This window comes from Muntiacus reevesi, chromosome 7 (assembly GCF_963930625.1).
Source record: "Muntiacus reevesi chromosome 7, mMunRee1.1, whole genome shotgun sequence".
Classification (NCBI taxonomy): Eukaryota; Metazoa; Chordata; class Mammalia; order Artiodactyla; family Cervidae; genus Muntiacus; species Muntiacus reevesi.
The window spans coordinates 15,656,613-15,800,791 of NC_089255.1; the positions used below are offsets into that span (position 1 = coordinate 15,656,613).

The window sequence follows — 144,179 nt, forward strand, 5'->3', positions numbered from 1 at the left end:
AGCTTCCAGTTAATCTGTAGATATCTGTTGACATGGAGACTGAGAGCTTGTCCTCTACTTGGCTTCCAGACCCTTACTGGTTTTTTGGCTGAAGTGAGCCTCTTGATTTTCATTTTCTTCCAACTATTCCCTATTCTTCCATAAACCCAAGCTATGCATGCTTCAGTGATTATGTTTTTACTTTATGGATAAGGTACAGCATAGGGTGGATTTTTGAGACTTTTGCAGAAGAGGATGGAAAATCCAGGCAGTTTGGACCAGCTATCATCACAGTGCAATGTAAGATGTGAGCTGACATGCTGGTGGCAAAGGTGACCGGTGATCTCTCCACCTCATCTGTCTGCATCTGAGTTCTCAGAAGGCTCATTGCTGCTGCTACAGGAGTACATCTCTTGACCCCATAAAGTGGGGTGACCACTGCTTTGTTGCATCACAGGGTCACTGTGAAGTTCAGATCAAATGACCACATGCTTGTGGAGGCTTTTGCTAACTGTAAAGTTTTATACTGGGGCTATGCTTCAATCAGGTGGGCATCTGGTTCTTGGTGAGTCACCCCTCTCCTTGATGGGGACATCCCTCTCCAAGACTCAGGGCCTTACTTTCTCATTGTTCTCTCTTCCTGCTCCTCTGCTCACTTAGATCAAACCAGGCTGGGCTTTCCTCACTTGCTTCTGAATCCCTTTCGGACCCATCTTTCTTATCCTTGTCCCCTTGCTTTCAAATTCTTAACTGACATTTTCATTTTTCTACAGGAACCAGAGTCTTTCCAGCATTCCCATCTTACTTTATCAGTGCCCTGTGCCTGCTGGTAAGTGTTATTTGGCAGTCTTGGCTCATGGACCACTGCCTGAGCATGCAGCTGTCTGATGAGCTCCTAGCCATTGGGGGGAGGGAGTCTGTTCCTATCTTCCTTTATTACACATGTACAAGCCTCCTGTCTCCTGGAGCATCCTGTCACATTGCTTGTCTCAAGCCAAGATTTCATCTTTCAACAGAACCTCATTCAGTTTGTTTCCTTACTGACATCATGTCATTCCACGAGGATGATCTGGTCTCTTGGTGGCCCTTTCAGTCTCTCCAGCTGGTTGGATCTAACCCAGACTTCTGAGAAATTAAACCTGGGTTAGAACCAAGAGCTAACAGATGGGGTGCTGTGAGTAGGCCTTGTGCCCGGGACACCTGATACAGTCCCGGCAGGCCCCACAGGAGGCTCTGCTCCCCACCAGTCACCCTCAGAAGCCCCGTGCAGAAGGTTGGAGGGCAAGCACCACCAGAGTCCAGGCAAGGGGACCACCTGACCCAGGTTGCTTGGGGCTGGGGGTTTTGCAGGGCACAAAACGTTCAGCGCTAAACTGAGAAAGTCCTGGGCTCCTCATAGCCGGGACAGTTCAGCCTCAAGAGGCCAAAAGGGGGTCCTTTCACTTCTGTTAAATTAAAAAGATACAGGACATGAGAGCTGCGAATTAAGTTTTATTTGGGGCAAAATGACGACTGTACCCCGAGAGACAGTGTTTCAGACAGATCTGAGAAGCTGCTCCAAGGAGGTGAGGGAAGGAGTCAGGATATAAAGGAGTTTTGCAACAAAGGGCAGGTAGTCAGAACATCAAATGATTACTGTTAATTAAAGAAAACTAGATACCCCAAGGTAAGGAATTTAGCACTTTTCCAATGTGTGGGAAGATGCAAGAGTCTGGGCTCACTGAAACTGTTCCTTTGACTTCTCAACTATCTGGGGCCAGTATCCCGTGTTTTCACATCCTGATTTTTCTCAGGGCTCACCAGCTCATGATGGAGGACTGGAATCACCAATGACTATAACATTCTTGTTTACTGATATGCAGGAAATATTTCACTTCTCACTTCTTATTTAGCTTCAAGACCCCTTCATTGATTTTGCTCAATCGATGAGGATGTAAGCCGTGGTTGTGCCTGAGCCTGAAAGCTCTGTCCCAGTCCAGATGAATGGTGATAAAAGGCAGGTCCAGGCAAGCCCATGTTGGCCCTCAGCAGCCTGCTTGATGATGTGGAGAAGTGAGGTTCTGTTTTAGTTAAGGTGGCAAGCCTCCATCAAGACAAGAGAAACCCCAGGAAATAATGATGCAGATCATTATCAGGTAAGTTTGCTGTTGACCGACAATGCCCATGTGTGGGGTCCTGCAGAATGTACAAATCAGACATTTTCTTCAGGCAAATACAGTGGGGGAAGGATTTAAAAATGTGTTCTTGACAATATAATTCAACTACTTCCAGGGCTACCTGCTCACCCACCACCTCTCAACACACACATGCATATGCACACACACATGGATATGCACACACACATGCCCAGCTTCTCTTCCCCTCTTACACATCCTGGCAGGTCCTTTGACTCTTGCTGCTTCTGTATCTAGACCATGGCCCCTGCTGTGTTTCCAGATCCACAAAGAGAGCTGAGACTTAGGCGATGACTTTCAGTGCTAACAGCCTTCTGGCCTCATGGATGTCCTCATGTTGCCCTTTGGTGACTGAGGGATTGCTGCCTCTCTTCTCCTGCCCTAATCATTCCAGGGTCAGGTACGGACAGCTCAGGATAGCCCCTGTGCCCCAGAACCTGCTAGAATTATTTTAAAAACCAGTCCTGCCTTATCCATCTCTCCCATGGAAGCTGCAATAAAGACTCTCACCCAGTTTCCTCTACTCTCTCTGCCTTCTGCTGGGCCCTGGTATTTCCCCGTGTAGACCTGTAAGGTGTGGCATGCCTCCTGTTTCTAAGGATCTGTGAGTATAGCACACTTCTTCCCTTATGAAAGTTGTTCCTGTTTCTGCATGTCTTACCCTACCTGCAAAAACAACAGCTACTTTTGTTACAATCAGGCACACATCCAAACACTCACTGTGCATGGACCATCTTATTAAACCTCAGCGCAGTCTGTGTCTGTGTGTGCATTAGTCGCTCAGACGTGTCTGACTCTTTGCGACCCCATGGACTGGGTTCCTCTGTCCATGGCATTCTCCAGGCAGTGAGGTGGGTTTTATTATATTTTGCAGATGAGGAAATGGAGGCCTGAGTACATACAATGAAAATAACAGAGCCAGGATTAAGAAATTAGGCATGCTAATCTGAAAGGCTGTACTCCCAACTTCCCCTCTGATCTGCCTCAATCATTATTGAGCAGTTGTCTTAATATTACATTAGCAGGCAGGGGCAGGGTAGTCTGTTGTCCCCAGAAGCTCCCATGTGAGAGCAGAGGTCAGTTGGGAGAACCGAGCTGTGTATCTGGTTCTGGTCCTAAGTGACCCCTCTTGAGAGCTTTAAAGGGCCCATAGAGGAGCTGGGCACCAGGTGGGAGGCAACCTTCTGGAGCATCCTCTCTTGATGGAGTTGAAGGGCCCTAGGGCCCCCGCCTAGAGCTCTTATCCACTGATCTGTTTACAATCACCATCTACCCCCACCATCTGTCAATCAAAGAGGTTTTAGGTTAGGGGCAACAGATACCAGCTCTGGGTAACTTAAGTAACACTGATCAGAAGACTATTGGTACATTAACAGAATTGATAGAGAAGTTATAAAACTGATGTAAGAATCATCACACACCAAAAGGAAACTGGTGACTCAGTTCAGTTCAGTTCAGTTGCTCAGTCGTGTCCGACTCTTTGCGACCCCATGAATCACAGCATGCCAGGCCTCCCTGTCCATCACCAACTCCTGGAATTTACTCAAACTCATGTCCATCGAGTCATTGATGCCATCCAGCCATCTCATCCTCTGTCATCCCCTTCTCCTCCTGCCCCCAATCCCTCCAGCTTCAGCATCAGTCCTTTCAATGAACACCCAAGACTGATCTTTAGAACGGACTGGTTGGATCTCCTTGCAGTCCAAGGGACTCTCAAGAGTCTTCTCCAACAGCACAGTTCAAAAGCATCCGTTTTTTGGTGCTCAGCTTTCTTCACCGTCCAACTCTCACATCCATACATGACCACTGGAAAAACCATAGACTTGACTAGATGGACCTTTGTTGGCAAAGTAATGTCTCTGCTTTTTAATATGCTATCTAGGCTGGTCATAACTTTCCTTCCAAGGAGTAAGTGTCTTCTAATTTTATGGCTGCAATCACCATCTGCAGTGATTTTGGAGCCCAAAAAAATAAAGTCTGACACTGTTTCCACTGTTTCCCCATCTATTTTCCATGAAGCGATGGGGCCAGATGCCATGATCTTAGTTTTCTGAATGTTGAGCTTTAAGTCAACTTTTTCACTCTTCTCTTTCACTTTCATCAAGAGGCTTTTTAGTTCCTCTTCACTTTCTGCCATAAGGGTGGTGTCATCTGCATATCTGAGGTTATTGATATTTCTCCTGGCAATCTTGATTCCAGCTTGTGCTTCATCCAGCCCAGCTTTTCTCCTGACATACTCTGCATATAAGTTAAATAAGCAGGGTGACAATATACAGCCTTGACGGACTCCTTTTCCTATTTGGAACCAGTCTGTTGTCCCATGTCCAGTTCTAACTGTTGCTTCCTGACCTACATACAGATTTCTCAAGAGGCAGGTCAGGTGATCTGTTATTCCCATCTCTTTCAGAATTTTCCACAGTTTGTTGTGATCCACACAGTCAAAGGCTTTGGCATAGTCAATAAAGCAGAAATAGATATTTTTTCTGGAACTCTCTAGCTTTTTTGATGATTCAGTAGATGTTGGCAATTTGATCTCTGGTTCCTCTGCCTTTTCTAAAACCAGCTTGAATATCTGGAAGTTCACGGTTCACGTATTGCTGAAGTCTGGCTTGAAGAATTTTGAGCATTATTTTACTAGTGTGTGAGATGAGTGCAATTGTGCAGTAGTTTGAGCATTCTTTGGCATTGCCTTTCTTTGTGATTGAAATGAAAACTGACCTTTTCCAGTCCTGTGGCCACTGCTTTTTCCAAATTTGCTGGCATATTGACTGCAGCACTTTCACAGCATCATCTTTCAGGATTTGAAATATCTCAACTGGAATTCCATCACCTCCACTAGCTTTGTTCGTAGTGATGCTTTCTAAGGCCCACTTGACTTCACATTCTAGGATGTCTGGCTCTAGGTGAGTGATCACACCATCGTGATTATCTGGGTCGTGAAGATGTTTTTCGTACAGTTCTTCTGTGTATTCTTTCCACCTCTTCTTAATATCTTCTGCTTCTGTTTGGTCCATACCATTTCTGTCCTTTATTGAACCATCTTTGCATGAAATGTTCTCTTGGTATCTCTAATTTTCTTGAAGAGATCTCTAGTCTTTCCCATTCTGTTGTTTTCCTCTATTTCTTTGAATTGATCACTGACAAAGGCTTTCTTATCTCTCCTTGGTATTCTTTGGAACTCTGCATTCAAATGGAAATATCTTTCCTTTTCTCCTTTGCTTTTCATTTCTCCTCACAGCTATTTGTAAGGCTTCCTCAGACAACCATTTTGCCTTTTTGCATTTCTTTTTCATGGGGATGGTCTCGATCCCTGTCTCATGTACAGTGTCACGAACCTCTGTCCATAGTTCATCAGGACTCTGTCTATCAGATCTAGTCCCTTAAATCTATTTCTCACTTCCACTGTATAGTCATAAGGGATTTGATTTAGGTCATAGCTGAATAGTCTAGTGGTTTTTCCTACTTTCTTCAATTTAAGTCTGAATTTGGCAATAAGGAGCTCATGATCTGAGCCACAGTCAGCTCCTGGTCTTGTTTTTGCTGACTCTATAGAGCTTCTCCATCTTTGACTGCAAAGAATATAATCAATCTCATTTTGGTGTTGGCCATCTGGTGATGTCCATGTGTTCTCTTGTGTTGTTGGAAGAGGTGTTTGCTATGACCAGTGCATTCTCTTGGCAAAACTCTGTTAGCCTTTGCCCTGCTTCATTCTGTACTCCAAGGCCAAATTTGCCTGTTACTCCAGGTGTTTCTTGACTTCCTACTTTTGCATTCCAGTCCCCTATAATGAAAAGGACATCTTTTTTGGGTGTTAGTTCTAAAAGGTCTTGTAGGTCTTCATAGAACTGTTCAACTTCAGCTTCTTCAGCATTACTGGTTGGGGCATAGGCTTGGATTACCATGATATTGTTTGATTACCATGATATGGTTTGTCTTGGAAACAGGAGGCTTCACGGGCGCAGGAGGGCCAAAAGGAGCTACTCCATGTTCAAGGTCAGGAGGGGCAGTCATGAGGAGATACCCCTCATCCAAGGTAAGAAGCAGCAGCTGTGCTTTGCTGGAGCAGCCATGAAGAGATACACCACGTCCAAGGTAAGAGAAACCCAAGTAAGATGGTACGTGTTGCGAGAGGGCATCAGAGGGCAGACACACCAAAACCATAATCACAGAAAACTAGCCAATCTGATCACAGGACCACAGCCTTGTCTAACTCAGTGAAACTAAGCCATGCCGTGTGGGGCCACCCAAGATGGTCAGGTCATGGTGGAGAGATCTGACAGAATCTGGTCCACTGGAGAAGGGAATGGCAAACCACTTCAGCATTCTTGCCTTGAGAATCCCATGAACAGTATGAAAACGCAAAAAGATAAGCTACTGAAAGAGGAACTCCCCTGGTCAGTAGGTGCCCAATATGCTACTGGAGATCAGTCGAGAAATAACTCCAGAAAGAATGAAGGGATGGAGCCAAAGCAAAAACAATACCCAGTTGTGGATGGGACTGGTGATAGAAGCAAGGTTCGATGCTGTAAAGAACTGGTGGCTAGAAAACAGCAAATCACTTTCAGGAACAGTGTGATCAGGATGCCACCCGGGACCCGTGTCCCTGCACACTGACTGTGACTACTCCCACATTGCTGTGTCTTCCTGACACTGATTTAAGATTAAAACAGTGGACACTTTGAGGGGTGATGGATATGTTCACTGTCTTCACTGTAGTGACAGTTTCATGGACCTATATATAAGTCAAAACATATCAAATTGCACATTTGAAATATTTGTAGTTTATTGTATGTACTCTTGCCTTAATAGCACTTTTTAAATCATGGAGTCTGAAGACAGCCCTGGTGCCTAGGGCTGGGGCGTGGCAGGGAGGGAAAGGGAAGATAAAATGGAGAATGGGGGGCAGAAGTCGACAGGCCAGCTTCCTGAAGAGAGGCAAACTGTGGTTCCTCTTCCTAGGTTTTCTAGAGGGTCCCAGATCTCTTACTGGGTCATAGTTTGTCAATAGCAAGTTAAATTTGTAGTTGATGTCAGCTTTGATAGAATAACTACTACTACTTCTTTCTTAGGTTTTGCTTTCAGCTTCTCTAATCATCTTTTCCTCACCAAACTTCACCCTGGGAGGGACAGCCTCCCTTCCTTTAGGAGCAGCACTGAGACAAGTCTCAATGGCTAGAACTGTTGAGGGATGGCATTGCTCAGATGGGTTGTCCTAAAGCAGATAGTGAGGCATGAATTTGTATTAAGCTCCCAGGGGACACAGGTAAGGGGATAGGGAAGCAGGACAAAGCTTGGGGACCCTTAGACAAAGGCCTATGAGGGCAGCTTCTGCCAATCCCACAGGGTAGCCTGGAGTGTGAAGAACACTTCAGACATCCTAGGCTGGGCTGGGCTCTCATGCTGCTGCCCACCACCCACTGGGAGATGAGGAGGAGGACACCTGCTTCCAGGAATGCCCTGAATTCTTCACTGTAGCATTGGGCCACTCCAGCAGCCGACAGCAGTTTCCCCCAGGAGAGGTGAGGGTCTACCGTGGGAGGTGGGCAGGGGCCCGGGAATGATGCAAGGTGGTCAGAGCGCAGCCCCAACACTGTCCACGACATGCCAGTGTCTCCTTTAAATCCCAGCAAGTCCAGCTCGGTTGATAGAGGTGATGGAAAGGCAACCTCACGTGGAGGAAGGTGAGCCTGAGAGCCCAGAGGCCCTAGACTTAACTATCACACAGTTCTTCCATTTGGCTGTGTCTGCAGCCTGTAGAGCGCAGCAGGCTGAGCCACACGTCTGACACATTCTCCCCTGCTCACGTCAGAAGCATTCAGGAGCGTCACTTCAGAAGGTGCTACACCTTCTGTCTTAGTCACTGTGTGTTCTGCTGGGGATGCAGGGGTCTCTGCCCAAGGGGGCTGTGGGGCGAGAGGGAGGGCAGGGGGCTGTGGGAGTCAGTGCTTAGAAAGGCTCTGTTGACTGATTCCATACATGCCGCCTGCACAGAACAGGACGTGGGGACTGGGAGTGTGAAGGTCACTTAGTTCAGGGCCTCACACTACAGACAGGGAGACTGAGGCCCAGAGAGGAGAGCCTGTCCGCGCCTTCAGTGCCTCTCTGTGCCAGGGCTTGCACCAGAACCTGGGAATAGAATGCCAGGACGTCGCAGACCCCGACCTTCTAGCTTCTCACCTTGAAATAATGATAGATTCAGGGGAGGTTGTAAATATGGTACAGAAAGGCCCCACTGCCCTTCGCACGGCCTTCCCCCGTGGCAGTATCTGCCATAAAACCAGAGGGTAACAGTAAATCCAGGGAGCTGACATAGGCACAGCCACATGATGTTCACATGCCCATGCTCATCTGTGTGTGTTCATGGTGTGTGTGTCGGGCTGTGTGTGTGTTTGTGTGTGCGTGTAGTTCTGTGTGTCACACGTGTAGATTTGTGCCCATCATGACAATCATGATATGGAGCTTTTGTGTCACTGCAAAGGAGCTCGCTCTGAGTCCCCTTATAGTTGTCCCTACCCACCCCCCCACATTCCTGGGCCACTGCTAAACCACTTTCCATCTCAGCCCTTGCGGTTGTGGGCTCACTTCTTAGGAGGGATAGAGATGCAGACACAAATCTTGGTAACACATGGAATATTAAATACCTACGTAAGTATAGGAATGAAGTTGTACCATGACACTCAGCTGCAAGTAATGTCACACTCCTGATGGTGTCTAAGTCAGGTTGAATCCATTGAAAGGGGACCAGAAATTTCAGTCATTAAAAAGAACAAGTGGCACTGAGTGAGCTGACGTAGAACAATCTTCAAAGCAGACAACAGAAGGCAAAGTGCAGAACCGTAAATTCTGGCGTACAGGTGTGTGTGTGGGGGGGGGCAGCTGTGTAATCAGATGTCATGTGTATACCACCACCACCACTCATAGCGTTACCTGTGGAAATGGGAGGGATGTTCCTCTCTTTGCCTGTTCTCTTGTGCTTTTGCAGTTTTCACCACAGGCATGGCTTGCTTTTATTAAAAAGAAATGGAATTATTTTGGACCCTCCTTAAGTAGGAGTGTATCCTGTATAGTCATATCCTTCATATCCTTATACAGTCATATTCTTGCTTTTTCCTCTCCCTTGGGTTTACAAAAGGCCCTCTAGGGACTTAGCATTCTTAAAAGGGGGTTTTGCAGCCTCCAGTTGCCATGGTAGCTGTTGCTCCTGGTGACAACAAGATGCAGGCCTGGCCCTCCCGACCCTGTGTGCAGGGAGCTGGGAATCCCCACCCGGGGATGATAGCACCCCCACATCACCCTGGGTCCCAGATGTTTAAAAGATGTCTCTATCAATGCTAGTGTGGGAATGAGTCAACTGTGTTATTTCAGGAAGACATTGTGTTCAGTGATCTGTGCTGTGTGGTGTACTCTTTCTAACGACAAATGCTCTTCACCTAAAAACACATTTACCTCTGTCTTAGAGCACCAGACCCATTCTCCTCCCCTCCAGGGTAATCTGGTTTAACTGCCTCCAGTTAAACATAAGAGTCCTGTTTAGAGGTTGTAGAGGGGCAGCCCATTCTCACACCAGGGTTCCCTCCCAGCGCACTCAACTTCCTCTCAGACCCAGAAACAGGAAGAATTGTTTATTGCTTCTTAAGGGACTGGAGAATGCTTACTGACATAGGAAGAAAACTGAGTTAACTTCCAGTGGGTGGGACGCATATCAAGATAGTTATTGTTCTTTCCCGATAAGTCAAGAAGAGTAATATATGATGTAAATTAATTTGTTAATAAATTATTGTGGTATATTAAATTCCCATGAAATTCTTCTCCTTCAATAACAGAAAGGTCTCACTTTTCACAGGTGATACTGTTAGTGGTGTGTGTTTGTGTATGTACACATGACATCTGGTTACAGAGCTAGCTCACACACACACACACACACACACACACACACACACACACACACACACACACCAGAATGTACCATTCAACATTGTGTGTTGACAGAACAAAAGTAAAGTTCAGTGAGAACTGGAGGAGAGAACTGAAAGGTCACGCTGACTGCAGGCGGGAAAGCGCCAGCCGGAAAACGCTGACGGAGAAGCCACCGCCGGAAAGTCCCGGATAAGACATCTACCAATCAACAGCCCGTTGCCAGGCAGAATGATGAACGCAAAGGCGCCAAGACTCCGGCCAATCAAAAACTGACACGAGGCCGAAAAGTCCAATCAGCACCCTAGAGCCCAATTCTAACCATATATGGAAAGGTCCTGCCACTTCCGCATCCGCCAGGGTATATAAGTGTCGTCCCCCTTCCCGCAAGTTGCAGACTCTCGCTTTCCCCCCTGCTTTCTCCTGGGGGCTTCTGCCTGGGAGCGATTGCCCAATAAAGCCTCTTAACACTCCGGCGCTCTCTTCATCTTGCCGCGGCGTTCTTACAAGAACTAAGTAAGCTCTTCTCTTGGGGAGGAGCGGGCTGAGGAGGGGAACGTTTGTGGTGGCCCTTGAGCTGGTGTAGCGGTTCACCAGGTGGAGATATAAGGAGGAGAGCTAGCACATCTTTGGTGCTAAAACCAGGGTCCTGAGTCTGTCCAGAGATTTTCCGAACTATGTCATGCTGCCATAGCCCTGAGCCCTCTTCATCTCAAGGATCACAGGTGTAGGTTCAGGTGAACACAAAATCTGGAAAGAGGCAATGCCTTCTTGTCAACTGACCAGGATATGTTCAGCCCAGGTGGAGCCTGCGCTATGCCCGATGTGCACTGAATTGCCAGAGACTCCACTGCTTCTCTAGCGGAACCAGTGTCCTGGGGACAGGCTGGGGCTGCCGCCCTAAAGTAAGGCCTTGTCATTCGTGCTGTGACTTCTGTGGGTGCAAACTAGATAGGGTTAAAACAAGGACAGGGAGGGAAGAAAAGAAAGGCAAGGCAAGGTGGAGAAAGCAAGGAAGGCCAGGCAAGTCTACTCTGCGGAAGGTCTCAAGCCACGATTCACAGTGGGAACCAGAGACAGACATCCTTCAAGGCGTGGTGTTTGAGGCCCACATTTCCTCCATCTGGGACTCCCAGAGTCTAATGGTTCTTGGCACCTCTCAAAAACAAAAGGCGAAGATAATATTTTAATTTCCTGCAAAAGTTTGAGCTATAAATACTGACCTTGTTCCAAGAACCAATTCTTAGGGAAAGGAATAAGACATAAATTTACTGAGTTTCTGGATCAGCCTAGATTCTTTTCGCACTTAGGTCACATGTGCCCCACCCTGCCTCCTTCCTCCCTGTGTCTGACATACAGAGCCCAGCCTCAGGCTTTATAATCACCCCCTTGGTGTGGAGCCTGGCGGGAAGGGTCTGTGTTAGGGGGCTAGGGCTCTAGTTCCATCTCTACCAACTCCTGAGTGACCGTCAGGAAGCCACATCCACTCCAACGACTCTGTTTCCCCGTCTAAAAAAGAAAGGTTGGTACTTCCTTGGTGGTCTAGTGGTTGAGAATGTGCCTTGCAATGCAGGGCACATGGGTTTGATCCCTGGTCAGGGAACTAAGATCCCACATGTCATGGAGCAATTAGGTCCACGTGCCACAACTAGAGAGTCTTGCACCACAACAAAGACCCTGTGTGGTGCAACTAAGACCTGATGCAGCCAGATAAAGAAATGAATAATTTTTTTAAAAAAGAAAGAAAAGGTTGCATTAGATCTTTCATAGAAAAAAATCTGCATACACAGTTTTAGGGAGGTGAGTCGGCTAAAATTTTACACAAGTAAAAATTAATTTTAAGTGTTTGGAAGTCATGGAACAAGTCATCTTCAAGGCTACATGCTGTGTTGTGTTTAGTCACTCAGTCATGTCCGACTCTTTGCAACTCCATGACTGTAGCCTGCCAGGCTCCTCTGTCCATGGGGATTCTCTGGGTAAGAATGCTGGAGTGGGTTGTCATGCCCTCCTCCAGGGGATCTTCCCAACCAGACCAGGGATCAAACCCTAGTCTCCCTCATTGCAGGTGGATTCTTTACCATCTGAGTCACCAGGGAAGGCCAAGAAGACTGGAGCGGGTATCCCTTCAGTTCTCCAGGGGAAGTTCTCCAGGGGGAACTTCTCGATCCAGAAATCGAACTGGGGTCTCCTGCATTGCCAGATTCTTTACCAGCTGAGCTACCAGGGAAACCTCTTCAAGGCTATATCCAGATCTAACTTCTGTAAGTCTCTAGACTTCTCCACACTCAAAAGTGGAAGCAGAGTAGGGAGGAGGGAGGTGGCTTGTCTTCTACAGCTGGGTCCCCACAGCAACTCTCCCACCATTGCCCTCTTTTATAAAAGGAGAGTGTCTCACACATGTCTTCTGTCTCTTGGGCTGGAATGGTGGTGGTAGCAGCAGCTGGCCCGCGTTGCATGTGTTTCTGATCGCTGGAGCAGTGACGGCATCTCCTGTGCTTAGGGTGTAGAAAGGGGTGGGAAGAGAGTGGGGTAGCTGAGGACAAGAGGTTCTTGCCCCGTCTCTAGGTCTTTCCCCACCCTCTCTGAAGAACAGCCCCCTCCAGAAAGGAGAGGGAAGGGAGTCAGGAGCATGTATCCAGTGGGACCCGCTGGAGTGTGTACTTGCAGGGTCTCAGTGGAGCCACGTAACCTCACGGGAGTAAGTCTGGTGTTACTGAGTCCAAGCTCGCCCTGCTTACTGCACAACAGGCCAATCAACAGAGAGATGAGTTGTTGGGGCAAAGAATAGCAATTTTATTCAGAAGGACAGCAGACAAGAAGATGGTGGACTAGTGTCACAAAGAACCATCTTGCCCAGGTTTGGATGCTAGTTTGTTTGTTTGTTTTTTCTTAAATAGAACAAAGAGGGGGAGGTAAGGAGGTAAAGTAAAAAGAAGGTGATAAATAGTTGTATATATTTCCTGGTTCTGGCCAGACTCCAGAGGGAATGTGTTATTTCTTCTTGCCTGCAGCCATTCACAGGTGGGTCTGTTCAGGGGGTTTCCTGTGAGCTAAACAAAGGTATTTTAGCTTAACACTCAGGCGTTCCTTGGCAGTGTTCCTTGTTGTTTAGTGGCTAAGTCATATCTGACTCTGACCCCATGGACTCTAGCCTGCCAAGATCCTCTGTCCATGGGATTTCCCCGGCAGGAATATTGGAGTGGGTAGCCATTTCCTTCTCCAATGGGATCTTCTTGATTCAGGGATTGAACCCATGTCTCCTGCATTAGCAGGTGGATTTTTTTTTTTTTTTTTAACCACTGAGCTGCCAGGGAAGCCCACAGGGTTCCTAGAGATGGGCGGTTATGTATACTTCAAACTACAGGCAAAATCCCTTTAGTAGCAAAAGCAATACAACACAAAGGTTAAAGTGAAACAGTATGGAGTCAGATTTGTCCCTATTTCATGAGCAGTCCCTTTCTACAGGTAAGAAAAGTGAGGAACAGGGAAAAGAAGCGTGTTGGCTTCAGGCGTCAAGTGGTGAACCCAAAGTACCCATTCTGAGGGTGGTTGGATGAGCAGGAGCATCAGGATCATGACCCCTGGAGGAGGCAGTTGGGGTCACATGCTCTCAACGATTCCTGCTTCAGAAAGACTAGCCGGGATACTTTTTCTGGGATTTGGGAAACAAAGGAGGTGGTTGGGAATAATGAAAACAGCCTTCTGAATGAGTGAAAATGAACTGAGTGTGTGTTCCGGGACAGGTGCTTCCTCATATGGTGTTTCATTTAGTCCTCCACCATGTGCTCTGGTGGGTAGGGCATACACACCTCCACCCACCCTACACGGAACTCAGAGAGGGTCTGAGGGCTTCCAGGGAGGGCAGGACTCCAGTCAAGCCCAGGCCCTCTCATTCACAGGGCTCGCGCCTTTCAGGGGGCCCACTGGTCACACCTGCCAAACAGCTGATCGTTCTGTGTGATTTCCTGGAGTACAGTCAGCCCCCTCTCCCATCCCATGCCCAGCGCTGGGTATGGAGGAGACACTCAGAATCAGAGCACAAGTGTTTTCCAGCCTATTTAAATGTAATGGAAGCCACTGTTGTGAATTGGCCTCCCCACACTTCTTTCCACCTGCCAGAGTGTGCCAGAGTGACTTCTGACAGCTAAGTGGGAAAATGAATCTTTTCCTTTAGCAGAAGTTATACCTCAGGGGGTCCTAGGAAAAGAGCACTGTGCTGGGAGTCCTGCACTGGATCAGCCACAAGCCCGCCGGGTGCCTCAGTTTCCCCATCTGGGCCATGAGGGTGCCTTTGGTGTGCCTAAAGTCCTCTTCAGGACCCACGAACTCTGACTCTCTTGTGGTTGGAGCTTCCAGTCTCTCCCAGAAGGAACTCCCTTCTAGGCTTGTCTAGGCCTGAGAGGCACCCCTGCTCAGGCCCCGTCTCTGCGGCCCTTCCTGCTTTTCTACTTAAAAATAGTTTTCACTAGGCTTTGACCAGATGAAAGAGATATACACAGCTGGAACTTGCTAGCCAGAGACCGTCACTATTAACTCCTGCCTGCTGGTTACAGATGAATTATAGCAGGTCCCATGGGGAATCATAGCAGGGACATAAAGAATAAATGGGCTTCCCTGGTAGCTCAGATGGTAAAGAATCTACCTGCAATGCAGGAGGCTTGGGTTCAAACTGTGTGTTGGGAAGATTCCCTGGAGTAGAAAATGGCAACCCATTCCAGTATTCTTGCCTGGAGAATTCCATGGACAGACCACAGGGTCACAAAGAGTTGGACACAACTGAGTGACTAACACTATCACTATCAAAGAATAAATAAGGAATATGAGTTCTGTGAGGGCAGCAATCATGGATCATCTATTTATCACTAGGATGGCATAGAATATTTCTTAAAGGAAAAACTTGAGTGAAATAGTGAATGAGTGGAGGTGATTTCTACCTAGAGCTGATAGGCATGTTGGGGAGAGAAGAGATATATACATGAAAAGTTAAATAATGACCTAAGGACCAAATCCTTCCCCCCCTCCCCACCATACAAAGCAATGGTATGAGATGTTGCAAGACAGCATGTGTTCAGCCAAATCTGTGGACAGGAACACAGTGTAATTAACTCTGGGTTGGGGACAGCAGGAAGAGCCTCCAGAAGAAGGTGGACTTTGGGCTGGATCTTGAGGGATGAGCCCACTTTGAGGGGTGTGGTGCCTCCAGAGGCTTGCCCAGAAGACCAGGCTGTTCCTGCAAAGGTTCTGTGTTGAAAATGAGCAAAACATGTTCAAGTTTTCCAACAGAGGCTGTGTCTCTGCTTCGAGACATGGGATACTGGGCAGGACTGATGGAACTCAGAGTATTCTGTTCCAGACTCTGCCCCTTAGTTGGTCTGTCTGATAGATGGAGCTCAGAATATCTGCCCCACTGGGATCTTGGGATTTCCTGGGATGTATTTGCACAAGCATTTTGCTCCGGGAAATGTCTCATAAATACCCACTGTAACCCCAAGGGGGAACCTGTAACTCGAGGCAGGCACAGTATTGGCTATCCCCACATTTTCCTCAAGCTGAGGGCAGCTACTCAAGGTCCCAAATGCTGACCAAGTCGCTAACCAACTCGTGGAGCCCCAAGGTTGTATACGAGAGGAGGAAAATAGGTCCCAGCCTTCCAGAGCTTAAAGAGGAGATAGAAAAGCTGGTGAAAACTTAATGTCCTCTGAGATCTTGTTTATCAGTTTAAAAGGATGATAAAACTTGCTGGAATGATGTTAGGTCAACCTAACTGCCCTGTTTTCTATGAGGTCATTTCAACCCCAGAGGGGTGAGACTACGGTGGGGTGATAGGCCATATTCAATCTCATGAAAGAGACCTAGTGACGTCAGCAGGAAGACAGAGCCTCTGCTTACTTTTCTTGGCCCCAGGACCAGCACCTTGTGAGCCTCTCTCCCAAACACAAAGTGCACAGTGCGGATGAAGTAAAGTGTCAGTCGCTCAGTCATGTCCAACTCTTTGCGACTCCATGGACCATGGCCTGCCAGGCTCCTCTGTCCATGGGATTCTCCAGGCAAGAATACTAGAGTGTGTTGCCATTTCCTCCTCCAGGGGATCTTCCTGACCCAAGAATTGAACCTGGGTCTCCTGCATTACCGGTGGATTTTTTACCATCTGAGTTACCGGGGAAGCCCAATGTGGTTGAGGCCAATTTTAATGGCTTTAAACGTGTATATCCCTGTGACTGCTCTTAACAGTTTGTCTCAAGGCAGGATGAACAGGAGAAAATCTCCACTGAGCAGATGAGGGACTGGATCTGGGACAGGGGAAGTGACTTTCCTAGGCCAGAAAGTGAGTTAAGCTGGCCAAGGAAGCCCCTTCTCCTGATTAATGCCTGGAGCTGGTTAGGTTCCTGCTGGCCCTGGTTAGAACCGGGTTGGGCGTTGGGAATGGTTGACTGAAGTCGGGGGATTTCTCTGTGGGATGCTGATGTGGCTAGCCCACTAAGCTGCTTGCTTGCTCAGTCGTGTCCAAATCTTTCCGACCCCATTGACTGTAGCCTGCCAGGTTCCTCTGTCCATGGGATTCTCCAGGCAAGAGTACTGGAGTTGGTAGCCATTCCCTGCTCCAGGTGATCTTCCTGACCCAGAGATTGACCCCAAGTCTCCTGCATTGCAGGCAGATTCTTCACTGCTTGAGCCATTGGGGAAGCTCAGGCTACCAAGTCATTCACTAAATATGAACTGAGTGACTGTTACAGTCCAGGCACTGCTCCAGTGTTGAGATTCATTCAAGAATGAAACAGACACAAGTCTGTACCCTCATGGAGCTTACATTCTAGTGTGGGGGAGGCAGACGAGAAACAATAAGAAAACACATCATATAGCACACTGGAAGATGATACATCTCATGGAAAGAAGAGGGTAGATCAAGGTAATGGGAACTAGTAGTTTGGAGTGGGTGAGATGCAATTTTAAGACAGGATGCTCAGGGTAGACTTCATTAAGAAGATGTGAAATGAGCAAAGGCTTGAAGGAGGTGAGTGAGTTAGCCAGGTAGATCTCTGGAAGAAGAACGTTCTGGGCAGAGGGAATGGTCAGTGCAATGGCCCTGGGGCAGAAGTGTGCCTGTTCAAGAGATATTGAGGAAGCCAGTATGGCTGGAGCTGAGTGAGCAAGGGGAGTGCCTGAAATGAGGGCACATGGGTCATGGGGTCATGTCATGGTGGGGGTTATGAAGGGCTTTGTGGTTATTCTAAGTGGGATAAGAGCAGGGGAGTACTCATCTACCTTGCATTTGAACAGGATCCCCAGGGCAGCCAAATAGAGAACAGACTCTAAGGCAATGATGGTGGAACAGAGGGTGAGTTAGGAGGCTGGCAGCATGGTCCAGGTGAGCAGTAATGGTGTCTCTGGCTAGGCTGGGACCTATGGAGGGGCAGTGAGATTCTGTATCTATTTCTAATGTAGAAGTATAAGCTGCAAGATTGGCTTGTGGGTTAGATGTCAGACATGTAGGAAAGAAAGGAATAGATGAGTACTCCATAGTACTGAGGTGAATGGGGAAGGGGTCATTTACTGAGATGGGAATACCAGCTGGCTCAGAGTTAGGAATACTGTGAAACCAGTTTTGCATGTGTTAAGTTTTAGATGCAGATTGACATCCAAGTGGAGATAGTAATTGGCAGTTGGAATTACTGAACCACAGTTCAGGGCCAAGGTTGGGGATGGAGACATGCACTTGTAGATGAGCTAGTTAACTTAACAAGGAAGTTATTTGTTTAGATAGAAAAGATAGGCTAAACCCAACTTACAAAGGCCACCTAAAAGAATGAATCTAGGGACTTCCCTCGTGGTCCAGTGGTTAAGACTCCATATTGCCAGTGCAGGGGGCCTGGGTTTGATCCTTAGTCAGGGAACTAGATCCCACATGCTGCAACTAAAGATCTCACAAGCCACAACTAAGACAAAGCAGAGCCAAATAAATATATTTTTTAAAAAAGAGCAGGATATATCAATAAGTTAGGATACTGAAAAGGAGACAGTGAGTTAGAAACCAGAAGAGGGTGGGATTCAGGAAGTCAAGAGAGGACAGAGGTTCAAGAAAGGAAATCACCTTCATCAAATGCTGCTGTGACCCCTGGGCTTGGAGGGATAGAAGTCTGATTGGTATGGGTTCCAAAAAAAGGAGGGGGGATGAGACTGAGTATAAGCAACTCTTTCAAGAAGCTTTGCTATTAAGGAGAAACTGGGCACTAGCTGGAGAAAGAACGATCCAGCCGAGAAGAGGAAAATGCTGCAGAAACACAGGGTCACCATCCTTGAATGGGCAAGGGGATGCAGGCTCCAGGGCACAGGTGGCCTCAGGAGGAGCACAGGCAGGTGACCTGTCGCCTTCCCCATGGCTTGTCAGCATGTCAGCTGCTTCTCCTGACTCATTCAGGTGGAGGAAGGTGGCCGTAGTAGTGTTCCCACTCTACAGCAAGCAGAGAAATTCCAGGCGCTACAAACTCAGAACTTAACAGCAGCCCCAAGAATTAAATCATCTATTACAGGGCTGGAGTGAAGACATCATGCCTTTGACAAAAAATGTAGAAGAAAAATGCTTTCTGGCAAAAAGCAACCGGTTGGGAGCATGTTGTGTAATGAAGCGCTGTGTCCCCTCTACAGGAAAATATGTCCTACTTTACTCAGGAAAATGAGGGAAAGAAGTTTTCATATTTTTCCTTCCATGATGGTGTTTCACTTTGTTACTAATCAGACTAAGGCAAATAAAAATTGAAAGCAGTATTTTTTTTTTTTGCCAAATGGACAAATATTTTAAAGAATAATTCTTAGTATTCAAAAGTGTTTGGTAAAATAGGCATTTTCTTCAAACATGGGCGGGAGTGAAAAAATGATTTAAGATCTTTGAGAAGCAATTTGGCTATCGGCTGTAACCAAAAGACTTAGAAAGTTTCATATTTCAGTAATTCCTCTTTTGGGCATCCAATCTAGAGAAATGATTGGAAATATGGACAAAGATTTAATAACAAGATTTCTCACAAATTTGTTTATAGTAACGAAATAAATATAAAAAGTTAACTGTCCAAACACAGAAAACTAGTTTACAGCATTTTGACATGATCATATTTAATAGTATGGACAAATGTAAGTGAAAAGAAGTTACAAAATTATTCCAAGTGAATTATTCAATACTATCTTAGGAATTATACATCTACTCTTCAATTATGTGTAGACTAAAAATTATCTTATTTATTGAATTATTAAAATTTTTAGTAACAATATTCTTCTCCATATTTCTAGTTGTGTTTTCTTCATACCAACTGAGCTGGTTTAATTTCTGCCCATTTTTATTAAAGTTCTTATTCTTTTTTTAAATGGATGTTTTTCTTTCCTTTCTTTGAGGATTCTAAATATGCTTAACATCTATTATTTTCACTTCTTATAGAATGAAATCCCCCTATTGTTGGTTTGATTGGCTGTCTTTTTAGTATAGTGCTCTGCCAAAAGACTTTTGGTTTTAGGGTCAAAGGATTTATCAGCAAAACACCACTCTACACTTAAGTAATCAAGAAATAAGTATTTATTATACTGATAGCCAGACATCCTGGAATGTAAAGTCAAGTGGGCCTTAAGAAGCATCACTACAAACAAAGCTAGTGAAGGTGATGGAATTCCAGTTGAGCTGTTTCAAATCCTAAAAGATGATTCTGTGAAAGTGTTGCACTTAATATGCCAGCAAATTTGTGTAATAAATTTTGTGTAATAAAGCATAAAAGGAGATAGAGAAAGCTTCTTACATAGGCATCAGGAGGGGGCAGAAAGAGTACCCCCTTGCTAGTGTTAGCAATGGAGTTATATACTCTCTAATTAGTTATTAGGGTGAATCAAAATAATGTCTGGGGGTTGTAAAGACCTCACTAGACCTACTCTCATAATTCACATTTTAAAACAATAAGATTAGCCAGAAGGTTTTTTTTTCCAGAGACTGTCCTCAAGCAGGATATATTATCGTTATATAATCCTAAGGAATGTAGAGGGGAAAAAAAAGTTTGTCCTTTCTTCCTCCTTGAGAATTCCAGACCCCTCTCTCGTTGGGGACCCCTAGACTTCTTATCAACCTGCCTAGGAATTGACTCTCTCACTACTAACCAAATAAGTGAGCATCCCATGACCAGAGATGGGTAAAGCAGGACCAGTGACCACCAATGTTGTTGAGGAAGGGTGGATGAACTAAAACAATCAGTTGATTCCTACACTGTTGGTTGAAATGTAAATCAGTACAGCCACTATGGAGAACAGTATGGAGGTTACATTAAAATATATATATATATATATGTGTGTGTGTGTGTGTGTGTGTGTGTGTGTGTGTGTATACACACATACATAAATAGAGATACTGTAAAATCCAGCAATCCCACTCCTGGGCATATATTCCAAAAAGATGAAAAGTCTAATTTGAAAAGATACATGCACCCAGGATTCAGGCTCATAGCAGCACTATTTATAATAGTCAGGACATGGAAACAACCCAAATTCCTATCAACAGATTTGGTTTCAGAAGATGTGAACTATTACATCATGGAATATTACTCGGTAGTTTAAAAAAATGAAATATTGACACTTGCAGCAATATGGATGGACCCTCAGAATATCATACTAAGTGAAGTAAGTCAGATAAAGACAAATATTTTATCACTAATATGTTGAATCTCAAAAATAGTACAAATGAATCTACATACAACACAGATTTGGGATTAATAGATACAAACTAGTATACATAACATAGATAAGGAACAAAGATTTACTACATAGGACAGGGAACTATATTCAATATCTTGTAATAACCTATAATAGAAAACACTGAAAAATATATAGAGAGATAGATAGATAACTGAATCACTTTATTTCCTTGGTTTACAGTATTGTAAAAGTAGGAAGTAAAAAAATACCTGGAGTAACAGGCAAGTTTGGCCTTGGAGTACAAAATGAAGCAGGACAAAGGTTAATAGAGTTTTGCCAAGAGAACCAACTGGTCATTGCAAACACCCTCTTCCAACAACACAAGAGATCACTCTATACAGTGGACATCACCAGATGGTCAATACTGAAATCAGATTGATTATATTCTTTGTAGCTGAAGATGAAGAAGCTCTATACAGTCAGCAAAAACAAGACCGGGAGCTGACTGTGGCTCACCTCAACTCCCCATTGCAAAATTCAGACTTAAATTGAAGAGCTTAGGGAAAATCACTAGGCCATTCAGGTATGACCTAAATCAAATCCCTTATGATTATACAGTGGAAGTGACAAATAGATTCAAGGGATTAGATCTGATAGAGAGCCTGAAGAACTATGAATGGAGGTTTATAACATTGTACAGGAGGCAGTGATCAAAACCATCCCCAAGAAAAAGAAATGCAAAAAGGCAAAATGGTTGTTTTACAAATAGCTGAGGAAAGAAGAGAAGCGAAAGGCAAAGGAGAAAAAGAATGATATGCCCATCTGAATGCAGAGTTCCAGAGACTAGCAAGGAGAGATAAGAAAGCCTTTTTAAGTAAATAATGCAAAGAAATGGAGGAAAACAATAGAATGGGAAAGACTAGAGATCTCTTCAAGAAATTTAGAGATAAAAAGGGAACATTTCATGCAAAGATGGGCACAATAAAGGACAGAAACTGAATGGATCTAATAGAAGCAGAAGATATTAAGAAAAGGTGGCAAGAATACACAGAACTATACAAAGAAGATCTTAATGACCTGAATAACAATGGTGTGATCACTCACCTAGAGCCAGACATCCTGGAATGTGAAGTCAAGTGGGATTTAGGAAGCATCACTATGAACAAAGCTAGTGGAGGTGATGGAATTCCAGCTGAGCTATTTCAAGTCCTAAAAGTTGATGCTGCTAAAGTGCTGCACTCAATATGCCAGAAAATTTGGAAAACTCTGCAGTGGCTACAGGACTGGAAAAGGTCAGTTTTCATTCCAGTCCCAAAGAAGAGCAATGCCAAAGAATGTTCAAGCTACTGCACAATTGTACTCATTTCACATGATGGCAAAGTAATGCTCAAAAATCCTTCAAGCCTTAAATCCAGGCTTCAACAGTATGTGAACCAAGAACTTGCAGATGTCCAAGCTGGACTTAGAAAAGGCAGAGGAACCAGAGATAAAATTGTCAACATCCATTGCATCATAGAAAAAGCTAGAGAATTCCAGAAAAACATCAACTTCTGCTTTATTGACTACGCTGAAGCCTTTGAATTTGTAGATTACAACAAACTGTGGAAAATTCTTAAAGAGATGGGAATACCAAACCATCTTACCTGCCTCCTGCGAAACCTGTATGCAAGTCAAGAAGCAACAGTTAGAACTGGACATGGAACAACGGACTGGTTCCAAATTGGAAAGGGAGTACATCAAGGCTGTATATTGTCACCCTGCTTATTTAACCTATATGCAGAATACATGATGTGAAATGCACTGGGCTGGATGAAGCACAAGCTAGAATCAAGATTGCCAAGAGAAATATCAATAACCTCAGATATGCAGATGATATTCTACCCTTATGGCAGAAAGTGAAGAGCTTCTTGATGAAAGTGAAAGAGGAGAGTGAAAAAGTTGGCTTAAAACTCAACATTCAAAAAATGAAGATCATGGCATCCAGTCCCATCACTTCATGGCAAATAGATGGGGAAACAATGGAAACAGTGACAGACTTTAAGGGCTCCAAAATTACTGCAGATGGTGACTGCAGTCTTGAAATCAAAAGATTCTTGAACCTTGGAAGAAAAGGAATGACAAACCTAGACAGTATATTAGAAAGCAGAGACATTATTTTGCCAACAAAATAATATAACAAAAGGTCTATATAGTCTATATAGTCAAACCTATGGTTTTTCCAGTAGTCATATATGTGTGTGAGAGTTGGGCCATAAAGAAGGCTGAGCACTGAAGAATTGATGCTTTTGAACTGTGGTGTTGGAGAAGACTCTTCCGAGTCCCTTGGACTGCAAGGAGATCCAACTAGTCCATCCTAAAGGAGATCAGTCCTGAATATTCATTGGAAGGACTGATTGTGAAGCTGAAGCTCCAGTACTTAGGCCACCTGATGTGAAGAGCTAACTCATTGGAAAAGACCCTGATGCTGGGAAAGATTGAAGGCAGGAGAAGGGGATGACAGAAACAAGATGGTTGGATGGCATCATCGACTCAATGGACATGAGTCTGAGCAAACTCTGGGAGATCGTGAGGGACAGGGAAGCCTGGTGTGCAGCAGGCCACAGGGTCACAACTGAGCAACTGAATAATAAAAAAGCTCAAATATTTCAGTAAAAATTACTTTTTTAAATCGAGTGAACTCTATGACCCTGAAGTCTCTCCAGTCCTGAGTTTAAGAAAAGCAAATCAAATCTAATAAACTAAAACCAAATCAAACACTAAACTCCTGGATTGTTGTCATCACATCATAAAACCTGGACAGTTCCCCCTGAAGGAAAAACAGATGCTCTTTATACTTTCTGATACTCTGTCTTAAACCATTTGGACCCAATACATTTGATCTCTTGCCACAATGGAAGGCAAGCACTTGCCAAGGTCATCAAATAAGTTCCACAGAACTCATCTTCCCTTGGGACTTAGTCAAATGAGAACAGCTGAGCCTGTGAGCAGAGGAGCATGAGAGTCACAGCAGAGGGATTTGAGGGAACATTTCAGGTTCAGGGGCTACCATGACTGTCACTCAAGGAGCCCTTTAAATGTCCCACCAGGGGCCAAACAATTGGAGAAACTTCTTTAAAACAAAGCAATAAATATTTCCCTCATTTTGGAAATGAACCAGGAACATCTAAAACAACCAATAGGAAGTCCTAATGCGCAACAGAGTCTAGGAGTATCAGTCTGAGTTGACATCTTACCAGACAGGAGAAAAAGTGAAAAGCACTTGGAATTTTCATTGCAGGGTGGCTTTATCTAAATGACTGCACAATTTCTTTTTGTGTTTTAACAAACAGAGCTTGCAGATCACCAATTTCCCCCAGACCCTTGGACAGAAACCCTTACAGATGACTGTTCCAGCTTATTTTTACACAGGACATTGGGTCCGAGTTGCACTCCCCACATGGTTAAATGCAATCTCCAGATTGAATTCTTGCTGAGCTGCCTGGACATGTTACTTCACTTCTCTGAGCTTCACTTTCCACATCTGCAGAGTGTGGTGCTAACACCCCCAAGCAGGGTGGGTTACATATTCAGTCAGGCACCTTGTGTGAAGTCCTCAGCATTTTTGTTGGTAACTGATAGGACTGTGGGCCATGAAGTCTCATGGGGCACTTTTTTTCATGGTGCATTTCTAGACCTGCCCAGTCTCCTTGAGGGAGGGAAAGTGGAAGGTACTTGACTAGATGGAACATAGCCAACATCCTTCCTAGGAAAAGGCTTGCCCCACTCTGCACCAGGCCTCCTTCTTAAAATTTCTCTGTAACAAGCTGGCTACCAGCCAGCACATGGCTCAGTGAGCAGCTGTGGGTGTGAGCAGCATTTTAGGAAAGGCAGGAAGAGTAGCTGGGGAGAGATAAACTGTGGGCTTCTGGACGCAGGCTGCTGTACGGACAGCAGCCTTTCCGGGACCTGTGGTCTAAAAGCGAAGAAGATGAGTGCGCCGGGAGACACAGCCTGGACAGACTCTGAAGGCTTCAGAGGGTGAGTGGCTCATTTGTCTCACTTTCCATGCCAGGGATAAGGGAAAGGCAGGAGTGCTCATTCTTTTGGGGGTCCACAAAGGGTAGACTACCTGTGGCAGAAGGAAGGAGACCCGAGCACGCTCTTGTCTGGTTACGAGCAAGCTATACAATCTTGAGCAAGTCATCTGCCCTCTCTGGGCCTGTTTTCTAATCTATAAAATAAGGAACTGGCCAAGTCTAATAACCAGACTAATAACCATACCTAACATTTGTGCAGTGTTTACGAGTTTCACTTTTGAAATAGAATCTGATTGGGTCCCCGTGGCAACCCTTGGTTGAAGGATTGACTGTCACTTTTACAGATGAAGAGGGCTTCCCAGGTGGCACTAGTGATAAAAAAAAAAAAACTCACCTGCCAAATGCAGAAGACGTAAAAGACATAGGTTCGATTCCAGGAATCGAAGATCCCCTGGAGAAAGAAATGGCAACCCACTCCAGTATTCTTGCCATGAACAGAGGAGCCTGGCAGGCTACAATCCATGGGTTTGCCAAGAACACAACTGAAGCGACTTAGCACACACGAACACACAGATGAGGAAACTATCACACACTGGGGCCAGTGGACCTAAGAACCTGGTCTTCTGGGGACAGTCTGGCCTCTCGTCAACACCAGGTTCCCCTGGAGCTCTGAAACCTGCAGATTCCCAGCTTCTTGTTGAGGACTACCTCCTTTTCCCTACCCTCCCTCACTCTTTACTTCCCACCAGTTGTCTCTTCTCCAGCCTCTTCGCAGAGTTTCCTCTCTCATCCTGTAGGCCAGGCACAATATTTCCGAGACGAGGGAGGTTAACATTTGATACCCTGCCCCCGTGCTCCCTGGGTTAGCACTTGTGTGCAGCCTGTTTCCTAGAACTCGATCTGCTTTGTGGAATGTCTTCCTGTGGGGTCCCGAGAAAAGTAGTAGGTGAGGCTGTTTAACCTTCAGGGCCGTGCTTCTCCAGGCGTGAGCCTGGACCGTGTTGTGTGGGTCACAGACATTCAGGGTTCTGCCTACATATGCAGATTCCTGGGCCCTGCCCCGAGTTTGGTGGGTCAGAAGGGGCATTTCACCATCTTCCCCTGTTTCTGACAAGCACTTACCAGGGCCTGGGAACCATGCTCTTAGGAGACTGCCCTGCTGGGCTGCAGAGGGCTGTTGATAGACTTCTGAGAAGTGAACCACACTTATATTACTAAAATAAGTCCTTCCTGATGATGATGATAATTGATTTTTACTTTCTGGCCATGCCATGTGGCATGTGAGATCTTAGGTCCTCGATCAGGGATCGAACTCTCATCCCCTGTAGTGGAAGCTTGGAGTCTTAACCACTGGATCGCCAGAGAAGCCCTGATTTTTTAAGTAAACTTTAGGATTTAACTAGGTTATATTTTAGAGTTTTGCATCTCTGTAAGTGAAACTTGTCTAGAATTTTCTCTTTTCGCATGCTGTCTTCAGTGGGCTTGGGTAATGATAGCTTTGTAAAATAAACTAGGGATCTTATGGTCATTTTCTGCAATCTGAGATGGTTTGACATTGGACTTATTTTCTGAAGATTAGAGAAAGTTCAACTGTGAAAACAAGTTGGGCCTGACATTATTTTAAATGTTGACATTTAGCCCCCTTACTATTTAAATGATTATTGGTCTGTTCAGATTGTTACTTCTTGAAATTAATTCATTTCTCTATGTTCACCAATCACTTGCACACAATACTCATATTTCTGTAGCCATTTTCTGGATTCTGTTGCCTTTCTCAATATTAATATTTTATTTTTTCACTTTCTCTAATCACGCTTTTTTACTTAGTATTTTCATAGGACCGGCTTGTTTTTTTCACTATGAGCATGCACGCTTAGTCACTCAGTCATGTCCGACTGTGACTACACGGACTATAGCCCTCCAGGCTCCTCTGCTCATGGGATTCTCCAGGCAAGAATACTGGAGTGGGTAGCCGTTCCCTTCTTTAGGGGATCTTGCTAACTCAGGGATCAAACCTGGTTCACCTGCATTGCAGGTGGATTCTTTACCATCTGAGCCACCAGGGAAGCCCTTTTTTCACTATCCTGAGGCATAATTGATGTACAATTATTAATAAAAATGAACAATTTGATGAGTATTGACATATGCATGCATCTGTAAAACCATTGCTATAACCAAAATCAGTTTACCATTTTGACCTTTTTTTTTCCAGTTTTCTAGTTTCTTAATTTCAGATTTTATACTTGATTCTATCCTTCTATTCATGTATGTGTGTGTTTCATTCTTTTTCTAGTTTCTTAAGTGAAAGCCCATTTATTTCATTTTTCAGAAGGTTATACTCCATTATAGTTATAAAATATTAGCTACATTCCCTGTGTTGTACAATATATCCTTGTAGCTTATTTTATACATAGTAGTTGTACCTCTTAACCCCTTATCTCTATCTTTCCTCTCCACCTGTCCTCTCCCTACGAGTAAACACTAGTTTGTTCTCTATATCTGTGGATCTGTTTCTTTTCCATTATGTTAACAGTATGTTTTAGTTTTTACATTCCACGTATAAGTGATATCATAAAATATTTGTCTTTCTCTGACTCTTTTCACTTTAACTCATTATTTTTAATCTTATTTATATATACAATAAATTCTCATTTTTTGTGGTAGCTGTATTCTGTAAAGTCACCACAAACCCTGAATGAGGAAATTCTGCACCTTTATTCCTGGGAAAAATAAATACAGGATTTGGTTCCTACCAGCTGATGGGCACACAGTTTTCGTATAATGATCAAAACATGATTTTGTTTTATGTGTTTCTGTTTAAAGACTCCTTGAAAAGCAGAAATTGTTGATTCATTAACATAGACCTGATGGTCAACAGCACTAGAACTCATGTCTGAACAAAGCTTATCTAACAATGTAATTTCTGCATAAGGCAGATCACAGACTTTTGTGCTTAGGAGCACTAGACAGTGTTTTGTATTTCCTAGGGGCCATTTTAAAGAGCAAAATCACCAGTGAAGAGTGCAAAAATGTCAAACACACAACACCGAATAGATTGTGGGAAAGGCATTTGTTTATAGTCCGAGAGCTGAGACAAGTAGGCAGATTGTCGCTTGTGTTGACCTCAACAGGAAACACGCACATCAAGTGACTCACATGCATTCCCACTTTACCCATGTCCACAGTGATCTCAGAAAGGCTGCAAGTATAAGGGGGTTACAAAAAGCCTACTTTTAGCGAGTAGGCTTATTTCCATATATGGAATCTGCAGATAACGAGGATTGACTGTAGCTAAATTATTTAGTTATATTAAACTCATGGGATATAGACAAAAGCCATTCTCACGAAGGAAATTTAGAGAATAAGATGACATAAATTCTCACTCATTGACTCATCATTGACTCAAGTTTGGATTGCTGGGTTCTGATGCCACACAAAGTGTTAATCTCTGTTCTCATCACAGTTTAGCTAGCCCATCTGTGAGGGTTTAAGATGGCTGATGCCCTTGTGACATTGCTGATACATCCTGGACCTGGAAAGTCAAGCCTTCAGTCTCAGCCCTTGCATGGCTTATACTTGAAATGTTCAGGCAGAGGGTGGAGGTTCTTGGGTGTGATGGGAAAAGCAGTGGCCTTGGAGTTGACCTGCTGAATAAATTCTGCTAAATAACTGAAGTGCTCTGAGCCTGTTTCCTCCCTGTAAAATGTCTTAGGGAGGAAGGGAGCTCAGAGTGGTCGAGTACTTTACATTTGGTAACAAGGACCAAAGCAAAGAGTGAGTGGGAAGGATTCGGAGCACAGTAAAGAGCTGGATAAATGTGAGGTGGGATGTCGCTGTCACCATGTTAATAACACCCATGGAGTGAGCCATTCTCGGAACTTAAGCCCATCGTCTGAGGTCCAGTTCATTGGGGCCCTGTCATCCCAGAACCTAAAGAGACTTAAAGCCTGGGTCAGTCAATGCCCTAGATGGAAGGAAGAGACTTAAAGACAAGAAGAAGCAGCTGTGGGGAAGCACTGCTCCCACACTGAAGTTAGTTCAACCACTTGGGAAGCCTGAGACCCCAGCTGGAGGAAGACAGAGGTCCTGGGGCCACTGTGAGGCCTCCTGAGCCCTTGGACACCCCAAACCCACCCACCTGTCTCTTTTGTCTCCCAGCACCATGACTTCCGAGGAAGACGCCAAGTGGCTTCAGTGGGTGACGCACCAGTTTAAGACCATTGCGGGAAAAGATGGGGAGATTAACCTGCAAGACTTCAAAAAAGCCCTGCAGGTGAAAGAGGCAAGTGTCTGCTCCAGAAGTGGGGACCCTGTGCTTATATTTTGTAGAGGAGGAGCAATCTGGTTTCCAGGACACAGTACCTCACAAGGAGGGAAAAGTCTCTGCTACTGGGGCCCTTCCATCCATGGTGGTAGCCATGGCCTCCTGGGATCTTTCAAACAACACATGAAGTTGGAAATCAGTAGCTTGTCAAATCTTAAGAAATATTATTGACCTTACATTTACTGCCAGCCTCATGGGCAGAGGTGATGCCAAGACTTAAGTTCCTGCCAAAAAACCAAATTTTTCCATGGTTTGTACCCATTAAAGGCCTGTTTGCACTGCCACTCCATCCCCAGTCCTCTGTCTCGGTGTCATAGGTCCTCTGCCTATCCCCATAACAGTCTGCGTGCCTGACAAAAAGTGGAGACATTAGCAGAGAGGAGGGTGGGGTGAGCCTGCAAATGCCAACCTCTCCGCAGTTGTCCTCTGGGATGGCCTCTCGTGGTGGCCTGTATCCTTGATGGGAGTGAGACAAGGAGCATTTGAATGCCCCTGTTTGGATGGGAGGGCCCCTCACTTGCTGGTACCAGGGGCACTGCTTTGAACTCTAAACATTGTCTCCTTTCATAGTCAATATGGGGAAGGGTAAAAAGGCCTTCTGCCTAATTGGGGCTATAAGATATCTTAAGATGAAGGCCATTCGGGATGGTAGAGTAATATTAGGAGAGTGATAAAGGCATTACTAAAGGGACCCAGGTGAAAAAGAGTAAGGCCAAAGCAGGGCTGACTGCCCACAGTGGACCTCGTACTCGTGAACCCATGCTTGTGAACTTAGATCAGACACTAAAGCCCTCAGGCTCCTCACCCTGCCTCAAGGAGTAGATCTCGGCCTGGCATGTCTGTGACACTGACCCAGCCTGTCTTCTTAATTTCTGTGTTTCCAGTGCCTAACACAAGACCTGCCTGGCAAGCAGGGGCTTGTGCAGATATGATTCTTGAATGAATGAATGGTTGAATGATGAATGGAGTGAGTGCACCAGCACCTGAGAACAAGTGCTGTTAAGAACAACTCTACATTAGGAGCACTTAATTGTAGGCTATAGGCAGCCCAAACAACAAGGCAAAGACACAGGTATTCAAGTGGCACCTTCTTTATAAATCCTTCCTGGCTTCACTGTCCCTCGAGGTCACCCGAAGGGGAAAAAGACAGGACCTGGGAGGAGCCTGCAGGGGGACACTCAATCTAACCTTTGTCCCAAGTTGAGTAAGGGGCCACCAGAGGTCTGGACTGCAAGGCTGATGAGAGTGGTGGGTTATGGAGACAGAGAGCCTTTGGAAATTACCAGGCCTGAGAGCCAGAAGGGAGCCCAGGACCCAGACACAAGCCTATCCTCGCTAGAGGGATCTGAACAGTTCTCCTACCAGAGCCCAGAGATGTTCTCAGCTGACAGGATGGGCCATGGACACTGTCCCCTGGTGTGGCTTCATTGGGCAGATCACAGGCTGTTTTCAGTCACTTGAGTCCTCCCTGAATCCCACCACCCCATGGCACATGCACACACACACACACACACAGAGACACACACACACACACACAGAGACACACACACACACACACACACACACAGACACACACACAGAGTGAATGAATTCAAAGCCCAGGCTCCATGGCCACATTTGTACCCATCTCCTGTCCTCCTCTGGCCACAGTCTTTCTTTGCTGAGAGATTCTTTGTCCTGTTTGACTCGGATGGAAGTGGCACCATCACACTTCAGGAGCTGCAGGAGGCACTGACCCTGCTCATCCACGGCAGCCCCATGGACAAACTCAAATTCCTCTTCCAGGTGTATGACGTCGACGGTAAGCATCCTTGGTGGGATGGGAGGAGGACTCTGAGGGAGGGACAAAGGGAACGGGCCGTCTCAGTGACTGCCCAGCACTGGGCTAATGTCTCCAGCTGCTGTTGTGCTCCTGGGCACGGCCCTCTAGCCTATGGGGTTTCTCTAGCTCCTGTGTGATTTTGGCTATGAAAAAGGGCCTGTTATCACTTTGGAAGGACTTTGGAAGTCCAAATCAAGGAATTATTTCTTTTAAAAGAGACTTACACACATCCATAGCCTTTTTGGATCAGATAGGGAAGGCTTCAACCCATCCTGTGCAATAGTTGGTCTTGAGGTTGGGGGGCTCCCTCTTTCCAGGTTTTAAGAACCTGGTCCTTGGATTTATTTGTGAAGGAACTGCTCCTTCCTTTGCATTTTTAGTGGGAGTTTGCAGTGCCTTTGGGGCATAATCATAGATCACCTTCTGAATGTGTCCAAGGTTAATAATATATCTCAGGGCCTGGTTCACACCCTCATCCCTTAGAATTCGTCAGTAGTAAGAAAAGGCCTCCACAGGTCATTTCAAATGGGCTTCATCACAGATTATTGCCGGGGCTACATGGACCCTGAGCAGTGCGGTAGGAAACAAGTGGTCCAGGGTTCACGAGTTTCTTGGCAGGGCTTTACTAAGGTTTGCTTTAAGGTATGGTTCATGATGGCTCTTGCCTTCATGGCTCTTGCCTTAGGCTCTTGCCTAAGCTGAAGGACAGGAGGTGTGACTGGAGAGTGGTATGTTAGACTCTGCATCGTACTTTGATTACAGTCTTTGACTTTGGCACAAGTATTGATCACAGTACCAATAAGACTTCCATTTATATGTAGCTACTTTCTTCCAAATACTATGTTGTTGTTGTTGTTCAGTCACCCAGTCATGTCTGACTCTTTGTGACCCCATGAACTGCAACATGCCAGGCCTCCCTGTCCCTCACCATCTCCTGAAGTTTGCCTAAGTTCATGTCCATCACATTGGTGATACCGTCCAGCCATCTTGTGCTCTGACCCCCTCTTCTCCTTCTGCCCTCAATCTTTCCCAGCATCAGGGACTTTTCCAATGAGTCAGCTGTTCGCATCAGATGACCAAAATACCGGAGCTTCAGTTTCAGCATCAGTCCTTTCTGCTTTATGATTATCTATTATCCTTGAACCAATACTGAAAGGGAGGAATAATTAGCCCCATTTTAGAGATAAGCAAAGTCACAAGACTCTAAAGGATTTATAGCCCACCATCACACAGTAAGGGGCAGAAGCATATTGCTACCTCGTGTGTCTATATCCAAACCAAGTCAAGAAATTTCTAATCAAGTGTCCTACTACTTATGAAGAATGAAAATACATACAGAAAAAAAAAAAAAAAAAGCCTCGGATCCCATCTCACTTGATACAGTTGTTTCTCCAGTTAGTTCCAGGATCCCTGTGGATACCCAAACCCATGGACGCTCAAGTCCTTTATATAAAATGTAGACATACAATCAACCCTTGATACCTGTGGGTTCATCCATCCACAGATTCAACCAACTGTGATCGAATTTGTAGATGAGGAACCCCTCTGTACTGAGGGTCAACTGTAGTTTTGGCTTCCTTTTCACATCACTCTTAGCCACTCATGTTCTCATAAGGTCACAACCCTGGACTTGAGGGACCAGCTGTGGCCTCTCAGGACAACATGGATGGATGAGCAGCGTCTGCTACAATTTGGGGAACAAAGAGAAACCTCTTCACTACCACCTCATATACAATTTGCCTCTGAATAACTGGGGCTCTGGGCACATAGCTCCTTAGAGATTAAGTAAGCAAGTGTATCTTCTGGGCAGATGGTCTTGGAAGTTGAGTGGTACTTAGAGAGGAGGCTGCAGATTCTAGAGGAAGGCATGCACTGAGGCCAAAGATTCTCCATGCTTGGGAAGGTGTTTGCCTCTGTTGAGCCCCGCAGTAGGGAGCCATGGAAGGTTTGTGAGCTGGAGGTGCCATATGTCCTTTGATTGCCTAGTCTTTACTCCTAAAGACATCAGGTTGGCAGAAACCTGAACAAACAGGAAGTTAACCCCACGATGCAATGGTTGTGCAAGGCAGGGGGAGTTTGCAAGTACAGAGTGAGGTGGGAGGGAGGTGGGAGCAGGTCCCCACTAGGCTTCATCTTCGCCTGAAACAGGCAGCGGTTCCATCGACCCTGACGAGCTGCGCACCGTGCTGCAGTCGTGCCTGCACGAGAGCGCCATCTCGCTGCCCCAGGAGAAGCTGGACCAGCTGGCGCTGGCGCTCTTCGAGTCGGCCGACAAGGACTGCAGCGGCACCATCACCTTCGAAGAGCTCCGAGACGAGCTGCAGCGCTTCCCCGAGGTCATGGAGAACCTGACCATCAGGTACCGCCCTGGCTGGTGCAGTGACACAGCCTGTGCTGGGATTAGAGTCCAGGTGCGAAGTGTGGCCTGAGCACCAGCAGGATCCCTCGGCCTGGCCCTGCCACCCCGGTCGGCCCCCCCAGCCCAGCCCCTTGAGTTCCCTCCCTGGCCCAGCTTAGCTCCTCTGCCCACTTTCTCTTGGGGCCAAATGTCTGTCCTGCCCTCTGCAGGGCAGCTGTTGTCATGCGTGCATTTTCTACAGGGTTCCTTAAGAATCAACTCAATGTTAAGCACCAGCTATGTGCTGGGCATTTTTACAAGTATATCATTGCATAACATGGAAAAGGAAATTGAAGTTACACAAAGAGTGAAGTAACAAAAAGACATTAAAACTATTTCACCTGAAGTAACATGCCTAGGTGCACACAAATACTTAGCAAAGACATTTATTTATTCAACTTGTTCGAGCAGCTACTCTGTACCAAGCCTTGTTCTCAATAATGGCAGAGCTCTGCTGGGGTTGCATTCCAGGCTGAGACACAGGTAATTTATACCAATAAACAAATACATAAACTAGACAAGTACAAATTTGATAGGCGCTGTGGAGAAAACAATATAAAAAGGGTGTAACAACAGACCTGTTTGTCTGACTCCAAGTTCTGAATAGTGCCACTTTTGTACTTCATTCTTTTTGTGTATTAACTTCAAAAATTTCTCAGATTCTTCCATCTGTTATGATTGTCTCCCCACTCAAGGTAAAAAAAACAAAACAAAAGTCATGGGTATGGTATCAGACAGACAGGAGATTGATCCCAGTTCTACCTAGCTGTGTGACTGTAAGCAAGTCACTTGACCTCCCTTTCCTGATGTAAAAGGAAGCCGGCCTGTTTGCCCCACAGCTCCCAAGAGTTAGGCTGCAGAGGGAGTGCGTCTCCAGGCTCCCACCCCGGTGGTCCCTGCCGCACCTCGCCCCTCTGAGTGGAGTCCTCTCTTACAGTGCTGCTCGCTGGCTAACGCCCCCAGCTCCCCAGCGACACCAGCGCCGACCTCGCCCGCTGACCTCTGCCTACTGGCACAACCACCGCAGCCACGCGCTCTGCCTGGCCGTCTTCGTGGGCCTCCACGTGCTGCTGTTTGCCCTGGCAGCTAGTGCCTACCGGGCCTTCGGAGCCAGCGTCATGGTGGCCAAGGGCTGCGGCCAGTGCCTCAACTTTGACTGCAGCTTCATCGCGGTAGGGCTCTGTGGGCCCAGCGCAGGGAAGCGGGGGGACTGATGTAGGCTCCTCTTAGACTAAATGACCCATGCATGGACACCTGCATTGGCAGCGCATGATGGCACCTTAGAAATCCACTGGGCCGACACTCAGTGATGGGACTAAGGCTCAGAGAGGGGCAGTGAGTTGTCTGTCGTCACACAGCAGGTAAATAATACAGCTCGCATTTTTGTGTGCTTGCTATGTACCAGTCACAGTGCTAACCACTTTCCATAGGGTTATTGACCCTCACAATTACCCTATGGTGGACCCAGACGAGGTTGGGCTAGCTCCTGTGAGGGCTCCAGCCAGAAAGAGAATACTTCAAGAGGGCTTGAATGCCAGAAGGTGATCCTCTGGACCAGAGCCTGAGGTCTCCAAGTGTATTTGATAACACACTTCTACAACTGGAATGAAATAAAACACAACAAAATAAACAAAAAACAAAAAACCCCTCCCAATTACCCAATATATGCTCACCTACTTATATGCATGCCCTGTTATTGTTAGCCAATAGGTTTAGGCACAACATAACTATAAGCCAAGATTCATCTTTAATGATCAGAGATGTACATCTCTAGTTCAAATACTGCTTTTGACACTATCAGTTTCTTACTAGAGTGGGTTTTATTTTTAACCTCATAACTGGCCTCAAAGAATTCACACTAGGAGTGGGAGACACATGACTCATTTTCGTGGTCACTTGCTCTTGCCTTATTAACACTATTTTCAATCTGCATTTTCTCTGTAGGGAATCTTTTTAAGCTACATGTTCTTTCTGAGGGGTAGTTAAGCTTACTTAAGTTAAAAGCAGTTAATGCAATCCACAAATTCACACAATAGGACAGGCATAAATTAAAGCAAATGAGTAAGGGAGAGGGCCCTCGCCATAAGCCCCTTAAAAAAGTGCCGTCTCCCCTCAGGACATCTCAAGAACTACGTGGGACATGGTGCCTGTCTGACCTATGACTAAATGAGGGCTCAATGTCTACACAGAGCCTAAATATTAGTAAAAGCTTATGTGCTTCCCACGTGTTGAGATAAAAGGAATACAAACATTCTGTAAGATTTTCTCTTCCCTGCCCAGTTCTGGAGGTCCTACTTTGGGACCCCAGCTATGGATCTAGGCAGCAATGGAATACTTGAGGGCAGGGGAGGTGGTGATGTCCCCTAGCGCCGCCCATCCTTCAGCCCCGCCCACCACAACCCTGCCCATCCTCCAGCCCCGCCCATCCTCCAGCCCCACCCACCACGCCCCGCCCACACAGCCCCGCCCATTGGTAAGCACAGCCATCTCAGGGGGAGGCAGGGAGACACCTGCTGCGAAGGGGCGGCCAGGTTAGAGAGCGAGCCAGATGGGCTCTCTACCGCTTTGCTTGGCCAGGTGCTGATGCTCAGGCGCTGCCTCACGTGGCTGCGGGCCACGTGGCTGGCTCAGGTCCTGCCGCTGGACCACAACATCCAGTTCCACCAGCTTATGGGCTACGTGGTGGTCGGGCTCTCCCTCGTGCACACCGTGGCGCATGTGGTGAACTTCGGTGAGTAGCCTGGGGCGGGGGTGGGATGGGGATCTGGGCTTTCCGCAAACCACTAATTTATCCCACTCCTGTGTCCCGGTGGGCGGAGAAGGGTGTCCTGGATAAGCTGGATGGGGAGAAGTGGGAACCCCAACAGGAAGGCGCAGTGGGCCGATCTTGTCTTGTGCTCGTCTCCAGCGCTCCAGGCTCAGTCTGAGGCCAGCCCCTTCCAGTTTTGGGAACTCCTGCTCACGACGAGACCTGGCATCGGCTGGGTTCACGGCTTGGCTTCCCCAACCGGCGTGGCTCTGCTCCTGCTGCTGCTCCTCATGTTCGCCTGCTCCAGCTCCTGTGTCCGCAGGAGAGGCCACTTTGAGGTGCCCCAGCCTTTCCCCTTTGCCTGGCCTATCTTGGGCTTCCACCTTCATTTCTTCCTTTTTTTAAAAAAATTAATTTTTATTGGAGTATCAGTTCAGTCGCTCAGTCGTGTCCGACTGTGACCCCATGAATCGCAGCACGCCAGGCCTCCCTGTCCATCACCAACTCCCGGAGTTTACTCAGACTCATGTCCATCGAGTCAGTGATGCCATCCAGCCATCTCATCCTCTGTCGTCCCCTTCTCCTCCTGCCCCCAATCCCTACCAGCATCAGGGTCTTTTCCAATGAGTCAACTCTTCACATGAGGTGGCCAAAGTACTGGGGTTTCAGCTTCAGCATCAGTCCTTCCAATGAACACCCAGGACTGATCTCCTTTAGGATGGACTGGTTGGATCCCTTGCAGTCCAAGGGACTCTCAAGAGTCTTCTCCAACACCACAGTTCAAAAGCATCAATTTTTTGGCGCTCCACTTTCTTCACAGTCCAACTCTCACATCCATACATGACCACTGGAAAAACCATAGACTTGACTAGATGGACCTTTGTTGGCAAAGTAATGTCTCTGCTTTTTAATATGCTATCTAGGTTGGTCATAGCTTTCCTTCCAAGGAGTAAGTGTCTTTTAATTTTATGGCTGCAATCACCATCTGCAGTGATTTTGGAGCCCAAAAAAATAAAGTCTGACACTGTTTCCACTGTTTCCCCATCTATTTTCCATGAAGCGATGGGGCCAGATGCCATGATCTTAGTTTTCTGAATGTTGAGCTTTAAGTCAACTTTTTCACTCTCCTCTTTCACTTTCATCAAGAGGCTTTTTAGTTCCTCTTCACTTTCTGCCATAAGGGTGGTGTCATCTGCATATCTGAGGTTATTGATATTTCTCCTGGCAATCTTGATTCCAGCTTGTGCTTCATCCAGCCCAGCTTTTCTCCTGACATACTCTGCATATAAGTTAAATAAGCAGGGTGACAATATACAGCCGTGACGGACTCCTTTTCCTATTTGGAACCAGTCTGTTGTTCCATGTCCAGTTCTAACTGTTGCTTCCTGACCTGCATACAGGTTTCTCAAGAGGCAGGTCAGGTGATCTGTTATTCCCATCTCTTTCAGAATTTTCCACAGCTTATTGTGATCCACACAGTCAAAGGCTTTGGTGTAGTCAATAAAGCAGAAATAGATGTTTTTCTGGAACTCTTGCTTTTTCGATGATCCAGCGGATATTGGCAATTTGATCTCTGGTTCCTCTGCCTTTTCTAAAACCAGCTTGAACTTCTGGAAGTTCTCAGTTCATGTATTGCCGAAGCCTGGTTTGAAGAATTTTGAGCATTACTTTACTAGCGTGTGAGATGAGTGCAATTGTGTGGTAGTTTGAGCATTCTTTGGCATTGCCTTTCTTAGAGATTGGAATGAAAACTGACCTTTTCCAGTCCTGTGGCCACTGCTGAGTTTTCCAAATTTGCATGCAGTTTTCCAAATTATTGGAATAATAAGTTTTCCAAATTATTGGAGTATAGTTCGTTTCTATTGTTCAGCAAAGTGCGTCACCCACCTTCATTTCATGCTGTGCCCCCTCCAGCTTACTCCAGAGCCCAGGAAGTTCCAGGTGGTTTGCATACTATGGACATGTGACTTGGGTTCTGCCACTGAACTGTGATTTGTGTCTGGCGAGTGAAAATGTTCTGCTCTAAAAGATTCTACCTTTTTTGCTAGCTTATCCTCTTGCTCTAATTGGATTAAACTAGGCTCAAGATGGCACAAAGAGGGCAAGAAACAAGCTCTTGAGAGTTCTAATCCCCACCCCACTCTTTATTGGTCATTCCACTGCTGTCACTTATAAAGCAGAGCTGTGATTCTCTACCTTTGGAGTTATTTTAGAAATTAAATGAGATAATACAGGTGAAGTCAATAACTATACACACCTAGCACGTGGGCACTCTACAAGTGTTAGGTCTAGCTTTGCTTCCCTCTCTCTAGTCTCCTGGAGATATAAAAGGTCCCGGAGGATCTAGTTTGGAGATTGTGTCCCCTGGACTGATCTGGTCGTAGCAGAAACAGACATATATGTATATACAGTCACCTACTCTGAGCCAACAATGACCCTTTGAGGTCATGATCAGCATCCTCACTTGACCCATGAGGAATCTGACTCATAGAAGTAACTTATCAGATGGAGGCCCCAGAGCTAGTAGCCGAGCAGGTGTTAAAACTCGGGGCTTTGCTCTTTCTTCTCTACTGCTAGAACATCATTGCTCTCTTTCCTTCCTTCCCCCCGAGAAAGGGTCAGTGGGTCGGGACACTGGTGCTGATGAGCCCATCAGAGGGGGCAGTCCACCCGGCCCAGAACACGCCCAGGCAGATGTTCCAGGTGTTGGTCACTGGTGCCAAGAATCTTCACTTACAGACTCTCTGAGCCAAGCCCTCAGAACAAAGAGGCAACAGAGCTTCCCATCCCCAATCTCTACCCAAGCCTGTTCCCAGGAGAGGGTGTGTATGGCCAAAGCTCTGGGCATAGTCCTGGCTTTGAGGATGACCGTGAACCTTGGCTCTGTCCCACCCCTGTGCCTTGACATTTTACTCCCCCATCTCCCACAGGTGTTCTACTGGACCCATCTGTCCTACCTCCCCATGTGGCTCCTGCTCATCCTGCATGGGCCCAACTTCTGGAAGTGGCTGCTGGTCCCTGGCACGTTGTTCTTCCTGGAGAAAACCATCAGCCTGGCAGCGTCCCGCATGGCGGCCCTGAACATCGTGGAAGTCAATCTCCTCCCTTCCAAGGTACAAAGGGGGCCCGAGGAGCCAAGAGGTGTCCCAGGTGGTGGGGTGCAGCACCTGGGTACTCTGTTAGACCTCCACCCCCAGGAAATAGGGAGCACGATGGAGGAGACAAGCCAGTGCAAGACTTGGTCCAGCCCTGCCAGAGTGACGCTTCTGGAAGGGGAATGGTGGGTAGGCAGGGTGCTACTAAAGGCCAGGTGTGCATAGAACACCTTCAGTAAGTATGTATTACATGTCTGCAAGGTGGCAGGCCCTGCGCTTGGTGACAGAGATGCAGAGAAAGTGGAGGCACTCTTCTACTCTCCATAGACACACAGGATAATTGGAGAGTTAGCCCTTTCATCAGTGCAGGGCTGTGTTGGAAAGAGAAGAAGAATCTCAGGAGGCATTAAACTCTTTGTTTTTGAGAGATCAGAGAAGCTTCAGAATGAGAGGGGAGCTGCCTTATCAGGGTTTTGAGAGATGAATAGAATTTTGTCGGATAGACAAGACAAGGAAGGGTATTGCTGGGAGAAGGAACAGCGTGGGCAAAGGCAGAGAGTAGTGAAAAGGCATACTGTACTGAAGGGACTACAAGTAATTTGGAGCCAAGGTGCCAGGGAGAAGCTGGAGGCATGGTCAGAGCCTAATGGTGAGTGGCCTCACTCTGCAGACCACGGGAACACCTGAGCAGGGTGGGGAAAGGATGGTGGTATTGAGCTGGTCTATACTCCAGCTGGATTTCTTTAGTTGCTCCGTGGAAGACGGCTTAGAGAGGACCACTGGGGAGGCTGTTGCACATATGCAGAGGAGAGCTCATGAGAGCCTTGACCCTGACCAGGGTGGGGAGGGGGCGTATCATAGAAACACTCGAGAGGCAGCTGGCTGCATTTGGGGTTGGGGTGGGGGTATGAGGGGAGGAGTCTAGGCTGTCTTGCAGGTGTCTGAGTAATTGGTGCCATTTTTGGAGAAAGGGCAGGCAGTTTTGGGGGGCTTGACTCTGGACAACTTGAAAGTGAGGACACGGAAGCTGGATGAGAGACTGAGGTTTGTGTCTAGGCCCTGGCATCAGACAGAGTGATTAGATTCAGATCCCATGGTTTCTTAGCTGGTGCTCTTAGGCAAGTCATTTAACCTCTCTAACTCAGCCTCTCCTCCGTAGAGGGGAGAAAGATTGACATTCGTCTCAGGGAGTTGTTGTAAGGACTAGAGGTAGCACTTAAAGAGTTCCACACAGCTCTGGCACCTGTAAGTGCTCAATAAACCAAAGTTACTCTCCAGGAGGCTGTTGTATCCTGGGAGAAATGCCTGTTCCTGGTTGGAATGCCAGCCAAATGCCACAGCAGTTCCAGAAAAGGGGCTGGAGCAGTCAGGGGGCTTCACAGAGGAGGAGGACCACTAGGAAGCAGTATTTACACCAGAGGAAGTGGGATCACACCACGAGCCCCGCTTCAGACACAGCCTGCCTCCCCTTCTCCGATTGCCGCCTACCACCCATTGGCAGATGTGCTGTAGGGTAAGCCCCCACTCAGAGACACAAAAGGTCTCATGTCAGGCTGGCCTGGGTGATGGTGGAAGAAGATGACCCAGCCTGTGGTCCTGGGGCCCCTGGCAGCTCTGGGTCTGCACAGAAGACCCCGGTCTCTTTCTCTCCCCAGGTCACTCATCTCCTCATCAAGAGGCCCCCTCTTTTCCACTACAGACCTGGTGACTATTTGTATCTGAACATCCCCAGCATCGCACGCTACGAGTGGCACCCCTTCACCATCAGCAGTGCTCCTGAGCAGAAAGGTAGGCCTGCTCCAACTCCACCAGTCCCTCAGGGGGTGTTACTGAGTCCTTGCCACATGCCACGCAAGGCTGTGAACCAGGAACACAGAGGCAAACAAGATCCGAGACACAAACCCGGCCTCCCGGACCTCCCTCTGGAACATGGGGGCAGATGTGCAGATGCTGGGGGACAGATGTGCAAATAAGACCCGGGACACAAACCCGGCCTCCCGGGTCTCCCTTTGGAACACGGGGGCAGATGGGCAGATGCTGACTAAACGGGGTGATCGGGGCCCTACTGGTTTCTGTGAGGGTCACCGGGGAGGGCCTGACCTGGTGGGGGAAGTGGGCAGGGTGGCCTTTCAGTTGAACCTTGAAGGGTTCATAGGAGTTTACTAGGTAGGAGAAGGGCATGGGGGTGGAGGCAGAAAGGGAAGCATGAAACCTGCAAACGTAGAAGGGTCTGATGTAGTTTGGGTTGAGGGTCAGGTGGAGTAGGGAGGAAGGAAGCAGAGGTGAGCGGAAGGAAGAGAAGGTCAGAGAAAGGACCGAAGTGGCTGGCAAAATTGGTAAGAGCTAGTGTGGGGTCAGGAAGGTCTTCAAATGCAGGGTGAAAAGTGGAATGGCGCAGGCAGTTGGGAGCCTGCAAGGGTCTTAAACAAAGGAGTAGTGGCTCAGATGAAGGGGCACCGGGGCATTTCCAGAGGGCTGTGACAGGAAGCCAGGCTTCCCTACTCCATGTGGGCATGAGACCTGGGGAGCCCCAAGGCAACAGAATCCCTTCCCATCCTTCTCCCCCATCCCTGACCACTTCCATCCTCTGGGTGCCCAGCACCCACAGAATTACTCAGCCAACCCTCTCTTCGCCCAGCTGTCCTCAGACCCCCACCCATGCCTGTGCCTGCCCTCTGGTCCTGGGCTGTTGGTGGGGCCACAACCTGGACCTCTGACCTCTAGGCCAGGCCAGAGATTAGCCTTCCCATCTCAAGTGCTGCTTTTTTTTTTTAATATTTATTTTTATTTATCTGTCTGGTTGTACTGGAGCATAGTTGTGGGATGGGAACTCTTAGTTGTGGCACATGGGGTCTAGCTCCCTGACCTGGGACTGAACTCAGGCCCCTGCACTGGGAGCACGGAGTGCACTGGACCACCAGGGGAGTCCCTCAAGAAGTGCTTCTGACGGAGGAGGCCTTGTATGGCCTATTGCAGCGAGGCCCTTGCTTGGCTTCATGAGAAGTAAAGGTTTCTGGTTGCCGGGGTTCTCTGACCCTCCTCCATGGAAAGCTGAAACTCCACTCACGATGCCTCCCACCCCAGGCCAGGCCCCACCCCGGGCCCAGCTCCCACAGCTCAGGGCATAGACCCAAGACCAGGGTTCCCCACGAGAAGCTGTACAACACTGCCCTGGAATCACATGAGTGGAGACCTGGATGTACAATGGGGTGGGGGTGAGGGTTAGAGAGGGTGGATTATTTTCTTCCTATTTTTATTTCCCTTTTTCTTTTTTTTAATGTTTTATAAGGAACAGATATGCTCCTGGAAAATTTGGACAGTATAGAAATATATGCCAAAGAAAATTAAAATCCTTCAAATAATTCTACCCAAGGAAAACTATTGTCAATCATTTGGTGAATAGCTTTCCAGATCTTGATGTATCTCCATGAATAATCAGATATAGAGATAATTCTGCATATAAGGGATTATGGTGTTGCATATAAGGGATTATACTGTTTTGCCATCCACTTTTTCTCCATGAATAATATGTCATGAAGATCTTTGCATGTCAGTTCTTTTAAAAGAAGAACTTTTCCTTTTCATGGCTGCATGCTAGTCCAGTGTATTAACAGTAATGGAATTATAATATAGATGTGTAATTTATTTGACTAGTTTTTTAAAGTGTTTTTTTATTTATTTGGTTGCACTGGGTTTTAGCTGTGGCATGTGGGATCTAGGTCTCTGACCAGGGGTCAAATCTGGGGCCCCTGCATTGGGAGTCTTAGCCACTGGACCACTGGCGAAGTCCCTATTTGACCAATTCTTGAAGGGTTTCTTCAGGGTCTCTGCTTGGACTCTCTTAGTCCTGAGCCCCCTGCAGTAAGTGAGTCCACGTGGGGGCTGGTAAATCCTCTGGTTTTGTAGAGCTGGTTTCCAGAACCAGGAGTGGAACTTAGGCTGGCAACTCTGGCTGACTGAATTCGACTGGCATTTAAGAGGCTGCTCCATCTGAGCCACTGTGGGAGGCAGTTCAGGGTGCGTCTGTGCAGACAGGGCATAGCGCAGCCCTCCTGCTGCTTTGCACCCTGAGGGCGAGGGAGCGCCAGGGAGGCTCCTGGGAGCAGGGGCCCCAGGACCTGACTTTTTCAGTCTCCTCCGCACAAAGCTGTGAGAGCGTGCAAGTGAAAGTCGCTCAGTCACGTCTGACTCTCTGAGACCCCATGGACTATATGGACCATATGGTTGTTGTCCATGCTTTGACGTGTCATTCACGCTCATCGCTAATTCACAATCCAGTGACCATGCACCTCCTGCTGCATCTCGTTATTTCATGTATTAACAAAAAAGCACATGTATTTTTAAATCAAAAATTTAAAAAAATTTATTCTGGTAACGGTCTCATTATAATTGGTTTCATTCATAATTTCTACATATATCATTCAAGCTATTTAAAGAACTTATTCTGAGAAGGAGTTTATCCTTGCCTTCACAGGACTGCCAAAAGAGTTCATGATTTAAAATAAAAGAAAAAGGATGAGAACTCCAGACCAGGAAGTCTCTCAGGGGCCTCCTTGCTCTAATGTATGCTCTTTCTGGTACCCCCAACACCCTTCTACCAGTCATCCACTTAATAGGGAACCTTAGCAAACACCCTCTGCATCCCAGACACAGAGCAGTGACAGCTACTGGTCCTACTATTGATTGAGCACCTACTGTGTGCAGAACCATTGACAGGCATCTCATAGAATGTGGGAGAGAGATGGTCCCCAACCTTGTTGAGACCCTGGCTTGATGGAGGAGGCCAGGCCCTCACCTCTAGGGCGCCCCCAGTGTGCTCAGGGCCGCTCTGACCCCTTCCTTGGCAGAGGAAACTGAACACGTAGGTTGACTTCACTGAGAAAAATTGCAAGTTCTGCACCAGAGAGGCCAGCTCTCCCAGTCTCATGGCTGTGGCTGCTAGTTCGGACCTGAGGAAGGGTGTTCAGAGGAGAGCCTAAGGGGTTCATGCCCAGTCCCAGTCACTTCAGTGAGACAGGTGTCCCTGTGGAGACCAGCACTGACCCCTCACCTCCTGCCCTGTCTCTTGTTCAGACACCATCTGGCTACACATCCGGTCCCAGGGCCAGTGGACCAACAGGTTGTTTGAGTCCTTCAAGAAATCAGACCCAGTGTTCTATGGTTCCAAGAGGCTCTCGAGGAGGTTGGAGATGAAGAGGAGTCAGAGGAAGTCCCAGGTAAGTGACTGAAGGGGAGAAAGGGTCCGCCATGGTGACAAACCCACGGGGACCAAGTTGCCTTCTTAGCTGGCAACCCCTGAGCAGTTGTGAACACTGGCTGGGACAGCACAGAGGGTAGGCCAGTTGAGAATGTGTGGTCCAAGAGCCTCCTGGAAGCCGGACCACACCTGATCCTTCCTGGTCCAGTGTGCTCCGTTAGAAGGCAGGGGACAAGGCAAAGAGGGGGAAATTGAGAGGAGAAAAATCCGTTTCTACCTCTCTGCTCTAGTACTTTCTAACTGTATGGACTTGGGCACATCTTTTAGCCTTACTGAGCCTCAAGTTGTTCACCTATGAAATAGAGGTGGTTCCTGTCCTTGGCTTTCCTTTCTAACATGATTGTTTTAAGGACCCATGGAATGTATGCATGTGAAGTATTGTGTGAACTGGCAGCGTGGTCCAGGTGGACCATTCATTATCCCTATCAGCATGACCACCAGCATCATTATCATCATCACCACCATGAGTTTAACAATCTTTTGAGCCCTGATAAAACCCATACAGTTGACAAACTGCCAATGAATACAGGCTCTGGGAGGCTTGGGAGGAATGCAGAGAGGTCAGAGCAGCACTTGAAGAAGCAGGAATTGATGTAGAAGGCTGAGGGTGCCTGAACACTAGAAAGCTGTGCCACCAGGCCTGGAATCAGGTTAATAAGTGGAAACCCTGCTGAAGGTCAAAGGAAGAGATTCCCCCAGGCTGACCCAGCCCTTCCTTGCCTTCGTGGAATATAAAGTCCAGAGAAGGAACCAGGTGGAATCCTGCCTGGATTCCAGAGGGCCCTTTAGACCAGAGGGCCCTTCTAGAAAGTGCCAAGAGCAGAACTTTGGGGAATGGAGAGGTAGGTAGAAACAGGCAGGATGTTCTTTCGTGTTAATCAGGGGAAACCTCTTGAAGGAGGAAGCTGATTTTCAAAATGAGGTGAGTGCTGGCACACTGCGAATTGGTGGGTAGATGTACTAAAAGCTGTGTTTCCTTGGGGTCTTAGGCACCACTGCCAAAGAGTAAATTGGCACAGACTTCCTGGTGGACAGTCTGGCTATATGTGTCTGCATTTTAAATATCTATACACAGCAGCTTATTTTTTTATTTTATTTTTTTTTAAATATTATTTTATTAGTTGGAGGCCAATCACTTTACAACATTTCAGTGGGTTTTGTCATACATTGACATGAATCAGCCATATAGTTACACGTATTCCCCATCCCGATCCCCCCTCCCACCTCCCTCCCCACCCGACTCCTCAGGGTCCTCCCAGTGCACCAGGCCCGAGCACCTGACTCATGTATCCCACCTGGGCTGGTGGTCCGTTTCACCATAGATAATATACATGCTGTTCTTTCAAAACCTCCCACCCTCACGTTCTCCCCCAGAGTTCAAAAGTCTGTTCTGTACTTCTGTGTCTCTTTTTCTGTTTTGCATATAGGGTTATCGCCACCATCTATCTAAATTCCGTATATATGTGTTAGTATACTGTAATGATCTTTATCTTTCTGGCTTACTTCACTCTGTATAATGGGCTCCCGTTTCATCCATCTCATTAGAACTGATTCAAATGAATTCTTTTTAACGGCTGAGTAATATTCCATGGTGTATATGTACCACAGCTTCCTTATCCATTCATCTGCTGATGGGCATCTGGGTTGCTTCCATGTCCTGGCTATTATAAACAGTGCTGCAATGAACATTGGGGTGCACGTGTCTCTTTCAGATCTGGATTCCTCAGTGTGTATGCCTAGAAGTGGTATTGCTGGGTCATATGGCAGTTCTATTTCCAGTTTTTTAAGAAATCTCCACACTGTTTTCCATAGTGGCTGTACTAGTTTGCATTCCCACCAACAGTGCAAGAGGGTTCCCTTTTCTCCACACCCTCTCCAGCATTTATTGCTTGTAGACTTTTGGATAGCAGCCATCCTGACTGGCGTGTAATGGTACCTCATTGTGGTTTTGATTTGCATTTCTCTGATGATGAGTGATGTTGAGCATCTTTTCATGTGTTTGTTAGCCATCTGTATGTCTTCTTTGGAGAAATGTCTGTTTAGTTCTTTGGCCCATTTTTTGATTGGGTCGTTTATTTTTCTGGAATTGAGCTTCAGGAGTTGCTTGTATATTTTTGAGATTAATCCTTTGTCTGTTTCCTCATTTGTTATTATTTTCTCCCAATCTGAGGGCTGTCTTTTCACCTTACTTATAGTTTCCTTTGTTGTGCAAAAGCTTTTAATTTTCATTAGGTCCCATTTGTTTATTTTTGCTTTTATTTCCAATATTCTGGGAGGTGGGTCATAGAAGATCTTGCTGTGATTTATGTCGGAGAGTGTTTTGCCTATGTTCTCCTCTAGGAGTTTTATAGTTTCTGGTCTTACATTTAGATCTTTAATCCATTTTGAGTTTATTTTTGTGTATGGTGTTAGAAAGTGTTCTAGTTTCATTCTTTTACAAGTGGTTGACCAGTTTTCCCAGCACCACTTGTTAAAGAGATTGTCTTTTTTCCATTGTATATCCTTGCCTCCTTTGTCAAAGATGAGGTGTCCATAGGTTCGTGGATTTATCTCTGGGCTTTCTATTCTATTCCATTGATCCATATTTCTGTCTTTGTGCCAGTACCATACTGTCTTGATGACTGTGGCTTTGTAGTAGAGTCTGAAGTCAGGCAGGTTGATTCCTCCAGTTCCATTCTTCTTTCTCAAGATTACTTTGGCTATTCGAGGTTTTTTGTATTTCCATACAAATTGTGAAATTATTTGTTCTAGTTCTGTGAAAAATACCGTTGGTAACTTGATAGGGATTGCATTGAATCTATAGATTGCTTTGGGTAGAATAGCCATTTTGATAATATTGATTCTTCCAATCCATGAGCACGGTATGTTTCTCCATCTGTTTGTGTCCTCTTTGATTTCTTTCATCAGTGTTTTATAGTTTTCTATGTATAGGTCTTTTGTTTCTTTAGGTAGATATACTCCTAAGTATTTTATTCTTTTTGTTGCAATGGTGAATGGTATTGTTTCCTTAATTCCTCTTTCTGTTTTTTCATTGTTAGTGTATAGGAATGCAAGGGATTTCTGTGTGTTAATTTTATATCCTGCAACTTTACTATATTCATTGATTAGCTCTAGTAATTTTCTGGAAGAGTCTTTAGGGTTTTCTATGTAGAGGATCATGTCATCTGCAAACAGCGAGAGTTTCACTTCTTCTTTTCCTATCTGGATTCCTTTTATGTCTTTTTCTGCTCTGATTGCTGTGGCCAAAACTTCCAACACTATGTTGAATAGTAGTGGTGAGAGTGGGCATCCTTGTCTTGTTCCTGATTTCAGAGGAAATGCTTTCAATTTTTCACCATTGAGGGTGATGCTTGCTGTGGGTTTGTCATATATAGCTTTTATTATGTTGAGGTATGTTCCTTCTATTCCTGCTTTCTGGAGAGTTTTAATCATAAATGAGTGTTGAATTTTGTCAAAGGCTTTCTCTGCATCTATTGAGATAATCATATGGTTTTTATCTTTCAATTTGTTAATGTGGTGTGTTACGTTGATTGATTTGCGGATATTAAAGAATCCTTGCATTCCTGGGATAAAGCCCACTTGGTCATGGTGTATGATTTTTTTAATATGTTGTTGGATTCTGTTTGCTAGAATTTTGTTAAGGATTTTTGCATCTATGTTCATCAGTGATATTGGCCTGTAGTTTTCTTTTTTTGTGGCACCTTTGTCTGGTTTTGGAATTAGGGTGATGGTGGCCTCATAGAATGAGTTTGGAAGTTTACCTTCTTCTGCAATTTTCTGGAAGAGTTTGAGTAAGATAGGTGTTAGCTCTTCTCTAAATTTTTGGTAGAATTCAGCTGTGAAGCCATCTGGTCCTGGGCTTTTGTTTGCTGGAAGATTTCTGATTACAGTTTCGATTTCCTTGCTTGTGATGACTCTGTTAAGATCTTCTATTTCTTCCTGGTTCAGTTTTGGAAAGTTATACTTTTCTAAGAATTTGTCCATTTCATCCAAGTTGTCCATTTTATTGGCATAGAGCTGCTGGTAGTAGTCTCTTATGATCCTTTGGATTTCAGTGTTGTCTGTTGTGATCTCACCCTTTTCATTTCTTATTTTGTTAATTTGGTTCTTCTCTCTTTGTTTCTTAATGAGTCTTGCTAATGGTTTGTCAATTTTGTTTATTTTTTCAAAAAACCAGCTTTTAGCTTTGTTGATTTTTGCTATGGTCTCTTTAGTTTCTTTCGCATTTATTTCTGCCCTAATTTTTAAGATTTCTTTCCTTCTGCTAACCCTGGGGTTCTTCATTTCTTCCTTCTCTAATTGCTTTAGGTGTAGAGTTAGGTTATTTATTTGGCTTTTTTCTTGTTTCTTGATGTGTGCCTGTAATGCTATGAACCTTCCCCTTAGCACTGCTTTTACAGTGTCCCATAGGTTTTGGGTTGTTGTGTTTTCATTTTCATTTATTTCTATACATACTTTGATTTCTTTTTTGATTTCTTCTATGATTTGTTGGTTATTCAGAAGCGTGTTATTTAGCCTCCATATGTTGGAATTTTTAACAATTTTTTTCCTGTAATTGAGATCTAATCTTACTGCACTGTGGTCAGAAAAGATGACTGGAATGATGTCAATTTTTTTGAATTTTCCAAGACCAGATTTATGGCCCAGGATGTGATCTATTCTGGAGAAGGTTCCGTGTGCACTTGAGAAAAAGGTGAAGTTGATTGTTTTGGGGTGAAATGTCCTATAGATATCAATTAGGTCTAGCTGGTCCATTGTATCATTTAAGGTTTGTGTTTCCTTGTTGATTTTCTGTTTAGTTGATCTATCCATGGTTGTGAGTGGGGTATTAAAGTCTCCCACTATTATTGTGTTACTATTAATTTCCTCTTTCATACTCGTTAGTGTTTGCCGTACATATTGCGGTGCTCCTATGTTGGGTGCATATATATTTATAATTGTTATATCTTCTTCTTGGATTGATCCTTTGATCATTATGTAGTGTCCTTCTTTGTCTCTTTTCACATCCTTTATTTGGAAGTCTATTTTATCTGATATGAGTATTGCGACTCCTGCTTTCTTTTGGTCTCCGTTTGCGTGAAATATTTTTTTCCAGCCCTTCACTTTCAGTCTGTATGTGTCCCTTGTTTTGAGGTGGGTCTCTTGTAGACAGCATATATAGGGGTCTTGTTTTTGTATCCATTCAGCCAATCTTTGTCTTTTGGTTGGGGCATTCAACCCATTTACATTTAAGGTAATTATTGATAGGTGTGGTCCCGTTGTCATTTACTTTGTTGTTTTGGGTTCACGTTTATACAACCTTTCTGCATTTCCTGTCTAGAGAAGATCCTTTAGCATTTGTTGAAGAGCTGGTTTGGTGGTGCTGAATTCTCTCAGCTTTTGCTTGTCTGTAAAGCTTTTGAATTCTCCTTCATATCTGAATGAGATCCTTGCTGGGTACAGTAATCTAGGTTGTAGGTTATTCTCTTTCATTACTTTCAGTATGTCCTGCCATTCCCTTCTGGCCTGGAGGGTTTCTATTGATAGATCAGCTGTTATCCTTATAGGAATCCCTTTGTGTGTTATTTGTTGTTTCTCCCTTACTGCTTTTAGTATTTGTTCTTTGTGTTTGATCTTTGTTAATTTGATTAATATGTGTCTTGAGGTGTTTCGCCTTGGGTTTATCCTGTTTGGGACTCTCTGGGTTTCTTGGACTTGGGTGGCTATTTCCTTCCCCATTTTAGGGAAGTTCTCAGCTATTATCTCCTCGAGTATTTTCTCATGGCCTTTCTTTTTGTCTTCTTCTTCTGGGACTCCTATGATTCGAATGTTGGGGCGTTTCACATTGTCCCAGAGGTCCCTGAGGTTGTCCTCATTTCTTTTGATCCTTTTTTCTTTTTTCCTCTCTGCTTCATTTATTTCCACCATTTTATCTTCTACCTCACTTATCCTATCTTCTGTCTCCGTTATTCTACTCTTGGTTCCCTCCAGAGTGTTTTTGATCTCATTCATTGCATTATTCATTTTTAATTGACTCTTTTTTATTTCTTCTAGATCTTTATTAAACATTTCTTGCATCTTTTCAATCTTTGTCTCCAGGCTATTTATCTGTACCTCCATTTTGCTTTCAAGATTTTGGATCATTTTTATTATCATTATTCTAAATTCTTTTTCAGGTAGATTTCCTATCTCCTCCTCTTTTGTTTGACTTGGTGGGCTTTCTTCATGTTCCTTTACCTGTTGGGTATTTCTCTGCCTTTTCATCTTGTTTAGATTGCTGTGTCTGGAGTGGGCTTTCTGTATTCTGCAGGTCTGTGGTTCCTTTTTATTGTGGAGGTTTTACCCAGTGGGTGGGGTTAGACGATTGGCTTGTCAAGGTTTCCTGATTAGCGAAGCTTGCGTCAGTGTTCTGGTATGCGGATCTTGATTTCTTCTCTTTGGATAGCAATGGAGTGCCCAGTAATGAGTTTTGAGATGGGTCTATGTGTTAGGTGTGACCTTGGGCTGTCTGTATGTTGACGTTCAGGGCAATGTTCCTGCGTTGTTGGAGAATTTGCGTGGTATGTCGTGCTCTAAAACTTATTGGCTCTTGGGTGGTGGTTGGTTTCGGTGCAGGTATGGAGGCTTTTGTACGGTCACTTATTACTTAAAGATCCATGTAGTCAGGAGTTTTCTGGTGTTCTCAGGTTTTGGGCTTAAGTCTCCTGCCTCTGGATTTCAGTTTTATTCTTCCTGTAGTCTCAGGACTTCTCCAACTATACAGCACTGATAATAAAACTTCTATGTTAATGGTGGAAAGTTTCTCCCCCGTTAGGGATACCCAGAGAGGTTCACCGAGTTACATGGAGAAGAGGAGAGGGAGGAGGGAGATAGAGATGGGCAGGAGGAGAAAGAGGGGGGCTCAAGAGGAGAGAGACAGATCTACGCAGTTGTCTGATCCCAGAGTGTTCTCCGTAGCCCAGACACCCACAAAGATTCACAGAATTGGATTGGGAAGAGAAGGGGAAAGGAGGAAATAGAGGTGTTCTGAGGTAGAAAACAGAGTCAAGATTGGGAGAGAATAATCAACACACTCGTGAATAAAAATGGGAGCTGAATATTGGATTCTTAAATGTTCACAATTTATATCATATACTGAAAAACAAAAATTAAAAATCTAGAGTAGAGGTTAGACTCTTAAAAATACTATATTAAAAACAAAAACCAAAACACACAAAAGAAATTTTAGAAATATATATGAAGTTTGGTATAAAAATAGGGCTTCTCTTCTTCTTTTTTTTTTTTTTTTTCCCTTTCTTCTGTAAGGTTATAGTGGATTGAAAATGAAAATTAAGGCGTAGTAAAAGGAGTGCTAGAGGGCTTTAAAAGAAATAAGAGAAAAAGAAGAAGAAAATAGAAGAGAAGAAGAAAAAAGAACAGAAAAAAAAGAAGAAAAAGAAAAAAAAGAAAAAAGAAAGAGAAAAAAAATTGTTTTGCCTAATTAAAAAAAATCGTAAAAATCTATGAAAGTTAAGGAGTAATGGGGGAGTAATAAGGAATTTTTAAAGGAAAATAAAAGCGAACCAAGAAAAAAGAAAAGAAAAAAAAATTTTTTTTTTTTCCTTACTTAAAAAAAAAAAGAAAAGAAAAGAAAAAGAAAAAATATATCTAGGAATTTCTCTGGAGCTGTTGCGGTCAGTGTGGGTTCGGCTCAGCTTCAGATAGCTCCTCGTTCCAGCGTACACTTCTCGATATCTACAGGCCCTTCCGGTGTAGTCAGTCGGTGGTTTCTTCAGGGATTTTAATCTGTTGCACCGGTCCCTTCTGAAGCGGTTCCCTTTGTTTATTTGGGTTCTGTTGCCGGTCTCTTCCGCGCCTAATTTCCGCCCTGACACACGGGGCGGAGGTGGATTCTTATTCAGGTAGCTAGTTCCGTCGCGCTGCGGGGAGGGGCCGTGCGGGGAGGGGCCGGCGCTCCCGGGAGAGGCTTGCGCTCTTTTCTCGGTCTGCGCTGCTCAGGCTCCGGGCTGTTCTGTCTGAAGCGCGCGCCACGCTGCGCGCGGCTCCAGCCCTCGGGCGATTCACAAAAGCGCGGCACACAAAGCTGGGCCCGCGCTCCGGCCCCACGCCGCCCGAGCGGCCCAGGCAGCCAGGCGCTTGACGGGCGCTCTCTCCCCGGGTGCGGCGCGTCTTCTGCCCCGTGCGGTCCGAGTCTCAGTCCCCGCCGGCGCCAGTCGGGCGTGCGCGCCCTCTGCCCTCCGCGTCCCCAGCCCCAGTTCCTGCCCGCGACGGTCGGGCGCCCCCGCCCTCCGTCTCGCCGCGACCCTCCCGGCGGACTTCGGCTGCCCAGAATCTCGGTCCCTTTGTTCTGCGAACGGCCGGCAGTGTGTTCTGGCCGGTTAATTTTCTCTCTCTTTTGCAATCCCACAGTTCAAGTTGGCAACTCACAAAAGCTCCCTCTGATTGTTCTCAGGGCGCTCAGGCCCGGATCCAGCCCCAAGTAATGCCGCCCGCTCCTCTCCGTTCCGCCCCCACTTGCTGGTTGCGGATGCGGGCGTCTGGGGTACTTTTCTGCTGGGAGTTGCTTTTAGGCTCGTAATCTGTGGGTTTTATTTATTCTATCCCTCCCAGTCAGATTCAAACTCTTGAGATTCCAACACTTCCCCCAGGCCCGCCAGTGCGAGGGTTTCCCGGTGTCTGGGAACGTCCTCTATTAAGTCCCTTCCCTGGACGGATCTCCGTCCTTAGCTCTTTTGTTTCGCTTTTTATCTTTTATATTTTGTCCTACCTCCTTTCGAAGACAATGGGCTGCTTTTCTGGGTGCCTGATGACCTCAGCTAGCGATCAGAAGTTGTTTTGTGAAGTTTGCTCTGCGTTCTGTTATTTTTTTGATGAATTTCTAGGAGAGAAAGTGGTCTCTCCGTCCTACTCCTCCGCCATCTTGGCTCCTCCCTCACACAGCAGCTTAAAAGTGAAAGTGTTAGTTGCTCAATCAGGTCTGACTCTTTGTGACCCCATGTACTGTAGCCCACCAGGCTCCTCTGTCCTTGGAATTCTCCAGGCAAGAATACTTAAGTGGGTAGGCATTCACTTCTCCAGGGGATCTTCCCCACCCAGGGATGGAACCTGGGTCTCCCGCACTGCAGGTAGATTCTTTACCATCTGAGCCACCAGGGAAGCCTTCCTACCCAATGACTTAGCAATGCCATTTTTAGGAGTTTAATCCTAAAAAGCTATTTGGACATGTATGCAAGCTCATTAACCACTTCGTTCATTCATTCACTTAGCAAATATTTAGGGCTTCCCTGGTAGCTCAACTGGTAAAGAACCCACCTACAATATCCACTCCAGTATTCTGGCCTGCAGGATGCCATGTACTCCACGGGGCTGCAAAGAGTCAGACACGACTGAGCAACTTTCACTTCACTTATTGAGCACAGGATCTACTGTTTTTCAAGTACTATTCTAAATGCTGGAGATTCGTCAATAAGCAAAATACCCATTGTCACTGCTTCCAGTCCGGAGAGGGTGGTGGACAGTAAATACACAATAGAGACATAATGTGTCACATGGTAATAAAGACCATGAAGAAAATAAGTCAGAGTAAAGGGGAAGAGCTGTTTTATACACCATGGTTGTTAACAATAATGAGAAAATGAGTATAATCAAAATACCCAACAATAGGGAAGCAGTTTTAAAAATTACCAATCACCCAGAAGGTAAGTTGCCTAAAAAAGATTATGTAAATGTATATGCATTAGCATGTAAAGCTAGCCAAGATGTAGTAAGTGGAAAAGCCAAGTTACAAAGTAGTATGTTCCGTTTATGTGAAAGTGCATGTGTGTAAGTCTGGAAGGACAGAAAATGGTTAGAGAAGTTGTGTTTTCTGTTCAGGGTGCTTTTTTACTTTATCCTTTAAAATTCTGTAGTTTCTGAGTTTTTGTTTTAAATTGTATTGATTTATGATTTGAATAATAAAGCAATATTTGTTTTGAAACCAAGCAGGGCGTGCAGCCCCAGCCCATCCATTTCCGAGCCTCAGCACGGGGTGCAGTAGCCTCCAGCAAGGAGGTGACTGTGGAGCTGACATCCTACAGGCCGGAGGGAACTCCGTGGCGGGAGCGCGAAGGCATGGTGAACACGGGGACAAAGGACAGGACTCGGGCACAGAGGGAAGCTGCAGCCGAGGACCGGGTCCTGGTAAGGCTGAAGAAGCTGGGGCTGGGGGTTGGAGAGCCAAAGATTTTTCTCCCAGGAATGGTGGGTGGGTCCTTGGAACTTGGAAGAGAGGGCCCCAGTCAGGAAGGACCCCACACCACATGGTGTTTCTGCAGCCTCTCACCTGTATGGCAGGCACCTTTGTGACTTTTACCATATTTACTTCCCATAGGTAATTATTTCCCACTGAATATTTCTCCTTACATCCCAACAATACTTTAAACTTAATTGTATTTTAAAAGGACTCTTTAGATTAGTGTGTTTAATGGAAAATCAGTATCATGTGCCATAAAAAAGATAAGTCTAAAAGCAAAAACAATGTTATTAAATTCTTGCCAGATGTTTCTGCCTGTTAAATGAGGCTCTGAGCCTGAAGCTGCTGTCTTCGGCTTGTTCCCTCTCTGTCTCTGTCATGCTCTCAATTTCTTTCTTTCTCACTTCGTTAAAAGGAAAAAAAAAGAAGAGGGAATAGTAAGTGTTAGAAGTTAAGGGGATATAATAACCATGATGTAAGGCTTTCTCCTTGCAATAAGAAGGATTTTTTTTAAAACTGTTGGAGGAGTAGCCCTCTCATAGCGCTCCTCCTAAAATAACCATCACAAGTAGTTCAAGGCCAGCACCGTGGAGGACACAAAATTCAGTTGCCCCTAGACAAAGGAGCAACGTGGTGTGATGTGGTGAGCGCAGGACAGGCAGACAGACACCCAGGCTCTACCCCAGCTCTACGGGAACTTGAGTGAATCATTGTCACACTCCCAGATTCATCTCTTCTATGAAAGGAGGGATTTGCCTGGATGATTGTGAAGGTCACTCCTAATCAGAGAGAAGCTATCACAGGCCTCTGAAGCCCTTTTGTGGGCCTGTTTCCTTCATCTTCAGGGAGGAAGCACAGGAACCTCAAGGAATCTGGTCTGGCTGTGCTCAGCGCCTGAGGAGTGAGGCAGACTAGACAGAGGAGGCCTGCTCCCTGCCCTCCGGTGGCTCCCCATCGGCAGCCCAGGGCAGGGTCCCCAGGCCAGGGTGAGCTGTGAGCCAGGCCAGCACCTGGTTTTTCTGCCCGGGGACGCTGGGCAGAGACTCTAGGAAGGTGGCCACTCCAAGCAAGGTGCACACTGAGGGATGCGCAGGAATTTGCCAGCCGGGGAAAAGGAAAGTGTGGTGTGCTCTAAGCCCAGGGAAAGCATGCTCACGGCCAGGGTGTGTCTGGAAACATGAAAGCAATCGGATGTAGCTGAGCCCACGAGGCAGGCGGGCTGAGTGTTCTCCTGTCACACCTGAAGCTGACTTGTATTGAACCACAAGAGCGATTGTTGAATTTTCAGGAATTTTGAGAGCCTGTTTTGTTTTTTTTTTTATTGTTGTTATTTATTTTTTATTGTTGGCCGTGCTGAGTCTTCATTGCTTTGCTTGGGCTTTCTCTAATTGCAGTGCCGAGACTTCTCATTGCAGTGGCTTCTCTTGTTGTGGAGCACGGGCTCTAGGCTTACGGGCCTAGTAGTTCCAGCATGCCAGCTCAGTAACTGGGGCTCAAGGGCTCTAGAGCATGAGGTGGGTGGGGGAAGCCAGTTATTAAAACCAGTCATTGGTGGGAGCCGTGATGACAGTGTTTACATCAGAAATCTCGACACTAACAATCAGGAATTTGTTTTTGGTGGTCCTTTCTTCTGAGGAGTCAGTTTACCAGCACATCACTGATGTTTTCCCTCAAAAGTGCCCCATGCTCCTTGGAATGGTTTGGATAGAAAAGGCAATCCCCTTTTGTAAGGTTGCTCAGATTGCAAGGGCGAGTAAACCTCTGAGAAATGCCTGGCCCACCCACTCCCAGAGACCCACTTTCTCTGCTCTATGCTCTGCAGGTCTCCGAGATGTGCTCTGAGAACCACCAGTTCTGTAACGTCAAGGTGAGCGGTTCCGGGGGTGGCCGTGACCAAAACCACTGCCCCAAGCAGAGGAAGCAAAGCCTCTGCCCACGGGGAGGGCTTGCTGGGGCCCTCAGTTCCCATGTTCTTCAGTCCCTACAGCCTGACTCCCAGGTCTCCAGATAATGGGAATCAGACCCCCGCCCACCCTCACAGGGCACACGGCTGTGCTGGTTGGACCGTGCTCTCACCAGATCTGCATGTGGGAGTTCTAGGGTGCTCCCAGACTCGAGCTCAGAGCACAGTGTGTGAACAGTGCTCTGAGCAGGAGCCACTGACTCCCGGGTTCCAGCCCAGGAGACAACTGCCTACATATACAGGGGGTCTGAGGTGTTGGGGTCCACTTCTCACCTGCCCACCCATCCCTCTCTTTCCTCCAACCCCTCCTGTGTGCAGTGCTACATCGATGGCCCTTATGGGACCCCCACTCGCAGGATCTTTGCCTCCGAGCATGCTGTGCTCATTGGTGCAGGCATTGGCATCACGCCCTTTGCCTCCATCCTGCAGAGCATCTTATACAGGTGGGTGGGCAGGCTGTGGTCCTGCCTGTATCCTGGGGCAGAATCCTGAGAGATGCCCACCCCTCCCCACTCCCTTGTCACCTGTCTCCATCTCCCCTGTTACCTCTTTCCTCTTCTGTTTCTCCTCCTGCTCTTTTTTGGGGTCTCATCCCTCCCCCTGCCACCCCACCCTCCCTCCCTGTCCCCTGCACTGTTCTCTGGGGTCCTGAGAAATCTCATACTCACCCCAAACTCAAACCCCCCACCTGTCCTCTCCCCTCAGACACCAGAAGAGAAAGCACATTTGCCCCAGTTGCCAGCACTCCTGGATGGACAGTGGTCAGGACGAGGACATGAAACTACACAAGGTGAGTGAGCACTGCCTCCTACAGGCAGGACTCCAGAGCTTCTCCCCAGACACCAGAGCCAGTTCCTCCCCGCCCAGCTTGTCTCTCCACCTGGAGAGACACTCTGGGCCCTGAAGGCAGGCCTCTCATTAAAGAACACAGCCGGGATGCAATCACAGCCACGATGCTTGCTAGCCGTGGCCTGATGGTGGTTTTAAAAATGAAAATGCTTGCCATTTGAAAATTCATTGTTCTGTGTAAGCCACTTGAAAGAGTTTCTTAAAAAAAAAAAATGTTCTTCTTGCTTAATAAGCTTAAGAGCTCAGAACACTGCTTGCTGTGAGCAATAGATTATTAGGGAAACCTCTGACCTAGCAGTCTAGTTCTGGTCCCATGCTGCTCTGTAGCCTCATTCTTACCTCTGTGAGCCTCAGTTTGCACCCCCACCCCACTCCCCTCCCACCATCCCAGTTAAATGGCAATGATAGTGTGTGCTAAAAGCAGGGTGGTCACATGCAGGAGCCTGGGGAGCACAGATAAGAGTGAATGAGGTAAACCCCCCCCCCCCCGATCTGGGCCCTTCTCCCTAGGTGGACTTCATCTGGATTAACCGAGACCAGCAGTCTTTCGAGTGGTTTGTGAGCCTGCTGACCAAACTGGAGATGAACCAGGCCGAGGAGACGCAGGAGGGTAGGAGAGGGTTGGGGCTGGAGGATGATGGGGTGGGGGGCGGGGGGCGGTGGAGTTCAGGGTCTCTGTAAGAAAGTGTTTATTCTCTTCCTATCAGAAATGTAGGGGAGAGGGAGCTGTTTTTTTCCCCTGATAAAACATAATAATTTGCGAAACTTAAGGTGGGAGGGGAATCCCATTCATAATCCCATCTAGCTACCCAGGCATTTTGAAGGATTTCCTTCTGATACTTTTTTCTTATTCACATTTTATAAAAATGTATACCCTGTTTCCCTGGTAGCTCAACTGATAAAGAATCTTCCTGCAATGCAGGAGACCTGGGTTCATTCCATGGGTTGTGAAGATCCCCCGGAGAAGGGAACAGTTACCCACTCCAGTATTCTGGCTTGGAGAATTCCATGGACTGTATAGTCCATGGGGTCACAAAGAGTCAGACACAACTGAGTGACTTTCACTTTCACTTTCCACCCATTTCTCTTTTTTAAATGACATTTCTTTTTGTTCAAAATGAGCACTTATTAAAAAGTTAGATTCCCAGCCCTCATTCCAGACCTTCCAAATCAGATTCTCTGGAAGTAGGACTAGAGAAGTTACATTTTAACAAGCTTCTCAGATGATTCATATTCATGCTTCTTTAAGAAATTTTTTGAGGGATAAGTTATTTACAGTAAGATTCATCAATTTAAGTGTCCAAAGAATATAATGGCACTTTGACAAATGTGTCCAGTCGTATGACCTTAAAAGCAGGGTGGTCTCATGAGGGAGCCTAGGGAGCACAATCAAAACATGGACCATTTCTTTTACCCCCAAAGCTCCCTCATCTCACTTTGCATCAACACCCTCTCTCCACTTACAGCCCTTGGCAACCAGTGATCTGCTTTCAGTCACGATAGTTTTGCCTTTTCTAGAATTTCATAACAGTGGAATCATATAATATTCATGTAGCCTTTTTAAACTTCTTTCACTTAACATAAAACCTTTGAGATTTACCCATACTGTTGCATCTTTCAGTAAGTAGTTAATTCCTTTTTGTTGTTGAGAAGTGTTCCATTTTATGGACATACCACAGTCTGTTTTTCCATTCAGTTGTTGGTGGATATTAGAGTTATTTCCACTTTTTAGCCACTTTTGACTATGAAAGTCTTTGTGTGGATATATGATTTCCATTTCTTTTGGGTTGATACTTAGAATTGGGATTGCTGGGTAGTATGGAATGTGCTCAGTTTTACTTTGTAAGAAACTATCAAATTGTTTTTCCCAAGTGACTGTACCATTTTGTATTTCCATCAGTAATGGAGTTCCAGTTGCTCTACAACCTCATCAACTACAGCCTCATTTGATATTGGCAGTCTTTTTAATTTTAACTCATCTACTGTGTGTATAGGGGTATCTCAATATGCTCTTTTTTGTCTGTTTTGGTTTTAATTTTTTTAAATTGGAGGGTAATTGCTTTCCAATGTTGTGTTGGTTTCTGCTCTACAACAACGTGAATGAGCCATAAATATACATCTGTCCTTCCTTCCTGGGTCTCCCTTCCCTGCCCATCCCACCCCTCTAGGTTCAATACTCTTTTTCAAAAAAATTTTTATTTATTTTTTATTTTAGGCTCAATATACTCTTAATTTGCATTTCCTTAATTACTAATAACATTGAAGATATCTTCATGGTCTTGCTGTGTATGCCTTATTTATAAAGTCTCTGTTCAAATATTTTGTTCGCTCTTTAAATCCAATGTTTTTCTTCTTTTTATTAAGCTCTGGGAGTTCTCCAAATATTCTGGAAACAGGTCTATAACCAGGTGTACATTTTATAAATATGTTCTCCCAGTCTGTGGTTTGTCTTTTCATTTTCTTAAACTATCTTTTGAAGAACAAAATTTTGAAATTTTAATGATGTCCAATTTATCAGATTTTTTTCTTGTAGAATTCATGCTTTTTGTGTTCTATCTAAAATCTTTGCCTTACATGAGGTCACAAGTATTTTATGTTTTCTCCCAGAAGTTTTATAGTTTTAGCTCTTTATTTAGATCAGTTTTATAATGAATTCAACAAGGTCCAGGATATACGGTCAACATGCGAAAGTCAATTCTATTTTTATTTGTCGTTGTTGTTTAGTTGCTCAGTCATGTCCAACTGTCTGTGACCCCGTGGACTGCTGCACGCCAGGCCTCCCTGTCCTTCACCATCTCATGGAGTCTGCTCAAACTCATGTCCATTGAGTCCATGATGCCATCCAACTACCTCATTCTCTGTCATCCCCTTCTCCTCCTGCCTTCAATCTTTCCCAGCATCAGGGTCTTTTCCAACAACAAATAATTAATACTTGAAAATCTTTAAAATACTAAAAGCATGAAATGCTTAAGGATAAACTTAGCAAAATATGAGCAAGATCTGAACACTAAAAACTATAAAACATTTCTGAGAAATAGTTTTTAAAAAAATATTTCTTGTACTTGGAGTTTATTGACCTTCTCGGCCATATGGACTTAAAAGTTTTCATCAAATTTGGATAAATTTCAGCCATTTTTCCTTTGCATATTTTTTTTCTGTCTCCCCTGCCCCTTCCTTGTCACTTCAGTTACACAGATGTTATACTGATATCTCACAGGCTATTGGGAATCTGGTTGTTGGTTTTTTCCCGCTCAACCTATGCCACATTTTAGGTAGTTTCTGTTGCTATGGTTTCAAGTACATCTTTTGTTCTGCAGTATTGTACAGTACAGCACAGTGCTCAGTCCTATCTGACGCTTTGTGACTCCAGGGACTGTAGCCCTCCAGGCTCCTCTGTCCATGAGGATGTTCCAGGCAAGGATACTGGAGTGGGTTGCCATTTCCTACTCCAGGGGATCTTCCTGACCCAGGGATCGAACTGGATGTCTCTGGCGTCTCCTGCATTGGCAGGCAGATTCTTTACCACTGAGCCACCTGAGATCCTTCCAATTCTAGTAAGAGTCCCTGCAGGTTTTTAAAAATAGGTATTGAGAAGCTGATTCTAAAATTAATATTTAAAAACCAAAAGACCTAGAATAGCTATTAATCCTATCCATTGTGTTTTTCATTTCTGTTATTGTATTTTTCTTCCACAGAACTTCTATTTGGGTATCTTTTATGTCTTCTACTCTCCTCATCATGGCCCTTTGTTTTGTCTTTACATTCTCAAGCATGTTTATAATATATGTTGTAACATCTTTGTCTAAGTCCATCATCTCTGACATTTCTGGATCTGTTTCTAATTACTAATTTTCTCCTGGTTATGAATTGTATTCTCCTGTTTTTTTTTTTTGCATGCTTGATAATTTGTTATTGGATGTCATGCATTGTGAATCACATGTTGTCCTGTTCTGGATTTTGTGGTATTTCTCGAAATAGTACTGTACTTTGTTTGGGTGCACAGTTACATTATTTAGGATGATTTGGATACTTTCAAGACTTGCTCTGTAACTTCTGTTAGGGTGAGTCCAGAGCAGCCTTTATTGTGGGTCTGATTCAGCCCCAGAGCTAAGGTGCTACACCTCTTCTACTGCCTTGTATATTACAAGCTCTCTGCATCCTTGATGATGGAATACAGATTACTCCCAGCTCCGGCTGAGCTCCAGGCACTGTGGCGCCTCATGTTTCCTGGTAGTTTTCTTTCACGTGTGCATAGACTAACCCTCTGCCGAAGGCTGAGGGAGAACTTGGTGCAGCTTTCTAGAGCGGTGAGTCCCTGTCCTCCCTTCCTCTTTCTCTTCTTCCTTCTCGCTCCTTTTGTCTGCAGGTGCCTTTCTTCTAGTTTTGTGCCTGGCACGTCCTAGCTGTCTTGGCCTCTCTGAACTCCAATATCTGTCTCCTCAACTCAAGTGAGGCAGACACCAGTCGGCCGTAAGGCTCACTTCATTGTTTTCTCTCTCAGCGAAGACAGTTCTGCACAACGTGTGGGTCAGTGTCTGGACACCGTTGCTTTATGGATCTTGCTCATGTTTCTAGTTGTTCAAGGAGAGAGAGTGTTATGATTCCTTTTACTCAGTATGGTTTTTAAAAACTCTTTTATTAATTATTTAGTTGACTGCACGGGGTCTTAGCTGTGCGTGGGGTCTCTTCTGTGGTCGTGGTAGGCAGGCTTCTCTGGTCGTGGAGCCCGGGCTCCAGAGTGCACGGGCTCGGTAAACACGAGTGCGGGCTTGGTCGCCCCACGGAATGCAGGATCTCAGCTCCCTGACCAGGGGCCAGACCCACGTCCTCCGTACTGGAAAGCGGGTTTTTAACCCCTGGACCACCAGGGAAGTCCCTCCAATACTGATTTTTAATAGATGTAATCTGTAAGTAGAGATGAGCATATTTATTTATTTGTGGTGTGTGCTCAATATTTTTCCTGATGAAGTGGCAATCAAAAATTCCAGAAAGTGGTCTAAGATAAAGATTATATAGCTTGGCATGTACAAATTCTTTTGTGATGGTCCTTTCTTTTATATGTTTGTTAAACTGAGATGCTTAAAGTCCTCCTCCAGCCCATGCATTCTCCCCTCCCCACCCACCAAGTGTTGTACCCTACATTTGTTACTAAGCACTATATGTTAACATGTTTCTCTGGGATACATAGTCGTCCTCTTGAGACATTTTGTGGAATACCGCGGTTTTGTACTGTACTTAAAGTTGATCTGTTAGTCACTATTTTGTTTTGTTATGCTTTACTTGTGGAAAATCTTATAGAAGAAGGAACATTTTTAGATATGCTTCTAACTTCAAGAGAATTGGTGAGGTTTTTTTATACTGTTGAGTTCACTGGAACTAGACATTATTTGGCTGTTTAATTATCACAGGGTTGCCATGAGTAAATTCAAATTTCTATGATAAACATAGTATATAAGCTCAAGTAATCAAACACAGTTTTCTACAAAAACATTCCAACACATGTAGTTTACTATAATAAACATCCAGAGCCTTAAAGCACAAGTCAACAGTCTTTGGAAGATGACAGCTAAACCCTAGATGTTGCAATAAAGCTTCTTGCCCTTTCTTGTAAATAATAATTAAAGCAAATATTTATATAGCATTGACTTTGTTCTAAATGCTTAAGTATTTTAATTCATATAAGAAATGTGCTTTTATGATGATAGCCTCAGGAGAAGTTTAGATTTAATTTAAATTTTCTGGTTACTGGTATATAAATATTTACTGTTTGCTTCTTCCTAATCTATGTAAGCAAAGTGTAACAGCGAACCCAGTGCTTTGCATTCTCAAAGTCACTTGAGTCAACAACTTTGCTACCTCAAATTTCTTCCAAGGTTTCTCATTAATTGCAGCTGAAGCACGTGGCCTCTGATTTAAACTTTAATTATATACCAAGGTTTGTTAAAGAATTTGTGGTTTATAATTTTTGATGTCTTTAAGTTTCAGTCATTTTGTTTGACTTGAGTCTTTTACTGTAACCCAAAATAACTCTAGAACCTTGAGCACCTTGTTTTGCCTCTACTTCCTGGTCTGAAAAATATGAATACTAAGTACCTACCTCTTAGGATTGTCATGAGGATTGGATGAGAGATCATCTGTATAGCACCTAGAACAGGGGCTGGAACTTAATACCTGCTCAGTAAAGTTAGCAGTAGCAGAAACAGTGCTAAGATTGGTAGCAGCAGCAGTAACTGCTCAGTGAATTTAATATTAGAAATAATAATAGTAGTCGTAGTAGTTGCCCCATAAATTTAATGGTAGTAGTGTGTCAATACTAGTAGTACTTAATGACTTATCTAATGCATAGTACAGTTAACGGTTTGCCATAAATTATTCAACCACGCCCCTACTATGGGACATTTTGTTTATTCCTAATTCTTTATTATCCTAAGTAAAGCTGCAATTAATATGCATGTGCACAGAGATTTTTATTCCCTTTCTTTGAATGATTCCCTTAAGGGAGTGTCCCGGAAATGGGAGGACTGTCTTGAACACAAGTGTCTTGGAGAGAGTGAAGATGTCCACAGCACCTCCTTCTCCCTCCCACCCTGGTCTCCTCATCTCCTTTTTCACCCCCATGTGGGGTAGTGACTGTGCAGGAGGGGGAAGAAGGACCAGGGTTCTTTGGGGTGGGCATCCCTCATGGTACGTCTCTTTCCCACCTGCGCCGCCAGCCCTGCTCAAGTTCAGTGATGTGTGAGATGAAGTGTGGTGTCCCTCTTAGGGTCACTTGCATTAAGAATTTTTTTTGTTGGAGTATAGTTGCTTTACAATATTGTGTCAGTTTCTACAGTACAGCAAAGTAAGCCAGCTATATGTGTACATAGATCCCGTCTTTTTTGGATTTCTTTCCCATTCAGAGAAAGAGCTGTACAGTAGGTTCTCATTAGTTATCTATTTTATGCATAGTGGTGGATATATGTCGCAGAGCTTCCCAGGAGGCACTAGTGGTAAAGAACCTGCCTGCCAATGCAGGAGACATAAGAGACACAGGTTTGATCTCTGGGTCAGGAAGATTCCCTGGAGAAGGGAATGGTAACCCAGTCCAGTATTCTTGCCTGAAGAATCCCATGGACAGAGGAACCTCATGGGCTACAGTCCATGGGGTCACATTGAGTCGGATACAACTGAAGCAACTTCAATCATGAGTGCACATATATATGTCAATCCCAATCTCCCAGTTCATCCCACCCTCCTTCCTCCTTTGGTGGCCTTATGTTTATAGGGCCATCTGCATTTTTAACAGTGGCTGAGATTTTAAGCTAAAGGAAAAGTGGGCTAATAAAACAGTAGAGAACAAGCTGGGATGGCCTGAATCCTTGAGGGAGAGGCAGGGATATGGGGCAGCACTCAGCAGTCTTCTCCCCTTCCTGGCACACAGGGAAAGTGATTATGTTTGTCTGCCACCTCTGGGATCACAGAGGAAACTGCTTGAGCACAGAGATGCCCACTGAATGTACCAGTTCCTAAAGCTGGCGGGATCAACAGCTCACAGACCTGTCCCGTTGCAGACATAGAGCTGTGGACACTCACGCCTAATGGGTCTCCTTGATGCCAGCCTCTGCCCTGTCCCTTTAGTCCTCTGACACCCCTCCCTGAAATACCCTTTTCATCTCATCATGCCCTGCTCCAGGACCCTCTTCCTGCCCTCCTTCCCTAGCAGGGCATTCCAGATCCTTCCCATTCTGGCCTCAGTGTGTATTCAGTCCTGTCCCCTGTCACGCCCATTCAAGCATGCTCTGTCCCAGCCTGGCAGTCACATCGTGACCCACCAACACCAGTCTCCTGCCCTTGGCTCCTGCTGCTCCCTTCTGAGCGTACCTTCCTCTCACCTCCCCTTTGAGTCTCACCCATCTGCCAAGACCTCACCCAGTCCCCCCCAGCTCGGGAAGCAGCCCTGTCTGCTCCCGCCTTCCCTGTATATCAATAGCATTTGCCCTCTGATCCACTCCCAGGTGGTTCAGATGGTAAAGAATCCGCCTGCAATGCAGGAGACGCAGGTTCAATCCCTGGGTTAGGAAGATCCCCTGGAGAAGGGAATGGCAACCCACTCAAGTATTCTTGCCTGGAGAATCCCACAGACAGGCTACAGTCCATGGGGTCGCAAAGAGTTGGACATGACTAAAGTAACTTAGTATGCATGCACACACTCAAATATGAGGTCTAGCTCCTGGGGTGGTTGTAAGGCTTACATTGGACAGTGGCTATAAGGTAACTCGTGAATGCCGTGCATAGGGCCTGCCCAGCTCAAGCAGCCCAAGGTGGTCATCTTTCCCCTCTATGGTGTTGGTCAGATGGAGGTACTGAATGATGGTATTTGTATGAGTCCCCCTCCAAGCCCTGGGGTAGAGTGGCTGGTGTCCTGCCCTGTCCCCATCACAGGTACTGGTCCCTCAGCCCTGCCCTCTCCTCCCACCACGTAGGCCGTTTTCTGGAGCTGCACATGTACATGACCTCTGCGCTGAGCAAGAACGACATAAAGGCCATTGGTCTGCAGATGGCCCTCGATCTCCTGGCCAAGAAGGAGAAGAAGGATTCCATCACGGGCCTCCAGACACGCACCCAGCCTGGGCGGCCTGACTGGAACAAGGTAAAGGCCACCTGGAGTCCCGAAGCCTGCAGGGACTAGTGGGGCTGAGAGCCGGAGGCACTGGCTAGGAGATTTGGGCCAAGCAACCTGAGGCAAAGTTTGGGGCCAGCATCCAGAGTCCAGCTAGGATCTCAGGGCTGGAATGGGAATCTGTGTTCTGGCTCCATTACTACCTCACTTTGTTCCACCACTAGCCTATGTTTCCCCATCTGATCACAGAGGAAGTTAGTCCATGGGACCTCTAAGGCCCCTCCCAGCCTACAGACACCCTGCAGACCAGAGTCCAAAGGCCCCAGTGGACAGAGTTCTGGGGAGATATCAGGCCTTATCCCAGTCTTTCTATTTTATTCCTCAGATTGATTTTATTATTATTTTTCCTCCCTGAGCACTTACCAATTGGGGTGTAGTGTTTGCCTGAAAAGACTAGAAGGTATTGCTTTTCAAGCTGCTGTAGGTGATCCATGTTTAGATGGTAAGAGCTGGTGGGGAAGGGATGCCAGCAGGCCTTGAACACCAAGAAAACTTTAGGCAAGGAAATTCTTAAGCAGAACTTGGGGTGGAAAATGGTCCTCCCTGGGGAAGAAAGCCTGACTTCAGGACAGAGGCGTTTTGCTGGAGGCCTGTGAGCTGGCGTGAAGTTGGGGTGTTGGGGCTCAGTGTGCCCGCTGGGCTCTGCCATCGCCCCCCAGCACTGCAGCTGGTTAGTACATGTCTCCCCCATGGATGCAGCCCCTTAAGTGGAGGGCCTGGGTCTTATCTGCTTCTGGTCCAGCCCTCCCTAGGGTCTGGGTCAGGTTATGCATTGAGCAAATGGCCCCTAAACTAATGGCCGAAGCCAAGCAGCTATGCCCTGGAGCTCCTCGTGGGGAGGACAGCCACCCTGGCCCGTCATGCCCTCAGTCCTACCGGTTGAGTCTCTGGGCGGGTCCGAAGTCCCCCTCTTCTCCCTCTGCCCTTCCCTCATTCTGCGGACTCTAGGTGTTCCAGAAGGTGGCCGCTGAGAAGAAAGGCAAGGTGCAGGTCTTCTTCTGTGGCTCCCCAGCTCTGGCCAAGATCCTCAAGGGCCACTGTGAGCAGTTCAGCTTCAAGTTTTTCCAGGAGAACTTCTAGCCCTGCCTCTCCCAGCTCTGCCCAAACCCACCCTGCCCGCCAGCCTATCAGACTGCTGCTAGTGCCCTTCAGGGACCAGTCTCAAGAGGACCCAGCAGGTCCAGCTCCACATGCAGAGCAGGAGCCCTAGGAGGCAGATGGGCTTCCTTGAGAGCCCAGGGGGAGGCCGGGGCCTTGTGGGGTGCTGCTGTGAGTTTGGGAATTGCTGTGAGGCTGGGCAGACTTGGGGGGTAGAGGGGTGGAGGTGACGTGGTTGGGGAGCACAGGGGGCCTTCCCAGGGCAACCCGTCCTCCAGAAGTCCTCTGAGGACACCTTCCCTCCTACCACAGTGGCCCCAGACCCACCTGATCTTCATGATCATTCCGGAACTTCCACACACACAGCATTTTATTATGAAAATGTTCAGACATACAGAAAATTTAGGCTCATCCAGGGAACAGTGTTACCCACTTTTTAGATTCCTCAGTTAACATTTTTCTGTGTTTGGCTTACTGCATATTTTCTATCTCCCCCTCCCTCTATTCTGGAGAAGGAAATGGCAACCCACTCCAGTATCCTTGCCTGGAAAATCTCATGGACAGAGGAACCTGGTGGGCTGCAGTCCATGGGGTCGCAAAGAGTCGGGCACGACTGAGCGACTTAACACACACACACGCTCCCTCTATTCATCCATCAGGCTATCCTGTTTTTCTGATGCATTTCAAAGCACACCTTGCTACTCAGAGGAACCTTCTTTAAAGGTAGATTCCTGGGACCCATGCCCAGAAATTCTGATTCTGCAGATCTGGGGTTGAGACGTGGAATGTGTGTTTTATCCAGAATCCATGTCCATAGGGAGAGATGAGCAGCTAATTTTCTCTTCTCTTTATGATGTCTTCCCATCTCTCTGTATATCTGTGTCCCTTTTCTTCTCTCTGTCTTTCTCCTTGTGTCTCTCCCCTGTGTTGTCCCTTACTTGCTCAGCATGATGCTTTTCCCTTCTCTCCACACACTGAGTCATTAGAGAAGTGGGATGGAGACAGAGTCTCTGTGTGTGTCTCCATGGGAGTCAGAGAAGTCCTGTGCCTGGGAATCTGGCAGGTTGTGGCTTGTAGCTCAGTTCAGCTGTGCCCCAGTGGTGAGCCCTGGAAACCTCCTCAAGCTTGTTTCATCTGAAGGATGGGCCTGATGCCCCGTCTCCCCGATCACAGTTGCTGGGGGTGAAGTGAGACATCACCAGTTGTGCTCAAGACATTCATCCTCTGTCCCTGAGTGGCTCTTTATTGCTCCAGCATCTGAGTCTCTGCATCTTCTCTCTATTTCATGAAAGTGAAAGTCACCCAGTTGTGTCCAACTCTTTGTGACCCCATGGACTATGCAGTCCATGGAATTCTCCAGGCCAGAATACTGGAGTGGGTAGCCTTTCCTTTCTCCAGGGGATCTTCCCAACCCAGGGATCAAACCCAGGTCTACCGCATTGCAGGAGGATTTTTTACCAGGTGAACCACAAGGGAAGCCCAAGAATACTGGAGTGGGCAGCCTGTTCCATCTCGAGGGAATCTTCGAGAAATTGAACCAGGGTCTCCTGCATCGCAGACAGATTCTTTACCAACTGAGCTATGAGGGAAGCCCATTCCCTACTTCATAGCTCCCTCTCTGTCTGTGCTGGAGCCTCTTTTTGTATCTGTCACTGTCCAGACAGGTATAGATGGCAAGGACAGCAAATACAGACGCTCTCCTAGGAGACTCTTTGGGGAGGCAATGTCCTGGGTGGTAGGCAGGGGCAGCAGGGCTGCCCTCACCCCCAGACCTGAGCTGGGTGTTTTCTCTCTGCCCCACACTGAAAGCCCCTGGGGACCTCACAGGTGCCTCACATCCTCTGCCTTGCAGCTTGTCTTGCTGTGGATTCCATCTCTTCTGTGACAGTCTAAGCTCTCCTCCCCAAAGCGGCTTTCAGGGGGTTGGAATCAGGCACTTTCCAATGGGATTGTAGAATATACCTTTCTTTTCTGTGGGTTAGAAGTCCTGGGCACGGAACAGGTAAAGATGACAACCATGATGGTGACACCTCTTAAAAGGGCTGGGCATCAGAGAGGGACCTAGGACACAGCAGGTGAGGGGAGTGCAGAGGACACTTGGAGTCATCTTGTGGGTGACAGTGAAACGACATCGGTGACAGAAGTTCTTTTCAAATAGCAGCAGCACAAGGGGACTTCCCTGGTGGCCCAGTGGCTAAGACTCTGTGCTCCCAATGCCGGGGGTCCAGGTTTGATCCCTGGCCAGGGAACTAAATCCCACATGCCACAATGAAAAGTTCCCATTCCGCAACTAAGATATCCCACATGCCACTACTGAAGATCCCACACGCCACCACTAAAACCCAGCACAACCAAATAAACTTGTTTTTAAAAAGCAGCAGCAGCAAGAAAAGGGGATGGTGGATAAGGATGTCGAAGTGCACCTTGGGGCAGAGGGCAGGACAGAGCATGAGGACTGGGACAGAGAAAAGGTGGGACACAGGACATCATATTCCGGATGCAGGAGGAGCGGGAGGAAGAATGCAAGAGGAAGAGTGGGACCCAGCTGTCAGCCCAGGTAACAGAGGCGCCCACACAAGCCCTATGGAGGGCAGGAAGGAGGGGCAGTGGGTCCACAGGGCCTCTCCTGGGGGTGCGCATCACATGTCTGAGAGGCCTGGTTCTGGGGCCTCTGCGCACAGTTGTGTTTCGTTTCCAACAAGCCTGGGATAGACATCTAACTCCCATGGAGAAACTCAGACCAAGAACAGTCAACTTACCAGCCTGGGGTCACACTCTTGGACCCCTGTTTCCTCCTGTTGAGTCTGTGTTTTCGCCTTGTCATCAGACTTGGGAAATCTTGGGGGAAAAAAAGTGTCACTTAGCGGGGTGTAGATGTAAGCTAACAGGGTATTCTGATGGGGGACTGGTAAAGAGAATATAGCAAAGTTATGTGGCAAGAGTTTGCAGACCATTCTAGTGTGTGCTAACAGGACTACACACACACACGCACACGCACACGCACACACACACACACACACACACACATGCACACACAGTCACCATTATCTTACAGTTTGCCCAGGACAACTGTTCATACTCCCCTGAAACACTGGTCCCCCAGTCCGCAGTCCTTTGCTCTCTCATTACAGATTTCCACTGATCTGCCACTGCATACAAACAGCAATTTTATCTTCCAAAGGGCATGGGAGCATGTGGAGGAACTTGCACTTAGATTCTAAAATCTTTGAAGGATCCACAGGTGTGACTTGTGACCATTTGTGTCCAAGGCTTTCTCGCCGGACATATTCTAGTTCCCCACTGGAGGGCGCTGCGGAACCGGCGATCTCAAGAGGGTTTGTTTTACAGGGAGGGAGGCTGGTTTCCGAATGGTAGTGAATCTGGAAGAGCCAGGAAATAAAGCCCCACCCCAAAGCTCTTTGCTGGAGGCAACAGCTCCATGCTGGGACTCATGCAGAACCGTGAAGTCAAGAGACTTCATTTTCAAGATTAGAGTTTCTTGGGACTTCGTGGTGGTCCAGTGGTTAAGACTGTGCTTCAGAGTCTCATGCACCTTCACAGGGTGCATAGGTTCCATCCCTGGTCGGGAACTTCCACATGTCGTGAGGCGCGTCAAAGAAGAAAAGTCAGATTCTCGAACTGCCAGCCTCTTACCCTGACCCACAAACACACAAATGCACACACCGCCCTCCACCTCCCCGCCCCCTGCTCCACACCCACACCCACACCACACACACACACACACACACACAGCCTTACACCTCCCCACGCTCTGCTCCACACCCACACACATACATACACACACACACACACACACACACACACACACAGCCCTACACCTCCCCACCCTCTGCTCCACACCCACACCACACCACACACACAAAGCCCTCCACCTCCCACCCTCTGCTGCACACACACACCCACACACATACGCACACACACATACACACACACACGCGCGCGCGCGCACACACACACACACCCACACACCACCCCTCCCATCCCTGTGCCCAGTGTACAAGTAGTTCTGGGCTTCCCTCTTTTCTAGCTGCAAGGTCAGAGCAGGTCTGGGGCGGCGGGCTGGAGGGTGGGGGGAGTTCGCTGGCCCAGGCTCTGCCACCTCACCTCATCATAGGTGACAGGATCGAATATGTGGGCGTACAGATCAGCCGGGCCGTCCATCTGGATGTTTCCTAGATGCCCAGATGGGGGCCAGCCTGCCGTTAAGCAGAAACAAGTGCATCCCCACGACTGGCTTTTGCCTCTTCCACCCGGGTGTTGGTGCTCTAGGCGAGCAGAGGGAGCGCAGGTGAACTGGAGATCGGGGCGGGTATGAGGGCGTGTGCCGCCCACCCCAGCCAGCTGGGGGCTCCTGGGGGTCAGGCCTGTGGCCCCGGGGTCTCCTGTAGACGGAGGGGCCTAGCGCGGATAGCAGCTCCCCCAGGTGAGGGGCTTCCTCAGCAGAATCCTCCTCGGGAAGCGTCCTCCGCTGGTAGCTGTCACGGCAATCTGGGGAACAAAAGCGAGAACACAAGCCCGCTGAAGGAATCGCTTTGCCAGGCTCCACGAAGCTGCTCCGCGTGACGCCAGCCCTGGAGGGGACAGCAGCATCAGTGGCGCAAACCGTCTGACAGCCTCCCGCACGTGCGGTCTCTTAACACGCCGAGAGCCGGCCGTGCGGAGGAGCGCCGCCTTGCAGACAGGTGGAGGTGGCTCCTGTTCACTCAGTCGTGTCCGACTCTGCGACCCCACGGACTGCAGCACACCAGGCTTCCCTGTCCTTCGCCATCTCCCCGAGCTTGCTCCAATCCACGTCCACTGAGTCCGCGATGCCAGCCAGCCATCTCGTCCTCTGTCCTCCCCTTCTGCTTTCCATCTTTCCCAGCATCAGGGTCTTCCCATCAGGTGGCCACAGTATTGAAGCTTAGAGAGATTAGCCACTCCGGTCAAGATCGGCTGCGGGCAAACTCCTGGGGCCTGTGCAGCGTGGGAAGGCTTTTGCCCTCTGAAATCCAGGAGTGGCCTCTGCATCTGGTCTGTGACCTAGATCTGCCCTGTGATCTCCCGGAGCTCTTCCTGCCTCAGTGAACAGATGAACGATGTGCGCGTTTAAAGGCTTCTACCTGCATAGTCTTTCCACAAAGTTACACAGAAATGTGTTTTATCTGTTTGCTCTGAGTGAGTGAGAAGGACGGTGTGGGTTTTGTTTTTTTGGTTTTTTTTACCTTTTTATTTTCTACCCCTGTATCAATTTTGATATTTTTATGACAAACGTATTAGTTTTATAGCTGTATTTTTAAAAAAAGAAATCCAAAATAGAAGGCTAATTAAAAATTCAAATGTCATGTTTTCATGTGTTTCCATTCCATCTAACAAAAAACAAACAGCGTCTGTGTATTGTGCAGGAAATAAATAGAAATGTGTTGGAAGAGGGTAAGAAGAATATACACCTAACAGTGCCCAGAGGTCAACTGGAAGGAGGTAAAGGAGCACTTTGAGCAGTCATCTCTGTTCTATTTCATGTATTTCTCTATTACTCATGGAATGTTTCACAGCATAGAATTTTTATACCATGCGCTTCATATATTACTTGGTTTTTATCTGTGTATGTATGTGATGGTCTGCGTCATTTTTAAAAGAATAAAGCAGAATGGAGAGAGGGTCTGATGTGAAAGTCACTTAATTGTGTCCGACTCTTTGCGACCCCATGGACTATACAGTCCATGGAATTCTCCAGGCCAGAAAACTGGAGTGGGTAGCCTTTCCCTTCTCCAGGGGATCTTCCCCACCCAGGGATCGAACCCAGGTCTCCTGCGTTGCAGGCGGATTCTTTACCAGCTGAGTCATCAGGGAAGCCCGATAAGAATAAAAGAAGCCTCCAAAGAATAAAGCAGAATGGAGAGAGTGTCTGAGGTGTCTCCTAAAGACCCCTCATATTGATGAGTTTTCCCATGGGAGTATTTGGGGCCCTGCTGGCCCTGGGAATGGGCCCCTTCCACTGGGGGGCGCTTCGGCCTCTTCTACAGAGCAAGGCTGCTCCTGTGCCCAGATTCAGAACGCAAAGCTGCCAGCCTTATATGCTCTAAGTATGCAAATTAAAGGCCCTTCCAGGCCCAGGGCTGGTCCAGAAAGACTGCCTCGGGGGCACTGACTCTGCTAAACAAATACTCACATTAACCAGCCTTCCTGACAGATTGATGCATCTTTTTATGATCTGTCTTTACAATATGATGACTCTCTCCTTTTAAAAATAAGATTAATTCAGACAAGACATTTATTTTACAGAGAAATCCATCCCGGGGTGGGGGGGGCGGGGGAAGAAGACTCCAGCAGAAAGGCAGAGATGGCTGGAGAAAGAGCACTCTCAAGGAAGCTTCCCGCCTCCCAACATTAGCTCTGTGACAGTGGCCCCAAATTAGCTGCCCTAATCCTACACCACCTGGAATCACCCCAGCTGCATGAGTGTTGCCTCCTGGAGAAAACAAAATAAATCAGGGAGTGGGTTTCAGTGTGTGGTGGTGGGGTGGTGGTGGGGGGGGGGGCGGGAGGAAGTGAGGGAGGGAATAGGTGTATTATTTTTTTTTGGTAAAAGAAAAAAGTTCTGAGATTCTCCCAAACTTGTTTGGACATATGTGTATACAGATTAAGCTTGTCTTTGAAGAATAGAGAGGTACATCCAAGGGGAATGAATTGCTCGTCTCTGTCTCTGTGTCTGGAATCTAGCAGGTGCTTGGCAGTGGTTCGGGAAGGCTTCTGCGCTGTGATCCCTGTTCCAGCTGGTGGCATCAGCAGGTACCCTTGACTCCTCTGTCTCCCCATCTTCTTCCCTCAGCCAGCCACCAAGGGCTGCCAACATGCTTCTCATATCCGTTCCCTCCTGTGTCGGTACGGCACTGGTTCAGTCCTTTGCCTGAACTATTACATCCGTCTCCTGGTTGGTCGTCCTTCCTCCAGCCTCTCTGGGTCTGACCCATCCTCCGCACTGTTGCAGATCTGATTAGACCCCTTCCTGTTGGATAACTGTCCTGTCACAGTCATCAGACTGCCAGGACTGGCCACAGGCTTCCTGCACGAGCCCTTGATTCAGCTCTGCAGGCAGTATCATTACTGGCCCTGCTTCCTGTGTCTGGCCAACATCCATTTCACCTTCATACTCTAAAAATGCCGTGGAACTCAGCGTTGCCCTGAACCCTATGCCATTTCACACCTTCAAGCCTTTGCTTCTGCGGTGCCTGACATTTGGAGCACGCCTCCCCACCTTCAGATTGAGATCTCAGAGCATTTTATCAGCTCATCTGTGAAGACTCCTTGCTGGTTCCTCCCAGCATGGAACAACCTCCTCTGTGTGATCACATTGGACCTACTTCCACCACAGCACCTGTTGCAGGTACCAGCTTTACCTGTACCTGTCTGTGAACCCCTTGAGGGTAGGAACAGTGTCTATGCATCTTTGTCTCCTCCATGCCTGGCACACAGTAGGTGATCATGTGTTGGTGCTGGTGACCTGGCACAACCCACTTGAAGCCCCGTCTCTCTCTACTCCCTTTCTCTGCTCTGCTCTGCTCTTCATGGATAAAGAAACTCCGACATCTCTGCCGGCAGACTGGACCAGCCTTACATGTGGACACAGTAGGCAGCTGCCTTCAAGGTGCAACTCAAGGGTCCCTAGAAAGATCCCTGCCTCCCCCGTCTTCCATCCCTCCCACAGTTGCTTCTCTTCTATGAGTGGAGGTCAGGATTCCTATAGGTCCACCTTCAGCTCCCCCTGTAGAATAAGGAGGTGGGACTCAGGGTCCCTTGTAACTCTGCGATACTTCCTCCTCCTCTTCCTCATTCTTCTTCTTTCTTCCTCTAACTCAAAAGAGATGAATGACTTAGAAGCAGCCAATGAATCAGAAATAGGGGAAAGAAAAAAAAAAAAAAAGAGTAATTTTGCCAAGTTATTATTCAAAGGAGCTCTCTGGGACCAGGAGCAGAGCAGTGCCATCAATCACCGCGCAGAGCTCTGGGCCTGGGGTGGGGGGAGGTGGCCGCGCTGTCTGCAAACGGCTCTGGGCTCCGTGCGTGAGTGAGCAGCCAGTCCAGGGAAGCTGGGGCCCTCTGCCAGGCACCACAGAGGGAGGGTGGGAGGCCAGAGGGACACTGAAAGGGGACAGGCAGCCCCAAGGCCTGGGACAAGGCTTACTGACCTGCTTTCCTCAACAGGCCAGAGCCCTGGAGCCTGCCCTCTGGACTGGACTGGGCCAGCTCTGGGGAGAGCACTATTTGGAGCAGAGGGAAGAGGGATGCGGGAGGCAGGCCTCCAGTCTGGAGCCTCTTCTGCTCAGCTGCTCTCCCCAAGCCTTTGCTACCCTGAGGGAGGCAGCCTTGTTGAAGGGGGGCCTAGTTCACGCTCACCCCCCAGAAGGGGGACTAGTTCACACTCATCCCTGCATCCCACCACCAGAAGGGGGCCTAGTTCACACTCACCCCCCAGAAGGGGGCCTAGTTCACACTCATGCCTGCATCCCAGGGCTTAGCTCAATGCAGTTTCCTTGAATGAGTGAACCGATTTGAGGATGACAAACTTGTTACAGGACATTGTTTGCTTCTCTTTGGGTTTTTAAAAAATTACTTTATCGTAGTTTTTCTGCATAGGTTATCACTGCTTATTACATTGTAATTATAACCCATTTGGGGCAGAAGGGAAATCTGATTCCTCTCTGTGCACACGTTCCACAAATAGGAAGCGCCTGAAAAATATGTATGGAAGGAAAGAGGACAGGAGGGAGAGGCAGAACTTCTTGATGGCATCTAAGCCTCCATGCATCCCCATGGTCCCACTGTGCCGTCATCTGGGTCATTGTTGGCCCCAGGCTCTGCGTTAGAGGACATTTTGTAAGTAAGTAAGTAAGAGGACTCACTTACTAGGTGAGTTTGTTGCATTCCTAGGTTCTAGGTCCTGGAGTTGAACAGTGGACAAAAGATTTCAAGGGCTGCTCTGTTTCCTCATCTGTAAAATGGAGACAACAACAATAATGGTACCTGTCAGGTAGGGAAGTGGTAAAATGATTAAATAAATTCATGTGTATAAGGTGCTTAAGACAGTGCTTGGCAGGTAGTAAGTTTTAATAAATGCTGGTTATTTCTGTCTTAGTGGGTTTGGACTGCTATGGCCCAATACCATAACCTGGAGGTCTTATAAGCTACAGAATTTATTTCTCACAGTTCAGGAGGCTGGAGTCAGAGATCAGGGTCCCAGCATGGTCCGGTTCTGGTGAGGACGCTCTTCCAAGTTGCCCCTCTGCCATCAGGAGGGGTCTGCTGCCCTTTGTGTTCAGGTCCATTATCACTAGACACATTTGTGAGCCTGATAAACAACCTTCCTTCCCAGGGAGGACTACCAGGCACCCAGGAGTCCGCAAACACTGCCCGCCACCCACCATGTCCCCGGGGAAGCCTTGACCAGCTATGTGGACATCACTGCATCATTTCCAAAAGCAGCAAATTTTCCCCGGCTGCAGGAGGCCCGGGAAGACAGGAAAATGGAATCACAGCCCCTCCAGCTCTTCAGCTCTGCATTGTGAATTCTGGGGATAATGTGTCTGCTTTCTCCCCTGATTGCTCCTGAAATCTCCTGCCTGTTTATCAAATCTGAGCACTTCGCTGCACTTGGCTCTTCAGCTCTGTGCGCCTCTTCTCTAGAAGAGGGAGACAGAGACGTGCTCCTGGGGGATTTCCGTCCAGTGTTGAGGACAGGAAGGCCAGTTTCAATGAGACTGTCCCCGTGTCACCAGGGAGGCAAGCAGATGGGTGGGCTTGCAGGGCATGAGGCAGGAGGGCCTCAGAAAGCACCCGACACCCCTGTCTAGGCTGGGCTGAGGCTCATCTCCCAGAAAGGAAAGTCCCCTCCTCACACTGCACTCTCCCAACAAAACCCGACCGAGGCAACCGAGGCATATTCATTCATTCACTCCACAGGCACAGTGCCAGGTGACAAGGACGACAACCTTAGTGCCACTGCAGTGAAGTAAATCCCAGGACAGGGCCTCGTGAGCTGCTGTGGCGGCTGAAGCAGAGGGGAATCCAAGTTAGGGTTGGAGAGAGATGTCCCCTGGCCCTGATCTTGGAGGAGGCATGGGAAACGGGTAGAGGGTGTATCTGTAGACAGAAGTCCAGGCATGTGCAAAAGCACAGAGGTGTGACTGTTTAATCTTAGGGTGACTGGATGGCAGGTCAGGAGCATAGGCAGGGAGGGAGTGCAGCGGTGCAGACAGGACCGGAGGCCGGGCTATGAGGAGCTCCTCAAAGCTGTAAAGCAAGGGCCTGGCAGAGTCATGTTAGAAAGACCACTGTCCGCAGTGAATGAAGTGAAGGGGAGAACAAATGCAGGCAGAGCGGCTGGTGGAAGAGGACTTGGACTAAGGCAGAGGCGGGGGATGGCCTGGGGAAGGGGAGAGATGTGGATACAGGGCTGAGGGGTGAGCTTGAAGTCTTCCCACGCCATACCATTCAAGCTGAGGCCCAAAACCTGTTCAAACCAGCCCTCATAAAAGGAACATTGATGGTCAGGATGGAATGGCAACCCCCAACCCCAGTTCAGGATGGGTCAAGTCAGGAGTGAGGCTGCCCTTTCCTTCTTTTTTAAACAAAGTTTATTTTTTTATTTGTTTTATTTGGTTGTGCAGCAAGGCATGCAAGATCTCAGTTCCCTGACCAGGGATCAGACCTGCAGTGGAAGCAGAGAGTCCTAACCACGGGACTGCCAGGGAAATCCTTGCCCTTTCCTTCTGGAGGATCTGTGTGGTCTCTTGACATATCAAGGTATCAGGACCTCAACCTGAGCAGTAGTCTATGTGTCACTTCAGATTCTCAAGATGGAGCATCTGAGTGACCCAGCTCCCGTCCATCCTGCCGGGTATGGATTGGCTGCCTTGGGCTCAGGGTCCACGTCTGACCCCATCGGCCATGGCTGGGGAGCGGGTGGGGCCTGGTGCTTATAGGATCACAGGGTGAGGAGCTGTGACATGTTCCCTAGAGGGGTGCGGGCAGGGCAGGCAGTGAGCGAGCCTTGGACCATGACGGCCTTTACTTGTGTCTCTGCTCGGTACCGTGCATTCAGATCCCACCCGAGCCTTTTCACTCTCTTGTGGGCCCAGATTGTTTCAGCTGTGTGTGTCATTTCCAGCTAGCCTGAAAGCTCCCGGACACTGCATCCTTTCTCCACCACCCTCACATTTCCTACAGAGCCATTGGAAGAGAGCTTAGTAAGCAGCAATAAAGACTTTTTGTCCCATCTTGGGTTGTATTAAAGGAAAAAATGTCATTTTTTTTTAACATTAAAAAAAATTTTTTTTTTTGGCTGCACCCCACAGCATGTGGGCCCTTAGTTCTCTGACCAGGGATGGAACCCACACCCCCTGCTCTGGAAGGCAGTCTTAACCACTGGGCCACCAGGGAAGTCCCTCCGGTGTTATTTTTCATTGCTTTACTATTTACTTAAGATTTGCAATAGGATAGTTGTCTCTTTGTCAGGGCCTCACCCTGTGAACATTAAGGAGCAAGATGACCTGACCCCAAAATCCTTCCCTCTTCTCCTCTGCAAGCTGACCCCTGACTTTGTGCTGGGCAACCCCAGGTGATAACTAATGACCAGATTAATTAGTCCTGAGAACGCTGATGCAGCCACATGCCTCTTCTCCCCAGTGATGGTGAAAATCTGCTGGGGATTCTGGGAAAGTTTTCTCTTTCTGATAAAAGGAGCAGGAGAGGCTGGTGCCACCTCTCTCTCGTGCTTCCTGTCTTGGTTGAGATTTCCGGACATCCCAAGTGATCCTAGGACCAGGAGGCAGAAGCCAGTACACAGGGTGAATGGAGGACCAAGGTAGAAAGGCCTGGGCACCCAGGCTCTGTGGAGCCCCTCCCCGCACCAGGGCTTGCCTTCTTGTTCTAGGATGGGAAGTTTCTTTGCTCTGCTCCCAGAACAGTGCCAGGCACAAAGTCACCTCTCAGTAGTTCTCTGTGGATTGAGGGAATGTCTTTATTGTTTAGACTACTGTTAGGAGTTGTGTTGAAAGTGAAATTGAAAGTCTCTCGGTTATATCCGACTCTTTGAGACCCCATAGACTATACAGTCCATGGAATTCTCCAGGCCAGAATACTGGAGGGGGTAGCTGTTTCCTTCTCCAGTGGATCTTCCCAACCCAAGGATGGAGCCCAGGTCTCCTGCATTGCAGGTGGATTCTTTACCTGCTGAGCCACAAGGGAAGCCCAGGAACACTGGAGTGGGTAGCCTATTCCTTCTCCAGCAGATCTTCCTGACCCAAGAATCAAACCAGGGTCTCCCACCTTGCAGGCAGATTCTTTACCAGCTGAGCTATCAGGGGAGTTGTGTTACTTGCAACTAAACGTATTCCTAATTGATTCAGTATCTGTAAAAATCTGTGTATGCTAAGATTCTAAGTGGAGTAGCCTGGGTGGACCCACAAGCTCAGGTGGTATCCTAAAAATTTGAAAAAAGATGCCCCTAGCCTTCAGCCTTCCTCTGCCTGGAGTGGTGATCATTTGCCCTTCTATCCCCTTCAGTTTGCCCTTATACCTCTTCTTGTTCCTCAAGGGAAGGGCAAAGTTGCTCATTATTTTTTACAAGTCAGTATTTTCTGGCACCACCCATCAGTTTCTGGCCTGGCCCTGACTACCAGAGCTAAGGAGACAAATAGGATCCAGCCCCTCCTAGGTAGGAGACGTCAAAGCCCCACCAAACATTAAGGGGAGGGGAGCAGAGAGAGGGAGACTTTCAAGTCATTTCTTGCCGCCTGGCTCCAACCTTGCATTATCCCTGATGTGAGTCATTAACCTGCTAATTACCAGCCAGTTACCTCTGCTGAAGCTAGCTTCCAGTCTTTTAAACCTGGCTCCTCAGTATACAAAGGGCCTGACAACCTCAATTCTCCACCCCCAGCCCCCAAGCTATCCTTGGCGGGGACCTAAAAGGTCCCTCTGCAAACAGGTTCTACACATACTCTGGCACCCCCTGCAATGGTGCTGAAGGGAACCTTCCCCAGGAGGCTCCACAATCATGAACGCTTGTAAGTCAGCAGGGAAGTGAGTTGTATTATTTCTACCAAATGGGATGGAGAAAGTAAACATCATGAGATGACCAGCTTTTCTGAGGTCCCCACTGCAGACCTAAAACCTGACTTTGTAATAGTCCCATTATTTTTACATCCAGCTGAAACAGGAGGGAAGAGGGCAGGGCACAACCGTTAAAAGAATGACATAGCCATAGGACATGCCAAAAACTGGTTAGGACTAGCTAGGTCCAGGATGGCGGAATATGACTTTCAGTAGACCTTGAGCCTCATTATACGCTCATTGTAATACATTAGCATCTAAGTAACATACCCTCCAGTGCTATGACAGTTCTGACATTGACCATAAAAGGTCAGAAAGTGGGCAGTGGTCCAATTCCTAGAAATCCCTGCTTCTTCCCTGAAATAGCTGGAATAGTCCTCTCACTCGTTAGCCTAAGAAATTACTCAGTCCATAAAAACTAACAACCCCATATTTCAGGGCCCCCTGACTTCTGAGATGGACCACAATCTGTGAAGTATGTGTGTGTTAGTCACTCAGCTTGTTCCAACTCTCTGTGACCCCATGGACTCTAGCCCGCCAGATTCCTCTGTCCATGGGATTCTCTAGGCAAGAATACCGGAGTGGGTTGCGATGCCCTCCTCCAGGGGACCTTCCCAACCCAGGGATCGAACCCATATCTCTGCATTGGCCGGCAGATTCTTTGCCACCAGTGCCACCTTGGAAGCCCCATGAAAACACAGGATGCTGGCCCCAGATAGCTGAGATATGTATCAAAGGAAGGATTTCAGTGAGCTCAGACTCTAGCATCTTCCCATATTTAGACAAGCATTAAATTCCTTGAGATATCTGGTTTTCTTTAATTAACAATAATCTCTTGACAGTCTGACTACCTGCTCTTTGTTGCCAAACTCCTAAATATCCTGGCTCCCCCCTCACCTCCTCGGAGAAGTTCTCTCAGGGTTAACTGAGATGCTGCCTTGCTGCTTGACATCCTAAAAACTTCCTCCAGTAAAACATAACTCTCAACTTTTAGGTTGTGCATATTTTTTAAGTTGACAGAGGGGTGGCTGGAGGGCTGGCCTAGGTTGAGACTCTCTCTCTCCTCCCATAGATCTCAGGGCCTCTCTTTTTCCATGAACTCTCTCTATATTGTCTCTGTAAGCAAGCAGACAGGCCTCTCCCCATATCCTCTGCTGTAGCTCCTCTCTGAAATACCTAGATAACAGCACCTGATGCAGGTTTCCTGAGTTGTTTTACAGATATGAACCTCCCCCCAAATGGAAGATGTTAACTAACTGATGACTGAGCACATGGCCCCAGGCTGCCTGGAACCTAAGGCCGGATAATGCTAACCCCCGAGGCACAGCCCTGTTACCTCACCATCAGCCAATCAGAGAATTGTGCGTGAACTGGTCACACACCTTGTGACTCCCCTCCTCTCACCTGGCCTTTTAAAAATGCTTTGCTGCTACAAAAATAAACTCAAAATGGATTAAAGATCTAAATGTAAGACCAGAAACTATAAAACTCCTAGAGGAGAACATAGGCAAAACACTCTCCGACATAAATCACAGCAAGATCTTCTATGACCCACCTCCCAGAATATTGGAAATAAAAGCAAAAATAAACAAATGGGACCTAATGAAAATTAAAAGCTTTTGCACAACAAAGGAAACTATAAGTAAGGTGAAAAGACAGCCCTCAGATTGGGAGAAAATAATAACAAATGAGGAAACAGACAAAGGATTAATCTCAAAAATATACAAGCAACTCCTGAAGCTCAATTCCAGAAAAATAAACGACCCAATCAAAAAATGGGCCAAAGAACTAAACAGACATTTCTCCAAAGAAGACATACAGATGGCAAACAAACACATGAAAAGATGCTCAACATCACTCATCATCAGAGAAATGCAAATCAAAACCACAATGAGGTACCATTACACACCAGTCAGGATGGCTGCTATCCAAAAGTCTACAAGCAATAAATGCTGGAGAGGGTGTGGAGAAAAGGGAACCCTCTTACACTGTTGGTGGGAATGCAAACTAGTACAGCCACTATGGAAAACAGTGTGGAGATTTCTTAAAAAACTGGAAATAGAACTACCATATGACCCAGCAATACCACTTCTGGGCATACACACTGAGGAATCCAGATCTGAAAGAGACACATGCACCCCAGTGTTCATCGCAGCACTGTTTATAATAGCCAGGACATGGAAGCAACCTAGATGCCCATCAGCAGATGAATGGATAAGGAAGCTGTGGTACATATACACCATGGAATATTACTCAGCCGTTAAAAAGAATTCATTTGAATCAGTTCTAATGAGATGGATGAAACTGGAGCCCATTATACAGAGTGAAGTAAGCCAGAAAGATAAAGAACATTACAGTATACTAACACATATATACGGAATTTAGATAGATGGTGGCGATAACCCTATATGCAAAACAGAAAAAGAGACACAGAAGTACAGAACAGACTTTTGAACTCTGGGGGAGAACGTGAGGGTGGGATGTTTTGAAAGAACAGCATGTATATTATCTATGGTGAAACGGACCACCAGCCCAGGTGGGATGCATGAGTCAGGTCCTCGGGCCTGGTGCACTGGGAGGACCCTGAGGAGTCGGGTGGGGAGGGAGGTGGGAGGGGGGATCGGGATGGGGAATACGTGTAACTATATGGCTGATTCATGTCAATGTATGACAAAACCCACTGATATGTTGTAAAGTGATTGGCCTCCAACTAATAAAATAATATTTAAAAAAAAAGAAAAAAAATAAAAAATAAAAATGCTTTGCTGGAACCCCCCCCCCACCAAGAAGCCCCTTCAGGGGGCTTGGGGTTCTTTTGGGTGTGAGTCACCCACAGCATGAACCACCCATTTCCTAGCATGGCCCTGGAATAAACATTGCTCCAAACTCCAATGTTTTCATTTGTTTGGCCTCACTGTGCATGGAGCATGTGAACCTGTGCTAACAATCTCTACATCACAGAGATCAAATTTCTTACATATTGGCTCAAGGCCTCCCCAAAACACAAAGGCAGAAACATCCAGAAATTCTTGAGGCTTAGGCCCAGTGTCATTTCCACCTTATTATTCAAAACAAGTCACAGACCAGCCCAGATCCAATGTGGAGGGACACTGTGCAGGGTGTGGCCATGGGGAGGCCTGGTTCACTGACAGAATGCCCAATGGCATTTCATTGAGGTTTGTCTGGTTTTCTAAAGCACCAAGATTTCTATAAAAGACTCAGCTCTCTCCCCTTCAGACTGTGTGTTTTTTTTTTTTAATCAAGTAAAAGAAACACATGCACTCACACGGAGCCCTGGGAGCATTGCCACCCTAACCTGTAAAAATCATAAAAATCTCCAAGAGGGTGAGGTTGTATGTTATGAAGGAGAGATTAAACACCATCATTTGTAGCTGCCTATTTATGAGATGTCTTAAATGTGTTATTTCATCTGATCCAATCTTCATACCCATTTAGAGATGAAGAAACTAAGACTCAGAGGTGTTAGGTCATCTGCCCACAGTGGTGGAGCTAGGTCTCCCTAACCCCAAGACCCTTCCTTCATACCAAACAGAATCATTAGAGAACGGTGTGATGTTTCTAGTCTGCAGAATCAAGACCCTGAAAGGTGAAACTGGCCGATGTCCCCCAGTCAGGATCCAGATCTCTGCCTTGGAAGAGAATAGATGCAAAAGCAAGCATAGGGCCTGGCACGTAGTATGTAAACACAGTAAACACAGGGCCTAGCACGTGATAGGTTTTCAGTGAACACAAGCGCCACCTCTCCACTCCAAACCTATTTCTTCCACAGCTCGCCATCATGGGTTCCAGGCAGCAGTCACGAGGCTGAGCTGTTGACATAATTGCAGACGTAACTGATTCACTCTCTGATTAGACGGGAGGTTGGATGGCCAGCTCAGGAGGGCTCTGCCCACTCCACCTTACTCCTTTCCTCGCTCACATTTCATCCAACCGTCTTGTGCTTTTTGAGAAGCCTGTTCCTGAAGAGCAGAGAAAAGTAACAGATTGCTGCGTTGACTCTGGGTGGCCAAGTGATTTATTTGTGATGTGACTAAACAAGATGCGCACCTGCCTGTGGAAACGCGATCACACTGAGTCATCAGCGACTTGGATGGCTGTTTAGGCAAGAAAAAGACAGGAGACGGAGGCGAGAGGAGAACAGGAGAGGATGGGAGGGGAGGAGAGGAGAAGAGGCTGGGGCCATTTCCTAAAAGTTACGGTTTCAACAGCATCGGTGAAGCACTTGCAATTGGGCCAGGTGTCCGCAGTTAGCTTGACTGATGCCTACAGTTTTGCAATTAGACTTTCATTCCTCTGGTTTAATCAAACACAGTATGTCCCCCACTAAAGCGTTAATGAAACAGAATCAGGGCGTAAAACTACATCAGCTGTTTCTCAAGGAGAGCGCTCTTTTACAAAAGCAGGATTTTGTGTTTTTTTCCCCTAGGCAGGGATGGGCATTAACCCAGTGTTTGAAGGAGTCACCAGTGAGGGAACAAAAGGGCACAGAGAGGAAATTTGGGGGTTCTAGTTGTTTTACATGGCTGTGTTATCTTCAGGTGTACGCACAAGGTGATTCAGATACATACACACAGATATTCTTTTCCCTGTAGGTTATTACAAAACATTGAGTATATATCACTTCTCAGCCTTTTGGCTAAGATCAAGTGTAGTACAAAACGTTGAGTATAGTTCTCTGTGCTATATAATAGGTCCTTGTTGGTTAACTATTTTATATATAATAGTGTGTATATGTTAATCCCAAACTCCTAATTTATTCCCTCCTCCTGCTTTCCGCTTAGGTAAGCATAAATTTGTTTTCTGTTTGTGAATCTATTTCTGTTTTGTAAATAAGTTCATTTGTATCCTTTTTTTAGATCCCACATATAAGTGATATCATGACATTTCATGGCTTTTCTTCATCATTGCAGCTGCCTGTACTGTGCCTTTGCTACTTGGGGCCGTGGGCACCATCCCACACACAGTCAGTCTTCCCAGCAGATTCCCTCTCTGCAGCTGAGGAAACGGCGGCCCAGCCTTGACTTGTCCATCTTGGCGCCCTAAAGGGAAGCTCCGGGCCCAGCAGTTTCTCATGGGTCTCTCAGCACTGCCCACGATGTCCGGCTCTCAGGAGGTACTCGGTCCATCACCTGTCCACAGAGGGAAGTGTGGTGGAGATGCAACGCGAGGTGGGCCCTCTACCACCAGCCCCCTGCCGTTCGCCATTTGCTGTAGCTTTCTCCCAGGTAAGTCACTCCCTCCGCCCCACTTCTGGCCAGAGTAGCGTGAGAAATTCGTGAACCACGCTTCGGGGAGGCTAATGTCCTCCGTCACTGCTCCCTCCTCCAGATCCCTGGGTCAGCCCCGATAACTGGACAGCCAGACCCTTCCACTTGGCCCTGCTAGTTGTCTCTTTTCAGATATTTCATGCCCCCAGTTCGGCTGTCATGCCTTTGAGGGCAGGCACAGCATCTCTGCAGAGGCTCTTTCGGTGATGCACGTGTACTTTAGAGTTGTAAGAGGACCTTTCTTGACAGCGACATTTTTTAAATTTTATTTTAAATTGAAGGATAATTGCTTTACAGAATTTTGTTGTTTTCTGTCAAACCTCAACATGAATCAGCCATAGGTATACATATATCCCCTCCCTTTTGAACCTTCCTCCCATCTCCCTCCCCACCCCACCCCTCCAGATTGATACAGGGCCCCAGTTTGAATTTCCTGAGCCGTACAGCAAATTCCTGTTGGCTGTCCATTTTACATATGGTAATTTAAGTTTCCATGGTACTCTTTCCACACATCTCACCCTCTCCTCCCCTCTCCCCATGTCCGTAAGTATATTCTCTATGTCCGTTTCTCCATTGCTGCCCTGTAAACAAATTCTTCAGTGCCATTTTTACAGATTTCATATACCTGCATTAGAATATTATATTTATCTTCCTCTTTCTGACTTACTTTAATCTATATAATAGTTTCTAGGTTCATCCACCTCATTAGAACTGACTCAAAGGTGTTCCTTTTCATGGCTGAGTAATATTCCATTGTGTATATGTACCACAACTTCTTTATCCATTCATCTGTCAATGGACATCTAGGTTGCTTCCTTTTTCCAGCTATTGTAAATAGTGCTGCAGTGAACAATGGGATACATGTGTCTTTTTCAATTTTGGTTTCCTCAGGGTGTATGCCTAGGAGTGGGATTGCTGGGTCGTATGGTGGTCTTATCCCTAGTTTTTTAAGGAATCTCCATACCATCTTCCAAAGTGGCTGTGTCAATTTACATTCCCACCAACAGTGCAAGAGCATGTCCTTTTCTCCACACCCTCTCCAGCATTTATTGTTTGTAGACTTTTTAATGATGGCCATTCTGACTGGTGTGAGGTGATATCTCATTGTGGTTTTGATTTGCATTTCTCTGATAATGAGCGATGTTGAGCACCTTTTCATGTGTTTGTTAGCCATCTGTATGTCTTCTTTGGAGAAATGTCTGTTTAGGTCTTTTCTCCACTTTTTGATTGGGTTGTTTGTTTTTCTGGTATTGAGTTGCTTGTATCAGCTGCTTGTATATTTTGGAAATTAATCCTTTGCAAGTTGGTTCATTTGCTATTATTTTCTCCCATCCTGAGGGTTGTCTTTTCACCTTGCTTATAGTTTCCTTTGCTCAACAGCAACATTTTATCTTTGTGTTTTCTATTAACCCCACTGTGGTAGGCTTTCTGGTCAGCCTCCCTCCTCTTATTCCTAGCGTTTGGTTCAGCAGCAAAGGAGGGGGATGACAAAGTTGTAAGTGAAGGGGGAGTCCATCAGAGTGCTAAATTTTTAAAGATTGAGAATATTGTGTGTAGGCAGGGATGGAGGAATGGATATGCATATGCTGTGGGCGAAGCCTCTTTAGAAGGCAAATCATCAGTAAACAACAGTGGCTTAAAGCAGAAATTTTATTTTTCTTTCATACAAAAATCTAAGCTGGTAGGACGTCCTGAGAAGAAGGGTAGCTTGGCTGCTTGAGGTTATCCAGAAGCCCAGAGTCTTTCTATACATCATCCCACCATCCCCAAAGGTACTGTCTTCATCACCTGGTGGAAGCTGGTTCCCACCACCACCACATCTGCTCTCCAAACAGCATTCTCAACAGGGAAAGAGGAAATAGACCAACGGCTACTTTTAAAAGCATGACTCAGAAATTTCACACAGTACGTCCCATTGGTCAGAAGTTAGTTACCCGTCTCCCTTGTCTGCAGCAAGGGAGCCTGGCAAACACCTTCTCAAGCTGTGCCTAGATAAAACTCAGGAGATTCATTGCTAAAACGAATAACAGAGCAAATATTTGTTGGGCAGCTTTAGACACATAGAGGAATTATCAAAATTAAAAGTGAATATGTCACTTGGTCCAGTAATTCTAGTTCAGAAAATCTATTATAAGGATGTGTTCACACAAGTACATGAAGATTATAGAAAAGGGTAGTACTGATGGCTTTCAAACAAGTTTGCAAACTCTTTGATACTCCTCCCTACAAAATGGCTGGGCTCAGTGACTGACTTGTAGTGAACAGAATGGGGCAGAGATGACAGTGTGTGACTAATGAGGCTAGGCCTTAAAATGCTTTTCTGCTTTTCTGTTCTCTCTTGAATAACTCACTCTGGGGGAAACCTGCTGTCATGCTGTGAGGACCCTCAATCAGCCTCGTGGAGAGGGCCACTTAGGGAGCTAGGAATTAGGGCTCTCCACCATTCAGACAGCCAGCAACCCTCTCCAGTATTCTTGTCTGAAGAATCCCATGGACAGAGGAGCCTGGCAGGCTACAGTCCATAGTGTCATAAAGAGTCGGACACAACATGCTAAGTACCTTAGCATGGCACGGCACCTTCAGACATCACCCACTTGCCAGCCCTGGAGGGAGTGAACCCTTCAGCACTGTCAAACCCCAGTGATTGTAGCCCCAGCCAACATTCTGACTGCAACCCAATGAAAAACACGAAGCCAGAAGCCATCCATCCAAGCAGCTCCCAAATTCCTGTCTGGCAAAAACTGTGAGCCATGTTAAATATTTATTATAGTTTTAAGTCACAAAATTTTGGGGTGATGTGTTAGGCGGCAATAATATTGCTTCCTTGTTTGTAGTAGCAAAAAACAGAAATACCAGAAATAATGAAGAGTGGTTAGGGAGGATGCTGTCACTTCTGGGGGTGGGTTTGGGTACCCCATGTGCACCCCTTCTGGTACACTGTCGTGTATATGCATTGTGTACCCAAAGTGCCTTTCTGGACACATAGTACATACACAGCTGTGTATATATATTGTATACACCAAGTGCCTTTGTGGACACGTATTAACAGTTTTTATATAGGTGCTGTCCCCTTGGGCTGATTCAATCAGCTGCAAGGTCACAGGGCTCCTATTGTTAAATCAGTCCCCATGAACAGGTAACCCTCACTGATTTGCTCAACATGCTTGGGTCATGTGACACCTACATATTAAACCAGCCCCTAAAACATGTGACTCCCATTGATTAAATCAGCTCCATTAAATATCCTGACCCCCCACTACATCAATCATCCTTAAATCTCCTGGCATCCATTCTACCAATCAAACCCCTTAGGTTTCCTGACCTCCATTAAATCCATCTGCCTTCTTAATTCTCCAGACACCCATTAAGTCATTCTGCTTTCTTAATTCTCCTGTACCCCATTAAGTCAATGGGTCTTCTTTTTTTTTTAAGATTTCCAAAATAACAAAAACATTTGAGATTTGAGACTAATGGGAAATTTTAAGTAATGGGAATTGGACTCTCATCGGGGTCTTCTGGGAAATCAGAAGCACCACCCCCTTCTACAGCTCAATGTTTCTCCAGTTTAGTAATCAATTCCTTCTCTGGACGCCATTGGTCTGCTGGGCACAGACATAGCAGCGAGGGGTGGTGTGAAAAAGCTGCAGCGGGTAGCGCTCGCAGAAATAATGCCTGCACTTGGTGATAACTGGGTTTTGGAAGGTCTGGCGACAGAGGAAACCCTTGAATGGTATTTCCTCCTGGTCGCTTCCCACTTCGTAGTTTTCATCCTCTTCGACGCCACAGGGACGCTCATCAAGTTCGTGTTCCATCTGCCACCCATGCTTGTGATCTGAACAGTCACGGAGGAATTTGCAGCGGTCTGCAAAGCCGAAAAAACCAATCTCCTTGTATTCCTTACAAATGTCGAGCTGGTAATCCCAGCACATGGAGATGCTGGGGAGCTCGGACGGGGCCCTTCCGCACCATTCCGGAGGAAGCAGTGCCCATAGACGTATCCTTGGGCTTCATGTATTTCTGATAATGATTGATTACTAGGTCTTATTGGATCTAATGATTACTAGATCAAACCACCCGATAGATCATCTTCCTTGCCCCTCAGCTCCTCCCGGATCTCCCAGCTGCGCTCAGAGACAGCTTGTGTGTTATGTCCTTCTCTGTGTCCAGCTCGTGGACAGCAGTGGCCCCCATATCCTCTGGCCCTGTGGGTTTCGCCGAGCAAGTGGACTTACAGACCACACCCAGACACTTGGGCTCGTTCTCCTCCTCCTCGCCACTCCGGTCACCGTATGCCGCATCTGCTTACCACTCTCACGGGTCTTCTGTATCATGGGATTGTGGGGAGCTTGCTTCTTTTCTGGGTGAACCACAGTGTTCCCTTCCTCACTGCTGCTGCTATTCTCTCCAGACTCTTGGTTGCAGATGGGGCGCTTTCTGCAGCCTGCAACTACTTTTTACCCAGACTTTTTGAAAAGAAAGGACTTTTTCACAACTGGTCTGTCCTCTTTCCTAGGGAAAGTTGATCTGCCATTTTTAGGGTCTTGAGCTCCGAAACGGCTGTGGTCTGCTGGGTAGTGCAGGCCGGCTCATCACTACACTGTCAGAATGCTCGACTGTGAATTCGTGCAAAATCTGTGGTGGCAGGTGTTCTTAGTCTCCTGACCAACCTTAAAAAAAAAAAAAAAGCCCCCTTAAATCACATGATTGCCTTTGATTCGACGAGTCCCCTTAAATCAGCCTGGGAAGGGGGCTGTCCTTCCTCAGGGGTGCTTGGGTAGAGTAGAGTTGATGAATAATATCATGTTAGTTTCAGGTGTATGCAAAGTGATTCAGTAATACATATACTTGTATCTATTCTTTTTCAAATTCTTCTCCCATGTAGGTTTTTACAGAATACTGAGCAGAGTTCCCTGTGCTGTAGGGAAGGTCTTTGTATGTTGTTTTGGTGTTTGTTTGGGTTATCTATTTTACATACTGTGGTGTCTGTATGTCAATTCTGGTCTCCCAATTTATCTTTCCCCTTTGGTTAACCTTTGGTAACCACAGGTTTGCTTTCTAAGTCTCTGAGTCTGTTTTATGAATTAGGTTCACTTGTAACATTTTGATAGCTTACAGTGAACGGGGTCGGATTCCTAATCTCCGAAGAAGAAAATTTAGCTTCAGGATCAGGGACCAGGCTTGGCCACTCAGGGCTCTTGTGTGGCAGAAGTTTTATTACAGTGAAAAGGGACAGAGAAGGCTTCTGACATAGACATCAGAAGGGGGTGGAGAGTGCACCCCCCTCACTAGTCTTATCAGGGCCTTATACACTTTTACCAGACCCACTCCCACAATATGCATCTTAAGTTTACAAGATTAGAATCAACAATAGAAAGATCTTACCAGACCCTATTTGGAACAACAAACTGGTTCCAAATAGGAAAAGGAGTACGTCAAGGCTATATGTTGTCACCCTGCTTATTTAACTTCTATGCAGAGCACATCATGAGAAACACTGGGCTGGATGAAGCACAAGCTGGGATCAAGATTGCCGGGAAAAATATCAATAACCTCAGATATGCAGATGACACCATCCTTATGGAAGAAAGCGAAGAAGAACTAAAAAGCCTCTTGATGGAAGTGAAAGAAGAGAGTGAAAAAGTTGATTTAAAATTCAACATTCAGAAAACTAAGATCATGGCATCTGGTCCCATCACTTCATGGCAAATAGATGGGGAAACAATGGAAACTGTGGCAGACTTTATTTTTGGGGGCTCCCAAATCACTGCAGATGGTGACTGCAGCCATGAAATTAAAAAACACTTGCTCTTTGGAAGAAAAGTTATGACCATCCTAGACAGCATTTTAAAAAGCAGAGACATTACTTTGCCAACAAAAGTCCGTCCAGTCAAAGCTATGTTTTTTCCAGTAGTCATGTATGGATGTTAAAGTTGGACTATAATGAAAGCTAAGTGCCAAAGAACTGATGTTTTTGAACTGTGGTGTTGGAGAAGACTCTTGGGAGTCCCTTGGACTGCAAGGAGATCCAACCAGTCCATCCTAAAGGAAATCAGTCCTGAATATTCATTGGAAGGACTGATGCTGAAGCTGAAACTCCAATACTTTGGCCACCTGATGTGAAAAACTGACTCATTGGGAAAGACCCTGATGCTGGGAAAGATTGAAGGCAGGAGGAGAAGGGGACGACAGAGGATGAGATGGTTGGATGGCATCACCGACTCAATGGACATGAGTTTGGGTGGACTCCGGGAGTTGGTGATGGACAAGGAGGCCTGGTGTGCTGCAGTCCGTGGGGATGCAAAGAGACAGGACTGAGCGACTGAACTGAACTGAACCAGACCCTGTTGCACAATTTACATTTTAAGATGACAGGATTAGAACGAACAGTAGAAAGATCTTACCAGACCCACTCCCATAATATACATTTCTAGATAATAGGATTAGTCAGAAGGTTCTCAAGAAGGAGAAACATGTCCTCAAGCAGGATCCATTGTTTTTATATAAACCTTAGTACAGAGTCTAGGGCTTCCCTGGTGGCTTAGAGGGTAAAGGGTCCTCCTGCAATGTGGGAGACCGGGGTTCAATCCCTGAGTCAGGAAGATCCCCTGGAGAAGGAAATGGCAACCCACTCCAGTACCCTTGCCTGGAAAATCCCGTGGACTGAGGAGCCTGGGAGGCTGCTGTCCATGGGGGTCACAAAGAGTCGGACAAGACTGAGCGACTTCACTTCACTTTAGTACAGAGTTTAAGCTGAGATGTTTTGTTGTGTAAACATCACTCTGGGCTTAAAGAAAAAAACGTCTTATGTGACTGAGACTAAGGAATATAACTTTTTCTCCCCCTTGAAAACTCCAGACCCTTATCTCCTCCTTGAAAGCCCCAGACCTGTTTCTCCTTCTAGGGGACCCCGGATTTCTTATCAACCTACCTAAGAATTGACTCTCTCAATTTTTTGATTCCCCATATTCTCCATATAATATGATATATGTCTTTCTCTGTCTAACCTACTTCACTTAGTATGATAATTTCCAGATCCATCTTTGTAATGGCTGACTAATAGTCCATTTTATACATGTACCACATCTTCTTTATCCATTCATTTGTTAAAGGATGTTTAGGTTGTTTCCATGTCTTGGATATTGTGAACAGAGCTGCAATGAACTTTGGAGTGCCTATATCCTTTGAATCATGGTTTTCTCTGGCTATATGCCCAGGAGTGGGATTGTTGCATCCTATGGTAGTTCTACTTTTAGTTTATTAAGGAACCTCCATACTGTTTTCCACAGTGGCTGTACCAATTTGCATTCCACCAACAGTGTAGGAAAGTTCCCTTTTCTCCACACCCTCGCCAGCATTTACTGTTTGTAGACTATTTGATGATGGCCATTCTGACGGGTGTGAGGTGATATCCCTTTGTAGCTTTGATTTCCATTTCTCTAATAATTAGTGATGCTGAGCATCTTTTCATGTGCTTCTTGGCCATCTGTATATTTCTTTGGACATATGTGTATTTATATCTTCTCCCCATTTTCGATTAGGTTGTTTGTTTTTTTGATATTGAGCTGCATGAACTGTTTGTAAATTTTGGAGATTAATCCCTTGTTGGTCAAATCATTTGCAAATATTTTCTCCCATTCTTTGGGTTGTCTTTTTGTTTTGTTCTAGATTTCCTTTGATGTGCAAAAGCTTTTCAGTTTAATTAGGTCCCAATTGTTTATTTTTGTTGTTATTTCCATTACTCTAGGAGAGTAAAAATGTTGCTGCTATTTATGTCAGAGTGCTCTGTCTGTGTTTTCCTCTAAGAGTTTTATAGTGTTATGTCATACATTTAGGTCTTTAATCCATTTTGTGTTTGTTTTATGTGAGTGGAGGGGCTTCCCTGGTGGCTCAGAAGGTAAAGCGCCTGCCTGCAATGCGGGAGACCTGGGTTCAATCCCTGAGTCAGGAAGATCCCCTGGAGAAGGAAATGGCAACCCACTCTTGTCCAGAAAATTCCATGGACAGAGGAGCCTTGTAGGCTACAGTCCATGGGGTTGCAAAGAGTCAGACACGACTGAGTGACTTCACTTCACCTTTTGTGAGTGGTGTATAGCAGTCCAATTTCATTGCTCTGTATGTGTTTATCCAGTTTTTCTCAATACTATTTATTGAAGAAACTGTCTTATCCACATTGAATGCTTTTGGCTCCCTTGTCAAATACTAGTTGACCATGTAAGCTGGGGTTAATTTTGAGCTCTGTTCTTGGTATATGTGTTTATTTTTGTGCCACTACTGTACTGTTTTTATTACTGTAGCTTTGTAGTACAGTTTGAAATCAGGAAGTGTGTGAGTGAGTGAAAGTTGCTCAGTCGTGTCTGACTCTTTGTGACCCCATGGACTATACAGTCCATGGAATTCTCCAGGCCAGAATACTGGAGTGAGTAGCTGTTCCCTTCTCCAGGGAATCTTCCCAACCCAGGGATTGAGCCCAGGTCTCCCACATTGCAGGCAGATTTTTTACCAGCTGAGCCACAAGGGAAGCCTGGAAGTGTGTGATAACCTCCAGCTTTGTTCTTTTTTCTCAGGATTACTTTGGCTATTTGGGGTCATTTGTGGTTCACTATAAATGTCAGGATTTTTTTCTGTTTCTTGGAGAATGCTATTGATATTTTGATGGAGACTGCATTGAATCTATAGCCATTTTAGCAATATTAATTCTTCTGATCCATGAGTACAGATATTTTTCTATTTGTTGTGTCTTTTGTTTCTTTTCAGTAGTCTTACAGTTTTTGTTGTGCAGATCTTTCACTTCCTTGGTTAAATTTTTTCCTAAGTATTTTATTGTTTTGATGCTATTGTGAAAGGGATATTTTTATTTCTTTTCATATATTTTATCCTTAGTGAATAGACATAAAACTGACTTCTACTTATTGATGTTGTATGGTGCAACTTTACTGACATCATTGATTAGTTTTAACAGTTGTTTTGGTAGAGTCTTTGGGATTATCTGTATACAAGATCATATCACCTGCCTTTCTGTATAAGTAATACTTACTAAAAGGATAAGTTTTACTTATTCTTCCCCAATTTAGATGCCTGTTATTTCTTTGTCTTAGTTAATTACTCTAGCAGGGCTTCCAATACTATATTGAGTAAGAATGGTGAAAATGGACATCCTTGTCTTATTCCTGATCTTAGAAGGAAAACTTTCAACCTTTCTCCACTGAGTATAATGCTAGCTATGCATTTGTTATACATGACCTTTATTATGTTTAGTTATATTCCCTCTGTACCCAATCTGCTAAGGGTTTTTATCATGAAAGGATGTATTTTGTCAAATGGTTTTTCTGCATCTGTTGAGATGATCATGTGATAAAATATTTTGTTTCATTACTATGTGTTACATTTACTGATTTGCTTATGCTGAGCCATCCTTGCACACAGGCATAAATCTCACTTGGTTGTGGTTTATAATCCTTCTTAAGTGTTCTTGAATTCAGTTTGCTGACACTATGTTGAAACTTTCTGTTCCTATATTCATCAAGGACATTGATCTATAGTTTTCATTTCTTGTGGTATCCTTATCTGGCTTTGGTTTCAAGGTAATCTTGGCCTCATAGAATGAGTGTGGAAGTATTCCCTTCTCAAAATTTTGTAAGAGTTTGAGAAGGACTGATGATGAGAGATCAGAGAACACTCTCTCTTGCACACGCTGAGGAAAGGCCGTATGAGGACACAGTGACCAGGCAACCATCCGCAGGACGGGAAGAGGGTGCTCCCTAGAAACCAAAACGGCTTAACCTTGACCTTGGACTTCCAGCTTCCATAGCTGTGGGGCAATAAACGCCTGCTCTTTAGATTGTCCAGTCTATAGTATTTTGTCATGGCAGCCCCAGGAGACTGACTAATACGGGTAATACTCCCATTTCTTCTCAGTCACCTTCTCTGCATTGAGAGGTCTCAGAAAGCAGAGAGACTTGGTTTTGCATATAGTTATGTCCCCAGAACCTAGCAAAGGGCCTGACATACCACTGCGCCCAAATAAAGACATCAGCATTTGAAGTTTGCCATTCACACCTAGCAAGACAAACAGTATGAAGTAAAAATGCATACTTCATCCTGGCCTGTGCAATTAATTAATTTATTCCTTCACATTATTCAACTTGTCGATATTTATTGAATTCCTCCTTTGTGCCAGACAGGTAACACTCAATATATGTTAATTCCCTTCCTGGTAAAATGGACTTGGTGTCTATCTAACTTTGCTGGAACTCTAAAAGGAGCCAATTATCCTGCCCTCTCCCCGGGCGTCTGATAGAACTCAGCGTGTCCATCATAGCTATAGGAATATCACTAGCAGGCAAGGCTAGCTGGATTAGACCAGCAGTGTTTAAAGTTTAGCAAGAAAGCTTCCTGCAAATGTCAACACTACCTTTCTACTCCCAGCAAACCAGCATCCCAATCAGCAGGGCTGCTGATTCCAGTTTACTGGGTAATGCTGTAGAAAAGTCCTGAGACACAATCAAGTTCTCTAGATGAGGAATACCAGAAGGCAGAAGGTGGGGAACAACCATCACGGCTGCCTATTACATGCTACGTGCAGGACTTGCAGCTGCAGTTACGCCACCTCTGATCCTCAAGAAAACACTGATGGAGGAAGAGATGAGGCTCACAGGGGTCACATAGCTCCAGCTGAGTGTTAGGGAAATTAAAGGAATAGTCTTGTTTAGTCTTCAGAGACAAAGCAGAGCAGGCCTCTGACCTTGCCTCTAACCTGCCCGCACACTGCCCTGACCGGGAGTGACTGCCTGCTATGAGTGCAAGCCTTGCAGCACCAGAGTTAAGATGGGGGAGGAATCTCAAGGTTGTTGAGACGCTGGAGGGGCCTTGGCCAACCAAGCCCCAGGCTTAACTACATTCCAAGTTTTACACAACGAAACAAACAGCATTAACATGAACCCAGGCTTGCACTTTGGTGACAGATTGATGATGGTATCAGTTTGCCTCTGTCCTGGTATTAGAAGCAGGAATCCTGAACTGCAATCTTGGAAGTCTCACCCTCGGAACGGGCATGCTGCTTGGGACTCTTTCCCAATTGGGACTTTAGATGTTCTGTGACACTGGACTTCCCAGTGCTGTTTGAGTTTGGATGTTGGTCAAACCCCAATTTGGTGGTGTATTCTCTGCTCTTCCTGTTTCTCTTTTCTTTTAATGTTAGTATGTTGAAAGGAAGCTAGATAATTCTCTAATAAATACCTGTATTATTTATTTGTATGTAAAAGTGGCTTATTTTGTTAACAAATCCTTTGAACCTGAGACATAACTTTCCGGCAAAACACTGAGGCCAGTTGGGGGGTCTTCCCTTCAACTTCTTAGAGTGGGTGGGCTTTCAGAGGCCAGTCACAGGAAAAGAAGAGAGCAGTGCTCCTCTTGCCCAGGTGCCCTAGGACCCCAATCTTCTTGCTCTTCAATTCTACTCTGAAGCCATGTGTAGGGATGTAGCAATTTTGGAAATTTTGAGCTGAAGGAGCAAAATGTTTTCTTTTCTTTTAATGGGGGAGTTCTTAGGGTGTTTGCCTATTGGAGTGCTGGGGTGGCACCTGGTAGCTTGATGGGATTTTAAAATGAAGTTGCTAATGGAAATTACACACTGGGAATTACACAGTTTCCAGAGCAATTGCTACTAGTGAGTGCTCCTGCTGGGAGATTGGGGGTGTGGTTCCAGCTTGTCACAGCTGTGTGCAGAAGGTCCCGGGGCCAGGCGTGGCTGAAATGGTACAGACGGGTCTTCTTGCAGATTTGGCTCTGCACGGGAAGCGGAGCCGAGGAGGAGCCAAGGTAAATATGTAAAACCAGAAGCAGAGGGACTTCCCACATGGTCCAGTGGTTAAGACTCCGTTCTCCCAGCGCAGGAGGTGTGGATTCAATCCCTGGTCGGGGGAACTCCCAGGCAACTAAGAGGTTGCATGCCACAACTAAAAATTACTTATGCCACAACTAAGGCCTGGCACAGCCCAATAAATTAATAAAAAAAAAATTTTATTTAGCTGTGCCAAGTCTTAGTTGCTGTGTGTTGGAGGGAGCTTTCATTGTAGTATATGGGATCTAGTTCCCCAACCAGGGATCGAACCTGTGCCCCCTGCATTGGAAGCACGGATTCTCAACCGCTGGACCACCAGGGAAGTCCCTAATTTTTTAAAAGTCTGGATGGAAAAGACACATTCCCTGAGCTAGCTATCAATCTGTCCCTGGGTGGAGATCTGAAGACATTTCATCTTGAACACAGGCAGGCAGCTGTATGCTAGAGCCTAATTCCTGATTCCTGGGCAGAGGCGGATAGCCTGGAGGCAGCACATTCCTCATTTTGATCGCCCTTCATCCCTGAGACAGTGTGGGGGATTGGAAGAGAAGACACTACCGTAGGGAGAGCCGCACGTGTGGGGAGGTCTGGAGCATGGCCAGGGTGAGAGCCCATGGGCTGGAGGAGGTAACCATGAAGTCCCATGGTGCTCTCCCCTGCCCGTTCAGGTTTTGCGTTTTTCATTATGTTATTCCAGTATGTGGGAAATTGCCCATGCTCCTGACTCCATGGAGCATGACTTCATGGAGCTGGGGCTGGAAAGGCCAGTAAGGACCACATCGTGACCTGCCTTATAAGTGACCTTAGTCTCGGGTTACATCTGTCCTATCTCCTTTCAACCTCAAAAGTGAGCTATTGGGACTTCCCTGGTGATTCAGTGGTTAAGACTCCATGTCCCAGCGCAGGGAGCCTGGATTCCATCCCTGGTCAGGGAGCTAGATCCCTCATGCCAGCCAGCCAAATAAATAATTTTTTTTTTTAATGCCTTGTTGGGCAGTAGATTCTATGGTTGCCCTACTAATAAGCCATTGTGAAATGTATGCTCTTTATCCTAACACTGATGAGAACGATTGTAGGGCTTTAAGTGAAGAGAGTTACATAATCAGATTTGAGTGTGTGTGTGTGTGTGTGTGTGTGTGTGTGTGTGTGTGTGGTGGGGGTGGGGGGGGTGTTGGGGGGTTGTAAGGATTCCTTAGTGAGAATTTTTTTGAGGAGCTAATACGTTCATACAGGTCAAAATGTCAAAAGACCAAGAATTCTCCCTTCCATCCTTGCCCTCCTCTCATCTACCCATCCACTGAACCCCATGAATTAATTTTCCTCCCTAGAAGCAAATCATATTACCAGTTTCTTCTGCGTCCTTTCAGAGGTATTGAATGCACATGCAACAGATCTTCTTTGTCTTTTGTATCTATCATTTTCCCTCTAATCCTCTGCTTTCTTTTAATTTTCTGACTTCCCTTTTTTTCTCTTGCTTTCTCTTAATGACTTTTGCTGTGGCTTCTTCTTTGTCTTTGGACGTGGGGTATCTTTCTTTGTAGGTTCCTCCTGTCGATGTTGTTCAACAGCTAGTTGTGATTTTGGCGCTCTCACAGGAGGAGATGAGCATGCATCCTTCTGCTCCACCATCTTGAACCAGAAATCTCTTACTGTTTTTCTAACAGTATTTTTTTTCTCCTTCAGATATTAGACTTCTTTTTAAGAATGAAGATTAAACGGTTCTCTTTTTTTTCTTCCACTTCTTACCCGAGCTCTGTCAGCTCAGGATTCATTTCCTCCTATTGTTTCCATCTCTTTCCTGAGGTCTCGTCATTATGTTTTCTTAATTTTCTGGTTAGAATTTTCTTGTGCTCTGTGGCAATATTTTTTTTGATGTGCCTTTGCCTTGCTGTGGTTTTATCTTTTTTCTCCCTCCTTTTTTCTTGTCAAATCTTTGTTTAGATGATTCATCATTAGAGCAGGTGATTTCTTTTTCCCTTTCTCCTGGACCTTCTGTCTGAGAGTGGCCAAGGCTGCCTTCTAGGTGGTCTGAATTTTCCTTATGACCCAGGGTTAATATAAGCAACCGTAGCCTGAATTGTCTCCAGCCAGTGGCGATGCTTTTCCCAGTATAAAGCCTCTCCTCCCCTGTTGCCACAGAGACAGACCACTTCCTACAAATACAGCTTGTCTGCATGATGCCTCAGTTAGTCCTGGTCCAGCAGAACGCAAGCCTGCTTCCTGCTTTGCCAACAAGGGCTTCCCGTAGCACACCTCTAGGTGTGCCCTCTACCCTCTGATGAGTGTTTTGCAGGTTGTCCCCGAGACTCTGCAGCAAACTGTCCTCACTCCACTTCCTCTGCTTTTTTATTTTCCGCTGTGCCATGCATCTTGCAAGATCCTAGTTCCCTGACCAGAAATTGAACCTGGTGAAAGCACGGAGACCTAACCACTGGACCACCAGGGAATTACCTGAGTGCCTCTGATTTGGGGGCAGCACTTCTACCTATTTTGTGTTTTAAGCATCTCCTACTTGCACTCAAAATGGAGTTTTTCCTTTCTTAGTTCCTTTTCACTTTTAGCTTATTTCCAGTTAGAAAGGGGGTTTGCTAATTGGACGCCATCTTCAAATCAGAAGTTCTCAGCATAGAAAGACTATGCTGTCTGTGGCCTTGAAACAGTCTGAGGCAGAAAGATTGCAGGCTGGTAGACCAACAATCATAGAAAAAGCAAGAGAATTCCAGAAAAATATCTATTTCTACCTCAATGACTATACTAAGGTCTTTGACCGTGTAGATCACAACAAACTGTGGAAAATTCTTTTATGTGTTGGGAATACCAAACCACCTTACCTGCCTCCTGCAAAACCTGTATGCAGGTCAAGAAGCAACAGTTAAAAATGGATGTGGAACAATGGACTGGTTCCAAATTAGGAAAAGAGTTCATCAAGACTGTATATTGTCACCCTGTTTATTTAACTTAAATACAGTGTACATCATGAGAAACGCTGGGCTGGATGAAGCACAACCTGAAATCAAGATTGCTAGGAGAAATATCAATAACCTCAGATATGCAGGAGATACCACCCTTACGGCAGAAAGCAACAAGGAACTAAAGAGCCTCTTGATGAAGGTGAAAGAGGAGAGTGAAAAAGCTGGCTTAAAACTCAGCATTCAAAAAATGAAGATCATGGCATCCCGTCCCATCACTTCATGGCAAATAGATGGGGAAACAAAGAAAACAGTGACAGACTTTAGATTCTCAGGCTCCAGAATCACTGTGGATGGTAACTGCAGCCACGAAATAAGACACTTGCTCCTTGGAAGAGAAGCCATGACAAACCTAGATAATGTATTAAAAAGCAGAGACATTACTTTGCTGACAAAGGTCCATATAGTCAAAGCTATGGTTATTCAAATAGTCATGTATGGATGTGAGAGTTGGACCATAAAGAAAGATGAGTGCTGAAGAATTGATGCTTTTGAACCTTGGTGTTGGAAAAGACTCTTGAGAGTCCCTTGGACAGCAAGGAGATCAAACCAGTCAATCCTAAAGGAAATCAACCCTGAATATTCATTGGAAAGACTGATGCTGAATCTGAAGCTCCAATACTTTGGCCACCTAATGCAAAGAGACAACTCATTGTAAAAGACCCTGATGCAGGGCAAGACTGAAGGCAGAAGGAGAAGGGGGCGACAAAGAATAAGATGGTTGGATGGCATCACCAAATCAATGGACAGGAATCTGAGCAAGCTCTGGGAGATGGTGAAGGACAGGGAAGCCTGGCGTGCTGCCGTACACGGGGTCAGGAAGAGTTGGACACGACTGAGTGACTGAACTGAATGTGGAGTTGGGGTTCTTCTACAGCAACAGCAAGACCAGTGAGGAGGTTGCTCCTGCTCTGGGGAGTTGGTGTCAGAGAGGAAGAGAAGGGGATTGGAGACAAACTTGGGAGGTGTGTTGATAGCTTTTACTGGCTGATTGTAGATGTTGGAGGAGGGGTGGTGGTGAGGGTCAGGAGCAGGTGAACTATTTCACGGCAGGCCACAGGAAGCTGTGACGTAACCATTGGAAACACTGATGCTGAAGCTGAAACTCCAGTACTTTGGCCACCTGATGCAAAGAACTGACTCATTTGAAAAGACCCTGATGCTGGGAAAGATTGAAGGCAGGAGAAGGGGATGACAGAGGATGAGATGGTTGGATGGCATCACCGACTCAATGGACATGAGTTTGAGTAAACTCTGGGAGTTGGCATTGGACAGGGAGGCCTGGCGTGCTACAGTCCATGGGGTCGCAAAGAGTTGGACACAACTCAGCGACTGAACTGAATGTGGAGTTGGGGTTCTTCTGCAGCTTGCTGCTGCGTCCCAAGCCAACTCTGTTTAGGCTGGCATTCTGGGAAGGGCATAGGGGGTCCTAATGGGACAGTGAGCTCCCTACTGCTTCCCTAGAAGGTCCTCTGTAAGTATCTGGATGAAAGTCTAATGGAGATCTCCAGGAAGACCTGAGGCAACCAGAAGCAAAGTTCTTGCCACTTCAAGATTCCTGTCTCATTAACCAAGTCTCACTGATGGTGAGAACTGAAAATAGGCTTTGCAAGATTAAAAATAAACAAACAAACAAAAAACCTGCCTGGGCATAAAATGCTCTGTAAAACTGTTGATATCCCAGTGTTTCCTGCCAAGCTCCGCCTAAGGACCATAGATTCCTAATTTTCCCTGGGGTTGAAGGGAGGTCCCATTAGAGGTCTTAGAGCCCACCCATGTCTCCTGCCTCCAGAAATGTTTTCTTGGGTAATGAAACTGAAAAAAAAAAAAAAAAAAAACAGAGAGCATTGTCTTTCTCTAGGATTCTCCAGAGCAAAAAGATCAATTTTTTTTTCTTTGATCAGAATGTGATAAGTCCTGGGGATTTTCTTTGTTTTTTCCCTTAATGCGGTCAGGGTTGAGAACCAAGGGCTATAAAGTCTCAGAGGTGGTCAGAGTTCAAATTAAGAAGTTTGCTGGCTCCAGGCCTGTCCAGTAACACAACGGTCTGCCTGTGTCTCCAGCTCTGCTTCCTGGGGACAGTTTGGTGGCTGCTGTCAATCAGGCAGGTAATGTGTCTTTTGTATCAGGTTAACATTTTTACCTTGGCTCCTCCTATGATACGTTTCTTGACCCAGCTTATGTGGTTACAGCAGGGCTGACATCAATACCTTCTGCACACCATTTGATAATGTAGAGCCTCATTCCCAATCTAAAAAGGCTGTTCCCTATTAGCAGTTTCTTTGGAAAGTCTCCAGCCGTTTCTAAGCTAGTTATTAGGCATCATAAGGATTTAGTTTAGCAAGAATAATCCTGAAACATTGACTTTCTTCCCCTAAAAATTCCAGATTCTGCTGTGCTCCACAGTGGGATGTTATATCATTGTTTAAAATGGGGCTTATATAAGATAAGGTGTTTACAGAAGGTTTTAAAATGTGGGAGAATGCTTACCATATTGCAAAAAAAAAAAAAAAAAAAAGCAGGCTACAAAACTGTATGATTTCAAGTCTGTTAAAAATATCTGTGATAGAGTGAAAAGAGACTTTTTACCTTGCTCTCGCCATCGCCCCACACCCACCTCTATTTCTCTTCCAAGCAATTAAAGCCATATGCTTTTTTGTCAAGTTAATGAAGGATATCTTGTCATCTAACCTTGACAGAGAGAAGGTAAATGTTCTCTTGGGCTAATAAGGTCAGGGGGTTTGCTCACAGGAAATAGAGTTACGAGTACAGTAATGGGAAGAATATTAATTTCTTATGTGGGTCAAATATTATTTGTATGGTTGTGGGGTTTTTTCCTGGAAGAAATTAGTCTTGGTGTCGGGAGGTAGGTTCTTTCTTGGATGCACTGTTGGGTGAAGCAGCTATATGGAAGACCACCCGCATTCCCTGCCTCCCACACTTGCACTCCAAAACACAGGGCTCCCCTTTGCCCCCCTGCACACTACCTCCCAGGAAAACCAGCTTTTCCTCTCTGGAGCAGGGACAGCTGGCAGCTTGGGAAAAGACTTGGTCATTTGAAGCCAGAGGCTGGAAATGTGGGAGGCACAGGAGTAGTTTTAAGAATTCCTCATTTGAGGGAGAGAGGTCATTCCCAGAAGGGGATAAGCTGGATTTTTGAGCAGAAAGAGGTGAAGAGTCAGAGGGGCAACAGGAAGAGAGGAAAGGGGGCAAGGGGTCTCCTCTCCAAGTAGGAGATTTGGGGAGGTTCATGCAATAGCCTACTCCACTTCTCTCCCATCCCTGCCAAGTAGAACCCCAGATCTTTTCTCATTCGGTATGGAGCTGAAATCCTCCCTAAGGGCCCAGGGGCACCTCAGAGGAAGGTCATCTAAGCCCATCCCCAGTGGTGGGGGGTGGGACAAAAGCAGCGCGTGTCACTGGGGATACACAGAAGTAGCCAGTTGATCTATTGACACCCTCTTCCCAGAAGACACATTGGGTATCTCCTCACAGGTCTTCTGGATAATCACGATGGTATGATCACTCACCTAGAGCCAGACATCCTGGAATGCAAAGTCAAGTGGACCTTGGAAAGCATCACTATGAACAAAGCTAGTGGAGGTGATGGAATTCCAGTTGAGCTATTTCAGATCCTAAAAGATGATGCTGCACTTGATATGCCAGCAAATTTGGAAAACTCTACAGTGGCCACAGAACTGGAAAAGGTCAGTTTTCATTCCAATCTCTAAGAAAGGCAATGCCAAAGAATGCTCAAACTACCGCCCAATTGCACTCATCTTACGCACTTGTAAAGTGATGCTCAAAATTTTCCAAGCAAGACTTTAACAATACGAGAACCATGAACTTCCAGATGTTCAAGCTGGATTTAGAAAAGGCAGAGGAACCAGAGTTCAAATTGCCAACATCCATTGGGTCATAGAAAAACTAAGAGAGTTCCAGAAAAACATTTACTGGGCTTTTATTGACTATGCCAAAGCCTTTGACTGTGTGGATCACAACAAGTTGGAAAATTCTTAAAGAGAGGGAATACCAGACCACCTGACCTGCCTCTTGAGAAATCTGTATGCAGGTCAAGAAGCAACAGTTAGAACTGGACATGGGACAACAGATTGTTTCCAAATCGGGAAAGGAGTACATCAAGCCTGTATATTGTCACCTGGCTTATCTAACTTATATGCAGAGTACATCATGAGAAATGCTGGGTTGGAGGAAGCACAAGCTGGAATCAAGATTTGCCAGGAGAAATATCAATAACCTCAGATATGCAGATGACATCTCCCTTACGGAAGAAAGCAAAGAAGAACTAAAGAGCCTCTTGATGAAAGTGAAAGAAGAGAGTGAAAAAGTTCACTTAAAACTCAACATTCAGAAAACTAAGATCATGGCATCTGGTCCCATCACTTCAAACAGAGATAGACTTTATTTTGGGGACTCCAAAATCACTGCAGATGGTGACTGCAGCCATGAAATTAAAAGACACTTGCTCCTTGGAAGAGAAGTTATGACCAACCTAGACAGCATACTAAGAAACAGAGACAAAGGTCCATCTAGTCAAAACTATGGTTTTTTCAGTGGTTATGTATGAATGTGAGAGGTGGACCATAAAGAAAACTGGGCACCGAAGAATTGACGCTTTTGAACTGTGGTGTTGGAGAGGACTCTTGAGAATCCCTTCAACTACAAGGAGATCAACCAGTTCATCCTAAAGGAAATCAGTCCTGAATATTCATTGGAAGGACTGATGCTGAAGCTGAAACTCCAATACTTTGGCCACCTAATGTGAAGAGCTGACTCTTAGGAAAAGACCCTGATGCTGGGAAAGATTGAAGGTGAGAGAAGGGGATGACAGAGGATGAGATGGTTGGACGGCATCACTGACTCAATGGACATGAGTTTGAGTAAACTCTGGGAGTTGGTGATGGACAGGGAGGCCTGGTGTGCTGCCATCAATGGGGTCACAAAGAGTTGGACACAACTGAGTGGCTGAACTGAACTGAACTGCCAGAAGACCCCAGAAAGAAGCCTTTCACAGGACTTACAAATCCACAAAAGGAAATAGGCTTAAATGGAAACCATGGTTCCTGCTGACTATCTGGATTATAGCTATCATATTTTCCTGCTTATTTGTGTTTTTCTGAGTTTGTCATTTTAAGAGATATGTGCTATTTTTACAATCACGAGGAAAAAAATTCCTTGGCCATCTGCCTAAGGAATCTCAAGGCTGAAGGTTTCAGAGTAAGACGCCTGAGGCAGCTTTGCAGGGGCGGGGATGTGGAGGTAATGACCGTGTCAGGCTGGAAGAAATGTTGAGAAGTCATCCTGTCAAGTCCCCTGCCTCTGAGATCAAGTACCTGAACAAGACACAATAGCAGAACTTCCTCCCCACCTCAGAAACTGTCCATTACTCCCCTTATCCTGCTCCCAGCAGAATCCCCAAAGAGCTTCAACTGCGTGGTAAATGTTTTTATTGCTCTCATGTTTCCATTGTTCACCTAAGTAGAAAATAGGGCACGATCTTCCTGTAAAGTCTTTGCTCGCAGGTGGCTCCAGGCCTTGTCCTCTAAGAAGACCCATTCACCCAAGGGGCTAGTGGAGTCAAGCTGGGCCCCAGGGGAGGGGGAACCCCGATGAGGAGGGAGAGAGTGCGTTGGCCCAGGACTTAGCAGGGAGAGCTGCTGGACCTGGGAGAAGCAGCTGACCCCAGCCTCACCCCCAACGTCCCCCATACCACTTCCTTTTTTCCTTCCTTTTCTTTCCGATCGCATTTAAGGTGCTGGGCTGCAACAACAGCCTAAAAATGAATATTTTTTAAAAAATATTTACTTATTTGGCTGTACCAGGTCTCAGTTGCAGCACAGGGGATCTTTAGTTGCTCTAATCGAAGCACGTGAACTCTTAGTTGCGGCATGTGGGATCTAGTTCCCTGACCAGGGATGGAACCCCGGGCCCCCTGTACTGGGAGAATGGAGTTTTAGCCACTGGACCACCAGGGAAGTCCCTGAATAAAAGTCTAGACTTTGGCCCCTGGCTTCCAGGAGCTTATAACCTGGTGAGCAGGGGAAGGCTCAGCTGGGGGAGTTAATTTCTCGGCACAGGTGTCTGATTTCCATAACCTGTTCCTGTGCCCTATGGCAGGGAGGCAAATGGGAAACAGACATGGTTATGCGACAGGCCTTGAAGAGTAAGGATGTGTAGGGTTGCAAGAAGAGGTCTGTGATGAGGCTTAGGTCACACACAAGTTCCCGAGTTCTGGAGATGGAGGGAGAGCTATGCTTTTGCCTTTGAGCAATACTATTGCTTCTTACTCCCTCTTCCTTTTCTCTGGATAATTCCTCCTGTCCTCATCCCAAAGATTCTCTGTCTAATGTCTGAAATTTGTGAATATGTGATTAAATTAACGATTTTGAGATGTGGAGATTACCCTGGATTATCTGGATGACCCAATGCAATGACAAGGATCCTTATAAAGAGGCAATAAGGAGCTCAGAGAGAGAGAAAAGATGAAAGGACGGGAACAGAAGCCTGAGAGGAAAAAAGATGTTACGTTACTGGGTTCGAAGGTGGAAGAAAGGACCATAAGCAAGGTGATCTGTGGAAGCTGGAAAGGATGAGGGAGTGGATTCTCCCCATGCCCTGCACCTCTACCCCAGCCTCAAGGAGGAACACAGCCCCTGTGACCCTATTTAGACGTCCAGACTCCTGAACTGTAAGTCACTACATTTGATTTGTTTAAAGCTACTAAATCTGTGGAGATTTGTTGCAGCAGCAATAGAAAAGCAATACAGCTCCCCTCCACCGTGCCCACAGTCCCTATGAGGCAATCATTTGAACTACCTCTAGAAACAAGAAAGACCTCCATGCATTTGAAATTAAACAGTAAGAAACTAGGAAAACATATTTGGAACATATAAAGTTGACCAAGAACTGACTAATTTATAGACAGTCTGATAAGAAAAAGATCCCAAATCAGATTTGCCAATGAGCAGAGAATATGAACCCTACATGTTCAGGAAAAGAAAGGTGGATGACTCTGTGCTGAAATGGAAAGATTCTCTCAGATGGGTTACTGGGTCAAAACAATTTTAAAAAAAAGAATAAGCTGTGGGAGTATCAGGCAACTCCATTTGTGTAAAAACAAAATTGAGTCATACATATCAGATTACATATGTTCTTTTTTACTGGAAGGAATCCCAAGAAAATGTTGGAAAGATTGCCTTTGGGAGAGGAATACAGGGGAAGAGCATTTAATTTTTAAAATTTCCTATTGCTTGCATTTTCTAAATTTAGATTTTGTTTCTAATTTTATTAAGATATAATTGATATAACATTGCATTCATTTTAGGTGTATAACATAATGATTTGATACATGTATATATTATAAAATGACGAAATAAGTATATTTAATGATTTTTTTTTAATGTCAAAAAAAGCTGATTTGACCACGGAGATTTTAACTCATTTTTGATTTGCTTCTTGGCACCTCTTTGTATTAAAAAAAAAAAAAAAAAAGAGTTCAACCAGCACAATAAAAGATGTGGTCACATAGGGAGAAATCTGGCAGAGAAAGTATTATGATATGTTTGTATTATTTTCTTGCAAACAGGAAGCACTGGGCTGTCCCTTAAGCTTTGCTGCTCAGGCTTCTCCTTGAGGGGCAGAGTCAAAAGAAGTATGATTAAATCCCCAGGACACGGGTTACCAAGGGCCTCAGATCTAAACAGGGTTGTGTTGTCAAGCTGGTGCCTCTAGAGCTGTGGGGAAGACAAATTTGCATTCCACTCCCAGTGTTGCCCCGTGGCTCTATGGTAAAGAATCCACCTGCGAATGAAGGGGATGCAGGTTTGATCCCTGGGGCAGGAAGAAAAGATCCTCTAGAGGAGGACATGGCAACCCACTCCAGAGTTCTTGCCTGGGAAATCCCATGGACAGAGGAGCCTGGAGGGCTACAGTCCATGGAGTCGCAAAAGACTCGGACACGACTGAGCGTGCACACATGCCTGCAAGCAGGGCCAGTGTTGCCGCTCCCTAATCATTCAACCTCTGGGCAAGTCAGGAGACTTCTCTGGGCCTTTGTCTCTTCATCTGTAAAATCGGGATGATGAGAATGCTTGTTTTGGGGGTTATGATGAGGCTTAAATAAGATCATATTTACGAATACCCAGGGATCACCCCAGGCAAGAACACAACAAAACCAAGTATTCTTCTCCTTCCTTGTCTTTCTTTCCAAGCCTGTCAAGGCCTTGTTTAACAGGAGAGAGGTAAGAGCAAGTCTTTGCCTATAAAAGTACAGTGACCTCGTAGAGAAAACCAAATCACGAAGCCACACATCTATTAATATTTCCACATTTGTGTGTTTGCCACCAGCTTGCTGTCTCTGCCAAGTCACAGAAGGTTCATAAACATTGTGAGTCTTTAGGGCCAAGCAGGCACATTTTGCTTTCTCCCTGATGCAACTTTATTGTTGCTGCAGTAACTGAAATCCTAGGTGTCTTTAGCCTACCTGTCCACACTCCATGTGTGACCAAGGTGGGGCAAAAAAGCCCACTTTGTCCCCTGGGCCCCTGTGTCAATGTGCTAGTTTTCTGACGAATTCAAACAAGAAATGGAGCAGTCCGACTTATAGCTGCTCCAGTGGGACCTGGGGCCAACTGTACTGAGCTGAAAGGAAAAGCTGAGCCCTTGGAATCCCAGAATATGGAGACTGGAAGGTCTTTAGAATCCTCTGCTCGCGTGGCCGCCTCCCATCAGAAGTGCCTCTGTAGTGTCATGCCCATGGCGGGGCGGGCAGCCCTCTTAGTCTTAAACATATGTGGTGGGTTTCAACTGCTGGATGCCCCACACATGGTTGGTCAGTTCAGTTCAGTTCAGTTGCTCAGTCATGTCTGACTCTTTGCTACCCCAAGGACTACAGCATGCCAGGCTTCGCTGTTCATCACAAACTCCTAGAGGTGGCTCAAACTCATGTCTATCAAGTCGGTGATGCCATCCAACCTCATCTTCTGTCATCCCCATCTCCTCCTGCCTTCAATCTTTCCCAGTGTCAGGGTCTTTTCCAATGAGTCAGTTCTTCACATCAGGTGGCCAAAGTATTAGAGCTTCAGCTTCAGCATCAGTCCTATTCCAATGAATATTCCGGACTGATTTCCTTTAGGACGAACTCTTTGGATCTCCTTGCCATCCAAGGGACTCTCAAGAGTCTTCTCCAACACCACAATTCAAAAGCATCAATTCTTCGGTACTCAGCTTTCTCTATGATCCAACTCTCACATCCATACATGACTACTGGGGAAACTATAGCTTTGGCTAGATCGACCTTTGTTGGCAAAGTAATGTCTCTGCTTTTTAATATGCTGTCTAGGTTGGTCATAGCTTTTCTTCCAAGGAGCAAGCTTCTTTTAATTTCATGGCTGCAGTCAGCATCTGCAGTGATTTTGGAATCCAAGAAAATAAAGTCTGTCACTGATTCCATTGTTTCCCCAACTGTTTGCTATGAAGTGATGGGACAGGATGCTATGATCTTCATTTTTTGAATGCTGAGTTTTAAGCCAGGTTTTTCACTCTCTTTCACTTTAATCAAGAGGCTCTTCAATCCCTCTTTGCTTTCTGCCATAAGGGTGGTGTCATCTGTGTATCTGAGGTTATTGATACTTCTCCCAGCAGTCTTGATTTCAGGTTGTGCTTCATCTAACCCAGCGTTTCACATGATGTACTCTGTGTATAAGTTAAATAAACAGGGTGACAATATCCAGCCTTGATGAACTCCTTTCCCAATCTGGAACCTGTCCATTGTTCTGTGTCCAATTCTAACTGTTGCTTCTTGACCTGCATACAGGTTTTGCAGGAGGCAGGTAAGGTGGTCTGGTATTCCCATCTCTTTAAGAATTCTCCAGTTTGTTGTAATCCACACAGTAGAAGGCCTTGGCATAGTCAATAAAGCAGAAGTAGGTTTTACTGAAACTATCTTGCTTTTTCGATGATCCAATGGATGTTGGCAATTTGATCTCTGGTTCCTCTGCCTTTTCTAAAGCCAGCTTGAACATCTGGAACTTCTTGGTTTAAGTACTGTTGAAGCCTCAGTTGGAGAATTTTGAGCATTACTTTGTTAGCGTGTGAGATGAGTGCAATTGTGTGGTACTTTGAACATTCTTTAGCATTGCCTTCCTTTGGGATTGGAATGAAAACTGACCTTATTCAGTCCTGTGGCCACTGCTGAGTTTTCCAGATTTTCTGGCATATTGAGTGCAGAACTTTCAAAGCATAATCTTTTAGGATTTGAAATAGCTCAGCTGGAATTCCATTACTTCCACTAGCTTTGTTCATAGTGATGCTTCCTAAGACCCACTTGATTTCGCACTCCAGGATATCTGACTCTAGGTGAGTGATCCACACAGTCAAAGGTTTTGGCATAGTCAATAAAGCAGAAATAGATGTTTTTTTGGAACTCTCTTGCTTTTTCAATGATTGAGCAGATGTTGGCAATTTGATCTCTGGTTCCTCTGCCTTTTCTAAAACCAGCTTGAACATCTGGAAGTTCACAGTTCATGTATTGCTGAAGCCTGGCTTGGAGAATTTTGAGCATTACTTTACTAGCTTGTGAGATGAATGCAATTGTGTGGTAGTTTGAGCATTATTTGGCATTGCCTTTCTTTGGGATTGGAATGAAAACTGACCTTTTCCAGTCCTGTGGCCACTGCTGAGTTTTCCAAATTTGCTGGCATATTGAGTGCAGCACTTTCACAGCATCATCTTTCAGAATTTGAAACAGCTCAACTGGAATCCCATCACCTCCACTAGCTTTGTCCGTAGTGATGCTTCCTAAGGCCCACTTGACTTCACACTCCAGGATGTCTGAATCTAGATGAGTGATCACACCATCATGGTTATCTGGGTCAAGAAGATCTTTTTGTATAATTCTTCTGTGTATTCTTGCCACCTCTTCTTAATATCTTCTGCTTCTGTTAGGTCCATACCATTTCTGTCCTTTGGTGTGCCCATCTTTGCATGAAGTGTTCCCTTGGTATCTCTAATTTTCTTGAAGAGATCTCTAGTCTTTCCCACTCTATTGTTTTCCTCTATTTCTTTGCATTGATCGAGGAAGGCTTTCCTCTCTCTCCTTGCTATTCTTTGGACTCTGCATTCAGATGGGTATATCTTTCCTTTTCTCCTTTGCCTTTTGCTTCTCTTCTTTTCTCAGCTATTACTAAGGCCTCCTCAGACAACCATTTTGCCTTTTTGCATTTCTTCTTCTGGGAGATGGTCTTGATCACTGCCTCCTGTACAATATCACAAACCTCTGTTCATAGTTTTTCAGGCACTCTTATCAAATCTAATCTCTTGAATCTATTTGTAACTTCCACTGTATAATTGTAAGGGATCTGATTTAGGTCATACCTGAATAGTCTAGTGGTTTTCCCTACTTTCTTCAATTTAAGTCTGAATTTGGCAATAAGGAGTTCATGATCTGAGCCATAGTCAGCTCCCAGTCTTGTTTTTGCTGACTGTATAGAGCCTCCCCTCCTTCAGCTGCAAAGAATATAATCAATCTCATTTCAGTGTTGACCATCTGGTGATGTCCATGTGTAGAGTCATCTCTGTGTTGTTGGAAGAGGGTGTTTGCTGTGACCAGTGCACTCTCTTGGCAACTCTGTCAGTCTTTGCTCTGCTTCATTTTGTACCTCAAGGCCAAACTTGCCTGTTACTCTAGGTATCTCTTGACTTCCTACTTTTGCATTCCAGTCCCCTATGATGAAAAGGATGTCTTTTTTGGGTGTTAGTTCTAGAAGGTCTTGTAGGTCTTCATAGAACTGTTCAACTTCAGGCTTTTTGGCATTAGTGGTTGGGGCATAGACTTGGATTACTGTGATATTGAATGGTTTGCCTTGGATATGAACAGAGATCATTCCGTCATTTTTGAGATTGCACCCAAGTACTGCATTTCAGACTCTTTTGTTGACTATGAGGGCTATTCCATTACTTCTAAGGGATCCTTGCCCACAGTAGTAGATATAATGGTCACCTGAATTAAATCTGCTCATTCCAGTCCATTTTAATTCACCTATTCCTAAAATGTCGATGTTCACTCTTGTCATTTGTTTGACCACTTCCAATTTACCTTGATTCATGGACCTAACATCCCAGGTTCCTGTGCAATATTGCTCTTTACAGCATTGGACTTTACCTCCATCACCAGTCACGTCCACAACTGGGCGTTTTTTCCACTTTGGCTCTGTCTCTTCATTCTCTCTGGAGCTATTTCTCTACTTTTCTCCCATAGTGTATTGGGCACCTCCTGACCTGGGGAGTTCATCTTTCAGTGTCGTATCTTTTTGCCTTTTCACACTGTTCATGGGGTTCTCAAGGCAAGGATACACAGTGGTTGCCATTCCCTTCTCCAGTGGTTGGTCAGAGTCACCTCCTGTTCCCTAGGCCTTCGGGGAGGTTGCCTCTTTTCCCCAAGAATTCCCTTACTTTTTTCAACCACTCACCCATTTACTTGTTCTATCCACACATTTTGGTAGAAGTCTTTAAGCACCTGGCACTGTCCTGGGCTCTGATCAGTATAACAGTGACTCTGACATAGATCCTGACCTCAGGACGAAGCCACAAGGTGTCAACTGAACAAAAAAGTACAACCTAAGAAGTGAGAGTTATGAGGTTTTTGGTTTGTTTGGGGTTTGTTGTTGTTGTTGTTGTCAGTCTTATTTGTTTTTACTGCAGTATAGTTGATTTATAATATGCCAATCTCTGCAATACAGTTACACATATGCATGCGCATTCTTTTTTTGTATTATTTTTCATTCAGGTTTATTACAGGACGTTTAATACAGTTCCCTGTGCTATACAGTAGGAGTTTGTTTTTCATCCATTTTAAAAGTAAATTTAAGTTTAAATAGTTTGCATACCAATCCCAGACTCTCAGTCCATCCCTCTCCCTCCCCTCAGACCCAGCCTTTGCAACCAGAGAGCTATGTTTTATTCAGTGGACAAAACTGAGGACTTAAGCCCCTCAGATAATGTCTAAGCATCTCAGATAACTTGGAAAAACTGCTCCAAAGAGGCAAGAATGGAGTCAGGATACATAGGAGTTTTGGCACCAGGCACCAGGTAGTTGGAACATCAAAAATTTACTGTTAATTAAAGAAAACCAGATATAGCAAGTTAAGGGATTTAGTGCTTTTCTGTGTATGGGAAGATGCAGGAGTCTGGGCTCACTGACGTCATTCCTTTGATATGCCCCTCAGCTCTCTGGGGCCAGTATCCTGTGCTGTTTTATCCTGGGTCTCCTCAGCGTGTACCATCAGGGCAGCTGTAATGTGATCGCTTGGTGGCTGCAGATCCTTTGTTTGCTGATATGGCAGACAGTATTTTTCATTCACAAAGGGGATGAAAGGATCAGTGAGCAGGTCTGCATGGGGGATGGTGCCTTGGCTAAAATAGAGACCAGTGGTCACCTAGGATTTCCTGAATACCTAACATGAGCAGGGCAATAGAGCTACAAAAAAGGGAGATGGAATCTAGAGAGATTTATGGCCTGGGGCTTGATGAAATTTGGGCCATGAGGGAGGGAAGTAGTCAGGGATGATCCAGCTCAGTGATGAGAGTGAGGATGTGGCAGGAGATAGCTGGACCCCAGGCTGAGCAGCTGCAGTTTGCCCCTGTGGACAGATACTCCAAGATGAAGAGGAGGAGAAGCTAAGCCCGACCCAGATAAGAGACCACATATTTCTTGTTCTCGAGGTCAAGGAGACCTTCCTGACTATACATCCTCTGAAAGGTTCCTTGGTGGTCAAAAGGGAGGAGGCGTCACCTCATAGTCAGTGATGTCAACCTACCCATAGGCGTCTTTGCTGGAATCCATCTTGGCAAAGAGATACATGCACACACATGGGAGGACCCTGAGATAGACGAAGTGCGGACTCAGAACCAGGCAAAGCAAGATGATTGGTCAAAGAAATCCCAGAATAAATGACCCATAAAAGTGATTCAAACTACCCTGAGGACAAGACTCTCTGAGCACACCCATGTGTCTATACACATGTACCCTTTTTCCTCTTAACAAGCACTGCTTGTTTCACTACTTTCCATCTTTGTGGGAATTCATTTAGACAAAGCTGAAGCGCCAGGGCCTTGTCACTGTTCACTGTTCCCTTGTGGTCTAGTGGTTAGGATTCAGTGCTCTCATTGTCGTGGCCTGATTTCAATCTTGCTGGGAACTGAAATCCTGCTTCAAATGGCTGCATGCTGAGGCCGCTGGAGGTCAAGAATGCAAACAGGAGAAAAAAAAAAGAATGCAAATGGGAAACAGGTTGAGGGGTGTGAGAGTGAGCTGAGATTCAGGCCCAACTGTGGGGTTCTGGGCCACCTCCAAGTGGGCAGACCCAGTGGTAGCTGGGTCTACATTTCATGGCACAGGAGTGACAGCTAGACTGGTCATGGGGAATCAAGGTCATCAGTAAATGGTTAGACGGGGAAGGCGGAAGAGACAGCTCGAGGGAGAGAAGACCTAGGACAGCACTGGGAGGCTGTATACGTAAGGATGGGAACCCCAAGTCTGAGAGGAGGGGGGTGGAAAGGTAGGAGGACACACAGGAGGTGAAATCACAGTGGCCCTGCATCCATGCCCCGCTTCTTTTTTTAAAACAGCACTTATTTACTTTTGGCTATGCCAAGTCTTAGTTGTGGCACACAAGATCTTCTGGCATGCAAACTCTTAGTTTTGGTGTGTGAGATCTAGTTCCCTCACCAGGGATTGAACCCAGTCCCCCTACATTGGGAGCTCAGAGTCTTAGCCACTGGACTACCAAGGAAGTCCTCCTACCCCACTACTTGTGGAGTTTCCTTTGGGAAGTCACCCTTCCCCCTTTATCTTTCATGTGGTTTGAATGATTGTGGTGGTGGTGGGGGGGGGAGTCCTTAGACAACTGTGTATACCAGCCCCCCACCTTCACCTTGACTGATTTAGGGATGGTGTATAAACCCTCAGGGCCAACAGGAAGCAAGGAGACATGGGGGAAAGGGAGGCCTTGGGAGAAAGAGGAATTCTTCTACTATAAGAAAGACTCCCCCTTGGCTTGGAAAGAGTAAGGTAGAATATGAAGTCAGGCTCCTATACAGCCATTTAAAACTGTGATGGAAAGCCTAGAGCTACTGGAGGCTCCCCAAGTGAGGCCTGAGTTTGAAACCTAAATTGTAGGTGGCAGGACATATAGAGACCAGGTCTTAGATGACATAGTTTGAGCCACTAGATTAAGCTTCACCAGAAGCTTGCGTGCATGCATACTAAGTCATTCAGTTATGTCTGACTCTTTGAGACCCTATGAACTGTAGCCCACCAGGTTCCTCTGTGCATGGGATTCTCCAGGCAAGAATACTGGAGTGGGTTGCCATGTCCTTCTCCTCGGGAAGAGGATCTTCCCGACCCATGGATTGAACCCATATCTCTAATGCCTCCTGCATTGACAGCAGTTCTTTATCACTAGTGCTACCTGGGAAATTCATACTTCTAGGCTTTTCAGTGATGCATGGCAATAACTTCCTTTGACTGTTGAATTCAGTTTGAGCAGTGTCTTGCTTTGCTGCTTGCAATACAGAGTCCTAATTAATGCACAAGCTGAGGAATAGACCTCCTTGGGTCAGCGGGTAGAGCATGGGATGGAAGGGGAGGTGCCAGGATTTCAGAAACTTTGACACTTCCCTGAATCGTTATCACCTATAGGGCCACATCAGTGGATTTTCTATTTTGTAATCTTTTTACAGGTTTTCCCCCCTTTCCTGCTGTATCACCTCCCTGACAGAACAATTAACATGATTCTAAAGTTGCTTACTCACTAAAAATGAGCTGCTGTTGGAAAATAGGCTGGATTCTCCTTCTCCTTATGTTGCCTGCCCAGATACTGAAGGGCTGTCCTCATCAACCATGGTCAGAGGCATGAAACAGCAAGTTCTTGAGTGTCTCCCCACTCAGATCCATCCTCCACACTTTGGCCCAGTATGCTCTCTAAAGTATATATCCCTGCCTAAAAACTGGGCTTCCCTGGTGGCTCAGGGGTAAAGAATCTGCCTGCCAAAGCCAGAGATGCGGGTTTGATCCCTAGATTGGGAAGATCCCCTGGAGAAGGAGTTGGCAAGTATTCTTGCCTGTGAAATCCCAAGAACAGAGGAGCCTGGTGGGCTACAGTCCATGAGGTTGCAAAGAATCAGACGTGACACAGCGACTGAGCATGATTAAAAAACAGTACTTCCCACGGCCTGCTGGAATAAACAGCAAACCCCTTACAAAGGGGTCACGTACATGGTCTAGACGCTAGGCCCCTTTCCTGCTTCAGCTACCTTCACGTGAGCCCAGCACTGCACCCACTGTTAGTTGTCAAACTGTTTGAACATGCCATGCCCTTCCACACCTCTATGACTGCGTGACCGCTTTCTCTTGCCTAGAGAGATCGTTGATAACAAGAGATCATGTTTGTTGGGCACTTTCCATGGACCAGGCACTGCATGAACTGCTACCCATGGATTATCTCATTTAATCCTCACAGCTTCCCAATGGGTAGTGCTATTCTCATACCTCTGCCTCTCCCAGGGTGTTACCTCTGTCGCCACAACTCAGACACGGGCGGCAGGGAAGATGCTGGAAAAGCAGTCATGGATTCTGGACTAAGGTCAACCCTGGAGTTAGGGAATGGGTAGAGGATCAACGGGGAAGGTTGGATAAAATATAATTGTCAGGAAAAGTATCGGGGAGTGAGGAGAACCAGGTGAAGAACTGGACATCATCTCCAGTTTGGGAAATTCTGTCTCACTGGACATTGGGGCTCCACCCACCCTCAAGCAAAGAATCCACATCAGTCAGGCTAGATCCTCTGGTCTATGTTCTACCCCGGAAGCCACAGGTAACATGTGTCTCTACAATGTCTCTGCCAAGTGTGCACGTGTGCGTGCGTGCGTGTGCGCGTGCGTGCGTGTGTGTGTGTGTGTGTGTGTGTGTGTGTGTAGGGGACTATCTGCATCTTTGTCAAAGTCGGGAGTCTGTGTGACAAGACGGCCACTCCCATCCAAGGTCCCCCAGGGCAAGTCCCCGTCTCCCAAACCTGCCCCTTTTCTGGTTGGGAAATGCTCCCCAGTTTTCTACTTCAGCTGCTTCCATCTCACCCCCTCCATATCCTCCCTCTTTTCAGACGACACAGCATAATTCCTCCAAAGATGTGTTTTCACAAAACAAAAGCCAGGAAGGGGAGGATGGCTTCTGGGTGCTTGGCAACAGCAGCCTGCAGCTCAGGCTCACCCGGCAACACAAAGGCCTCTGGGAACAGAGCAAATGCACCAGCGCCGGGCTTCCTCCCGCGCTGGGGCCCGTCTGCCGCAGGAGGAGCAAGCGCGTGGGAATAGCTCCACCACCCCCTCTGTTCTTGATCTTGTAGTCACTTGATTGATGGCTGTCTCCTGTGTTCATCGCTTGAGCCTAAGCTGCGTGAAGGCAGGACTTCTGTGCCTGTTGTGCTCACTGTGGTACTGGCACAGGGCCTGACACACGGCAGGTGCTCGGTAAGTGTTTGTGGAAGGAAGGAACGGAGGGGGGAGGTGCTACAGAGCATGAGGGAGGTTGTGGGCAGGATAAGGGCGATCATGCCGCCATTTCACCTTTAGGCCCATCCGTTTCCTCAGAGCCCCTCTGATCCTGTGTCTGGCTCCCTCACCTGGAAGGGACAGCGTGGGCTTCCACCTTGGGCAGCTGCTCTCTCTGGCTCCCCTAATGAGAAGCAGCGTGGCTTGGGGGAAAGCACACAGGGGGTCAGGCAGAGATGGCTGTGAATTCCACTTCGTGATCTTGGGCAGATAAAACTAGTCTCATCAGCAAATCAGCAGATCGAAGCTACTTAACTGTATTAAATGAGCTGCTAATATGTAAATGTGCCCGACTCCTGCTGGAGGCTCGAGAAATGGAGCTATTACCATTTACACGGCCTTTTGAACTTCATTCATTCATTCATCTCACTCTAATGCGCACCTACAGATTCTCCTCTCACAGAGTTTACTTTCAGAAAGTTCTGGTCTCTTGCTTTCTGCTGGGCAAGTGCAGGACACTTACTTTGCTAAGGGCCAGAGGTCTGGGGATGAAGAGGATGGAGTCTTATCCCTTGAGGGGGTCATATCTTCCCCCTTGACATTCTGGCCCCTGGTTTATCTTTCTTATCTCCTTCTCAGTACCCGCCCTGGGCTCAGTGAGTTCTCTGGACAGAGTTCAGCCCATGGCAGCCTCAGCTGACTCCTCAGAGAAGCCCTGGAGCTTCTCCCCACCCCTCAGCATTGTCCTGACTTGGGCTGCAATGGCCAGATGGCTATACTCCACCAGCCCCCAGATGTGGGCGGTGGGGGAAGGGAAGGCTCTTGGGCAGCTGAGGCTCTCCTGCAGGGGCTGCCCGCTGTGCTTGCCACAACCCTCCCAGCAGGGCCCTCACTGAAGGAGCATCTCCCCGGGCAACGTGCCACCTCGGTAGAGAAGATCTTTCAGCCTAGAAAGATTTTCTGAGACTCTTCAGCCCCAGTGCCTCCGGTTTGGTTGAATTCTTCCTGGAGTGCTGCGCAGTCATAGGCTTGCCTGGCCCTGCAGCCTGAAGCAGGCTTCCCGCACAGGCCTGAGGCTCAGCAGGGTCCTTGCGGCTCCCCTCTCACACCTCAGCGGAATTCTGTCCTTGGCCTGGATGCCCTCACACTGGACTCCCTTGGTGAAATTCAACTGTCCTCCTTTAAGACTCAGAAATCATCTCTTCCAGGAAGCTCTCTGGGATCCCACCCCTTTTCTAGGAAGACTGGGCCCTTCTGAGCCCCTCCGAGCATCCTGCCTTTTGTAAACGATCGATGTGGAGGAAGTTGTATGAGGTGGGGAGAAGCCTTATCGATCCCAGTACAACAATAATGGTAGTTGTGACGGATGCCGTCGGCTACCTCCTCTGATGGTCCTGGCACCGCGCTGTGCAGACGCAGCTGGGCTGACCTCATCCAAACAACCCTGTGAGGGAAGTAGCTGTCTTGTAAACCAGAGGCCTCCGTGCTCATGATCACATCATCACTAAGCATCAGAGTTATTAATAGTACACAGACGGGAGTCAGTTTGAAGCCTCAGAGTCCTCTGGAAATGGCAGTTAGGGAGGGAGAAGGGAAGGAAGGAGGAAGGAGAGAAGAGGAGAGGGAGGGAGGGCGGGAAGAAAGGATGGGGGCCCTCCCTCTGTCCATGCCCCTGGTGACAGGTCTACTGGCTGCCTGTTTCCCGGAGCTGCTGAGTCCCTGCCCACTCCCACAAGCCCTTCCCAGAACCCTCTCAGCCTGGGATCCTGGCCTGGGAAAAATGCAGTTGTCAAATCAAAGCCTGTCGGTGGGGAAGTTTGCTGCACCCGGGCGTGGTGAGTTCACAGTTTTAATCCTGATGTTTACTTTCTTTCTATCAGTACCCAGTCGCTCCCTTTGAAGAACTGCCTCAGGCTTCCTGTTGCAGCATCAAACAGGGATGGAAGATGCAGCTCGCATTAGCAGTGGGAGCCTCTAAAGCAGCTTAAGTCCCTGGAGGTGCTCGGCACACAGAAACCTGCCCTCAGCCCAGAGCACAACAAGGGGCCAGGGCGGGGCTCGCAGCGGACAGACACCCGGGCACCGACACACAGATGCAGTCGTGTTGGTGTGCCTGAGCGCACACAGCTGCTTACCTGCCCAGGAGCATACATGGCCCCCAAGTGCCTCCAGACCGCATCCTCACACGCAGGTGTGCATGGACCTAACATACATGTCGATAGACACACGCCTGCGCACACAACCACTGCAGTCACACACCTGGTTTCTGGTAAGACACTCAACTGTGTCCTTAGCTTCCTGCCAATGAGTCTACTGATTCCATCTCTGAAATGTTTCTAGTTGTCCCCTGCAGGCCCCACTCCACCCCATCCATTCTGGTTGGATCTCTGCTGTATTCCTGTCCAGCCTTTAGTCTATCCTACACACAAGAGCAGGCTTCTCAGGGGGTGCTAGTGGTCAACAACTTATCTGCTAATGCAGGAGACATAAATGACGCTGGTTCAATCCCTGGGTTGGGAAAATCCCCTGGAGAAGGGAATGGCAACCCTGTCCAGTGTTCTGGCCTGGAGAATTCCATGGAACAAAGGGGCCTGGCAGGCTATACAGTCCATGGGGTCTAAGAGTCGGACACGATGAAGCAACTTAGCACACACACAAGAGCAGGATGGCCTGGGTATCAGGCGAATCTGACCACATCACTCCTGGTTTAAAACCCTTCAGAGGCCTCCCCTTTCCTACCAGATGTAATTCAAATCATTTGGCATCCCATATAAGGCCCTTTGCAATCTGGTTTCAGCCCCCAGCCTGGAGCCCCAGGCACTCAGCTCTCCAGCAGGGGAACTCCAGAGAGAAGCCGCCCCCACCTGCTCACCACATGAAATCCCTTCCTCTGCCTCTACCCTTTGCTTTACTAAACCATCAAGCAGTCATCTTTCAAGACCCAGTTCAGCCAGTGTCTCCCCACTCCACCCTGATGTTCAAGGCATTGCTGGTGTCAGGTCCTACTGCTTTCTCTCACCTGACCACTATCAGCGTCACCTCTGTACAGATGAGCTGCTCCCATGGGACTCCATGCACATCTAGTACAGAGCCCCAAACCCACAAATACTCAACCAACTCCCTGGAGTGAGTGAAGAAGTGAATTTGTCTGTATGATGGTCAGATGGCACTAGGTCAGATCTTTCCAGGCTGGGGACTACTCAGGCACGGGCTGTAACTTCTCTGAGCTCAGCCTAATGGAGATGAAAGGACCCAGGAGTGCCTCCAGGCAGAGTTGACAGTATGGGCTACAGAGGTGCATGGAAAAATCTTTGCAGAGTGGCTAGTAGGTGGTGAGTGCTCCACAAATGATCACTGTGGCTGTTGTTTTTTATTTCTATTTTTATTTTCACTGACGTCCTTCTGCTCATGTTTTCTGATGTTCTGTCCCTCTCACTGTCTACCCAGTTTGGTGCTGTGCTCACAGAACTGACTCACTGAAGGTTTGCTGTAGGACTGATCCACTGTATGGCTACAGAAGACTTGTTTCCAGTCTAAGAATTCTGCGCTGAGGGATGTTCTTTCTCCCTGACCGCCTCCCCTCAGCCCGGAAGACGAGAGCTATACAAAGTCCGTTCCTCCGTTTGCAGTTCTGTGAATTGAACTGAGTTGGGACCTGGGGGTGGGGGGTGGGGGGCTTCCCAGGTGGCACAGTAGTAAAGTAAAATTGGCACTCCGTCTGTCAGTGCAGGAGACGCAGGAGACATGGGTTCGATCTGTGGGTTGGGAAGATCCCCTGGAGTAGGAAATGGCAACCCACTCCAGTATTCTTACCTGGAAAATTCCATGGTCAGAGGAGCCTGGTGGGCTGCAGTCCTTGGGTCACAAAGAGTCAGATACAACTGAGTGACTGAGCACGGGACCTGTGGGGAGGAGAATAGCTGGGCCTTTCTGCTCCAAAAGGCAGAGTTACTGCAGCCAGCTCCTCAGCAGCTCCAGGCACCCCCCAATCCCCTGCCCTGCCGCCCCAGAATGCTGCCCAAGTGGCTGGGGTTCCCATAGCAACTTCTGTGGGGACCAGCTGTTCCTTCTTTGCCACAGGTCCTCCTGGACGTGTGTGAGAGGTTAGGAAGAGAGTGTGGGGGATGCCAAGAAAGTGATATCATTTTGACATGCAGATGCTTTTAATCCTCACAATAACCCTGAGAGAAACATGCTATTATTGTCCTCATTCTACTGACAAGGAAGTAGAGGTCCAAGGTAACCCACCAACAAACAAGAGAATTGGTCTGTAGTTGTATCAGTTTGTACTTATGCATTTAGTGTGGATCAGCATAAGTCAGGATCTCTGGTCGCAAGTGATAGAAACTTCCATAAATAGGAAAGAATGCATGGAGGGACTGCAGTGCAGTGCCAGCAACGAGGGGAAAGTAAGACATGTGATTGGAAAGAACAGGGACCAGGGCAACTTCAAGGGTCTGGGTGGAAGGAAGGAACAATCATTTCATCAGAAAGAAGAAACTTCTATTTTTAAATCTTTTTTTCTCTCCTTTTAGGACTCAGGTTCAGAAGGGCCTGGGTCCGGTGCCACCTGTTAACTGGGAGAAGGCAGAGGCTGTGATTGACAGCCCTACCAAACCTATATCCTGTGGGGTAGGGAGAGGTCCCCCTGAAAAACTTGGGATGCTGTTTCTAGAAGAAAGGGGAATGAATGAATGCCAGGCAGGCCAGAACCCAGACTCACCTGACTGAACCACGCCATGGGGCACAGGGTATTCTCCAGGCTAACTGACTTTGCATACCCAACACACACACACACAGACACACACACACTTCTTTTCTCTTTAGTTTTTAGCCTGTGTGCCTGTGTGGGTGCTGAGTTATGTCCACCTCTTTGCGAGTCCATGGACTGTAGCCATTTCCTAGGCAAGAATGCTGGAGTGAGTTGCCATTCCCTCCTCCAGGGGATCTTCCAGCCTCGGGGATCAAACCTGTGTCTCCTGCACTGGCAGGCAGATTCTTTACCATTGTGCCACCTGGGAAGCCCCAGAAAGAGCCCTTGTAACCTTCTAATGTTCTATATGATTTCCTTATTAGGTCTTTTTTTTAAAGATTTTTTTGGATGTGGACCATTTTAAAAGTCTATTGAATTTGTTACAACATTGCTTCTATTTCATGTTTTGGGTTTTTGGGCAAGAGGCATGTAGGGTCTTAGTTCTCCAACCAGGGATTGAACCAGCACCTCTTGCATTGGAAGGGGAAGTCTTAACCACTGCACCACCCTACTATGTTTATGTTTATTGTCTATCGCCTGCCTCTCCTGTCGCCTCTAGAATATAAGATCCAGGAAGACAGATAATTTCTCCTATTTGTTCACTACTGTGTTCCCAGTGCCTGAAAGAGTGCCTGGCACCTAGTAGGAGCTCAATAAATGCTGAATGACTACAGAAGTACCAACCACTCCAATAGACATTTGGGGTGTGGAAGTGAACTGAAAGCAGAATCCAGACCTTGCAAAGCTTTGGATTCATAACACAGAAACAACACAAATAAATAGCAAAAGAATAAAACTAAGATAATGAAAAATTATAATATATACTTTGAAGTTAGCAAATATGTGTTAAAAAAAAAAAGAAAATGAAAAATTACTTAAGATATGTCCTTCCATGGAAGGACATGGAAAATTACTTAAGATATGACCTCTCTCAAGCAACATTTAAACAGAGGGCTGAAGGGTGAGAAGAAGCTGATGGTGAAAAGTGTGAGGCAAAGGCTTCCAAGTCAAGGAAAGGCCCTGAGACTGAAAGGTATTTGGTAATTTTGAGGAACTGGGATGATAAGACCAGTGTGGGTGGAGCTTAGTAAGTGGAGTTAGCAAGGGCTAGTGCGGTGATGCAGTTGTGGGGGAATGTGCCAGGCACCACAGTCCTGGGGCTTTGTGGGACATGACTTGTAGTTTAGAGTGCATTCTAGAAATCAGTACTTGAACCCATTTTTAATTCAAATGGATCCCCCTGGCTGCTGGGTGAAGAACACAGTAAGTCGGGGGACCGGTCACTAGGTAATGTGGTGGTCCAGACTGTGGCTGAACATGGGTGGCTGAGGACAGAAGACGGTGGGACACCTTTAAACCACCTCTCAGTTAAATCAGGTGCTACAATCAGGCAAGATGTCACCCTCCGGAGCCCATGAAGGTCCCCCCACCCACAGTTCACTCCCAATCTGTAGGTGATGAATGATCCCACTGATGATCTGGCTGGGCCCAGTGCCTAAGTGACGGGTGATGGATGGGATTGGAACTGAATGCTCTGAGCCACGTGGCCAACACACTGCTCCGAGGAGGACTTTGGAGCCAGGAGTTAATTTAAAGAAAGGAGTGGAGAGCTCAATAACGCTTCCTCCACTGCTCAATTAGTGGAAAGGGCTACAGGGAGCTAGAGTTTTCAAGAGCCCCTTAATCATCTTCTGTCTGCCTGGCAGCGTGCAGGAGTGTGGCAGAGATAATTGTACCTACCCATTAACAGATGCAATTAAGGCTCTAGGGCCTCTAGCACCCCCTTCTCCATTTAAACCGCAGATGAGGGGACCATGGGGGTGGATTTTGAGATGAATCACTTGGAGATGAAAACTTGGAGGCTGGAAGTCTGGATGGAGAGGTGATTAGAGTCCATCAGATCGTGATGGGGAAGGGGAGACCCTGGTCAAATCCCAGCCTGTTCCCTCTTGAGGCCCTCCCAGCCGTTGGATGGATAGACTTGAGGATGAATTAAAGTTCTGCTTCCCCCAGAGGAGAGTCAATGTTTGGAACCCACTGACCACCACCTCCAGCCAGCTGCTGCTTCTTTGCCAAAGACACACCCACAGAGTGTTTAGATTCTGGTGAATTCCTGGATAATTAATTTTGTGAGAGCTGCAGCTGTCTGGTGTGTTGGTGGTGGGGGGGCAGGGTAGAGAGGAGTGGAGTGCTAGGAAGACATACTGCTATCCTGTAAGCGGTGGGGTGGGGCAGGGAAGGGAACGTCCTTTCCTGGGCATCGCCAATATGCCAGGCTTTGTGCTCCTTCTTGTCTTATAGACCACGTCCTTCAATTTAATCCAAATCCCACAGCCTTGGAGGAAGGCCACGCTCTCTCTGTTACAGGAGATGTAACAAAGCTTGGGGAGTTCAAGTGCTTTGTCTAAGATCACAGAACTCGTAGGTGGTGGAACCAGGATTGAACTCTGTTCTAACATCCAAGTTGCTCTCTCCACTATGCCAGGCCCCTTTGAAATCTCAGCGGCCAAGACCGTGCCCCTGTGTCCCTTCATGCCCCACGGGGTGGACTCAGAGGGACATTTCAGATGTTATTTCCAATCTCTTCCCCCAACCCCTTCCCCTTGGTGAAACGCTAAGACCCTGTGATCCCTGAAGGAGCTGAGGTAGGACTTGACAGGTGGTGAGTCCTGTGGTGCTGGCCATCATGCTCATTTCAAGCTGAAAGAAGAAAGAAACCCCTCTCCCCCAAACTGCCTCTTCCTGTTCTCTTCACGCATCTGTTACATCTGTGAGACCCTGGTCAAATCCCAGCCTGCTCCCTCTTGAGGCCCTCCCAGCCATTGGATGGATAGACTTGAGGATGAATTAAAGTTCTGCTTCCCCCAACTGTTACAACTGCTCTGAATCATCATACACGGGCTGATTTTCATTTGCATTCAACATCTCCACTGGAGCTCCAGGGCAGGGCGGAATTGAGAAGTTCGACTTTTGAGTTTGCTCTGAGGAAGGTCTGCTCTGCTTGACCCTCCTAGCGTAAGGGTCCTCCATGCAGGGGCTCAGATGAAGGCCAGGAGGGGACAGCCTGCATATGCCCAGGGACCCCGCGGCCCCAGATGATTGCTGCTGTAGCTCTGTTTCTGCCCCAGGAGCTCAGGGGGTGAGTGATATATTTCCTAATCCCCAATTCCTCTGTCTTATTTTCCCGGGAACTTTGGATTTTCTCTGTGGCTTTGGTGAGGAGCTATTTCTAAAGAGGAACCAAAATCACTGGGGTGAAATCATCACTAGATTGTGTCAACAGGGGACTACTTGCCAGTCATCCTGAGGCAGGAGACAGATGGGCCCCCGGAGCAAACAGTTGGCACTGGCTCTCTGCGGACCGATACTCGGAGACTAAAATAGCAGGACAATTGAGGGAGGAGGCGGGGCCCTGCCCAGACAGACGACAAGAGACCGCATGTGCCTCATTCCCAAAGTCAGGAGACCGTCACGACTACACATGCCCAGAAAGGCTCCTTGGAGGTCAAAAGGGAGGGGGTGCCACTCCATAATAAGTGATGCTAACTTCTCATAGGCCTCTTGAGTGGAATCCATCTTGGTAAGAAATGCCTGTGCACACATGGGAGGATCCTGAGATAAACCAAATAGAGACTCTGAATCAGGCAAAGCAAAATGATTCGACCAAAGGAAACCTCGAAGAAACAAACACATAAGTTTAGATCACCCACATAAGTGATTTAAATTGCCTCAGGGTTACAACTCTGAGTCCCCTTGTGTGTTTATCCATACGTACTCTATTCCTTTCCTCCTAATAAACACTTTACTTGTTTCACTACTTTTCATCTTCGTGGGAATTCTTTTCCGCAAAGCTGAAGAGCCAGGTCCTTGTCACTGACCACTAGTCTAGTGGTTATGATTTGGTGCTCACACCGCCGGGACCCGACCTCAATCTCTGGCAGGGAACCAAAGCCCTACTTCAAGCTGCTGCAGGCTGAGGCCACCCGAGATCGACCCTTCTTCTGGGGCCTTCCCGGGAAACACCAAGACACCTGCTGCTTTTCCGAGGCCTAGTGTCTTCTTGAGCTTAGGACTCTCCGGGTCTGCCTCATTTACTCCAGAATCCCTGGAAGCTCTAATCAGGTAGGGAGAGAAAAGGGGAGGGGCACCCAGCTGCAGCCTCACCCAGGTGAGAAGCCCGCTGCTGTCTTCAGCAGCTACTGGGCAAGCGCTGACTGCCAGCGGGAGGGTCTCTGCAGCCCCCATCACCCCTAGGACATTGCTGCATGTTTAGGACATGTTAGGACATTGCTGCAATCCTCTCTCCTCCCCTCCTTTTCTTTCCAAACATTTACCAAAGGTCCACCATGAGTCTGGCTGAGTTCTTGGAGCTGAGGACCACATGATAAGCAAGCCAATTCCTTGTCCAGCTGGAAAGACACTCAGGTAAGCAACACACAATAAGAAGCAGAGTATAAGAGTTTTTTGCAGGAGAATAGGGAGCAAAGGCCTCCCTCTGGGAGCAGAGGCAGGGGTAATGACCTGGCTGGGGAAGACTGGCCTTTGCATTCAGTCTTGAAGGCTGGCTAGGGCAGGGTGGCACAGATTTTCCAGGAGGAGGGAAAGCCTGAGCCAAGGCGAGAAAGACACAAGGGATGTGGCCTGTTGCTGCCACCTGCATGCTGCTGCTTCCATAGCCCCAGAATCATCAGGGTTTCATAGCGCCAGACCCAAAGTGGAGGGATGGCCAGGCCTCGAAGATGGCAGCCCGCGAGCCAGGTGGGGGCTCTGAAGGGCCGGGGGGCACTGAAGCCCCTGCTCCTCTCCTCTCTATATTTTGGAGTTGAGGTGGAGAGGCCACAAACACCTGCTCTGGGGTCAGACTCCAGATTCAGGGAGAACCCTCAATCCATACAACTTGGGTAGGAAGTGTCTGGCCGAGATGTCTCTCAGCCAGAGTGAGTACACACTGTGCACGCGTGTGCGAGAGCATACACACGCAGTGCTGCGAGGGCCTGGATGCTCTCACTGCTCACCCTTCTCCTCTTCCATGAGCAGATTCCCCTTCACACCAAGCTGAGCATCACCAATTGACTGATGCCAAACAGATGGTGGGAAAGTGTGCTTGTTCCAAGGGGGATGGGCGGCAAGGTCATTGCTGACCTTGAGTGAGGGCTGGGCTGCAGGGCAGTGGAAGGATAGTGAATGGCATCCCTGTCATCCTGACGGCTCAGCCCAGGCCCTCCTGTGTTCAGCGGGAAAGCTGAATCCACAAGGTTAAGTCTCCCCACATCCAGCCTCACAGTTTCCTTCTCTTTCCTCTTTTCTTTCTTAAATTTAAACCTTCTGCTTGCTTCAGTCTTCCCTCTTCTCTATCCTTTGTGGGTGGTGGGGGAGGATGGGGGATGGGGAGTGAGAAAGAAAAAACGTGGCAGCCCTGACTTTCGGAAGCTGGCCTGACACTTAGCAAAGTCGAGTTATGCGCCTGTTAGGTATGAATGATTTCACAGAGCACCAGCCTCAAAGCTTACTCTGAGACCAAGATAAAATGAGATGAAGCAAGGCCACTTTGTAATTTTGTCTAAGACTTGAGACTTCCCTGGTGGTTCAGCGGTTAACTTTCACTGCAGGGGACACAGGTTCTATTCCCAGGTTGGAGCACTAAGATCCCATATATGCTGCACAGTGTGACCAAAAAAAAAAAAAAAGAACAGACTTATGGTTGCCAGGGAGAGAGAAGGGAGGTAAGGGATAGCTAGGGAGTTTGGGATCAACATGTACACTCTGCTATATTTAAAGTGGATAAACAACAAGGACCTACAATAGCACAGGGAACTCTGCTCATTGTTACATGGCAGCCTGGATGGGAGGGGAGTTTGGAGGAGGATGAATACGTGTATATGCGTGACTGAGTCCCTTTGCTTTTCACCTGAAACTATCACAACATTGTTAATCAGCTATGCTCCAATATAAAGTTAAAAGTTAAAAAAAATCTTGTCTAAGATAAAAACAAAGTCATTCTGTGTTGTGCTGTCCTTAGTCGCTCAGTTGTGTCCGACTCTTTGCAACCCCATGGACTGTAGCCTGCCAGGCTTCTCTCTCCGTGGGGATTCTCCAGGCAAGAATACTGAAGTGGTTTGACATGCCCTCCTCCAGGGGCTCATCCCAGGAATTGAACCGGGGTCTCCTGCATTGCTGGTGGGTTCTTTACCAGCTGAGCTACCAGGGAAGCCCTGCCACCCAACAATACCCCCACTCTTGGCCAAGGTGGGCGACTGCTACTTCTTTACCAATGTCAGTTCTCTTCTTTCTAGTCTCCCCTACCCATAGATGAGAGTCACTGAAATAGTCATAGAAGAGCCCTACTTTTTCAAGCCATTGATCTAGAGCAAGGCTCATTTCCTGAGACCCGCTACTAAGTCACCCCACCACAGCTCAGTGCTATGATGGGTTCTTTCAAAGACCCTCCAGTGGGGATAACGCCCCAGGATTACCCACGGGGATACTCTCCCTCTCATCATGAGGAACAGACTCAGCTGGGTTAATTATAAATGTCTTCCTGGTGGTCTTTGCCTGAAGGGCACCAACAGAATTGGAAGTTCCACCAAGATTCAGTTGAAAATCACCACCTTAGATCAGGACCCTCACTCAATGCAGTAACAGTATACATGTCTTTCACAGGATGATCCCCAGGTCCTGGTAATTTTTAAAACCCCCCAGGTGATGATTCTGTGTCCTGGATTTTGAACGATGGGTGACAAGTCACTTCAAGGGGCCGTAGTGGAGTCAGAAAAGCAATGTCTGTAAGGCCTTGCCCGCGGGCCCTGCACTGGGTGCTCAGCTCCTGTGAGCTTCTTGTGTTTACTTCTCTGCCTTATTCATTTTGCTGTCCCCCTTAATAAACGGCTGTCGAAGGAACGCTGATGCTGCTGATGGGAGGCTGCAGATCATGTTGAATGCAATACATCTCAGAGCATGCCACCATTTTTCTCCCCAAACCATCCTTCCCTCCATAGCAGTGTTCTCTCAGTCACTAAGGTTAGAGCCCAGAGTCAGAGGCTCTCACTCATCCCACGGCCCTGCTCCCTCCTCTTGCAGGATCTTGTGACCCTCCTACTTTTCTGATTCTCAGACCAGTGGTGGTTTGAGCCTGGCAGCCTTCCCTATTCAGTTCATAATCTCCGAGTTAGCTCTTTCTAGAACTTGGCCTGACCATGACACTCCCCGAGCTCAAACACCCTCCATGGACCTCATGCGTGCATGCATGCTCAGTCACTTCAGTTGTGTCTAGCTCTTCGTGATCCTATTGACTGTAGCCTGCCAGGCTCTTCTGTCCATGGGATTCTCCAGTCAAGAACACTGGAGTGGGTTGCTGTGCCCTCCTCCAGGGAATCTTCCCGACCCAGGGATCGAAACTGTGCCTCCTTCATCTCCTGTGTCGCAGGTGGATTCTTTACCCACTGAGCCACCTGGGAAGCCTCCATGGATCCTTATCACCTCCCCGTAAGTTTCAAGCCCTTATCTTGACTTTCAAGACCTTCCATAATTTAGTCCCACCTCACACACAAATCATACTTTAATGAAGTGTTCTCCTTAGCCCCGCAAACATCCTTCATGTCTTCAAGTCATACTTTGCTTATGAGGATCCAGCTGCCTGGCATGCCCTCCCCACCACTTTTTAAAAATATATCCTACTTATCATTCAAATTCCAGCTTAAATGCTACTTTCTCCACCTCTGATCACCTCAACCAAATGAGGCTACTGACCCTTTGTCATCTCTTAAAACCATCCTCCTCAGTTGTGACTTTTTATCATACACTGAACTGAATTGTGCCTCAATTTCTTCATGTACATAATGGGGATAATCTCATAGGGTTACAATGAGGAGGGAATGAGATAATCACACAAGTAGAATGCCTCACACAGAACCTGACAGAAACAATAGTTAGTATCACTGTAATAACAACTGTCTTTACTACTAGATTGAACTCTCTTAATTTCAGTGGGCACACAGTTCACCTGGGCATCTTGTTAAAATCCAGGTATGGTTCAGGAGGTCTGGGGTGCACCTGAGAGTCTGTATTCCTTTCCTTTTTATTTTTGGCTGTGCCACATGGCATATGGATCTCAGTTCCCCAAACAGGGGTTGAACCCATGCCCCCTTCAGGGGAAACACGAATTCCTAGTCACTGGGCAGCTAGAATTCCTAGAGCTTACATTTCTAACAAGCTCCCAGATGATACAAAGGCTGCTTGTCCAAGAACCACACTTGAAATAGTAAGGTCCGAGAGGGCAGGGTTTGTGTCTTGGGTAACAATATCTTTCTCGCAGAATCTGTCATGGATTCCTGCACAGAATAGAGGCCTCATCGTTTTTTAAAATGAATGCATCCTCTTGGTGGTGGTAAGAAGGAGACTGCACAGACAGCCCTCCTTACTCAGAAGCTTGCACACACACCCACTCCACCCCACTGACTCTAACCTTGCGTGGGACTGAGATTTCCCAGGGGCCCAGCTGCTTTGTTTCAGAAATCAGTGCTCTGAGATGGAACGGCTGTGCGCTACCCTTATAGCCCTGATTAATTCCCTCCCTTTGTTTGCCTCATTATCGTGATTAGGTTCTGCCCGTAGCATAGCAACGGCTAATTGTAGGCTGGTTGCAGAGTGCATAATTCCCGCTATTAAAATTTTATCGAGGCTTAATTGTGCTCCTTTTCTGTAGCAGCGAAGCTTCAAAGTTTCAGAAAAGAAGGGATGTGGTTAGTGGGAGCTGATGATTTTTTAATCTTAGCAAGCTCTGGAAACCCTGGCTCTGCAATAGCATTGACCTTGAGATGGTTTCCTGTGGCCAGAAAGAAGCCCATCATTTATTTATTAACCCTCCAGAAGGTCTGCACACAATCCCCTGTGGCCAGGCAGAAAGAATATTATGGGTCAAATGCCATTACAGAAAGCCCCAGAGAGAAAAGACCAAGCTATTTGGCCATGTGGGAATTTGGGCTGGAGAGCAGCAGTTTGTACACGGCCGTGCTGCGACATGTTACTCCGCACCCAGCGCCACAGGGCCACTCAGCGGCCTTCCAAAATCAGCAGCAGAATCGAGAGACTTTGATAACAGTTTTCCAGGAATTCAAGCGCCACAGCGCCCCAGCTGTGTGTAATGAGAGGTGAAAAGAGGTGACCCCATTAGCAGGTACTTTCTACAAAGGGTTTTCAAGGCCACGTGATCACCAGCATCACCAGGAGCTCATTAGAGCGGCACACTTCTGGGCTCCAGCTCAACTTACTGATCGGAATGAGGAGGCGGGCTGGAACTCACTCCTCAGGTAGTGCCCATGCAGAGCCACTTTGGGAATCACTTTCCTGCAGTTGCAAGGGACTGGAAAATGTATGAAAGCCAGTAAAACAACTGACATTTGTGCGCTAGGTGAGGGGTTCAGTGTGATCAGTCGCTCAGTGGTGTCCCACTCTGTGACCCCATGGACTGCAGCCCAGGATGTCCATGGGATTTTCCAGGCAGGAATACTGGAGTAGGTTGCCATTTCCTCCTCCAGGGGATCTTTTTTTGGGAGGGGGGAGTGTCCACTTACTCTACTTAGCTCAAATTGGAACCATAAAGCCTGATGGTACCAGGTGATCTAAGTCAGTGGTTCTCCAACTACAGAGTGCTTCAGAAATACCTGGAAGTCCTGTTAAAACACAGATTGCTGCGCCCTACATCCTGAAGTGTCTGATCCATTAGGTCAAGAGTGAGGCTGAGCCTTTGCATATTTAACAAGCTTACAGAGATATGCTGCTGCTACTGCTGTAAGGACCATGCTTTGAGGAGCACTGCCCTCAGTGATGCTCCAAACTTGGACCAAATATGCCTCTTTGAAAAGGACTGAGTTGTGTTTCTTGATCCTTACATTATAGCCTGTTGCTCTACGTGATGACTCTGTGCTTGTGTCCTAGACACCAACCTGTAACCCAGAAACAGAGATATTTGTAATCAAGCTTTGGCCTGAGGCATTATGAAGGAGGAGTTGAATCCAGGGGTCTTGGATTCAAACATGCTGAATCCAGATGAACCCACACTCTTATCATTATTAAGTCAAGCAAGACTTTTACAAGGAGGTGAGATTTGGGGCACTGCTTAAATGAAAGGCAAGGAATTATTTGATGAGCTGATTCCAAGCTGGAAAAGACTTTAGATAGGGTGAAAAAATGGAGTGGTGGTGAATGAGTGGAAAACAGTGTGCACATTTTATAGAGGGGAGATAAACAGGAGGGGGTGGTAATGGTAAAAAAAAAAAAAAAAAAGGAAAAGTCAGAGGAGGTTTTAAGAAGGGGTTGCAACTCAAAAACACTCAGAGGCCAGACAGGTAACAGAAATGAATGAGGTAGACAATTCAAATTAGAACCCGTGATTCCAATTTAAATAAGAACATGGGGAGGGGGGACATGGTAGATGACAAAGGCCTAGCCCTTCCAGAAGCGGAGCCTCAATTCTGCTCTTGCCTGTTGTTGCCAGGGAAGAATGTAGGCCCAGGAATGGTTTGCTGTTTTGAATTTTCAAGAGACGATGGGAATCTGAATTCTAATATGGAATTTGCCAACTTTTAAAAACTGAGTTCTGGGACTTCTCTGGTGGTCCAGTAGTTAAAACTTCACCTTCCAATGCAGCTGTTGTCAGCTGTATCCCGTGTTGTATCCCACATGCCTTGGGGCCAAAAATCCAAAACATAAAACACAAACAACATTGTAACAAATTCAATAAAGATGTTAAAAATGATTCACATAAAAACTTTTAAAAAATTAAAAAATAAATACTGAGCCCCAGTCAAAACATGCTTGTGGGCTATCAATTTATAACACAAGTTTAAAGAGTTCAGTTCCTACTTCCTAGATCCTGATTCATTGGAAGGCTTCTGCAGGTAGTTGGCATGTTTTTTGCTCTTCTAGGGTAAGGATTAGCTATAAGGAGAGAAAAAGGAAAAGAGTAAGAAGGGGTAGAAAGATGAAAAAAAAAAGGAAAACATTGTTAAAAAGAAAGACTCTACTATTAGAAGTGACCTGAGGGTTGATGAAATCCTATCCTGAAGAAAGCTGAGTGCTGAAGAATTGATGCTTCTGAACTGTAGTGTTGGAGAAGACTCTTGAGAGTCCCTTGGACTACCAGGAGATCCAACCAGTCCATCCTAAAGGAGATCAGTCCTGGGCGTTCATTGGAAGGACTGATGCTGAAGCTGAAACTTCAATATTTTGGCCACCTCATGCGAAGAGTTGACTCATTGGAAAAGACCCTGATGCTGGGAGGGATTGGGGGCAGGAAGAGAAGGGGATGATAGAGGATGAGATGGCTGGATGGCATCACCGACTCTATGGACATGGGTTTGAGTAGACTCCAGAAGTTGGTGATGGACAGGGAGGCCTGGTGTGCTGCGATTCATGGGGTTGCAAAGAGTCGGACATGACTGAGTGACTGAACTGAAATGAACTGAACCTACAAACATCATAGCTTAACCTAGCTTACCTTTAAATTGCTCGGAACATTTAGATTAGCTGATAGTTGGGCAAAATCATCTAAACCAAAGCCTATTTTATCAAGAATGTTAAATATCTCATGTAATGTGTTGAATACTGTACTGAAAGTGAGAAACATAATGGCCGTGAGGGTATAGAATGATTGTCCCGTATATTGGTTGTCTAGCCTTGGGGTCTCAGGACTGACTAGGAGCTGTGGCTCACTGCCACTGCCCAGCTTCACCAGAGAGTATCCCTACTATATATCACAAGCCTTGAAAATGAACAGAATTCAAAATTCTAAATAGGCTTATACTGAGTGAGTATCACTCTCCCACCTTGGTAAAGTTGTACCATCACAAGTCAGGCACCATCTGCATTTTGTTATTCATAAAAATTAATGGAGATACCTAGTGAGCAGTTGGCCTATGAATCAGATATGATTCTGCGGTAGCATGAAAAGTAAATATTTGGTCTTTGTCTCTGGGTCCTAGCATAGAACTCCTAAAACCCTTGGACTCTCCTGAATGATCATATCTTTTGTATACTAATGAGATGACTAGTGACTGGGGTCTCAACATAGCTTCAGGATGGGGACTGGTCACCAGGAAGACCAAGGCATGATTAGAAGGTTGGAATGTGGAACCTTAACCCATCCAACCTCCAAGGAAGGAAGAGGGGCTGGAGACTGAGTTTCATCACCAGTGGCCAATGGTTTAATCAGTTGTGTCTACACACACACCCATCCCTAACCCTATGCATCTCTTCCATTTGGCTGTTCCAGAGCTCTATCTTTTATGATAAACCAGAAAACAAGTGTTTTTTCTGAGTTCTGTGAGCTGTTAGAGCAAATCATCAAACCTGAGGAGGGGGTCATGAGAACCCCTGATTTATAGCTGTTTGGTCAGAAGGATAGGTGACCCAGGACTCATCATTGGTGTATCAGGTGGTGCAGTCATGTGGAACTATGCCCTTAACGTGTGGGATTTGACGCCAAGTGAATCACACTTGAATTGTTGGACACCTAGTTGAGGATCTGCAAGTTATAGAGATTCTGTTTGGCTGGAAGTAACAGAACATTTGATAAACAGTGACCTAAACAAGTAAGAGATTTATCATGCTCATGGCAGGAGAAATAAATGTTTAATCATTGGTCAAAATGAGGTGCAGAGACTAAGGAACTTCAATTAATGTGGCATATTTACATCCCCCCCAAAATGGGGTTTTGACTAGTAAGGAGGAAAGAGGAATGGATATATATTTCATGGTGTCCCCCACTGCTAGAAAAGCAAATGTGTTTCAAACACATTTCATGATTTTCTCCTTCTCATTAAACTAGCCCAGCAGCCTGTATACCCAGCCTGTACATCACATCCATCCCATGCTCCAAGGATGAGGTCTCTGTCTCAATTTAAAGGCTCAGCATTTTGTATTTGTCTGTCTGTGTTTTGTTTGGGGAGTGGCAAATGAAGCTTAGAGACTGGTTTGTCTTTGCCAGCAATTTATTTAGCACAGGTTCACTGTGGGAATTATAATAATATCACAAGCCAATAGCATCCAGGATCATGTCTCTTAATAAGCCAACAAAGAAATAACACATTCCAAACAAATGATAGATTAGTCACACTGTTGTTCCAGGCAAGGGGAGATGACAGAAATAAAGTCCAAATACAGTTTGAGGTGTACCTTTCTATGCGCTATGGTTTCTAGGGAGTGCTGGCTTTGTCCACTGAGAGCTGACATCTAGCTACCAGTGCAAAAATTAAAGTCCTTTGCTGCTTGAGTAGGTTACTAGGAAACAAAGGCATCGGTGCTGCTGGGCAGGCTGGGCTGCTCCGAGGGTTATCACTACTCGGATTGTACCATGGCGCACAAGGAGTACCTCCCTGAGGCAGAAACAGGTGTGTCTTCTCTTCCTGAGACTGCCACTCGGCCTAACACCTCTGCCAAGCAAGAGTAGCCTGGGCACGCAGCAGCAAGTGTCTCAAAATCTTTGGAGTTAGATCAGCAAAGGGTGGCTTTACCCAGACCTAAACTCTCCACTACAACTCTTGCTATTTATATTCTAAACATCTTCTCGCCAGAGCTGCTTCTCTACTTGTTCTTACTGATAGGCTCCCAGCAGGGCCTTCAGCAGTGACTAAGTGCCTCATCAGCTGACAACAGATGAGACGATGACATTCTGATATGGCTTCCTTACTTCATTCTGATATCAAAACCACTTCACTACTTAAAAAAGACACTTTTAAAAAAATCTTTACGGTAAGAGTGGATTCAAATAATTCCACTTGTCATAAACAAGTGGATTGGAAATTGTATCAAACCAATACACAACAGTCTGCTTCCAGGCTGTTTGACTGCGTAAGAAGCTGATTGACCTTGAACTTGGTCCAGTCCACTGATAACATCACTACTGATAAGAGATCCCAGGGCAATGGACTTTAGATTTGAAGCAATGGCAACGAACAGACATTTTCAAATGGGCATACTGTCTGCCAACATTAGCTAACTTTCAGGATTTTGGAGCACAAAAAAGAGACCATAGAAGGAGCTAAAAATAAAGTCTGTAGTTCACAAAGTTAGCCTGTGGCCATTTCATGAGTTAGAAGTGACTTGGAAGGAGTGGGAGGAAAGCAATAAAAGAAAATGAGATTGAAACTCACTCATTTTCTTTCTTTTCAGCAGCTTCTTGGGCGGGAGGAAATGAAGCTGAATAAGACATGAAAATCACAGAACTTAGATTTGGCAATGCTCTTAGAAATCAATTATCTAAACTTTCATGCAATTGCAAATAATAATAGCTAACATTTATTGAATGTTGACTACAAGCCAAATGTTATACAAAATAACTGACTTGATTTTTATTGATTATCTTTTAAAAAATTAATTAATTAGGTTATATTGGATCTTAGTTGCATCCTACAGGATCTTTCCCTGCGACACAAAAACGGCACACAGACTCTAGTTGGGGCTCTTGGGCTTAGTCACTCCGCTACATGTGTGATTTTAGTTCCCCAGCCACGGATGGAACCCAAATCCCCTGCATCGCAAGGTAGATTCTTAACCACTGGACCACCAGGGAAGTTCCTTGATTACTTTATCTTTAATTCTACCCTTGAAAGTGAAAGTCAGTCATGTCCAACTCTTTGTGACCCCATGGACTATAGCCCATCATGTTCCTCTGCCATGGAATTCTCCAGGCAAAAATATTGGAGTGGCTAGCCATTCCCTTCTCCAGGGGAGTCTTCCCGACTCAGATATTGAACCCGGGTCTCCCACATTGCAGGCAGATTCTTTACCTTCTGAGTCATTAGGGAGGCCCAATTCTACCCTTACCTAGTTTCTAAAAGGTAGCATACTTTTAATATCTGTCTTATAGGCATCAAATTGAGCAACTTATTCAAGGCCACAGTGAACAGAAGGCTGGACCAGAGCTCCTGAATGTGTACTGCCTCCTCCTTAGTTCTTTCTGTCCCATCCCCTGACAACTCCTGCCTTTTCTAGCTCTCTACTCCTCCAGATGCCTCATTCCTGCTTGTAAAGCTATGTTCTCAAACACTCATCCACGTATTAAGCTGACATCTGCTTTTCTGGAACTTGTCATCTGTCTGCCCACCAGAGGAACACATAAGCCAGTCCCTCTGCCCTGATAGTCCTTCCAATATCTGCTCTCCTGAGTCATGCATCCTCTGAGCCTTTTCTTCTCCAAGCTAAAAATCTACAACTACTGTACCTCTTCCCCGTGATACCTTCCTGTATGCTGTGCTTCTTCCTCTATGTATACTGCGCTCAGACTATAAATTCAAACATCTACAGACCCCAGACCGGTAATGAAAATAAACAGAGCAGCAGGCCAGGTACAGCAAGTCATGTGAGCTTCTTATTTTTTATTTTCCCACTTCATAGAGACAAGGATACTGAAAACTTTTTCTCTGCAAGTTCAGTGATAAAAGGCAGCCACCCCTCCATCTTGCTATGTGGGGACAGCAAGGGATGGTAAGTACTGTGGCAGACTGCCAAGCGAATGCGTGATCTAAAGAAAGCAGACAGTGTTCAGATCCAGCCAGGTGTTGTTGTAAATGATGGTGCCGGAGCTTCTGAACTTTTTCAAAAGCTGCTGGAAGCCTGGGTTTCTATTCGAAAAATTCTGATTTTTTCAGATCAGTTTTTTCTTTCTTTCTTTCTTTTTTGTTCTTTTCTACAGCGTTCTATAAACCAAAGTGTATCTGCAGGCTGGATCCAGCCCCTGGGCTGCTGGTTTACAACTGCTCTGATTGTTCATCAGCTAGACCCCAGAACCTTTTTTTTTTTTTTTTTTTTCCTTTATTTTTATTAGTTGGAGGCTAATTACTTTACAACATTGTAGTGGGTTTTGCCATATATTGACATGAATCAGCCATGGATTTACATGTGTTCCCCATCCTGAATCCCCTTCCCACCTCCCCATTAGACCTCAGAACCTTGATGAAGCCTGGCCAGTCCTGTGGTCAGTGGGATCCTCACCTCACTTGACCTAAATACCATGCTTCTAGGAATGCAGGGTAAATGTGCAGTATCTTTCCTAGCAGCTGTGTGACATCTTTTAAGTTCACATGGAACTCGTGGCCAAGTGAGTAACTTCAAGTCTTCATGTAAAGGGTTGTCCAGCCTACCTCTCCATCTATCTGGTGCAACTGAAACTATTTGGGGTCCTGTTCAGGGGCCTCAAGAGCTCTTGTCCTTTATGTCTCAGTGCAGAAAGAATTCAGCAAGAGGCAAAGTGATAGATAAGAGGTGATTTATTAGAATAGGACCCTTGAGAGGCTAACAAGCAGGCGGATGAGAGGATGTCACACCCCAAAAACTTACTGGGCTATAGTTTTATAATCAAAGGAAAAGTGGGGAGAGGGAGAAGAGCTTTTTTGTCTTTCTTGAGTAGATGTCATGGTCCCATCATCAGGTCCTTCTTCAGGTTGGGCAGGAAAGTTTTCTTGTCCTTATGTGATCAAGCTAGGTCCACAAATTATTGTTTTTATGTGTGCAGAGAGCATGTCCTCGGGATCATTAACTTGCTGAGTTCACTGGGCAGTATGTGGGTCTCATGCCACACTGCTTTATTGTCTTGGGGTATGTCTCGTGCTTCTGTTGCGTAGTTTTGTTGCTAAGCAAGCCTGCTTTCTTGAGTAATCATTCACTACAAGGGTCTCCCTTGTTTTTTCTATTTGCAATCCCATAGTGGGATTAACTACTTAATCACCTATTTTGTTTCTTTACTCTTTTCCTATCACAATGATATTTTTAACCTCACTGCCTGACTGTTCCTCCCTGTTGGTCCCCATTCTGTCTTGGAGAGTTTTGTCTATTTCCCCTGCCTTTGTGTGCAACTTTGACCAGTGCTCCTTCCAGGAAATCACCAGCTCCCAATACCCAGATGAACTCTGACCCATCCTGAAGGCATTGATAAAAATATTGGTTAGAAATATGGAGCTCCAAGGCACCCCAAATGTCACCAATGCACTAATAACACTCCTTAGCTTCAGAATGGAAGAAAACTAGCCTGTGTGAAGCACCTGCTCTGAGCTCAAGCCTGCCAGCTCCTTTATTCTCACTTCCCACCCATTGTAGAGACCCCTTCTACAGCTCTGCCTCTGTGTCCAGAAAGAAACCCCAGGCTTCACTCCATATCATGAAGCCTGAACTCTCAGCTCTGGTCTGGAATTCCCAGATTGGTTCCTGATTGAGCTATTGAACTGTGTATTTGGGTGTGGATCTCAGCCCCAGCTCTGGATGTATACCCACAGCCGACAGTTGGAGGATCAGTGTGGCCCATGCCCAACACCCATGCTGCGGACCCTGCCCTTCGCCTGTGCCTGAGACCGGGGTCTTTCTTGACTAGGGGGATACACACTGTGCCAGGCCCTGTCCTTGGCACTGTAGCATCTATGATCTCACTTAATGGTGAGTCCACTTACTCCCACTGCCATCTGGCCCACATTTTTCAGCTAACCTTTTTTGATTATCAGGGAATTTGTATTATTCATGCTCTTCCTGCCCCCTCATTATTGTGAGTAATTGCAGGCAGGGCGCTGAGCTGTTCACCCACCTGCACATAGCCAGCAGCACATGCTCACTCAGATTCCTTCTCTTTTTGTGAACTAGCTCACTGTTCTCATCTATCAAATGGGGTGGTTTTGAGGGATCTATTAATAGATGTTAAACATTTATAACAGAACCAGACGTGTCGTGGGCACTTATGAATGTTAGCTTGAAGGAGCAGCAATTGAAGAACTCCTGCTGGCTACCTACTGATCTAGCCCCCAGTAGCCAAACAGGGGGCACCCCCTTCCCTAAGGGAATGTCACTAATCCCCTACCACCACCACGGTCAGCAGCAGGCACCCCAACTTGCTTTTCTGACAAAGGGGAAGGATTGGTTTAAGCCATTCACATGGCCCAGGGGACAGCCCCTGGAAGACACAGGCCTGATTCTTGCCTCTGTCAATTACTTGTTGCATAACTTTGGACCAGTTGTTCACTTTCTCTGAGCACAAGTCCTCTATAAAGAGTGAGCACTGGTGTGTAGCTCATAGCATTACGGTGGGGGATCGAATGAGATTTAGATTAAAACAGTAGGCACTTGATACGGTGCTGATGACAAAAATACTGAGGCAGACACTGCCTTTGGACCTTCCCAGTGAGCAAAAGCAGCCCTTTTTTTTCCTGCCAGGTTTTAAAAAATTGAATTATACACTTATTGTTTGGTTGTTGCAAAAAAAAAAAAAAAAAAAAATCAAACTAACAATACAGGCATTTATAAAGTGAAAAGTTGGAGTTTTCCGCACTCCAATTCTACCTCTCCTGAGAAAGCCACTGTTAACTATTTGGGGTGTATGCCCTTGCTGACATTTTTCTAGACACACACACACATGCATTATTTTTATAGCAACATTAGGATCATCCTGGACATACTCTGCTGCAACTTCTTTCTCTTTCAAGCAGAACTTCATACACATTTTTCCCAGTCAGAGTATCTGGGCTAGTCCAGTGTTACAAACTTAATCATGTCTCCCCAAATTCATATATTGAAGCCGTAGCCACCAGTCCCTTAAAATGTGACTGCGTGTGGAGATAAGGCCTTTTTAAAAATGTAGTTTAGTTAAATGGGTCGTTACTGTGAGCCCTAATCCAATATGACTAGTGCCGTTTAAAGAAGAGGAGTCTGAGACACAGGGTCAGGCGTGTGTACAGACAGAGCCACGTGGACACGCAGTGAGCAGGCCAAAGAGAGATGCTGCAGGAGGAAGCAATCTGCTGACACCTTAACCTTGGACCTCTAGCCTCCAGAATTTTGAGACAAGAGATTTCTGTAATTTAAACCACCGGGACTGTGGCATTTGTTACAGCACTGCTGGTAAACTTCTACATCTAATCTTTCATAAGATACGTACTATTCCATTTTATGGATGGTATAAAAAATGTGTTTGTTGATGGACTTTTAGGTTGCTTACCATTTTATGCTCTTTATGCTAAGAGTGCTACAGGTAATATCCTTGCAATGTGTTTCTGCATTTATTTGTAGGCTCTGTTCCCTTATGAGGAATGACTAGGTTGGAGAATGAAAGTGAAAGTGAAGTTGCTGTGTTGTGACCAACTCTTTGCGACCCCATGGACTGTATGTAACCTGCCGGGCTCCTCTGTCCATGGGATTTTCCAGGCAAGAATACTGAAGTGGGTTGCCATTTCTTTCTCCAGAGGTTGGAGAATATGCATGCCTTAATCATTGTTGGATCACTGAAAAAGCAGAGAGTTCCAGAAAATATCTACTTCTGCTTTATTGACTATGCCAAAGTCTTTGTGTGGATCACAATCAACTGTGGGAAATTCTGAAAGAGATGGGAATACCAGACCACCTCACCCACCTCCTGAGAAGTCTGTGTGCATGTCAAGAAGCAAAAGTTAGAACTAGACTTGGAACAACAGACTGGTTCCAAATCAACTAAGGAGTACATCAAGGCTGTATATTGTCACCCTGCTTATTTAACTTAGATGCAGACTACATCATGAGAAACGCTGGGCTGGATGAAGCACAAGCAGGAATCAAGATTGCTAGGACAAATATCAATAACCTCAGATATGCAGATGACACAACCCTTACAGCAGAAAGTGAAGAAGAACTACAGAGCCTCTTGATGAAAGTGAAAGAGGAGAGTGAAAAAGTTGACTTAAAACTTAACATTCAGAAAACTAAGATCATGGCATCTGGTCCCATTACTTCATGGCAAATAGATGGGGAAACAATGGAAACAGTGACAGACTTTATTTTGGGGGGCTCCAAAATCACTGCAGATGGTGACTTCAGCCATGAAATTAAAAGACGCTTGCTCTTTGGAAGAAAAGTTCTGACCAACCTAGACAGCATATCAAAAAGCAGAGACATTACTTTGCGACAATGGTTGATCTAGTCAAGGCTTTTGATTTTCCAATAATCCTATATGGATGTGAGAGTTGGACTATAAAGAAAGATGAGCACCACAAATAATTGATGCTTTTGAACTATGGTGTTGAAGACTCTTGAGAGTCCCTTGAACTGCAAGGAGATCCAACCAGTCCATCCTAAAGGAAATCAGTCTTGAATATTCATTGGAAGAACTGATACTGAAGCTGAAACTCCAATACTTTGGCCACCTGATGTGAAGAACTGACTCATTTGAAAAGACTCTGATGCTGGGAATGGTTAAAGGCAGTTAGGAGAAGGGGACAACAGAGGATGAGATGGTTAGATGGCATCACCAACTCAACGGACATGAGTCTGAGTAAGCTCCGGGAGTTGGTGATGGACAGGGAAGCCAGGCGTGCTGCAGTCCATGGGGTTGCAAAAGTCAGATATGACTGAGCGACTGAACTGAACTGAACTGAATCAATGTATGAATTAGTTGTACCAGTTGAAACTCCTGTACCGTAGGCAAAACACTACCTCCCTTTACCCCCTAAGCATAACTTCAAGGACTCACGTTCTGTGACCATACAACATAACTAAACTGACAGCCAACAAAATATGACACCCTTGCCCTTGGTTTTGCTTGTGCTGACCACTCTTGCCTATGTCAGGACTTGGCCCTATCAACCCTCTGCAGAAACACACAGTTTTCCAGAATGGGTAAAAGTTCTCAGCAGAGCTTATAATCTCTTCATTGTGAAGTCAAACTTGATAAGAACAAATGGCCATACTAGAAACAGAAGGACTCATTTTAATTTTTAAAGAGTATAATTAGATTTGAATCACACATGGTATATTGGAGTTAGGGAGAAAATATTTCATGACAAGCTGCCACTATATTTGTTGCATCTCATTTTTAAACAAATAGGAATGGGGGTTGAAGGCTGCAGACAGGGATACAGATTGGCAATGCCATTCCATTAGGCAGAGTTATTTTGATCTGAGTTGATGAATCCAACTGATCGTTTGTTTAGAAAAAAATTTTTTAATGGGAACCATCCTCTATAGCGAGAAATAGCAACTTCTGGAGGTGCTATGGCCCAGGTCCTTTTTGGGTAGTGTGTGAAAACAGAAGCCCTGACCACTGGCCACTTGGAGGATATGTGGAAGAAAACTGGTCATTCCCACAGTGACCCGGCTGCTGGTCGGAGAAGAGCGGCCAGCAGTTGAGCACTGATCTTTGTTCCATCTGTCTCCACCTTGGACTGTGGGTTCCTTGGGAGCAGGAACCATCAATGTACCTCTGCCCACAGCCCAGCATAGGCCCTGGGCACAGATCCTTTCTGTCCTCCTGACACACTCACCACTGAGACAGTCTCATCCAACTTTATGACTTTAAATATCATCTATTTGCTTTTGACTCAAAAACTTGTGCCTCTAGCCTAGAACGCGCCTCTTAATCCTAGTATTTACTTCCATTTGCTTATCTGGCATCTCCATTTGGATGCCTAACAATCATCTCAAGCTTAAGATGTTCAAAACTGAACTTGTGGTCTACAGTTGCCTCTGAATCTGATCCACCTGCAG

The 144,179-nt window shown here is 46.2% G+C and overlaps 1 protein-coding gene and 2 pseudogenes across 1 annotated transcript; 2 read left to right on the forward strand and 1 right to left on the reverse strand.

Moving 5' to 3' along the window:
* The first annotated feature begins 24,656 nt into the window (after positions 1-24,656).
* NOX5 (NADPH oxidase 5) lies at positions 24,657-71,003 on the forward strand. Its single transcript, XM_065940589.1, has 17 exons — positions 24,657-24,743; positions 28,901-29,024; positions 30,717-30,867; positions 33,037-33,247; positions 34,224-34,458; positions 35,864-36,017; positions 36,195-36,373; positions 38,966-39,148; positions 40,786-40,918; positions 44,204-44,346; positions 54,351-54,545; positions 56,420-56,464; positions 56,879-57,003; positions 57,266-57,350; positions 57,920-58,019; positions 65,872-66,038; positions 67,017-71,003. The coding sequence occupies exons 1-17, from the start codon at positions 24,694-24,696 to the stop codon at positions 67,146-67,148; spliced, it is 2,412 nt and encodes an 803-aa protein (XP_065796661.1). The 5' UTR covers positions 24,657-24,693; the 3' UTR covers positions 67,149-71,003.
* A 13,913-nt stretch (positions 71,004-84,916) lies between these two features.
* LOC136172814 (U2 spliceosomal RNA) lies at positions 84,917-85,067 on the forward strand (annotated as a pseudogene).
* A 3,980-nt stretch (positions 85,068-89,047) lies between these two features.
* Positions 89,048-90,098, reverse strand: LOC136172681 (E3 ubiquitin-protein ligase RNF113A-like; annotated as a pseudogene).
* Between the last annotated feature and the right edge of the window lie 54,081 nt (positions 90,099-144,179).

Coding starts and splice junctions, on each gene's coding strand:
- NOX5 (XM_065940589.1), top strand. CDS start 24,694: ATGAGTGCGCCGGGAGACACAGCCTGGACAGACTCTGAAGGCTTCAGA. Junction 39,149..40,785: donor TCAATCTCCTCCCTTCCAAG/GTACAAAGGGGG, acceptor TTCTCTCCCCAG/GTCACTCATCTCCTCATCAA. Junction 58,020..65,871: donor GGCCGAGGAGACGCAGGAGG/GTAGGAGAGGGT, acceptor CCCACCACGTAG/GCCGTTTTCTGGAGCTGCAC.